The sequence below is a fragment of the Geotrypetes seraphini genome, chromosome 5, assembly GCF_902459505.1.
Source record: "Geotrypetes seraphini chromosome 5, aGeoSer1.1, whole genome shotgun sequence".
NCBI lineage: Eukaryota > Metazoa > Chordata > Amphibia > Gymnophiona > Dermophiidae > Geotrypetes > Geotrypetes seraphini.
The window spans coordinates 63,559,594-63,703,772 of record NC_047088.1 but is presented as its reverse complement, the minus strand read 5'-3'; the positions used below and the strand labels follow the sequence as shown (position 1 = coordinate 63,703,772).

Here is a 144,179-nt window from a genome sequence, read left to right as displayed (position 1 = left end):
TGGGTTATTGCATCTCCCTCTACTCCCATATATTTATGTATACCTTCCTGCACAATTTCCGGTATGGAAAAGCTTTTAGTCAGATGTCACATTTACTCTGTTTTCTTTTCAAGAAAGTTGCCTTAGTATATTTGTCCAGGCTGCAAGTCATGAAATCATCTGAGAAGCTTTTCATCTTATACTCTGCGTTTGTTTATTTGTTTCTCACCCACCCTTATCCAGGGCGAGTTACATATTAACATATAAAATAAAAAATTTACATTTATTGTACAAAACACTTCAGAGCAGTGGTTCCCAACCCTGTCCTGGAGGACCACCAGGCTAATCGGGTTTTCAGGCTAGCCCTAATGAATATGCATGAGAGAGTTTTGCATATAATGGAAGTGACAGGCATGCAAATCTGCTCAATGCATATTCATTAGGGTTAGCCTGAAAATCCGATTGGCCTGGTTGTCCTCCAGGACAGGGTTGGGAGCCACTGCTTCAGAGGGCACTTCTAAAAAGAGGACATGTCCGGAGTTTTCTGGAAGTCTGGTAACCCTATCTCTGGATCTTGATGTTAAGAAATAGAAATAGTCCTTCTCTATATTTCCACTGAAGTATATGTTAGCAGATTTTCCTGGTGAACTTGACATGATCAATCCAGGGTTAATTGTACATTTCAAGGCAGATTACTGTATTCCAAGCGTGTGGGGTGATATCTGTGTTAAATCTCAATCATTTGGAATTGGAGGCTGAGCCACCTGGAAAGCTGTGTTTTTTAAGCCGCAACTCACCCCTTTCAACTTCCTGGTGATGTTCCCTTTCCAAGACCAATCCCACATGTACTTGTTTTCTCCCTTGATTTAAACATATACACTGAAACATCCCCTTTTGCCTGGCTAAAAGTGCACACACTATGGAAAACCACATGCACTTTTAGTAAGTAAATCAACCCAGATTAGTGACTTTGACAATTGCTCTCTTGAATTTTTTGCAAAGTATTTGCCTATTTTCAAATGTTTTGCATTCCTTGCAGTTCTGAATTCCCTTTGAGTTGTGAGGTGGTAAGAGAGTGATTTTTCTTCCCTTGAGAAATATTTGCCCACTAAGGTGACATTTTGTGTCCCTTTAGATTTATTCTTATTCTTAATTTCAGGCTCATTTCACTGATGTTGCATCCCCCTTCATTTTTCTTTGCATAGCGTCTGAAGTAAAAGTAGAAATTCCTATTTGATAGGTTCTAATTGCCAAGTTAATTAAACTAGCCATTTTGAACTATTCTGTGGCTCTCTAGTATTATTGCAGTTGAACAGATTTGGGATGTATTCCTCATTCCAGCTCTTTGGACTTGTTTGTGCAGCTGACTGAAGAATGTAAAGCTCTGCGCAGAGAAAAAGTGACACAGAGATTCGCCAAGCAGCTGTGTCAGTCACCTTACAGGGAAAGAGAGAGGAAGTGACAGATAAGTTCAACATCTGAACAGATGGAGATTCTTGCAAAAACAAAGATTATGTTTACCTCAATGGATCTTGTGTGATGCATTTCCCCCTAAATACCAGATGTTTTTTCTTGTTACTCTAAAAGGCTTAGGGGCAGAGTACTGGGGAAAATCTGTGCTGTTTATATTTGTCAAAATAACAAAATATAAACCACTATATTTGAGTAATTTAATCTGAAATCAATAATACACTAAAAAGTCTCCAGCTGAAAAATGCAAAATGTGGAATATTTTTGTACAGAAATCCCCCAGGATTATGCTGCCCATTCCAAATGCGGAAAATGCAAATGCGGAAAATTTTTCAATAAATAACTATTATTATATTTCTAAAAAAAAAAATAGAATCTGCCCAGGAGGTGGACCAGTTGGTCACGACAGAAGTAAATTTGACTGAATTTTTGGAAGATACTCAGGATGTGATCCAAAGTCGGTCCACCCTGGTGATAACATGCATGAGTGAGATAGATAAGATGTTAATAATGAAACTTTATTTTAAAAACAGGTTAATGAAATTTTGTGGTGATTTGGTTAGGATTTTTCCAGATGTCTCTAGAGCCACTCAGTTAAGAAGGAAAGAGTTTCTGAAGTTAAAGGTTAGAGTTTTGGCTCTAGAGGCATCTTTTTACCTGAAATTTCCTTGTAAATGTTTGGTAAAGTTGCAGGATGTTGAGTATGTTTTTTGGGACCCCATTCAATTACAACAATTTTTAGTTATGAGAGAACAAAAATGATTTGTTTCATTAGTTGAGAAAATAGAGGAGAAAAATTAGTATCCCAATTAAGTAAGGAATGGTTCAAGGTTTGTTAAGATGAACTGAGAACTATTGTCCTTTATCTTTTCTTGAGAATTTGTTTTGTTTAAAAATGTAACAAGTTTCCCCATAATGTGGGCTTGAAAAGGAATTTTGTATGTATGAATGATTATGTATTGTTTGAGAGATTTCCTTTTTTTCCTTCTGAATTATTGGATATTGTAAATATTCAAAACTATAATTTAAAAAAAAAAAAGAAATCCCCCAGGATTATGCTGCCCATTCCATTCTCCCCAAGCCCAAACCCCTTTCTTCTTTCTCTCTCAGAACCACCATCTAGGTGGGTCTGCAACTTTTCCCTCTACATGGGGACAAATTTTTCCCCGTCCCCGCGGGAACTCATTTTCCCGTCCTGTCCCAGCGAGTTTTTTGCCTGTCCCTGCCCCATTCCTGCAAGCTCTGTCCTCATCTGCACAATCCTCAAACACTTTAAAATCATAAGTGTTTGAGGCTTGTGTGCTTAAGGCAGAGCTTACAGGAATGGAGCAGGGATGGGAACAGCAACAAAACTCACAGGGACGGGATGTGGAAATTGAGTTTCTGCGGGGACGGGGACAAATTTGTCCCCATGTCATTCTCTACTCCACGCCCCAGCTCAAGCAGAAAAAGTTTCCCTAATAGATCAGAGATCAAAGATGACAAAGGTGGCCCATCCGAAATAGTAAGATTGAAGGTGATTGAATTTAGCTTTCTTTGGTTTGTAATTCTTTATTCCCATATGAAAAATAGATACAAAATACACAACCTGTCAGAATGCAAGGTCATTTAGAAATTTTAGTTCAAAATGCAGTTGGTCAGCATTGAAGTCTGAAATAAATGATGGTCAAATTTATCCAATGTCCTTCCGTCTCTGCCCATCTGGGTACTAGCATATATGTTATGGAGCTACTAGCTTTTTAAGAGCAAATTCTACCAGGAGTGACTGTTACAGCAGTTGAGGCTTCTCAAAATCTGGGCAAGACTGAACTCTGTAGGGAGAATCCAACTTCCATGGGGTGGCAGGGACCTATAGTGATATCTTCCAATTATTAAACATTGTATCCTTTAATAGGTTATTGAATGGGAGTTTTAGACAGTCCTTTGTTATCTGCTTATAATCTCTAGAGCATCGAAGAGTTCAGCTCATGGCCCTGATTCCGACTCCAGCTTAACTGGGAGAGTTTGACCCATGTCTGATGTAAAATGTGAATGAGAGGTGGAGGAGGAAATGGATCTGAAGAAAGCCCATAATATTCTGCAGCTGAGAATTCAGGGCATTCAGAAGAACAATGATTGGATAAGTCTGAATCATAATCTTCAATTTCATGTCATGAAGACAAGGATATGTGCGGTACCTGACGTCGAAGTGGTTGAAGTGGGGAGAAGTATCTATTGTGATGTTGAGAGGATCATCGAGAAATACTCCTGCATCTTTTATGGTGTCCATCCGATATAGAGTGTGAAGAGCTTTGATGTAGAGTGTGAAGAGCTTTGACGTTGAAATGATGTTGCTCTCCAAGACCTCAAATGTCGATGGTGAGGAGTACAAGACCTTGCCTTCGTGGATCACTTAGAGCACTGCTCGTACTGGGCTGGTACCATTTGTGCCATAGCCGGAGCTTGAGGTACCTGTGTGGTCATCATGGAAGCCAACTCCTTCTGTAAGATGTCTCGTATCTGGTCCTGAATTGAGGGCACCGGTACCAAGGATGACATTGGTACAGATGGTGCTGTAGGGTGTCGAGGCATTTGTGACCTCGATGAGGCATGCCTCGGAGAAGACACCACTTGAAGGGAAGGCGACTGAACCTAGGTACATCAACGCTTAGATTATATCAATGACGTGGATGCCTGATAACATGGCAATGTATGCTATGTCGATGCATGCTGAGCTGGGGAAGCATGCCTATGCTTCTTAGCTTTCTTAGTGGATCCTGATTGTGGCACCGATGCCAATGTCGACATTGATCGAGGCATCGATACCCATGGTTGTCTTGACACTGTTGTCTCAGGATCAGATGCAGCCGACATCCTTTATGTTCCCGCTCCAAATAGTTTTTCAATCTGGATCTGCCTTGCCTTCTGTGACCTTTTCTGAAGCTGGGAGCAACACAGATACAGTACAAGTCTACTCAGTGCTCAGGACCAAGGCACTGAAGGCACTAGCTATGTGATTCAGTGACTGAAATGTTCCTTTTGCACCAAGTACACTGCTTAAAGCTACTGGAAGGCTTTGACATGGAGGGGAAACCTACAACACTAAATCGAAGGACTCAATGGTCAGGGGAGGCCAAGTGAATTGGAACCTGAAAAAAGGTTGACTCTCCTGGCCTGAAAACAGGCTCAGAAGGTTCCAAAGGCCCAAAAATTCAAATTGGTAAAAAATGAAAAAATTTATATAACAAATGAAATACGATACATAAAACTGAGGAAAAAGAAGTCAGGAAGGCACTGTAAAATCAAAGCTTTTGTGAGTTTAGACTGACTCTAAGCTAACACAGCTCTTCAGCTCCACAGAAAACTGAGAACTGATGGTCCTGTGAGCCAATGTCAGGTGGGAAGGCACCAGCACATGCGCGGTACAGGCAGTCTCGAGACCTATAAAGTGGCAATACACTTTTGCACTGTACATACCGGGCTCGGTGGATGACATCACACATATGTGAGAATATATTGCCTGCATGAGATACAGTGGTGTAGTGGGGGAGGGAGGTGTGAGCAGACCACTCTAGGCGCCGACACTTCTCCAACCCCCCATGCTACGCTCATGCCCTCCATTTCCTGCCCCCAGTACTCTAGCCTATTGCTTGTGCTGGCCTGGCTCCCTCTGAAATCACTTACAGGTCATGGGGCCAGGTCATGACATCAGAGAGAAAGTCTATGCCAGCGTGAGCAGCAGGCCGGAGAAACTGCTCGCACTGGCGAAGATTTAAAGAGGTACAGAGTGGGACGGGAGTGCATGAGTGTGGAAGGAGGGGGGGGGGGCTGAGAGGAAGGCACGAGGGGGTTGGTATGGAAGGACCGGGTGTCGGAGAGAAGGGCACCTCCTACACTTGCTACGCCACTGATGAGATAGGTTTGCATACTAAGGAAACAATGCATGCTAATCTATCTCATGCACATTCATACTAAATATCTTGAAATTTTGACTTGTTGGGTATGCCCAGAGGATTGGATTGAGAAGCACTGCATTATTTATTTGCCTTTTCCTCTCCCTTTGTCCCCATCCACATTCCATCCATCTTTCCCTTAATCATCCCCATCTTGGTTCCATGGCACTCTCTCTTCCCTGTCACATGGTCCACCAGGCTGAGTTCCACCTCCAGCCTCCTCCTTCCCATGCTCCCCTCTCAGTAGTAAAGAATTCCACCAGGAGGAAGACAGAAGTACTAAAATGTATTTTCCACTTTAGATCTGATTCATTAAACCTCATCGACCATTCATTAAAGTCTTTTTCCATAAACACAGAATTAGACCTTTATGTCTCTGGGAAAAGTACTTAATAGCTCTGGCCCATGGATAGGAAAAGACATTTAAATTTCCTTTTCAAAGGTACAACATATCTTCAGGAATAAATCTTCAGCAATACTGCATAAATATGAAGAACAAAATTTATTTATTTTTTAACCAATCTAACCTTGTGTAAAAGCATCTTTATTAAATAAGGCCCCTAAATATATATTTGGATGTAAACTTGCTACTAAAATAGATGCTTGAGAGGGAAAGCTGAAGGCAAAACATGTGGCTTGAGACAGTGAGAAAACAAGTAGAGAGGCATAATTGAAAGGGACGTCTAAGTCCGTTTACGTCCATCTCGTCCAAAGTAAAAAAACAGCTTAAGACACATTTTCAAAAGATACGTCCAACTTTTTTTTTGTTTCGAAAATCGTCTAATTATACGTCCTGCCGATCTGGTCTAAGCTGCAAAATCGTCCATCTTTATACCACATTTCCGTCCAACTTTCCGTCCAAGTTAAAAACGCCTAGAACAAGCCCTGTTGAACGTGGGAGGGGTCTGCAAAGTGATGGACTCCACACCCAGACATGCCACCTAAATAGTGGGGTACCTTACAAGGCACTGCTGTGAACTTCACAAAAAGGGTGCCATGGCTTCTCCTCACTACAGCTCCCTTATAGGTCATGGTGAGCCCCCCAAACCACCTCCAGAATCCCCTAGACTCCAGAATCCCCTAGACCCCAAAGCCCTTATGGCTGCAAGAGCCACTTATATGCCAGTACAAAAGGGTTTTGGGGGTGTATAGGGCAGTACATATGTTTAAGTATCAATGCAGTGATTACAGGGGCTTATGGGCATGGATCCTCCTCTCTATGGGTCTCTAACCCACCCCCAAGATGACTTAAGCTGCCTCTGTGCTGGATGACTAGGCTTTCCTATGCCAGGCGATGATGGTCTGGAGGCTGAATTTTCAAGTTGTGATTAAAATTTTTATGGGGGTGGGGGGGTCATTGATCACTGGGGTAGTATGTGGGGGTCTGTTTTATGTGTTTTCAGTGCTTGTCTGGTGAGTTTAGGTAGGTTTTTGTGACTTAGACCATGTTTTACATGGTCTAAGTCACAACGTCCAAGTTCCGTCTAGGCTCTGTTGTAAAACTTTCAGTTACACATGCTGTACGACTAAGTCTAAGCCGGCCCATGTCCCACCCAACTCCCGCCCTCGACACTCCTCCCAAAGCACTCCGTTTAGCTTTGGTTGTTCAGCGGCACTATGAAGGCCTAGGTCGTTTAGAAATACATCCAAAACCCAGTTTTATTACCAGCACTTGGACATTTTTGAGAAGTGTTCGTCCAAGTGCAGACTTAAGCTGGTTTTTGGACATTTTTCTCTTTCGATTATGAGCCCCGTAGTGTTTAGGATCATGACCATCAGCTGCAATGGAAAAAGAAATTGGAAACGAAACGCATGCAGATTGTGAAAAATTGCAGGCAGACCTTAGGAAATTGGAAGACTAGGTGTCCAAATGGCAGATGAATTTGATGTGGACAAATGCACATTGGGAAGGATAAACCAAATCATAGTTAACAGACAACTAGGGTCCACCTTGGGAGTTAGCGCCCAAGAAAAAAATCTGAGTGTCATTGTAGACAATACGATGAAACCTTCCATCCAATGTGCAGCGGTGACCAAACAAGATACTAGGAATTATCAAGAAAGGGATGGTTAACAAGACTAAGACTGTATTGCTCCATAGTGCGACTTCGTTCAATTTTGGTCGCCTTATCTCAAGAAAGATATAGCGGGACTAGAAAAGGTTCAAAGAAGAGCAATCAAGATAATAAAGGGGATAGGACTTCTGTCATATGAGGAAAGACTAAAAAGGTTAGGGTTTCTCAGCTTGGAAAAAAGACAGCTGAGGGGAGATATGATTGAAGTCTATAAAATCCTGAGTGGTTTAGAACGGGTACATGTGGATCGATTTTTCACTCCATCAAAAATTACAAAGACTAGGGGACACTCAATGAAGTTACTTTTAAAACCAATAGGAGGAAATATTTTTTCACTCAGAAAATAGTTAAGCTCTGGAACGCGTTACCAGAGGTTGTGGTAAAAGCGGTTAACATAGCTGGTTTTAAGAAAGGTTTGGACAATTTCCTGGAGGAAAAGTCCATAATCTGTTAATGACACAGATATGGGAGAAGCCATTGCTTGTCCTAGAGCAGCGAAGATTTGCTAAATTTGCATGTGCCCATCATTGGTGATAGCAATGGGGCACAAGTGCAAAATCAACGCTAGAACCATTTAGCGAGCACATTAAATTAGGGTTACCAGATTTTCCATCTGGTAAAAGAGGAAGTGTGGCTCCGCCCCATTCCACCCCCCAAACCCAGCCCCACACAAACCTCATCTCTTCGGCTGGAGCGCACATGCAAGCGATGTCATCACATTGCAGCCCTGACCCTGATCTCACCAACTTTTCAAAGCCCGGACAAAGTACAGGGCTTTGAAAAGCTGTCCGGGGAAATCCAGACATCTAACCCTACGTTAAATGTTTTGAGAATCTTGGCCTACAGAAGAACAAGAAAAGCGCATCAGCTGACACCCAACAAAAAGTGTAGAGTCTTGGTGGGATTCAAGGCCGAGAAGATTGTTTGCTTTTGTTTTAAAAGCCCTGAATGCTAGTGAAAGCCAATGAACGGTGGGCCCCATGACAAACACCTGGCCGCTCTCAGTAATGAGAGAGCAAAGTCCAGTAAATGCTATTTATAAATCTCAAAAACAAAAGGCAGGGAGCTCTCCAGCAAAAGGACAAAATAAACAGCCCTGCCAACAGGCAGCCAGATGGCTCAGCACACAGATCTACTGGAGCTGGAAGCCAATGCCCTTGAGAAGACACACAAATCTTTATCAGACAGGAATGAGACGATTATAATATGCTGCTTTTAAATAAAGTATAGTCAAATCATGCAAACAGCAGCAGTTCTGAGCCAAAAAGCTAACTACAAAGATCTTTGGAAGGGCAAAAATGAAAAGAGAGAAAAATACTAATCTTCCTCTGAAATGTATTGCTAGTACGAGTAGATGCGCTTGGAGGGGGAAAGAGGATGCATAGGCATGTAAGCAGTTTGTGCATAGAAACTGAACATGCCTTTATATAATTTGCATGTAGGTATTTACATATTAGATAGAGCAGAGGCAATGAATGCATAAGAATTGCCACTGCTGGGTCAAACCAGTGGTCCATCATGCCCAGCATTCCGCTCACGTGGTGGCCCTTAGGTCAAAGACCATTGCCCTAACAGACTAGCCTTACCTGCATACGTTCTGGTTCAGCAGGGACTTGTCTAACTTTGTCTTGAATCCCTGTAGGGTGTTTTCCCCTATAACAGACTCCGGAAGAGCGTTCCAGTTTTCCACCACTCTCTGGGTGAAGAAGAACTTCCTTACGTTTGTACGGAATCTATCCCTTTTTAACTTTAGAGAGTGCCCTCTCGTTCTCTCTACCTTGGAGAGGGTGAACAACCTGTCTCTATCTACTAAGTCTATTCCCTTCATTATCTTGAATGTTTCGATCATGTCCCCTCTTTTCAAGGGAGAAGAGGCCTAGTTTCTCTAACCTCTCACTGTACGGCAACTCCTCCAGCCCCTTAACCATTTTAGTCGCTCTTCTCTGGACCCTTTTGAGTAGTACCGTGTCCTTCTTCATGTACGGCGACCAGTGCTGGATGCAGTATTCCAGGTGGAGGCGTACCATGGCCTGGTACAGCGGCATGATAACCTTCTCCGATCTGTTCGTGATCCCATTCTTAATCATTTCTAGCATTCTGTTTGCCTTTTTTGTAGCTGCCGCGCATTGCGCAGACAGCTTCATCGACTTGTCGACCAGTACTCCCAAGTCTCTTTCCTGGGGGGTCTCTCCGAGTGTATTCGTATATAAGATTTTTGTTACCTAGATGCATCACCTTACACTTATCCACGTTAAACCTCATTTGCCATGTCGCGGCCCATTTCTCGAGTGTGTATATGTCAAGTTGCAGGTCTTCGCAATCCTTCTGCAAATAATTTATAATTCAATACCATTGGCTAAAGGCAGAATTTCCCAAACCTGGTCCTGAAGCCACCCCATCCAGTTAGGTTTTTAAGATATCCACAATGAATATTCATGAGATCTGCATGCAGTGGAGGCATGCGTGCAGATATCTCTCATGAATATTCATTGTTGATATCCTGAAGAACCTGACAGGCTGGAAGGCCTTCAGGAACATGTTTGGGAATCACTGACTTAAGGTATCCTAGATTAAGTTTAAAGTTTGCACCCTGGCTCACAAGGCTTTATACTCGGGTTCCCCTTCCTAATTAGCTTTAATTAATGTTTCCACATGAACACCCTTGTCATTATCCTACTGTATTGTATGTTATTGCCCAATGTAGCATACTGTGAATGTTGGCTTGTAACCTGTTCTGAGCTCCCGGGAGGACGGGATAAAAATCAAATTAAATAAATAAATAAATCTTTGTTTAGCAATTCCAACTGTCTCTTATGGATGCCTTGACTCAAGTAGAAATATAAATAAATAAGCAGCTAGGTTGGCGTACTATGCTTATAAGTATCTTCTCAGAAATACCTCAGCCCCACCACTCCACCGCTATGTTGAATTTCAAAAACGCGGGAGATTTACGTGGTAGCTCATCATAGGTAAATCATTTTCTAAATGCTGTGGTAATTCAAACGTGTTCATAAAGGTGCCTTTTTTTTCAACTACAATAGTGTCAAGAAATTATTTCAAAAGTATATACTTAGCTTTTATACACAGCTGAACCTGGGAGTCTGACCCGACATGTTTCGCACACACAGTGCTGTCTCAAGGGTCTCCCTGTGTCAAAAGTAAAAAACAATACTTAGGGAAGCTGCAGTGGAATATTTTACACACTACCACCCCCCGCAGAATAAGTTCACAACCACTTCATCCCATCCTCAATAAATGCTTACCGAGGCCGCCGTTGTCATCCGACTCACAAGTACAGATTCTGTGAAAGATGTCGCCGGCGTTCTCAGCCCTCATTTAAGTGCAAAATCAGGTAATAACCACTCCCCCCAGGGATTCCATTGGACCGTTCATCCACCAATCAGCGTGACCCAGTCAATCTCTCCATTCAATCCCCCTGGTTCTACCGTATTTAGTGTAAAAATCTGCCTTTGTTCTGCCTCATTTAGCCTCCGTAAATCTTTCCCACCATCCCTCCCCGTGACCCTTTTAATCACTCGCCATCTGATTTGATCGACCCCATGCTTATATCTCTGCCAGTGAGCAACTAGAGGAGCCTGAGTAATGTTGTTGATAATACGCGATTTGTGTTCATTGAGCCTGGTTTTAATCTTGCGATTAGTCCTACCTATGTATACCAGCTCACATGGGCATACAATTGAGTATATTACATCCTGTGAAGCACAGTCAGTAACCTCATTCGAATAGAGACTCAATGCTTTTCCCGGGATCCTCCACGAATCACCTATGATGGTGGAGGAACACCACTGACATTTACCACATGAGCTGTGGTGGCCTCTCGCCCTCACTTCCCCCTTACTATACTTCAAAGGGTCACATCTCTGTCCTATAGTTCTTCCCCTAGACTAGAGTAAGCAATCCGAGGAAAATCGCCCAAAGATGAATGGAGCTGCACTATATGCCAGTATTGTCTTATATAGCCCACCACTTGTTTAGTAGCCTTAGAATAGGGGAGCACACAGGTCAGTGGTTCATTAACATCCTTATCAGAACCCTCAGACTTGTCTAAAAGAAGGTCCCGCTGGGCAAACCTGGCTCTCAAGTATGCTTGGCGAATAGATTTCGTCGGGTAACCTCTCCTACGGAACCTGTCAGCTAATAGATCTGTTTTTTTATATTCGCTCAATGAGGAGCAAATCCTGCGGGCCCGTAAAAATTGGGCTATAGGAAGGTTGAACCTAAGCTTATATGGATGGAAGCTGTCAAAATGTAGAATAGTATTGCGCATCACCGGCTTGCAATATAAAGAGGTCTGTAGTCTTCCTTCCTGAACCTGAATGGAAATATCAAGAAACACCATTTGAGTACAGTGACATATCATGGTGAATTTAATATTAGCATCAACCGTATTCAAATGGTGAACAAAACTATCTAACTGTTCTCTCGTTTACGGAGATTTACGGAGGCTAAATGAGGCAGAACAAAGGCTGATTTTTACACTAAATACGGTAGAACCAGGGGGATTGAATGGAGAGATTGACTGGGTCACGCTGATTGGTGGATGAACGGTCCAATGGAATCCCTGGGGGAGTGGTTATTACCTGATTTTGCACTTAAATGAGGGCTGAGAACGCCGGCGACATCTTTCACAGAATCTGTACTTGTGAGTCGGATGACAACGGCGGCCTCGGTAAGCATTTATTGAGGATGGGATGAAGTGGTTGTGAACTTATTCTGCAGGGGGTGGTAGTGTGTAAAATATTCCACTGCAGCTTCCCTAAGTATTGTTTTTTACTTTTGACACAGGGAGACCCTTGAGACAGCACTGTGTGTGCGAAACATGTCGGGTCAGACTCCCAGGTTCAGCTGTGTATAAAAGCTAAGTATATACTTTTGAAATAATTTCTTGACACTATTGTAGTTGAAAAAAAAGGCACCTTTATGAACACGTTTGAATTACCACAGCATTTAGAAAATGATTTACCTACCACGTAAATCTCCCGCGTTTTTGAAATTCAACATAGCGGTGGAGTGGTGGGGCTGAGGTATTTCTGAGAAGATACTTATAAGCATAGTACGCCAACCTAGCTGCTTATTTATTTATCTTGAGAGAGAGGGTTGGTGATAGACCTATAACTATACTGGTATTATATTGACTCAAGTAGAGACATCACTTTCTTCTTTCCTGTTGATTATGGAGTTCCTTTCCATTTGTTTTCTCTGCTTAACTTTTAACAAACTAAGGTGTTGCACAAAGATGGTATATTAAACCTGAAATAAATTTAAACATAAAATACACACGCATAGTACACACATATAGTTACACAAACTTTGGAACAGGTGCAAATATGTGCCGTCCTCTGTGTGCTGCAAAGGCTGGTTCTGGGAGTCTATTTTGTATAGGCACATAGATGCTTTTTTGGACTTCTCACACGTGAACTGTTATAGAATCAGGCCCTAATAGGGGCAACTCAGAAATTCATCAGATATGGGCTGTTACTTTGGAATTACAGGGGAACAGTAATGAAATGTGCCATTTCTTTCTTTCTTTATATAGTGGGTTATTTTCAATATTACGTCTAAATCTGAGTTTAGACATTTTGCGGAACATGCAAAAAAAATCCAGTACCAAACATGGCCATTTTCAAAACTGCAAAATGTTTATCTTGTTGTTGTTTTTTTTAAATGACTGTGTTTGTGCTCAGTGCATGTCTTTTTGAAACTTTTTTTTAACACATCCAAAACCAAAATGCACAGAACAAGCCACTGGGATGTAGGAGGGGCCAACATTCTTAGTAGACTGGCCACACAGACATCCCAGCACAGCAGTGAGGCATCCTAGGGGGCACTGTACTGAACTTCACATAAAAGGTCCCAGGTCCACATCTTACCATAACCCCCTTATATTGTATGGTGAACCGTCCACAAACCACCTGCACTAGCCTTCCTCATTGGCGGCAGCTAGGCTACAGCAACTCCCTCCTCCCCTGCCGTCAATTGAACAGACACCAGCCAATGGGTCTAGGATGATTCAGCATGCTCATTTCAGAGTGGCCAGTTCAGCGCAGCTGTTTCAAGCAGGCTGTTTCATCTGGGCTATAGTAATGGCAAGCACTTACCTTGCTGAAGCTGCAAAGTTTGAAAGAGAGGAGGGGAATAGTCTCCCTCGTCTCATTGATGCTTCTTTCCTTTCCCTTCACCCGCCTGTGGTCTTCTTCTCCTGCCTCCACATCAACTAGTAACTTCAAGGTTTGAATACCCCCCCCCCTCCTTCACCCTCCATCTGTTGACTTCAAGGTTTGAAAGAGGGGGAGGCTAGTTCCCTCCCCCTCCCTGGTGCTTCTTTCCTTTCCCTTCAGTTACTCGTGGCCTTCTTTTCCTGCCTTGGCATCATCTAGTCTAGTGACTTCAAGGTCTGAAAGTGGGGATGGGGGTGGGGTATATCATCATCACAGATCAATCAGATGCATTGTTAAGGTTTCCCTTTATATTGGAACAGAAAATTGTCCAGAGGGAAGACTTCCGGGGTAGAAGGTTGACTTTGAGAGGGTATCTTAAGAGTTGAAACAGCTCATGCAGAAAGGGCCGTGATGAAACAGCTGTGATGAACTGTCCTGTGCTGAACTGGCAGTGCTGAATTGTCCCATTCGTCTAGTGAACAGATTGCAGAGAAGGCAGGAGCAGCAACTAAGATACAGAAGCATTTCCTTCCAGTTTCCTGTAGCTCTGCAGCATGGAGCTTGCTACCTCAGATCTACAGATTTAGAAGAAAAAATATTGGGGGGGGGGTACTCACAACACCCATAGAGCTGGCACCCAGGTATATTCTAAAATGTTCAACTATTGCAGAAAAATATCCAAATCATAAGCCTGCCCAAACCACGCCTCTAACCCGCACTCTTGAGATTTAGATGAACTGTAGATAAACAGCATAGAAATCCATCTAGAAAATGGGTTTCAAAAATAGTGAATTGGAAGGGTTTGGCGAGAAAATCATCCATCTGCCCCTTTATGCTAAGTTTGGGACATTTTTCTTTTTTGAAAATGAGCCCCATAATGATATGACCAAAACGATAAATATGAAACCTACCTAGCATGCGCCCTAAAGTGCAGGGATGACAGCGCTCAGCCCTTGTAGAGCCATCAGAACTGCACAACAGCAAATACACACAGCATCAGGATGGCTGAACAAGGGGTCCCACACTTAACTGAATCAGCTTTGTAACAGGCAGCTGACCAAAAACTACAGCTTATTTTCCCTTTCCATCTCCATCTCCCCCTCTTTCTCCTTCCCTCTCCCTCTTTCTCCACCTTTGTAATCATGGAGGCTCTATACTCCTCCCACCCCACCACTGGTCAGCCCTTACATCACTAGGCAATGGATTCGTGTAATGGTTGGTGCAGTAGTTTGAGCATCAGGGCAACTGGGTTCAGTTCCTACAGCAGCACCTTGTGATCCATTGCCCCAGGTACAAAATAAGTACCTATATGTAAACGCTTTGACTGTAGTCACAGAAAGACAGTATATCAAGTCCCATCTCCTCTCATTCCTCCTTCCCCTTTGGTTTCATGCTTCTCAGAGGAATAGTACAGGGGCAATGTTAGGAAATTCTACTTTACGGAGAAGGTAGTGGATGCCTGGAATGCGCTCCCGAGAGAGGTGGTGGAGAGTAAAACTGTGACTGAGTTCAAAGAAGCGTGGGATGAACACAGAAGATTTAGAATCAGAAAATAATATTAAATATTGAACTAGGCCAGTACTGGGCAGACTTGCACGGTCTGTGTCTGTGTATGGCCGTTTGGTGGAGGATGGGCTGGGGAGGGCTTCAATGGCTGGGAGGGTGTAGATGGGCTGGAGTAAGTCTTAACAGAGATTTCGGCAGTTGGAACCCAAGCACAGTACTGGGTAAAGCTTTGGATTCTTGCCCAGAAATAGCTAAGAAGAAAAAAAAAAAAAAATTTAAATTGAATCAGGTTGGGCAGACTGGATGGACCATTCAGGTCTTTTTCTGCCGTCATCTACTATGTTACTATTCTTTTGCCTTTTCAGTCCAGGGCATCTGAAGTTTGTAAATCACTAAGATTACAATAGGCGTCGATGATTATTCTGTTTAAATAAATAAAATAAATCTGTGCCACATCATTTGAAATCTTAAGTCATCGGTGGGAAGACCCACCAAACTGGTCTGCCCAGGGCCCCATAATTGTTAAGACTGGTCCTGTATAGCAGACAGCGGTTCACCAAAGCTTTAGCCCTGCTGGAACAGTAGATGTGCTATACACAGTATTGTTTTGCGTCCAGAAAGCTGCCCAAAGCTTCATCACAATTGGATGATATGGTGCCCTCTGAGGCATCCAGGTCCAGTAAAAGCAGGATGTTGGAACAAAGTTCAGCTATTATATCCCAGGCTTGAACAGTGAATGGAGGCTCGATTCAATTACAAAGAACATCAGGGAACCTTGAAAGTGCATTAGACAGCTTGCCGAGCTGTTCTTTAATTGCTAAATTAAAACAAAAGATTGCTTTCTCAGCACAGCTGCAAAGGGATCATCTAGTTGTTCAGTGATAATTCTACCGTGTGACATATCCTATATGTAAGCAATAACTCTTAATGGGATGATCGATAGTGCAATATAGCGATATGAGACTTCAAACTCAGAGAAGCCTCTAGTCACATTACATAAATGTACATATTGAAGAGCATTATTGTGCAAACATATTGCTTGGATTAGAAGGTTTCAGTTCTAAAGAGTAGTAATGCTCAAAGAGATTAAACTGTCATCCAGTGGATCATCATATCTGGCTAGGATTGACAAAAGGAACAGAACCAGTGAAAGGGCCTGGAAAGAAAGAAAGAAAGAAGTTGCTTTCTATGCTGCGGTCAAAAGTGGCCTTAGTGCACCCTTACAGAGATCTCTCCCACTCACTAAGGCCATTTTTTCTGCAGTCATAAAAATGGTTTTTTAATTTAATTTTTTTATATTATTGGCATGCAATAATGTTACCATTAGCACACAGCCATTTTGAAAAATTACTGGGTGTGCAATTACCGCCCCCATTACAGGCCATATTGAGGTGAAATCTTCCTTCTTAAAGGACCCTCGTCCACAAGAGGGCATCTGCTGAAAATCAGGGGAGGGAAATTTCATGATGACTGCAGAAAGTATTTCTTCACCGAAAGGGTGGTCGAGCATTGGAATGAACCCCCGTTGCAGGTGATTGAGGCCAGCAGCGTGTCAGATTTTAAAATTAAATGGGATATTCACGTGGGATCTCTAAGGGGGTAAAGTCAGGGGGGTGGTCATTAGAGTGGGCAGACTTGATGGGCTGTGGCCCTTTTCTGCCGTCATTTTCTATGTTTCTATGTAAGGGCTCACATGGTATCTATGCACTAAGTTTTTTTTTAAATTATTTAATTATATATAATTTTTCAAATATTCTCAAGTCAATTGTTAATATGATGCTAATTTATGCACTAACCAATTAGTACATGGTAATGTAGCTGCACTAAATGGTTAGCGCAGGAACGCCCACTTTCCAACCCTTGACACCCCCTTCAAAAATATATTTTTTATTGCATACAGATTGGGCAGTTACTGCAGGACACCTGAGCATGGCATTTTAAGTTGCATTAAGTGCACATTAGCAATCAGATTGTACTAGGGCAGGGGTGCCCAAATGGTCTATTGCGATCAACCAGTTGATCGCAAAGGCAACTCGAGTCGATCGCATGGCCTTTGCGATCTTCTTCCTTCCTCCCTGAGCCAGGCCAAGCGCGTATAAGTGCCGGACCCACAAGACTTCACCTCCGATGTTAATTCTGACGTCGGAGAGGAAGTTCTGAGCCAGCCAATCACTGAAGGAAGGAAGAAATCGGTGTGGTGGCTTGGAGGAGGTGGGTGGCAGGGAGAGAGAAAAAGAATCAGGGAAGTGGAGAAATCAGCGCGATGGCCTGGGGGGGGGAGAGAAAGGCCGGCAGGCCGGCAGGGGGAAAGAGAAAGACAGAAATAAAGAGGGGGGCTGGGGAGAGAGAAAGAAAGAAAGACAGAAAGAAAAGGGAAAGGGGCAAAAAGAAAGAAAGACAGAAAGAAAGAAATATTGGATTTACAGAACAAGGAAGTGCAACTAGAAACTCATTAAATCACCAGACAAAAAGGTAGGAAAAATGATTTTATTTTCAATTTAGTGATCAGAATGTGTCTGTTTTGAGAATTTATATCTGCTGTCTATATTTTGCACTATGGCCCCCTTTTACTAAACCGCGATAGTGGTTTTTAGCGTCAGGAGCTGCGAGGGGCATTCAGCACAGCTCCCTGCACTAAAAACTGCTATCACGGTTTAGTAAAAGGGAGGGGGTATATTTGTAGTTGTTACTGAGGTGACATTGCATATTTTAAAGTCATCTGCCTTGACCTCTAAAAAAAACCCTAATACAAATGATAATTAACATTTTCTCTGCATACAGTGTGCTTTGTGTTTTTTTAAATTTATATTGTTGGTAGATCATTTTGACTTGGTCATTTTAAAAGTAGCTCGCAAGCCAAAAAAGTGTGGGCACCCCTGTACTAGGGGATGTACAATGAAGCTACTAAGTAGTAGATTTAAAGCAAACCAGTGAAAATATTTTTTCACACAAAACTCTGGAATTCGTTGCCGGAGAATATGGTGAAATCAGTTAGCTTAGCGGGGTTTTAAAAAGATTTGGATAATTTCCTAAAAGAGAAGTCCATAGGCCATTATTGAGAAGGCTTTGGCCACTGTTGGAAACAGGACACTGGGCTTGATGGACCTTCGGTCTGTCCCAGTAAGGCAATTCTTATGTTCTTATGCACTGTAAAGGAAAAATGAGGTGCAATTAATAAAAATAGAAGCTTGTATGTGATTTTGTGTTGAAAAAATTAAATCAAGGCAAAACTGACCAACTGAATCTGAAGCTCAGGGCTGTGAATGTACTGAGCCCGGAGTTGTGTCTCTGAGGTTCTGAGAAATACCAGAGATATATGCTGTCTGGGGTATTGTAAACAAATATACTTATTGACTGCCTTGGATTTAAAATAGAGCCTGAGGGTAAGATGCAATTTACACAATAGCATTTTTGGACAATCCAAGAATGTAATGTTACAATAATCTATTAATGATAGGAATAGAGATTGAACCAATAGACAAAATTGATGCTGCTCAAAGTCCTTCACAACTAGTGAAACTAAAAGGGAGTATCATGAACCATGGTGAGTCAAGATAGAGAAGTGAGCAGGGGGAAGAGATAGAAAAATGCATTCTTCTCATTGCTCCACAGAAAAAAACAAGACTGAGCTGGTCCCTTGAAGCAGGCGGAAAGACAGGCCTATATGCGGTAAGCTGCTTCCAAAAGCATGTTGGGGAGTACTTGCTGTGCCAGGCTCTGTTGGATGACATCACCTATTAATGTAGACATATCATCCTGCTTGCCCTCAGAGAAAGGTCAGCATGGTACATCTAATCTATCTGGAATTTACGAGTCACACTATGCCGAAATAGGTTCAAGGTGACTTACAGTACAATTAGTGCAGTGTTAGGAGCTACAGGAAATGCTTTACAAAACAATTTGAGAGATGGTACAATAAGAGGAGATAAACTAGTAAAAAAGGCAACCCTCAACTGCTCTTTGTCCTGAAGAGGTACTGAGTGAGGATCTGCTAAGGGGACAAAAAAAAAACTCCATTGGAATAATTTACCTGGTGGTATTCAAACTTGGGACAAGGGAAAACTTGGGCTTCAGTAAGTTATTTCATTGTTCTTCTCTTTTTAGTTCAGGACTCTGCTTTTTCAGCAAAGTCAGTTTAGGCAATAGTGTAGCCCTTTAGAGTCTCTGCTAGTTCTATATAAAAAGTGTTTTACTCTAGATTAGTAATCTAGGTTGCATTTCAGAGCACAAAATCAGATTAGGGCACATATAGCAGTTGAGGAAAGTCCTTGCTTAGTGTTTTATTATTTGGGATCTAGCTAGGTACTTGAGACCTGGGTTGGCCACTGTTGGAAACAGGATACTGGGCTTGATGGATCTTCAGTCCATCCCAGTATGGTAATTCTTCTGTGGATGGGTAAGAAAAGTTGCATGAAACAAAGAATCATCAGCTACAGTGGTTTGTCAGGCTTCCCACTTCTCAGCCTGCTGCTCTAATCACTAGGCTAATCCTATGCTCTGTATAAAGAATAATAGTTATGTAAACAAAAAGTCAATGCATTCTTGGAAATCAGCTTACCAGCTGTTGAGAGATGCTGCAGAGATAAAAAGTGATTTTCTTTTGTAGCAATTTTAGGGGGGGTTTTTAAATATAATTTTCCTGACAGTACTGTTTTATTTTACCATGTGCAGAATATGCTTTTTGTTTGATGCATAATAAAAAATACATTATACTGCATAAACAGAAAATATAAAAATTAAAAAATAGGCATAATATTCCCTATAGAAATAATAGTACTATAGAATAGTAATGGCATGATCACAAACTGGTAGCTTAAGTGGCCAGTTTTAGCCACATGTGAGCTTTCCTACACAGATCACATGCATCATTTCTATTTTTATGATTCTCCCTCATATTTTCTAATTTACCTCCCCTCCCCCCCAATAGCACAGGATGGCACACTGCATTCTCTGCGCTGCTCCTAATGCTCATAGGAACTCTGTTTTGTAAAAGGGGGGGGAGGGAGATTAATGATTCTCACAGTTGGTTGACTTGTGTCCTTTCCCCACTCTTTCCTTTGATACCGCAGCCAGTGTAAACACGACCAATGCAGATGCAGTTAGGGTCTTTTGCTACAGTTAGCAATAATCGGAGATTCTGTCCCACATTCTCAAAGGAAGAGGCAGAAAGATGGCAGATGAGCTTCAATGTAGAGAAATGTAAAGTCTTGCATATAGAGAAAGGGAACCCGATGTACAGCTACACGATGGGAGGGAGGGTACTGGGGGAAGGCAACCTAGAAAAAGACTTAGGGGTATTGGTAGATAAAACAATGAAGCCGGCGGCGCAATGTGCAGCGGCCTCAAAGAAAGCGAACAGAATGTTGGGCATTATCAAAAAGGGTATCACTACCAGAACGAAGGAAGTTATCCTACCACTGTACCGAGCAATAGTGCACCCGCATCTGGAGTACTGCGTCCAATACTGGTCGCCGTACCTTAAGAAGGATATGGCGATACTCAAGAGGGTCCAGAGAAGAGCGACTAGGATGATAAAAGGTATGGAAAACCTTTCGTATGCTGAAAGGCTGGAGAAGCTGGGGCTCTTTGCCCTGAAAAAGCGGAGACTTAGAGGGGACATGATAGAGACTTATAAGATCATGAAAGGCATAGAGAAGGTGGAGAGGGACAGATTCTTCAGACTAGCGGGGACAACAAAAACAAGAGGGCATTCAGAAAAATTGAAAGGAGACAGTTTCAAAACGAATGCTAGGAAGTTCTTCACTCAGAGGGTGGTGGACACCTGGAATGCGCTCCCAGGAGAAGTGATAGAACAGAGTACAATATTGGGTTTCAAAAAGGGATTGGATGACTTCCTGAAGGTGAAGGGGATTGAAGGATACAAATAGAGGCTAATTTTACAGGACACTAAATGAATAGGGGATACACGTTTTAGGCAAAGGATCACTTACAGGTCATGGATCTGGGGGGCCACCGCGGGAGCGGACTGCTGGGCACGATGGACCCCTGGTCTGACCCAGCAGAGGCAATGCTTATCTTCTTATGTTGGGTCCATAAAGGAAACAGAAGTCCATGCAGGCATGCAAGAATATCAGAGTCTGTTCAGATGCAGTGGTGCCAAATAAGTAAGAGAAGTCACTACAGGCCTGCGGAGCTCTCTCTGAATCCAGAAGCAGCAAAATTTGTGAACAAGGCTGGAGAACTTGTCGCAGAAGCACAGACTGAGCAGAGGCAAACCCAGAGAAAACTAAGGTGCAATCTAGGCACCAAGTTTATGCAATAATATACTGTACATTGGTCAATAAAATGGTTTTGTACTATAGGCCCATTGCAGAAGTTACCAAGTATACCACAACTAAAGCAGCACCACCTCCATCAAGACCTCTATAAACTCTGAGGGCCCAGTCCACTCAGCCTCCGCCAGCACAGCAGCTCTGCTCTATGGTATCTAAATCCATGGGCACTGCTCACCTTCACCACTTCCAGTGCCCTCTGGCCTAATGCCTTGTCTGCATTCCAGTGCTTGACCTGCTAGTATGAGGTTGGCTCTGCTTCTCCTGTGCTAGCCCACTGCACACTTCAGCTCGAGACTTGCTATCAGTTACATTCAAGGATTCGATCCCATGCAGATGCAATGAGATCCCTGGTTCTATCTCTAATCCTCCCTTTCTGTGAACAGTATCTCCACACATTATGCTGGTCTCCATAGAGGGCTACTCAAATAAAATCAGTGACTACTTACTTATCTTACTGGGGAGAAGCCTGTTATAGGTGCTCAGCACCCCATATCTGTGTCCAGAAAGGGGTAATTTGTATTGCATTTGACATCCTGCTTATGTTTCTAACTCAGTCTAAATCTAATTGCTGAGATTTATTGTATGTATTTGATTTTGCTGAAATAATTTTAATTTAGAAACTTGTCCCAAAGTTTCAAGTGTATTACAAAAATAAAAACTTCAGATTTATGAAGTGGCTACTGTCAAGTACCAATAATTATGTAGATTAACTGCATGAACTCCACTTAGAGGCGTGCAAAGGAAAAAAAAATATTGTTTAATTAAGCACAGTGCTTTGTTTGCACTATATGGTTCAGGCATGTAGTTTATATGTAATATTCCCTATTTTTAAATTCCAGAGCACTGGCTCTTTAAAAGATAAATAGGTTGGTAAGGTAAGAAAGTCTACCCTTAAGAAGTTACATTTCTTTAAAAAAAAATACATGTTCTCCCCTCCCTCCATCTATCATACAGTTTACTAACCAAAAGGTGGAGCCACCTACAATAAAAGTGAATACCAGCCTTTTCTTTTTAAAACAGAAGCCCTGACAACTAGGCACAGCTGTCACTACAAAGAGGGAAATGGGTCATTTACCCTGCCCTGGGCACCATCCTACACATTCCCAGTTCCAGATGGGTGCTGCTCCTACATTCCTTTCCACATTTGGCTCAGAAAACGTGACATTTGATCATTAAAAAATTACAAATTACAAAATAAGAATACAAGAGCTGCCATACTGAGACAGAATGCAGGCCCATCAAGTCCAGTATCCTGTTTCCAACAATGGCCAACCCAGGTCACAATTTTATGCTAGTTATCCCCACATCCATCTTAAGAAAAGTTCATGGAATTCGCTTTTAGAAAGTTATCCAAACCTTTTATAACCCTGCTAAGCTAACTGATTCACCACATTCTCCAGCAATGAATTTGAGTTTAATTACATGTTGAGTGAAGAAATATTTTTAAATCTACTACTTTGTAGCTTTATTACATGTCCCCTGGTTCTAGTATTTTTGGAAAGAGTAAACAAGCAACTCACATCTACCCTTCCCACTCTACTAAGTATTTTACTGACCTCTATTATATCTCCCCTGAACCCTCTTTTCTCCAAGCTGAAGATCCCTAGCTGCTTTAGCCTTTCCTCATAGGGAAGTTGTCCAGTCCCTTTGGTCATTTTCATCCAATTCCGCTATATATTTTTTGAGATGAGGAAACCAGAACTGCACACAGTAATAGAGGTGCAGCTGCACTATGGAGTGATACAAAGATATTACATTTTCATCTTTGTTTTCTATTCCCTTCCTAATAATTCCTAACATTCGATTTGCTTTCTTAGCCCCTGCTATACACTGAGCTGAGGGTTTCATCATATCCTCTATGATGATACCTAAATCCTTTTCCTGGGCGGTGACTCCTAATGTGGAACCCTGCATCACGTAGGTAGAGTTTGGATTCCTCTTTCCCACATGCCCAGTCCCCAGTCTTGCAAGGTCCTCTTCCAATTTTTCACAATCCTGTTGTGATTTAACAACTTTAAAGCAAAGCTTTTGACATGGAGATGCTTAGGCGCTTGATAAATACACCGAATGCACCGAAGTGAAAAACTGCATTAAAAGCTGATTTAGTGGAAGGAGACAAAAGGTAGCGGAAAATGGAGTTTGCTCAGAGGATAAGGATGTTAGTGAAGTGCCACAGGAATCTGTCATTGGGCCGGCTCTATTTAATCTTTTTGAGTGATATTGTGGAAGAACGGTCTGGTAAAGTTTGTTTTTTTTGTGGATGATACCAAGCTCTGTAACAGGGTAGACAATGCAGAGTGTGTGGATAACATGAGGCGAGATCTGGTGAAGCTTAAAGAATGGTCTGGTAATTGGCAACAAAGATTTAATGCTAAAAAATGCAGGTTTATGCACTTGGGCTGCAAAAATCCAGAACAGTATAATATAGGAGACAAAGTACTTCTGTGAATGGAAGAAGAGCAGGACTTGGGGGTGAGTGTGTTTATCTCAGGGTGGGAAAACAGGTAGAAAAGGTGATGGTCAAAGCCAAGAAGATGCTTGGGTGCATAAGGAGAGGAACAGCCAGTAAGAAAAGGGAGGAGATAATGCCTTTGTATAAGTCTCTGGTGGGGCCCCATTTGGAATATTATATGCAATTTTGGAAACACCACCTTCAAAAAGATATAAATAAGATGAGTCAGTCCAGAGGGCTGCTACAAAATTGGTTAGTGGTCTTTGTCATAAATCACATGGGTACAGACTTAGAGACCTTAATATGTATACTCTGGAGGAGAAGGTGGTCTGTATAATCGCCGATGTTTGGCCTATCACGCATCACGTTTTGTGATGACGTCACGACGCCCAGTTCGTTTGATATTCGAACTGGGCGCGTCTCACAGTCCCAACTCCATTTTGAGAAGAGCCAGCGTTTGTAGGGATTGCAGGAAAGAAGGAGACACCTGAAGATGGCAGATATCCCCTGAAGTAGCCAGTTGAGGCGAAACAGAAAGTCTTTTCTGTCGGGATTAGGAGCGGATAGTCTCCCTGGAATTTTTCACCTCTTCAGATGAGTGTTTTTTTTCCCTTAAGTGCGGTTTTGTTGCATCTTGTGCCTCTGAAAATTCTTGCACAAATGAAATTGAGCTGTAGCCTTCATTACTAATCTAGTTAAGTTTGGGGTTCATATCAGTAAATTTCGACATTCGGACAGTTGCTTTATCTATATTGAAATTTTTAAAAAATAATTTGAAAAAAAGTGATCCTGAATGAATGAAAATTTTGTCTATATAATCGTAAACGGAGTTTTTTTATAAACCTGTGATGATGTGTTGAGGGCTGGGTACTTGTGTAGTCCCAACCTCCCACAATTGAGGTTTATTTTTCTCCGTATTCTTATTATTGTTAGGATTTTCTATATGTTTTCAGTGACGTCAATGCTTCTGTCGGATGCAGTTTGAATGAGCCTCTGCTATTAACTATATTTCACAATACGTATAAATTATACATACTCTGGAGGAGAGACAGGAGAGAGGGAATATGATGAGACATTTAAATATCTCTTTGGCATTAATGTACAGGCGAGTCTTTTCAAATGAAGGAAAACTCAGAAAGGAGAGGGTAAAGGATGATGTTAAGAGGTGATAGGCTCAGGAGTAATGTAAGAAAAATACTTATTTATAGAAAGGGTGGTAGATGCATGGAATAATCTCCGGAGGTGGTAGAAATGAAGACTATCTGAATTCAAGATGGGACAGGCATGTGAGATTTCTTTGGAAGATAGCAGATGTTGTGAATGGGCAGACTTGATAGGCCATTTGGCCTTTATCTGTCATCACGTTTCTATATTTCTGTCAACAAATTTAATTATCTCACTAGTTATCCCCATTGATAAATATGTTAAAAAGCAGCAGTCCCAGCAAAGAGCTCTGGAAAACTCCACTATTTACTCTTCTCCTCTGAGAATACTGACTATTTAACTCTACTCTCTGTTTTCTTTTAACCAGTTCTTAATCCATAATAGGACATTACCTCCTATCCCATATCAGTCTAATTTCCTCAGGCATCTTTCATGGGGTACTTTGTCAAATGTTTTTTTGAAAATCCAGAAACACAATAGTGCATATCCCCAAAGCAAGGTGAGCTCTTCCCACACAGCAGCATTGCCAGAACCCTGCCTCCTCCATCTGAGCCAAGCACTAAATGAGGGTCTTGAATGTTATAGTACTGCCAGGCAGGAGGCTTCTTTCCTCCAGAGGCCCTAAAAATATCACAGCTGTGTGGATATCATCAGAGTATGATCTGGATAATGGATAAATGAGCTTTATTTATTTATTTTTTTAAAAAAAGGGTGAATCATGCAGGTTTAGCAGCTGACATTTCTAAGATTCCAGAAACAATTTTTTATTTTTTTTTTTACAATGAGAGATAACAACTTTGGTCTCAGATGATAAATGTCTTTCAAAAAAGTATAGCCATTAAAAAAAATTAAAGGCTCCTTTTACAAAGGTGAGCTAGCGGTTTTAGCATGCGCTAGCCACTAACGCCTCCTTTTAAGCAGGCAGTAATTTTTCAGCTAGTGCACACTAATTTTGTGCGTGCGCTAAAAACGCTAGCGCACCTTAGTAAAAGGAGCCCTAAATGAGACAAACATAAATAAAATGTGAGCTCTCTTTTCTGAGCATGAAAGCACATATTAATATGAGTAATTCTTATTTCTCTTCCCAATATTGAGTCAATAAACTCCCAAAGAATCCCCAAGTCTTCTAATTATATTAAATTATTGGGGGGTGGATGTAAACAGTCTCTTGCACATCATACTAAAGAAAGGAAATGGGCTTAATAAAGGAACAGGGAATGAGTCAAAAATGTGGGAGCAGAAAGTTCAAGGGGGAATGAGGCATTTCCACTGCCTTCACTGAGCTGGGTTCTATGATTTCCTATATTAGCCAAGTGGCTTTACTGTTGCCCGAGGCAAGAACACTTGTATTCTGAGGAACATGCACAGGTAAATGGAATCTTTTCTTCTAGTGACAAGGGTGAAGATTTGTGGGTATAAAGGGAATGTCTGATGGCTTCTCCTAGTACACAGCACAAGTAAGCTGCCATAAAATTTCTAAATTACTCTTGAGCCAGCCCTAGTTTTTGAGAAAAATGGTGGGGACTGAATACCTCTACCTCCATGGGTATAATTCAGAAATATAGCCTTTAGAGAAACAGCTGCATTCTTCAGGTTCTCAGCAAAAAGAAATCACAAATCAATATAACCTGCTGTGAGAAGTCCCCAAATTGGGGGCCCCTTCCAAAGCTCCACAGAAAAGAGATTATCTGGGGATCTGATATTTGGGGCTAGATGCACTAAAGACTTCGATGGTCTAATGATCGTTAGTAAATTGGTTTGACTGGTTTAGCAACTGATCATATTTACCAGCTCACTGCGTGTTTTCTGCACAATCACTCATTTATTGATTGGGCCATTAATATTAAAATGCCATGCAAAGTAGCATGATCAAACATCGGTTTGCCATGCACAAAAAAATAGTGATCACCAGTATTGATCCAAAAAAACCCAACAGGCTTACATATCTTACCGACTGTTCAGTCCTGAAAATAATAGTATTTATAACATTTATACCATAAATACAATTTTCATAATGCAGTAGGGATATATACATGTGTTATATGTATGTTGTGAGCATGTGTGTTGAAGGTGTGTGTTATGCACACCCATTAATAGCGTAAAATATAAAATCAGAGGGCTGCGAAAATATGGGTGCTGAGAGAAAGCGAAAATGTTCGTCCTTCATGATAAAAATATGGAGCTGGGCCAGAAACTTGATATAGTACCACCCTCATTTGTGCCCCGCATTTGCATAGTCTGCTGCTACCTCTCCGCCCCCCTCCATATGGCATCAAGGGATTGCCCTCGCTGTACTATTTAAAATCGCATGAAATACCAGCATTTGTTAACTGCATGTGCTTTGTGCTCCAACAGTCAACATTATGGATGGCGGATGTAGGCTCTGCTTTATGCAGGCTGCCCTTTCCCTGGGATAAAGAGGAAATTATGGCGCCTATGACTGATGTAATAAATCAGGTGCATGTGTACATTATCACTGTACCAACTGGACTATTCTGAGCATGTGTGAGTTGCTCTCACAGCGATTGATTGAACAGGAATTACAGCGAACCTTTGCATAAATCATTTGCATGCAAATAAAAATATCAGCCCACAGCAACTCACAGTCTTACCAACCATGTTTAGTGCATCTAGCCTTTGGACTGTCCATATGCACTCTTTAATCTCAAGCGACTTCCTCGTTTGCAGTATTAATAGTTACAGTGACATTACAGCTCACAATTTGAGAAATCCCATCAAAGATAAGCCTCCCACTGCTAGCAAAAAGAATATGGAAGTGTCAGAACCCATCAGCAGAGAAACTGCATGTCTTTAAAAAGACCGATATCCTACTGCTCCATTTGGAGAATTGGAGGTTACATGAAATTACATATGATACTGAGGAGCTCTGTTTTCTTTTTCCCTCTTTTTTAAGGTTAAAAACTGTTGTTAAGTCCCAGGCTTGTAAAGCTCTGGTCTTTTAAAGGTTCATAGTCTAAAGCGCACGAGGACAAAGGTGCGCCGACAACCGAGCGCTGACAACTGAGCGCAGGACTTCATCGTGCCGAAGAAAACCTGTATTTTAAAGGGCTTCGACAGGGTGTGTTGGTGGGGAACCCCCCCACTTTACTTAATAGAGATCGCGCTGGCGTTGTGGAGGGTTGTAACCCCCCTCATTATACTGGAAACTTAACTTTTTCCCTGTATTTTAGGGGAAAAAGTTAAGTTTTCAGTATAATGTGGGGGGTTACAACCCCCCAAACCCCCCACAACACCAGCGTGATCTCTATTAAGTAGAGTGGGGGGGGGGGTGTTCCCCCCACACACCCCCATCAGAGCCCTTTAAAATACGGGTTTTCTTCGGCACGATTAAGCCCTTGACTCAGTTGTCCGCACTCAGTTGTCAGCGCGCCTTTGTCCTCGCGTGCTTTTGACCCGTCACCCTTTTAAAAGGTGTGAAACAGAGTAGGGAAGCCTTCTAGGCCACTTTAGAGATAGTTAACAGACTTTACAGTAGATATCATATAAACAACGGGATGGTTGGATAGGCTGGAGTGAGCTTGGACGGCAACTTCAGCATTTGGAACCTAGGACAATACCAGACTTTACAGTCTATGGCCCAGAAATATCAAAGAGACAAGTTAATTTAATCATGTATTTTTAATGTGTATAACTTATGGGCTGGTCTTTATCTGCCGTCATTTACTATGTATGTTACTATGTAACATATAAAAAGGAGGCAGAGTGGGCTGGCTCAGCATGAGAAGATCACAGCCCCAATATGGTCAACTGAGACCAAGAGTTGTTGCTGCTTGCAATTCACAGGTCATCAGCAAGGCACTGCGGTTCTATCACACCTGACATCACCGCTTGGAGAAATGCAGTACTAGCTTAAGGGCTATCTTTTCTAGTCTTATCTATCACCATCTTTTCCTTAACTCCTTAAACCAGTATTTGGCCTATGACCTACTCTTCCTGTCTTGAGAAAAGCAGCATTTGTCTATTTGGTAGAACAGATCCAAGTTGGAAGTCAATGTACAGAGACTGCCAGAGCACCCAGCTCAGACTAGGTGGCACACCCTCCCACCAAGAAGTGCCTCTCAACATGCTGCATGGCTATAATTCATAGGGCTTTCATCATTCTTCTCCTGCAGTCATGTTCATTCCAAAGCTGCCAGTTCCTGCAGGAGCTGCTCCTTCTCCTGCTGCAGTTCCTGCACACGCTGTTTGTTTTGTTCTAGTCTGTCCTCCAGCCACTGCAAGAGGGGACCACTGATAGCAGACATTTGGCTACACAGATTCTTCGTAAACACTGCAAAATCCAAAAAAGCAACATGATGAAAATTCACACAACACAAATTAAACATTTATCTGTTTCCTGCAGAAAATCTGGCTCATAGTCATTCGCGCGCGAGACTTCAGCACGCCGATATTGCAGCTCAGACAATTTGGTGCAAGACCGCAGTGCGCTGCCTAAAAAGTTACTTTTAAAGAGCTCCGACACGGGGTGTGAGTGGGGAACCCCCTCCAGTTTACTTCATACTCTTCGTGCTGCCGTGGGGGAGGGGGGTTGGAACCCTCCATTATAGAGTAAACTTAACTTTTTCCTGATTTTTTAGGGAAAAGTTAAGTTTTCTCTATAATGTGGGGGGGTTGCACCCCAAATTCTCTGCACTACAATGTCGGCACGCTGAAGTCTCACGCGCTTTTGTCCCGTAACTGAAAAGCTAGAACTTCACAAGCCAGCACTGAAGAATAATTATTACCAAACCTGCACATAGTACCTGAAAATGTCTGCCATCAAAAATGTTGAATCTGGAAAATGAGGCATTAGGAAAGTTTGCCAACTTTAACTTGTGTCAGTTTAAACTGTTCCCCCTCATTTTGTTTTGGTTCCACATATTCAAGAACTAGAAAGCATGAAGCAGAGTGAAGCGTGGGACTATCATTCACTTTTTCTGCTGAAATCCACCCCACACATTATCTGTGCTTGACCGTACCAATACAAAATTTCCCCCTCCTCTGTGCCATCAGCCTGGGAGAAAAAATCCAGTCACTAAAATCCCCTTCCTCCCCCCCTTCTAAAACAAACAAACAAACAAACAAAATAAGCTGACCCCACCCACCATATGGTATGATTAGGTACTTACCTCAATAATCTTTCCAGAAGAAGGACATATGAGTCCTGAGAATAGGTAATATCTCTCTACTTGTGAGTTGATTGCAGAAGGATGAAATTTACATTCTTCAGTTTCACCTCCTTCTCCAATGCGGTAGTGCCCCCTTCAGTCTGTACCAAAGCAATTGAACAGCACTAAAACAGAGAAATAAGGAGAGGGAATGTAAACAACATAGGTAGAACGAACAGCAACCACCCATCAAAATGCAATCTTAACATTGTACTTAAGGAGCTCACAGAGTCTCACTACCTGCTTTCTTCTCTTTCACATCTGATTGGCAGGGGAAAATCTCCAACTCTGGACAACACGTGTTTGTCCAAACAGTAGGCGGGTGAACTCCAGACTGACAGGGCGGGGTGTTGAGACTCATATATCTTTCTTCCATAAAGAAGATTATCAAAGTACCTACCTAATCTTCCATTCTGGTGCGAAGGACATACGAGTCTTGACAACAGGCGCTTATCAAAGCAGTCTCCTGAGTCTAGGGTGGGACAGATGAGCCTGCCCTTAATACACAGGACCCAAAAGCGGAATAATTTCTCACTGCCACATTCACCCTATAAACCTTTGTAAATGTATGAAGGGTGGAACATGTAGCTGCTCTACAAATCTCTTCAGGAGGAATAGCCCTGGTCACCACCCATGAAGACACCACACTTCTGGTGGAATGTGTTCTCAAGGCAAAATGTGGCTGTTTTCAACAGCCAATGTACGCCAATACAATGGCCACACAAATCCACCTGTAGATGGTTGCCTTAAATGCAGGCCTGCCTAATCTCGCCATATTGGTTAATACAAAAAGATGATCTGAAAAAGGAAAGTCATTAGTTACTTCCAAGTATCATAGAAGACCTCTCCATACATCTAGCAAGTTCAACTCTCTGTCCCTCCTCTTGGAACCAATGATTTGGAAGGCGGGCAACTTGACTTCTTGATCGACATGGAAAGATAACACTACCTTTGGCAAAAATGAAGGGATCATATGGAGAGAAACTCTCACTTCTGTAAACCTGAGGAACAGTTCCCTGCATGAAAGTACCTGCATCTCTGAGACTCTACTCGCCAAGGCAATGGTTACCAGAAAAACTGTTTTCACTATTAGATTCAGCAGCGACACCTCCTGCAAAGGCTCAAAAGGTACCTTGCTGAGGCCACTCAGGACACTGTTAAGGTTCCATATGGGAAATGGTTGTCTTACAGGAGGTCTCAACCTGAGCAACTCTTTAAAAAATCTGACTATATCCAGATGCAAGGCCACAGAACCCTTTTCCATTTAGGTTCTGAAACTCTAGAAACCCGCAACTTTCACTGAGGGATCCTACTGCCAGCCCCTTTTTTTACACCAGCCTGCATAAAAGCCAAAAACAGATACCATAGCTCTCCAAGGATCTACCTGATCATTCATGCACCACTGTTGAAACAACCTCCAGGTTTTAGCATAAGCCGCAACTGTTGCTAATCTCTTTGCTTAAAGGACGGTAGCAATAACCATCTCCAAATAGCCTTTCCGCACTAGGGTTGCATGCTCAACAGCTACCAGTGCACACGGATCTCTAACAGAACTGGACTCTTGAGACAAGAGATCTGTGTGCACTGGTAGCCTGAGGCCTTTGTCTTGCTGCAGGTGCACCAAGTCCCCATACCACATCTGACACGGCCAATTCGGCGCCACTATGATCACTTGTCCAGGATGGTTCACTATCCGATGGATGACTCAACCTATCATGAGCTGTTGCAGAGAATGATCCAGAGGACTAGGCATGTCTAGGGTTACTTCACCTTTGTCTGGATTCCTGCAATGCTCTCCGAGTGGAGAATCTTCCTGTGTACTGACGAAAGCACCTGGAGTCACGAAATATTCTGAGTAGACCCTCGAATTCTGAAGTCTACTGTCTGGAAGTGTCTTCGGATGATGATCAGATACACTGACCATAAGATTGTCCAAACCCTTTCCAAAAGGCATTTGCCCCATAAAGGGGAGTCTGCTTAAGGTAGCTTTTGAGGCCAAATCTCCCACCCATTGATGATCTAAAGGATTCTGCAGAGATGAAATAGGCTGAGACTTTACTCAAGACTCTAATAATGTCATACAGGGCATCCACCACATAGTCAATCCCTGCCATGACTAGTTGAGGGCACAGCCTGTCGCCCATGCCTGTGGTACGACAGATTCTGGTATGACAGGCACATGCCACAAAAGAGGCTACTGAGGCCACCTTAAATCCCAAGGCTACGTCTTCAAACTGACGTTTGAAGACTACATCCACTCTGCGGTCCTGACTATATTCCCCTCACTAGGGAGGGAAGTCCACTTGGGATCCTGAGCTCCAAACGAATCCACCTTAGACTGGACAAATAACTGCTGAAATTCCAGATCCATGTGATATAGCCTTGTCATTGTCTTAGCTCTCCTTAAGGAGTCCTCCAGTGGCCCCAATGCTCTGTGACTAGGGCAGTCAGATCCGGATGAAATGGGGAAAAAAATGAAGTCTGCACCTGGGAAGCACTCATAAATTGATCATTGTGCCATCGCTGTCTGCAGCGATTCTGGGATAAGCGCCAGCAACGCTGTCACTTTAAATAGGCAGTATACTGTTGGGTATACCCCTTGCTCAAGGGGGACTAGCCTCCAGTCTCTGTTTGTGACCCTGAATCCCCCCCCCCCCCCCAGAAAGGACGATTCACTCTGGGACAGTAATGGCACAGAATCAGTTTCAGCTTAAGCAAGTGCACTTGGAGAAGACACGTCTCCTTCCACAGAGAGCATCACCCCCTCAACTGCTGTGAAATACCTCCAACAGTTTAAGTAAGCTTTCCACAATAAACTGACAAAGTCCAGGGTAAATCTCTGACTAGGGACCCCTGGGTCACCCTCAACTTTGCTGGTTCCTGGGCTCCAGTGTCCATGCACCTGGGCTTTGTCCATTCTCCATTCTAAGGCTCCAGAGGTGTTATTTTTCCTGAACAAGGGGACCTCTGTGATTCTCCAGCCTTAAGAGTGTCAGATGGGACTAAGTTGAGGCTCCCACCCCTACCTCACATGCTGAAAGCACATAGCACAAGGTCAGTATTCAGTCAGCCATCCCTCACAAATCTGGCATGATATAGGGGTATCTCCACTGAAGGAGTCCATCCCAAGTGTTTTTAATCCAAACTGAGAGGTTTTGAAGCAGATTGAAGACTTTATTCAAAATTGGGAAAATCCAAGATGGCTACGGTAGCAGCACGGTCATGCTAAAAACGGCCTGGTGAACCCCTCTAAAGGATCAAAAAATTCTGGGAAGGGGTTTATGGAGGTGGGAGACCCTAGCTACAGCCCCAGCAACCCTTAAAACAGCAACATTAGATTCCCCCCCACCCCCCACCCCCGATTTTTCCATAGACATCAATAGGCAGTATCACTGTCTGTTTGTGCTGGGTTAGCCTGCTGCAGTTGTCATAGAAGCTGGGAATGGAGAAGACACTGTCTCTTGCTTAGCAAACCAGTCCACGTGCTGGGATCTTTGAGCTGCCAGTCAGATCAAAGTCTGACAGACCTTAACCCCCCACGGACCTTAACCCCCCACACATGAGCAAGGGAAAGTTAGTTATGCAGCTGGCACCCATTAAGCCCTGCTGGCCAAAAAGCCTGCGCTCAAAAGCCTAATAAATCAGAATGCAAGCTAGCTTCAAGGGACATGGATCCTGTGCTCAACAAGATCAAATGCAGGCCAGACAGACAAGAATCCTGAGGGTTACCTTGCCAGCTGCAGACGTCTATCCCAAGTCTGTATCTTCTCCCAGGCAGAGTTGCCCCAGGGTCATAGAGGACCTCTCTAGTACTGAAAGTCTCAAACTTGATTTTTTTTAAAAAAAACCAAAATTAAAAAATAAAGCCGATCAGAATCATACCTTCTCAACTCGCTTTCAGAAGGAAAACCTGAAGAGGGCACTATAGCACAGGAGAAGGAAGAGGAACTGAAGAAAGTAAATTTTATTCTTCTGCAATCAACTTGCAAGTAGAGGGATATTATTTATTGCCAGGACTCATATGTGCTTTGTACCAGAAACATACAAAAAAAAAAAAAAAAAATCAAAGTCAAAGTCAAACAAATTGTGTGTGTGTGTGGGGAGGGGGGAGGGGTGAGGGAAGCACAGAATTTTAGAAGACAATTTGCAGAAGAAAATGCATTCTCAATTAGATCACAAAAACTGGATCTGTTCCATATTAACATATCACACTGGGAAAACAAACTTGCAAGGCTATGCTACAAAATAGAGGACTACACATTTGCTTATTTTGCTGCATCCAAAGAGTTTCAGAAGGCATCTCCTTTCTTATCAAAGAGAACAATTAAGACAAAACACAGCAATGGATTTGTGGAAAGATAAATATTATGTTAATTAGGAAAATAGCTGTGTGTCCTTGGTTAATGGCTGCTTAGTTTCCATTTTGTCAAAACCAGTCAACTACTTCTGTTTTTACTGGGGCTAAGCTAGAATTGTCCTAAAGGAGAAAGGCCAGTTCCATCTCACACTCATTCAGCATCTGCCACCCATCCTTTCTGCAGACAAGTCTTACCTGAGCCATTATGAATTTTGGTTATTGAGTCCAGGTGAGTAAGGCTGGAAAAGAAACCAGAATAGTCACTCGGACAAGAAATAGCAAACCACCTACGCAAATGTGAGCCAAACATGTAATCTATGCTGAATATTTTCAAAACAAAAGAGTCTACATTTTAATTACTTATTTTCTCTTCCCTCCATGCTCTATTAGAAAGCTATTGATGTTTTCCTCTTCATGGATTAATGCAAAAACAGACTATGAGTAAACAATCACACTAATATGGGGTTTGCTAAAAATGGTTTAATTAGATGAAATGGCAGGATTCTTTCATAACCAAAATTACTGTAGTGTAATGACCAGGAATCAAAATTCATAGTGCTCCTCAAGTAAGTTTGCTGCTCAAAAATAAGATGCCATTTTCAACACTGGAAATTTGTCACTTTTATTAATTGTTCAAAATAAAAATAAAGAACCAGAGGATGAAGTAGATTTGATGTTAAGTGAAAATGCTACATCTCCTGGAAATCCTCAAATTTACAAAATCAACCAAAAAAACTCAAAACAAACAACAACCCCTAAGATGAATTTTACTAAATCGTTCCCTAGTTCAGATTCAGATCACCTCTTCTAAATTATGGGTTTGCATGGGATCTATTTGTCACTATCCTTACCTGTGGATTCTTCTATATGCATCTTGTTCTTCCTGGCACAAGATCTTGGGCAGTTCCACAGCTGATTCTAGACACACTTTCCCAATGGTGTCATGGGGCACTACATGAATAGGGATCTCAATTCTCTCAAACCTGGTAATCACATTGGATTCTATTAAGAATAGTATTAACAGGGAGAAAAATGTTGCAGGTGTCATTACATATGGTGTATATGTGTATTCCATAACTTGTAATTTTAAGGGAAATCTTAAAAAAATCCCCAAAACCTCCCTTTAAGAAGCCACAAAATTAATTTTGGTAGAACATAAATAAAATCTAGAATAAAACATAGCACACAAAGCCAGCAGGCCACGAAGACTTAAGGCTCATTTTACGAGGCTGCATTAGGGCATTTACACGCAGAATAGCGTGCGCTACATTCTATCTAGTTTTCTACTTCCAGCATTGAGCTGGCATTAGTTCTAGCCGCATAGCGCATGGTGTAGCGCACAGTAATATCCTGCGTGCGCTAAAAACGCTAGCACACCTTAGTAAAAGGAGCCCTTATATAATTTCCAAGTTTATTTAAAACTTGATATACCGCCTTATCAATAGTTTCAAGGTGGTTATACAATAAAATCAGGGGGAGGACAAATAATAACAAAGTCATCATCAATTAAGACAGTGGACAAATAAGACAAAAGGACATAATGAAATGAATGGATACATGTCTATCATACTGAAAAAGATCTACTAACTTAGGGGCTCTTTTACTAAACTATGGTAGGCACTAATGCACACCTGAATAATTGGAGGAATAACATAATAGTGCAGTGACGTAAGAACCAGGGGAACTGGGTTCAATCCCCACTCAGCTTCTTGTGAACCTGGGTAAGTCACTAAACCCTCCACTGCTTCAGGTACAAAAAAAAGTCTTATACTGTGAGCCTACTAAGAACACAAAGTACCTGTATATAATTAGTGTAAAAACCACTTTGTTATACCACAGAAATCCTTCTGCCCCTCTTCAGGATAGGGACTCATAATACCTAATGAAGGAAAAATAGCATAAGGCTGGATATGCTAAAGCATTTTGCCATCTGTGTGTGCTTTTGGAGGGGGCGTATCAGGGGCATGCACTAATCAGCTAGTGCACAAACCTTAGTGCATCCAGAATGCAACAGCCCTTAGCACCCCCTAAATAGGAAATAAAAAAATCTAGTGCAGAGTAGATGAAAAGACATCTCAATTTGCTTGCAGAGTTAAAACTGAAGACAGGGGGTGCTGCCCAGAGAAACAAGGGGGGCGGAGAGAAGAAAATGTTTGATGTATTCTGCAAGCAACTCACAAGTTGGGGTGCTTAAACCATCTGTACAGAATAGTATACTGTTTGCACATGAACATCTATTTATAATACATCAAAAGAAAGGTCTGTTGTGATGTCTGCCCATCCTACTATCCTCAGACATAATCACTTGGTCACAAAATTGCTTTATTTAACCCAGTTTATTTAAACAGGGTGATTAAAAATCAATTTTTTTAATCAAATTTTTTTAAAAATTTAAATCGGATTTTTTCAATAAAATGCTTTTGTGTGGAAAAATTCTATCTAGTTTTCTACTTCCGATACATTACAGTCCAAAAATTATTCATCATGAAATAAGGATTAGTTTTTAATTACGTAGCATGAGGCTGTATATTCATGCAATGTTTAAATTTTTTTGGTAAATGAATTTCATTCTAGAACATATCACAGATGCTTGGTTTTGCATTTCTCAAAACTGTGAATTTGTGTCTGCAGAGATAACATGATTTTTTCTTCACAGTAACAATGTTATAAAATATACAGAGTTGAAGACTTTAGCTCTATTGTTCCTTTCCAAATCGATGTATACAGAATCAACCCCTTACCTCTTAAATGTATATATCTGTAGAAAACCATGATTTAAATCAAGTCTTTCTGTCTAATGATTTAAATTGCAATTTAAATTGATTTGATTTTAAAAAAACTAAGACATTTTCTACCAAAATTGTGGCTTGGGACACTAACTATTCTGGAGCCCTGCTACATTACAGTAACATGATGAAATTCACTCAGCCTACATAAGAAGCTACTGTGTACATACTATGTGCAAATGCATTTTTTTTGGCTTTATTTGGACCATTTGATGCTCAGTTCTGATTATCTGTGCTGTCCTCTGTGTCACAACTAAAAGTGTCCATTAAAAAGAGCAATTAAACGCAAAAACAACCATAAGTTCTACTGCAGTGGTCTCAAACTCACAGCCCGGGGACCACATGTGGCCCGCCAGGTACTATTTTGAGGCCCTCGGTATGTTTACCATAATCACAAAAGTAAAATAAAACAGTTTCTTGATCATATGTCTCTTTAGCTATAAATTACAATGTTATTATTAAGACCAGTGTTCTCCCTAGAGCCTTTTAGCCGGGCTGTCATCTCAGTCGCAAATCCTGCTGCTCAAATATTTTTTTTAAACACCCTCTCACCGGCTTGGGGATTCCCCAGGCACAGCCTGAAGAGTTGCCGGAAGTTCAACATTTGACTCCCACCTCAGCCTGACTTTTTTTCTACTGCACGTGGGCCACTTGCCAGCTACACTGGCGTTCCTGTAGTTTCAGCGCGCAGGACACCGCACGCATCGGAGACCCCAGCGGACAGATGTATGTGAGACACTTTCGCTTGAGCAACTGGTGCAGAACATGTGCGGGCTGCGTGAGTTTGCGACGAGTGCGCCAACGGCGAAATCCGGACATGTAGTGGCCATAACTCTACAGGAAGGCTATTCTGCTGACGTCTCTGCCCTAACCCAAATTCTCCTGCAGATTTACTTTGTAAAGTTCCCATTGCTGAAGCCCAGTCCCCCCCTCTCATAAATATTCAGAAGTGAATGGGCGCTTCCATTAACACTCCCACCCCGGGTCTGCCTGGCAAGAAAGTCCAAGGCTTTGCGACTTGACTATGCCCAGGCCCGCTCTGTACCGTTACCGATGAGCTTGGCCGAAAGCTGCTTGATGAGCTCGGGGATCCACTCCCAGTGGCACTCGAAACGCAGCGCTCGATCTCCGTCTCCAGCCAGGAGCTCGACCTCTTGGTGGCCATGGTGGCTATGAGCCACCACGGCAAAGTGCAGCTACAGGTGCAGGGAGGGAGCGGCGGGGGTCGGAGACCATCAGCCATGTAGCAGCCTAAGAGAGTCCGAGAGGGGCGAGTCGGGGGATCGAAAAGAGCGCAGGAGCAGCGAGCCATGTACAAAGCCGCGCTGCGAATCTGAACTTCAGCTGCAGTTTAAAAAAAGGATCTAATCTAAATGTAATTACGTTGAAAAACTGCTACTAAGGGGGCGTGGCTTGGACACGCAAGCAAATGGTCGGGTGACAGACGGGCTCCGTGTCAAACAAGCTCTTATTTCAAAATAAAAAGCTCCAATACCGATATTTTGCCGAAAAAAGCTGTGGTTTGTAAGAAAATGGCATCGGGTAAACAAAATAAAAACGATGCAGGAGCCGGAGGATCGGGTACAAGCAGTAATAAACGATCAAAGCCGGAACCAGGGACACCTTCAAAAGTACCGTTGCCTTCAGAAGGAGATCAAGATATGATGGCAGAAATAAAACAGATCAAAGATATCGTACTGGAAATCAAAAAACAACTTCAAAAGGCAATTGATGATGTTGCCACGCTTACAAAAAGAGTTGATCTAATTGATAACAAAATAACACACTTGGAAGAAAAATCGGAAGAGGTACATGCTGAAGTTATGCAAAACAAAAAAGCCTGGAAAGAGATGGAAATAATAAAGAGAGATCTGGAAGACTGTTTGAATAGAGAAAAAAGAAATAATTTAAGGATCATTGGGATGCCGGAAGGAGTGGAAAAAAATGATCCCATTACTTTCTTAGAACAATTCCTTCCAAAGATACTGCCTTTAAAGTCCAAGGTGCCTCTTGAAATCGAAAGAGCACACAGAATACCGGGACAAAAAGGTCCAAGAACTTTTATTTTTAAAATATTACGATATCAACATGTTGTTGAAATATGTCAGCTGGCTAAAGAAAACAAAAATCTAAAATGTCAGGATGCACTTATACATATTGTACCAGATTTCACCAGAGAAACTGCCCTAAAAAGAAAACAACTACTTGATTTAAGACCTCAACTACGAGCACTAGGGGCTAGATATGGACTTCTCTACCCAGCGGTGATGAAAGTAACTTTAGGAAATAAAACACAGAACTTCACCGATTCTAAAAAATTAGCAGAATACCTTGAACAATGTGAACAACCAATGACTTCTTAAGTGAAAAATTGGGAATATTTCAAAGTATTTCAATAAGACTGATTTGGTATCAAATACTTTTCACTTTGATTTATTTCATTCTAAGTTAATTTTTACTACAAAGGAATTCTGAAAAATATATAAAAGTGAATACACCGTTTAGAATGCTGGAATTTTCAACTTACTTTAAAAAACAACGGCTGGAATTTTCAACTTACTTTAAAAAACAACGATGATTACAATCACGAGCATGGAACGGACTCGAAGTGCATGCAAACATGTCAATGGCTGAATGACGTGGAGGGAAGACGAAGCATTGACTTACCTAGAAGATTCTATATGTATGCGAGACTAGAAGATAGACTGGGACAGCCTTTTAGAAGATATCCCTCAACGCCATTGCTTCTCTATTCTCAAAGGGAAGTAAAAAATAAATAAATAAATAAATTAAAAAAAGAAAAGTGCGCTAGAAATACAGTAGTCGCTGAGTCAATGATAAAAATCTGCGCGAAGACAGGAAGTCTTTCTCCTTAATAAATGATCGCACCGGAAATGAAGAAGATTGGTTGCTTCTACGTTTTACGTCTACGGAGAGTGAGAAGGGAGCTCGAGAAGGAAGTTGAAAATAAAGCGTTCATGTTATTAGAAGAAAGCGGATGTAAAGACTCTTATATATAAGAACATATATAGAATAAAATAAACGGTTGTATAGGGAAAACTAATATTTTATTTTTAAAGAAATATATTAATTGAGTGATTTAGGAAATATATTTGACCCATTTTATTGCAGATATTAGTTTTTAATAGGATAAAAGAGAAAGGTCAATTGATATATCTCTCGAAGATTCTGTATGATTGATTTGGAAATACAAATAAGTATGATAGTGGGAATGAGTTATAAAAATTTTTATTTATGTTTTATTTTTAAATATTTTCTTATTTTCTAATTTTAGAATTTTTGGAGAAATGATTTTTATGAATGGAATTAAAAATGCATGTGAAGATTGATTTAAGTTAATTAAAAGATTCTTATATCTATGGAATATATATAGAGTGATTGATTTAAAAATATGAGTATATATGATTGTGAAAATGAATAGAAAAGAAAAAAAGATATAGAAATTTTAAATTCTATTAGCAATATGTTATGTTATTAATATGGAGTAATAATTACAAAATTATAATTTTTTAGCTTGTGATGGAGTAATGTCAGACCTGATCTATTTTGCGTTGCCAAGTGTTCGTATATGTATGGGGTGGGGAGGGAGGGAATGGGTGGGTATTAAACTTTAAGGGTTTGGGTAAAGTAGGCAATTCTTTGAATTATCTTATATATGGGAAAATGGAGTTCATAAAGAATATTGAAGATGAGATTGTTATATTACAAATTATATTAGTACATGATGGATCTTAAGATAATATCTTTAAATGTTAATGGTCTCAATCACCCGATTAAAAGAAAAAAGGCATTATTATTTTTAAAAAGACAAAACGCTGATATATGCTGCATACAAGAGACCCATCTGTCAAATAATGAATCTATAAAGCTAAAAGGTGATTGGGTCAAACAATGTTATTTTTCTTCGGCAATAGGAAAAAAAGCTGGTGTTGCTATATTAATAAATAAAAAATGTTCTGCTTCATTTAAATTTAAGGCAGCTGATCCTCTTGGAAGGTGGGTATATGTGGAAATGGACATGGGAAATACCACCAAGACGCTCTTCAATATATATGCCCCTAATTCGAATCAGAATGAATTTTTTAAAACTCTACAACAATTGATTCTTCCACTGGCTACTTCAAATCTAGTAGTAGCAGGGGATTTCAATGCTGTTATGGATCCACTTATGGATAAAAGTCCGAGAAGATTTATAAAATCGTTAGGCCTTGATAATTTGGTACAATCTTGTGATTTAAAAGATATTTGGCGTATACTTCATTTTGATGGTCGGGAATTTTCATTTTGCTCCCAGGTTCATAATTCTTTTTCTAGAATAGATTACATTTTTGTTTCTAATCAATTAGTACATCAAGTCACACAGGCTGTAATTGATCCAATTATACTATCTGATCATGCTGGAGTGTGGATTGAAATTAAAATAATAGATCAGAATGGAAATAGACCTATATGGAGATTAAATAATGCATTGCTTGCAAATAATGACTTTTATGAAAATCTTCTGGAAAAAATGAAAGATTATTTTCAAATTAATGATACAGGAGGAATTTCAGTAGAGACTTTGTGGGATGCTTTTAAAGCATACATTAGAGGACAAATTATTTCTTCTTCAGCTTTGCAAATAAAAAAGGAAAAACAGCAATTTACAGATTTGGAAAAAGTGGTAAAGTCTCTAGAATCAAAATTAATAGAAAAATGGGATTATTTGACACAACAAGAACTTTTAAAAGCTAAAGGTAAATATAATGAAATTTCTTTAAAAATAATTAGAAAAGATTTATTTGTAAAGCAAGCTTTGTATTATGGAAATTCGAATAAGGCGGGAAGAATGCTGGCAAATTATCTTAAAGAAAAACAAAGATAGTTGCCATTAAAAATGAGAGTGGTGAAATGTTGTCCCAAATTGATCCCATTATAAAACATTTTTTAAAATTTTATAAAGATTTATATTCTTCTGAGCCTTATTCAGAAAAGGAAAAGGATGGTTTAGATTTTTTAAAGTTAATAGAGGGACCAAAGATTCCTGAACATATAAAACGAAGCTTAGAGGAGCCAATATCCTTAAAAGAGTTAGATACAGCTTTGAAATCCCTTAGGGTTGGATCCGCTCCAGGAGGAGATGGTTATATAGTGGAGTTTTATAAATCATTTCAAAATATCATAATGCCCTATTTATTAAAATTATATCAGACACAACTAAATAAAGGTTGTATTACAGGTACTATGGCTGAATCAATAACAATAGTTTTACCTAAGCCAAATAAAGATCCCACTTTGGTTTCAAATTATAGACCTATTTCTTTAATAAATGTAAATGGAAAAATTTTAACTAAGGCATTAGCACTAAGATTGGCTAAAGCTCTCCCTTTCATTATAGATATGCATCAAACAGGTTTCGTAGCTCAAAGACACTCATCTCACAATACTAGATTGGCACATCACATGTTGTATTTAACAAAATCTATTAATGACCCAGCATTTTCTATTTCATTAGATGCTGAAAAAGCTTTTGATAGAGTGGAATGGACCTTAATGTATCAGGCAATGGAATGGTTTGGTATAGGATCCGGATTTATACAAATAATAAAAGCATTGTATAGCTCCCCTGCTGCTAGATTATATATTAATAATAATTTTTCAGAACGGTTCATTCTACAGAGGGGGGTTAGACAAGGATGTCCACTATCTCCTTTGCTTTTTGATATCGTGTTGGAACCCTTGTTATTAGCTATAGAACAGGTAAAGGAGATACAGGGTATTCCGCACTCGGATAGAGAATATAAATTATCAGCATATGCGGATGATATTTTACTTTATTTGAGAAATCCGGAAACAACCATTCCACACTTGCTTGAATTGATTGAAAAATTTGGAAAATTTTCAGGATATAAAATAAACTGGAATAAATCAGAAGTGCTTCCACTCAATGTACATTGTACAAAAAGTCTATTTGACTCATTTTCTTTTATCTGGAAAGAGGAGGGTTTAAAATATTTAGGAATTTGGATTACTAAAACTGTGGATGAGACTATGAAAATTAATGAAAAAAATTTATTACAAAAAGTGTCAGAAATGTGTGAGCAATGGAACCCTTTGTGCATATCTTGGTGGGGGAGAGTGCAAACTGTAAAAATGATGATCTTACCAGTAGTTTGTTACCAAATGGGTATGATATCAATTTTTTTTCAGGGGTCTTTTTATAAAAAATTGGATAAGATTTTAACAAAATTTATTTGGCTTGGAAAACCCCCCAGAATTGCTCTAGTATCTTTACAAAGACCAATTGCGGAGGGAGGGGTAAATTTTCCAAATTTTTATAGGTACCATCAAGCCTATATTATGCGTCAAGGTATGTATTGGATCCTCCCAGAGCCCATTGAAAATATACCAGATTGGTTCTGGTTAGAATGGAGACTAATGTTTCCTTTACGTCTGAGTCATGTTATCAGTATTCAAATGCCAAGGTTATATAAGGAACACAAAATATTTGTTGATACTTGGAAAACTATAAGGTATATAAGTAACCTAACTCCTATTCCAATAACTAAATCAATAACTCAAACAATATGGCTAAATCCAAAGATCAAAGTTGGCGGTTTTAAAATTATCTGGAAACATTGGATGATAGCTGGAATTCGGATTTTAGAAGATGTAATGAATAAAGGTAAACTGCTTGAGTTTTCACAATTGCAAAATAAATTTAGTTTAAATAAATCACAATATTTTAGATGGATGCAATTGAAGCAGGCCATCCAGGTAGGGTTCCCTGAATGGAAAAACCTTAATAACTATCATAGTATGGAATTCTTATGTTTCCAGATAGATTCCATTGGTCACCAGGCCGCAATGTGGTATAAATTGATATCTGGATTCGTACATAAAAAAAAAAAAAAAATGGTCTTAGAGATATTTGGAGCATTGAGATTAAGCATCAAATTAATGCATCTCAATGGCCACGACTTTGGTCTTGGAGGTTAAGATGTACATTGTCGGCTTCTATGAGACAAACTTGGTTTTTTATTTTACATAGAGCTTTATGGACCCCTACACGTTTACATAGAATTGATAGCTCTAAGTCTAATAGATGCTGGCATTGTCATCTAGAAGCAGGGACATTAGATCATCTTTTATTTTATTGTCCATTCATATTAATATTTTGGAAATCAATTTGGCCTCAAATTAATAGGATGTTAGAAAATCCGATAGCCTTGACATATGATCCGATTTTGTTTGGTACTGCAATGAGAGCTCGGAGTCAAATTTCGTCAAATAACAATAAACTTTTATTTATATTGACTGGAGTAGCAGTTCAACAAATTACACATAACTGGAAAAATTGTGACAGATTAAACTATAATTTTTGGTGGAACTCAGTTTGCCATATATATAAGATGGAGCGTACATTTGCAACACAAAAAGGATATATAGATAAGTTCAAGAGGATTTGGGGACCATTAACAGAATATTGTAACAACTGATTTTCATTTTTCCCATATTAAGATAATGGTTAAAGGAGGGAGGGTGGGAGGGGGTAAGGTTTTTATTCTCTTTGTCGTAAATTATAAATGATCTATCATAATAGATATTATTCTTATGTGACAATAACAAAATGAAGGGAGGGAAAAGGATTAATAATTAAATAATAATTGATAAAATCATTATAATTTATTGATATATAAAATTGTAATAAAGATAATATAAGATATGTTTTATATAAAATACATTATAGATATATCAAGTGTATTGTTAAAATAATTGTATGACAATTTATGACACTTGTTGTTATATGTAAAAATCAATAAAAAACTTAAAACAAAAAAAAAAAAAAAAGAAAAACTGCTACTATGAATAACTATGTCTATAGCGCTACCAGACATACGCAGCGCTGTACCGAGTCACAAAGACAGAACTGTTGGAAAGAGAGGGAGAAATAGTGGACCAGGGGGATGGAGGCAGGCAGGCATGGGGAGAGATGGGGTGGGAAGTAGTTGGGAAGAGAAAGGGAGAGAAGGATCTGGAGATGGAAGGGAGGTAGGGAGAAATTTTAGGCCTGTGGATGGAAGGCAGAGAGATGCAGCATTCTCTTTTTTTTCCTCCATTTCATTGTTCAGCATCAAAAGGGGAGGGAAGAAAAAACCCAGAAAAGAGAGGGATCAAAATGTTGGACCATGGGGATAGAGGAAGAGAGATGGACCCATGGGAGAACAGGAGGGATGAGATCTGGGATAAGAAAGGGGATGGAAAGAAAGGGACAGGGAGTTATAGTCTGACCAGTGGAGAGAGGGAGGGGATTCTAAAAGTGGTGAGCCATGTGGATGAGGTCAAAACGGAGATGACAAGATGAATGAGAGATCAGTGAGTACAGTGGTAGAAATTTGGTAATGGGGAATAGATAGAAAGAAATAGGAGGCTGGGAAAGGAGTGAGATGGGAAATGGGAGAGCTAGGGACTGAGAGAATATGGAGAATTGAGAGGTAGCTGAACATTTAAAAAGAAGGGTGAGAAAGAAGGCAAGATTTGAGTGGACAGAGGCAAAAAAAGAAAAGAAAAAATTAAGAAAGCTGAAAGGGAAAAATCAATACGTTGGAGGCAAGCATAAGGAGAAAATGGAACAAGAGAGGAGAAAAAAAATGAACAGCAGACACTGGAAAGAGAATTAGTTGAAGAGACAAAAAGCAGAAAGAGAAACTGGGACCAAGATGATGGAAAAACTAAATATCCAGACAACAAGTTAGAAAAATTGTTTTATTCTGAATTTATTAACTGGAATATGTTAGCTTTGGGATATGTGCATCACAATTATTTTTGTATTCAGTGGTGTAGTTATATACAGCTGATTTAGGGGAGGGACTGGAGCCTAAAATTAGTGGATGGGCTTCAAAGTTTCTCCCCACCTGAGTGCAATTTATAAATACTAGAGCTGTTGGGGATCCCCCAAGCCTTGCTACTTGAAGACATCTTCCTCCAGTCTGATAACCCAAAATCTCCAAGCTTTGTGGCCAATGGCAATATCCTCAAGCTACCACTGCTTTGATGCATACATAAAAGCCAAGGTGGGGGGGGGGCAGGGAGGAGGGAAGGCAGCAGCTCTGCAATATTGCTGCCAGCTGCAGAACTTGGGAAGTTGGAAACGAGGAGGTGGCCGTCAGTTGGTAAGGCTTGGGGATCCCTACTAGCTACAGCAGGGGAGATGTTCATTTTGAGGGAGCCTAAGCTCAAAGTGGAAGGCCTAAAAAAGCAGTAATATTTACCCTGACTGAACAATCCTCCACGTGCGCTGCTGACAGCTGACGCAGCATCCCTCCTCTGAAGAGGCTCACCGTAGCTGTAATAGATGTGAATGGAAAAACCAGGAGTGCGCATCCCTGCTCATCAGAGTGGGGATGCGGAAGCCTGTGGCTGCTCCCACTGTCAGCGGTGCACATGGAGGATTACTCAGGCATGGTAAGCATTACTGCTTTTTTCATTCCTCTCCACAGTGTCCCTTTAATGAAGGTTTATTATTAGACTAGTCTTTAAACCCGTTACATTAACGGGTGCTAGAATAGATGTGTGTGTCTGTCTTTCTCTCTGTTTTTCTTTCTTTCTCCTTGGCCATTTTCTGTCTCTCTCTTTTCTCGGCTGTCCACCACCACCTCTTCCCTGCTCCCCCTGTCCAGCAGTAGCCCTTCTACCTTTCTTTTACCTCCTCCCTGTCCAGCAGCACCTCTTCCCTTCTCCCCCTGTCTAACATCAGCCCTTCTCCCTTCCTTTTACCTTCCCCCGTCCAGTAGCACCTCTTCCCTGCTTCCCCTGTCCATCAGCACCCCTTCACTGCTCCCCCTGTCCAGCTGTAGCCATTCTCCCTTCCTTTTACCTCCCCACAGTTCAGCAGCACCCCTTCCCTGTCCAGCAGCAGCCCTTCCCACCCCCCTGTCCAGCAGCAGCTCTTCTCCCTTCGTTTTATCTCCTTGCAGGCCGCTCTCCACCTCGGTAGCATGTTTCTTCTGACGCGATCCCTTACGTCAGAGGAGGGGCGGGATCGCGTCAGAGAGAACGTGCTACTGAGGTGGAGAGCGGCTTGCGAGGCACGCTAAAGCAGGCCAGCGATCCTCAGTAGGCTGCTTTGAAGAAGAGGGCAGACACGAATGAATAGATTTACTACCGTCTTAGAGTGAATGAGGGCGGGAGGGGGAAGTTGCAGGCATGTTCTCCGCTTCCTTGGGTCCGTGGTCACAAACTCCGCCGCCACAGGCTCATTCTACTGGCACGGATCTACGGATCACTGAAGCAGGGATCACAAAGTTTGAAGTGCGCATGCGCGCTTAGGATTTTATTATAGTAGATACGTACATCTTCTATATTAGATATTGCAAATTTGGGACCTGCTCAGCCTTTTTTTTTGGCTCATCAGTTAGTGTTAGTGTGGCCCCAGAAAATTTTTTTTTGTCTAATGCGGCCCAGAGAAGCCAAAAGGTTGGACAACCCTGCCCTACTCCTTCACCGTGAGCAGAGAGGGGTAATTTGCACCACCAAATTTCCCCATCCTGCCCCACCCGGCTACTTTTTTGTGCCACCCGGCTGGAAAAAATTTCTGGGGAGAACACTGATTAAGACTTAGCCCAAAGGAAAGATTTATTATCTATAAAGAGTTTTACCTCATGCAAAATTGTCATTTCTTTAATAAGACATTAACTATTTTTTTGAGGCCCTCCAAGTACCTACAAATCCAAAATGTGGCCCTGCAAAGGGTTTGAGTTTGAGACCACTGTTCTACTGTGATTATAGAACTACAGTGGAACCTTGGTTTACGCGCATAATTCGTTCCAGAAGTATGCTCATAAACCAAATTGCTTGTATATCAAAGCGATTTTCCCCTTAGGCAGTAAGGGAAACTCGCTTTGATTCGTTCCACCTCCTCCTCCCCCCCCCAAGGCTACCGGCGCTGCTCCATCCCCTCCCCCTTGAGGCCACCGACGCTGCTCCATACCCCCCCCCCGCGATCTGGCATCCCCCCTGCGAACCGGCATCCTCCCTCCGGCTTGCGTCACCCCCCCCCCCCCCGAGCACCGTAACGACATTGCTTACCCCGATTGGGCACCGGCACCAGTACCAATGCACAGGAGGTGCCGGTGCCCAAAGATCCTCCCTCTTCTGGCCTGGGCTGGGCTGGGGGGTGCGACGGAGATCCTCCCTCTTCCCTGTGCTGGGCTGGAATGGGCTTTGAGCATTTGCGCATGCTCAAAGCCTTCTGGTCTCGCTCTCTCCGAGATTCTCAGATTCAGAATCTCGGAGAGAGCGAGACCAGAAGGCTTTGAGCATGCACAAATGCTCAAAGCCCAGTCCAGCCCAGCACAGGGAAGAGGGAGGATCTCCGTCGCACCGCCCAGCCCAGGCCAGAAGAGGGAGGATCTTTGGGCACCGGCACCTCCTGTGCATTGGTGCCGGTGCCCAATCGGAGTAAGTGATGTCGTTGCGGTGCTCGGGGCGGGGGATGTAGGATCACGGAGGGGGGACGCCGCCGGAGCGGGGGGGATGCCGGATCGCGGGGGGGAGGGAGGGGGTGGCGCTCATAAACCGAGTCAAACTCGGTTTCTGAGGTGCTGATTTTGCAAATGTTTTGCTCATCTTGCAAAACACTCGCAAACGGGTGCACTCGTAAACCGAGGTTTGACTGTATTTAGATTGTTATTAGAAAAATATTCTCTCATGTATGTGTCTAATTGTGTGTAATTTTATTACTGGATGTAGCACATAGTACCAGATTTTAGGATGAGCCAATAGCATTTTGGTTATCTGATTATAAACTGCTTTGATTTGGGGGGTTTTCTAAAGATACAATCTATAAACAAATATGAACATATGTTACTTTTTCAGAATATAGTAAAGCTTCTGTGTAGATAAAATACAGCTGCCGTGCAATAATGTGAGTACTTTAACCCTTACCCCTTACTTTTACTCCCTCACTTAGACCAGCTTTTGTGGCAATGATCCCTACAATTAGCTCCCTTGAAGGCATGTAACTGCAGTCCTTGAGTGACTGCTAGGTATCACTGTTGAGCAACTACTGAGGCATCACAACTTTCAGAGAGTGATGCCTCTGTAGAATCTCCCACCAAAGCTAGCCTGGGGTGCAGTGTCCTAGCACAGGAATCAACTTCAGGTCCATTGCGCAACAAAGCTATGGGCTTCATTTTTACCTTAGAAATCCCCTATAATTTTGACCAAAAAACAGCACAAAAATAAGACAAATAAAATACTCAGAGACCCCTGGAAAGTAACATCTAAACTCAGAGGTTATCCTGAAAAAGAAAAACAGGTTGACTTTTGTATCTTACACAAAATGAGAATAAGAAATCTTTCATACTTACTCTGAGTTCTTCTGTGCTTGTACAGATTGGAAACATGTGTAGAGAATCCGGCCAGTCTGAAAGAAAAATAGTAAAACGAAGTCAAGTCACTCCGAGACTGGTCTTCAGGAAAGCACAAACAGTATACACATCAGAGAATCAAGAACTCCCAAAGCAAACAGCATACACAGAGATCAAAATAATGTTTCCAAACACTGTTTGTCAGTGACAAGGTCACCCAGGTATAAACACTCTCAGGAGTGTGCAAGACACAGTTAGCATCTGAAACCTGCTAAGACTCATTTATCTCTTACAACAACCAAAAGAAGACAGTCAGAACAGTTCCCATAAATTTTTATGAAGACAGTAGCTTAGTGAAATATCCTGCTTGATAAATTGCAAACTTGTTTCTTTAAACCAAGAACCGTCAGAAGCGGCACTCTATTGCGTAGCAAACACAGATATTATAGAGTTTTACAGCCACTGTGCTTCCTCATAGTTTCTGGTATTATATTTTTTGTCAGTTGGGAGGGGGGAGGGTTTATGATCTTACAATTAATAATGGGCTTAGAGAGAGGGTGGGGGGAGGGTTGCTTTTATGTTTATAAAGTATACTGATAAGATGTTCAAGTGATCTATTTAATATTGTTAATATGAATTTTGTACACTTGATGAAAGCTTAAAAATGAATAAAGAATTTTTTTAAAAAAAATTTTTTGTCAGTTTTTATCAATTTTTTCTTCTTAAGTCTTTAATTTATATAAGTAATAAAATTATAACTTATCTGTAACTCTGGTCAGGCAAATCACCAATTTTCGACCAGCCATTACTGAACTCCGCCCACTGAACAGTGGCGTTCAGTAATGGCTGGTTGAAAATTAGTGATTTGCCTGACCAGAGTTACAGATAAGTTATAATTTTATTACTTATATAAATTAAAGACTTAAGAAGAAAAAATTGATAAAAACTGTCAAAAAATTTAACAACACCAGAACCTATGAGGAAGCACAGCGGCTGTAAAACTCTATAATATCTGTGTTTGCTACGCAATAGAGTGCCGCTTCTGATGGTTCTTGGTTTAAAGAGACAAATCTGCAATTTATCAAGCAGGATATTTCACTAAACTACTGTCTTCATAAAAATTTATGAGAACTGTTCCAACTGTCTTCTTTTGATTGTTGCAATGGATATTACTGCATAGACACGTCTTAGCTATTTAAACCAGTTTAGTGGAAGACTCATTTATCAGCATTCCAAATGTTTTATGGTCTCATTCTCTTCCTTCACCCAATGCCGGTCAAACAGAAGCTTCCTAACTGTTCCTAGTACTGAGGGACATTTACTCTGAAGCACCACTATAAGTTTATATTTGTTTATGAATTCCATCCATTTTTACAGCTCACGGGTAATAAGAAATTAAGTGGTTAGATAACTGCCCACAATATGGAAGAATTCATAATTAGGGCTCTGCCCAAATGAATATTAAAACCACTGTTATTTAATATTGTTGCAAACATGAGTGTAAGTGCATATACTAAGCCTAGCTACAGTAACATGTTGAAAATTCAGCTGAATCTCTACCTCCCCAGTGCCTTGCCTTTTCATTTACAAAGAACATGTATTCTATGTATGAGCCTACCCCCCTGTGGTCAGAGCTAGAACAGAGCACACAAAAATATATCACAATTTTGAAGCATGAGCCTATTATATAAAAAAAATATCAATTTTGTGGCAATTATGGCTATATTCAAAACAATCTATGCAAGCTAGTTCCTTCCTACATATCCTCTAATACAAAGAGAAAAAGAATAAGCTGTAACAAGTGCATTTAATGCAAGAAATCTACGTGCTGCAGTGTCTATCTCTATTACCGAACTCCCTCTCAAAAACAGTCCTGGGAGTCCTCCTGTTACCATTCCATTCATTATTTTTAAAGAATAACAGACAAATGTTTGAAAATTGGTGAACAAACAAAGCAAAATTTTGATTTAAGGCCTGTCCAATACGATCTGTTAAAGTCTGCTTGCTGCCAATCTTGATCCCTCCTGGACAAACACTGCCTATTGCCAGGAACTGTAGGTAGAGTGAGGTCAAATAATCACACTCTAAGAATGCCCACACAGGACTATATAGATAACAAAAAACTACATTTTAGTATACTTAATACTTTTGTATTTTTGTCTTCAATGAAACAGGAGAATATGAGCCCCACAAAACCCCGGTCCATCATCTGGTACATAGCCTGGGTGCGAACATCTACAGAAAAAACAAACCACCAAGAGAAACATGAGAAACTTTTAGTTCAACCAAGTCTAAAGCTTCTAACCATAGGCTAATAAAAAAGATAAAATCTGTTGGGAGGGGACACGGAGAGGGGGGATTAGATAGGAAGTTGGTACTTGTGCTTTTGTAGTAAGAAAAAGTTGTATTGCCATTGTTGATCTACGTGCACTTTGTTCTAATAAATATATTTAACATAAAAAAAGATAAAAATGCAGAAAAATATAAATTCAGGGAGGAGAAACTTCTCTTACCTGAGCTGAAACAGGCTGGTAAGACCCAGCTCATCTAAAATCACTACCTGACACATGATATCCTGACTGGATATGAAATCTATGTCTCCCACATGGAGCAGTAAAGTCTTGCCCAGACCTTTCAATAAGCCAAAGACAGATCCTGAAAGGTGTCTCTCTAAAATTTTGCATCATTTATTTTTTCCTTAATATATTTACTGTGTTTTTAAATCTGTAAATATCTTAACGTATTATAGGGCCCTTTTACTAAAGTTTATTAAGCAGTTAATACTCGAATTAGCAGACATTAACTTAGTGCACAAAGGGGTTCTTTTACTAAGGTGCGCTAGCCGTTTTAGCGCGCGCTAAACGCTAATGTGTCCATTATAGTCTATGGACCCGTTAGCATTTAGCGTGCACCAAAACGGCTAGCAAGCCTTAGTAAAAGGACCCCAAAGTGCAGTAAATATTACCGTGCTGACAAGACAGTATATGCTAATTTATGTGTTAACCACATACTATGCTAGGGGCAGGAACTGGACAGGTTATGGATGGAGAAGGGGTATGGAACGCATACTGCAGTTAGCACATGGTACTTACCACTTGCTGTCCTTAATTAGTGCAGCTGTGCCTATAGCAAGTAACCATAATGTGAGGTAAATAACTTTCTGTGGAAAATGTCTGAGGATATGCCGAGCATCCCCAGAAATTACCACATAGCTTTGTACTTACCAGGCATCAAATTTTGTGGTTAAAGTGCTGTAAAATGTATTTAAAATGCCCCATTTCATAGCGTTAATTTATTCGATGCACATAATTTGGTTCAGGAAGTCAGTAGAGGGCAACCAAAACCAGGATTTTTGGTTTCTGCAGAAATGTAATTTTATCCCAGTAGTCCTTATGTATTCTTTACTGTCTATGGATATGTTTTTATGTCTATTGTTTAAATGATTTATTTATTTCCCCAATTTTAATTTTTGTAATACGCTTTGAAAATATTTGATATTGCGTGTAAATCAAAATCTTAATAAACTTGAAACCAAATCTGTAGTTGAAATTCACCACACAATTTCAGCCAAAACCAATATGGTATGCCCTCTCCCTGGACCAAAAATAATGCCCTCTCACCACCATTATGCCCTTACTTATCCCACCTTAGAAGCCCTAGTGGTCAAGTGGCTTAGTCAAGGCAGGAGCTATTTCCAACTGCTCCTACCCAGGTCAGCTCCAATCTCAAAACAGCTGCTGGGATTTTCAGCAGCAGTTTTGCTAGACTGCTGCAAGAGGAAGTGACAGCCATTGTGAAAGAGGAGGCGGAATGGAAAGGAGCAACTGAAGTCAGCTTTAGGCTGAAAATGTCTGTGCATTTCTGGCTGAAACATGGCCAAATCCAAATTTTGGTCCAGTTTTCAAACCAAAATTAAAATTTGGTCAGATTCTAGAAGTTAAGTGTATTTTTTCTATTGTATTTAGTTCTCTTTAAAAATAAAAACCAAAACAGAAAAGGAAGTGACCAACCACTAACTTTAATTTTATTTTTTTTTCAGGGTGACAGCTTTGTTTATGATATAATGGAACTTACCAACATGAGATGGCCAGACAGTTATGTGGGGGTGCGAGTGATACCAGCCCACAACCCTCATAGGACGTCCTGTCGTCTCTGCGAGCCTGTGTGCAAGTCAAGAATCTACAACACTCTCAAAATCAGATGATGCTTTCAGAAAACAAAATCAGCTTCCTCCATTCTCATTCTATTTGGTACATTTTGCTTGAAGCAACAACTTTAATAAGAATTGCTATACTGGGACAGATCAAAGGTCCATCAAACCCAGTATCCTGTTTCTAACAGTGGCCAATCCAGGTCACAAGTACCTGGCAAAACCCAAGAAGTAAAACAAATTTTATGCTGCTTATCCTAGGAATAAGCAGTGGATTTCCCCAAGCCATCTCAACAATAGCTTATGGACTTCTCTTTTAGGAAATGATCCAAACCTTTTTTAAACCCTGCTAAGCTAACTGATTTCATCACACTATCCGGCAATGAATTCCAGAGTTTAATTACATGTTGTGTGAAGGTAATATGTAGAAATAAAAAAAAAAAAAAAAAGGAAAAAAAAATAATGTAGTTTATGATTAGCTTTCAAAGGTAACCCTCAGATCAGAAATAAGTAAATGTTGGCAAAATCAGTATATATATATATATATTTGTCACCTTTCTTTGTACTCAGCCACATAAAAGGATATCTCTGCTTCAGTGGAAGCTGCAGAAAGCTGTTCTGGGGAGATTTCCACTCGATCCTTCCTCTTATCAGAGCGACGCAAGATAATTACAGAGTGAATGTGGACAATTTTGTTGGTGTCCACCTAGAAAAAGAAGTAAAGATATAAGCCATCCCCTCTATCTGAGAGAACAAAGGTCAGGAATTCCAAGCTCCAGAAAGAAACAGTATTAAACTATTAATTTTAAATTGTTATAAATATTTATCAAATTGAAGACAGATGGGAAAAGTTATCTCAAAGAGAGAATATATTAGAAAAGGACCATATCGCCCACCTAGTCTGCTCAAATAAATTGTTGCTATAATGCTGTGGACCTCAACTGATCTCAGGTACTCGGCTACAGTTTACCTGGGAATCTTCTTATACTTTCTCAACCAAGGTAGCAGGGAATTTCTCTGAGGATTTGTACTTTTTTTGCTATTTCCTCATTTTTGCCTGTCTGCAAGTATTTTCAGAAGTTAGTCTACAGGAACCATGCTTCAGTTGTATTTAAAGTCAATGTCGATAATTTCACTTGCTTATTTATTTCTCAGTATCATTTGGTTGGCTAAATAAACTATACTCACATTATAAAGAACATGCATCATGTGCTTTTATACTATATTAGTGTTTAAGCCCTTTACATTAACGGGTACTAGTAAAGCATCCTACCCTCACATGTCCCCTATTTTCAGCCCCAGCTCCAAACCCATTTTTAACCCCTCCCAGCCCCCTTTTCCCATCTTTTCCCTTTCAGCCCCAGCCCCCTTTTCTCACCAGCAGCATTTCCCTCCCCACTCCACTTCCCTGTGCAATAGAAGCAGAAACATACCCTCCCCCTCCATTTTCCTGTGCAGCAGCAGCATTTCCCTCCCCCAACCCACTTCCCTGTGCAGCAGCACCTCTTCCCTGCTCCCCCGGTCCGGGACCCTCTTCCCTGCTCCCCCTGTCCAGCAGCACCTTTTACGTACTCCCCCTGCCCCTCTTCCCTGTTCCCCCTGAGCAGCAGCACCTCTTCCCTGCTCCCCCTGTCCCTCTTCTTTGCTCCCCCGGTCCAGCAGCACCTCTTCCCTGCTCCCCCTCACTGCCTTCTAGACTTTGTCCCACTCCCACCCTCCGAAGCCAGCTTGCCTGCCTACCATCCTCCTGTGCAGTAGAACTCTCTCTCTCCCCCCTCCCCCGCCAGCAGCACCTCTTCCCTGCTCCCCCTATCCAGCAGCACCTCTTCCCTGCTCCCCTGGTCCCTCTTCCCTGCTCCCCCGGTCCAGCAGCACCTCTTCCCTGCTCCCCCTCACTGCCTTCCATACTTTATCCCTCCCGCACCCTCCGAAGCCAACCTGCCTGCCAGCCATCCCCCTGTGCATTAGAACCCTCTCCCCCCCACCATTATTGCCGCCGTGCAGCTGACCCCACTGACCCTCCCACCGCGAGACGGCCAGTCCTTAGTGTGATGCGGCCGCTGCTGGAACCGGGAGGTTTGTGCGTCTCGCGGTGGGAGGGTCAATGGGGGTTTGTGTGCGCACAGAAAGGGTGCACGGGGGGGGGGGGAGGAGGGGGCGACAATGGTGGCGAACTTACAGTGAGGGAGGGAGTGAGGGAGTAGAAGCGCGCATGCACACTCTTGCCGGCAAGACCCTACAGCTCACGGAAAACAGAACACGGAGGTAAGAGTGCGCATGCGCGCTTAGGGTTTTATTATATTAGATAGATTTTGTGTATATTGGACATGGATTCTTTGTCACACTCATAGTTTTATTTTTTTAAACAATAAAGCAATGAGCAAGGACTGGAGTCAAGAGCAGATCTGCAGAGGTTATGGCAGAGAAGATACTGAGCTTAGCACACATGCTACAGCCACCCTATCTTCAGAAGATGACCCCAGGCACACCAAGGGCAAAGCAACACAGAAGAACTGGCTGCAGGCTACTGGCAAAGTGAGGAAAATATGATATGCAGCAACATCTGCTGACATTTCTCTTCAGAGAACAGGGGAGGAAGGAAGGGTACAACTGGAAAGGAAAGGTCTAGCACTGACAGATAAGAGAGACTTGTGGGTAAAATGACTGGTGATATGCATGTAACAGCAGGGGAGGGGGAGAATCAGACACCTGAGGAGGGAACTGCTGGATACCAACTCCAAGAATGCAAGACAGAGACAAAAATAAGTGATAAAAGTGGGGAAGGGCAGAAGAGAGAAAGGACGTTTCAGGCTATTGTCTATCAATACCAGCGTGGATGAAGTATATGCAGGGAGCAGAGGGGCTGACTAACTTATTGCACTTCTTCGAGGGAATTAACAAACAGATGGACAGAGGAGACCTCATAAACATTATATACCTAGATTTCCAGAAAGCCTTTGACAAGGTGCCTCATGAACGTCTACTCCGGAAACTGAAGAACCATGGGGTGGACGGAGACGTGCATAGATGGATCAGAAACTGGTTAGAGGGTAGGAAACAGAGGGTATGGGTGAAGGGCCACTACTCGGACTGGAGGAAGGTCACGAGTGGTGTTCCGCAGGGCTCGGTGCTCGGGCCGCTGCTATTTAATATATTCATAAATGATCTAGAAACAGGGACGAAGTGTGAGATAATAAAATTTGCGGACGTCACCAAACTATTTAGTGGAGCTCGGACAAAGGAGGATTGCGAAGAATTACAAAGGGACTTGGACAAACTAGTGGAATGGGTGACAAGATGGCAGATGAAGTTCAACGTTGAGAAGTGTAAAGTATTGCATGTGGGAAGCAGAAACCCGAGGTACAATTATACGATGGGAGGGATGTTATTGAATGAGAGTACCCAAGAAAGGGACTTGGGGGTAATGGTGGACATGACAATGAAGCCGACGGCACAGTGCGCAGCGGCCGCTAAGAGAGCGAATAGAATGCCAGGTATAATCAAGAAGGGTATTACAACCAGAATGAAAGAAGTTATCCTGCCGCTGTATTGGGCGATGGTGCGTCCGCATCTTGAGTACTGCATCCAATACTGGTCGCCGTACCTTAAGAAGGATATGGCGTTACTCGAGAGAGTTCAGAGGAGAGCGACACATCTGATTAAAGGAATGGGAAAACTTTCATATGCTGAGAGATTGGAGAAACTGGGTCTCTTTTCCCTGGAGAAGAGGAGACTTAGAGGGGATATGATAGAGACTTACAAAAGATCATGAAGGGCATAGAGAGTAGAGAGGGACAGATTCTTCAAACTTTCAAAAAATAAAAGAACAAGAGGGCATTCAGAAAAGTTGAAAGGGGACAGATTCAAAACGAATGCTAGGAAGTTCTTCTTTACCCAACGTGTGGTGGACACCTGGAATGCGCTTCCAGAGGATGTAATAGGGCAGAGTACGGTACTAGGGTTTAAGAAAGGATTGGACAATTTCCTGCTGGAAAAGGGGATAGAAGGGTATAGATAGAGGATTACTGCACAGGTCCTGGACCTGTTGGGCCGCCGCATGAGCGGGCTGCTGGGCACGATGGACACCAGGTCTGACCCAGCGGAGGCATTGCTTATGTTCTTAAGTAGGAGGCTTGGCCAAGAGACCCCTGAAAGGGTGAACTGCAGATTATGGTTAATATAGAAATGCTTACATTTAATGTTGACAGGTTCCACTCAACAGTGAAGAGAGCAAAGGGATGCATTTACAATGTGAACAACAACAAAAAAATAATTAAACACCACCACCACACCCCAAAATGTTTCTTGTCGTATCTTCCCAGAACTTGGCCGATTCTTATTAAATTTAGTGTGTCGTGTCCTGAATAAAATTGATGTAACATGTTGCATGAAAAAGTAATGTTTCAATTAGGCATATGTTTGAAGTGCACTCCTTTTGAACAAAGGCACACCCTCAAGCCTTGGCTGCCATTGATCTATGGACTTGTCAACGATGCTCTGCTTCAATTCAGCCTAAACAGAGATGAGGCGTTGTTTAAGGTCTTCAACGTCCGATATCACTGTCTGATAAGACGCGTTCCTGCATCAGCCCCCAGATCCGGTATGTATGTATTCATGCATGTATTCATTCAATTTTCTATATCGTTCTCCCAGGAGAGCTTAGAATGGTTTACATAAGTTTATTCAGGTACTCAAGCATTTTTCCCTATCTGTACTAGTGGGCTCACAATCTATCTAATGTACCTGGGGCAATGGGGGAATTAAGTGAATTGCCCAAGGTCACAAGTAGAGAATGACATGGTGGTTGTTACCCGCAGCTAGCCGTGGGTAACCCGCCGAAACGGTGATCAAAAAAAGAAAACGGTCACTGCGCGATCGGGGACAAGGCCATTCACCGCCCTGTGGAGCGGTGAATAGTGAGCGCGCGCGGAGAACGAGCATGCGGTCCAGCAGCCCCTTCTCTCCTGCCAGCCGGCCGGCCATGCATCTCCCTCCCTTCCTTTCCCTTACCTTCTCTTTGTGGCGAAACTGGCGATTTCTATAAGGCTATGCGCTGTATTTCAGCCAGAGCCTTGAAGTCGCGTCGCGTTGCCTGCTGGAAAAGTCTCCTCTGACACAATGAACCAGCATGGCTCACTGTAGCGGTGAAGGAAACAATCAGAGATAAGACGACTTCGTTTAAGGAATGGAAAAGGTCAAACCTGGAAAAAGCACAAACATAAAAGCAGGTGCCATAAGGCGGTAAGAGGGGCCAAAAGAGACTACAAGGAAAAAATAGCCAAGGAGGTAAAAAAACTTCAAGCCTTTCTTTTGCTATATTAAGGGGAAACGACCCACGAAGGAAGTGGTGGGGCCGTTGGATGACCATGGAATAAAGGGAGTGCTAAAGGAGGACAAATCAATTATATCAGGCTCTTATATTTGGAACCCCTCCAAGAGTTCAAATAGTAAAGTAGTAATTAGAGAGGCTCTAAAGTCTCTTGACCCACTGACCTCAGAAATGCCTAGGGGTATGTTCATTAATCTTCAAAGAACATACGAACCAAAAACGGCACCCATAGTCGTCATAGGTCACTATAATATTAATTAGTTTTATTTATTCGATAACTTATATAAATATTTAAAGTATCAAAAAGTACTCATCTTTTGTTTTTTGTTTTCATCTACGCGGGTGGGGGTAGGCACTCCGACATAGACTATGTTTCACCCATACGGGCTGTATCAAGGAATCCCCCTGCAATGGTAACATTTTGTTAAAGTGATTTAGCTTTATAATGATTTTAAAGCAATATAATAGAAAATGCATTCTACAATACCTTATATCCAGCGACTCATGCTTCCCGCTGTAGAGTTTTATAACAGGAAAACATAGCCGCGGCGTTTAAAGCTATAAATAGCTATACTCTAGCGTAATGACGTACATCTAGCGTCAGACATACCTCCCGTCCGATTTCCCCACTATATCTTATTAAAGTAACACAACCTCATTCAGATTAAAGAGAACCACTCGATTTCAGCGTTAAGTCCTAAGGGTATAACAGTATTTAGTCTGTAGATCCACTTCTGTTCTTTAAAATTTAATTTATCTTTGATATTTCCACCCTCCCACCCACTATAAACCTGATCTATGACCCTCCATTTCATATCTACAATTTTATGTTTTTTCTCCCTCCAATGTTGAACAAGGGGAGCCTCTAGATTCCCTGTATTTATTCTAGATTTATGCTCATTTAGACGGATATTAATTTTCCTGCTTGTTCGTCCAATATAGAGCAATTGACAGGGACACCGGATCATATAGATGACAGAAGAGCTCTGACAGGATGTATTCGAATGGGCTCGATAGATAATATTAGTCCCCGGATCCTTCCAAGTGGGGCCTTCCAACGTTAAATCGCACCATTGGCACTGAGCACAAGCTTGATGGGTAAATGCAATCATGTCATCTCTTCTTTTGATTTCATAGCGGTGCGTGGATAGAAAATCCCCCACTGTCCTTCCCCGCTTGTAAGAGACAATAGGGTAATCTTGAAATTGAGGGCTAAGTTGAAGAGTCCGCCAGTGATTTTTAATTATTGCAAAAAAAGCAGTACTTAAAGGCGTATATGGGAGTACCATTATTAACTGTTCATCTAAAGGTTCTATATTTTTCTCCCTAAGGAGAAGAGATCGTTGAGCAAACTTTGCCCTAAGGTAGGCACGTTTGACTGATTTGCGAGAGTAACCCCTCTCATAGAACCGGTCACTGAGAAGCTTAGCTTGTGTTTCAAAATCTTCATCAGAAGAACAGAGTTTCCTAATACGTAGGAATTGACTCACCGGGATGTTGAACTTCAGAAAAAAAGGGTGAAAACTAGAAAAATGGAGGAAATGATTTCTATCCACTTCTTTCCGGAATAGCGTTGTTCTAATTTGTTGTTTCCCATCTTTCATCAAGAGGATATCAAGAAAAGAGATATGGTTTTCATGGTAAGATGTTATAAAAGAGACTCTTATGCAGATAGATTTGGGCAGATTTAAATATGAATGGGTTCTAGCAGTAGCTAGGCTAGTAATAACAGAGAATTTCTTTTGGTACAATGGGGACTTCTACAAGCAAACTTAGGGTGTGGCAATGGGGGCTACTCTGGCTCCATCTGTAGCAAGTTTATATGTTGCCCATTTTGAACAATCTAAAGTTTTTCCTGCTCCCAATTTCCAACACATTATCCTCTGGAAAAGATACCTGGATGATATTCTGATGTTCTGGGACGGATCCGAATCCGAACTGAATGATTTTCTAACATGGCTGAACTCTCTCAACCCTCAGCTGCTGTTTACTATGACTTACCATGAAAACCATATCTCTTTTCTTGATATCCTCTTGATGAAAGATGGGAAACAACAAATTAGAACAACGCTATTCCGGAAAGAAGTGGATAGAAATCATTTCCTCCATTTTTCTAGTTTTCACCCTTTTTTTCTGAAGTTCAACATCCCGGTGAGTCAATTCCTACGTATTAGGAAACTCTGTTCTTCTGATGAAGATTTTGAAACACAAGCTAAGCTTCTCAGTGACCGGTTCTATGAGAGGGGTTACTCTCGCAAATCAGTCAAACGTGCCTACCTTAGGGCAAAGTTTGCTCAACGATCTCTTCTCCTTAGGGAGAAAAATATAGAACCTTTAGATGAACAGTTAATAATGGTACTCCCATATACGCCTTTAAGTACTGCTTTTTTTGCAATAATTAAAAATCACTGGCGGACTCTTCAACTTAGCCCTCAATTTCAAGATTACCCTATTGTCTCTTACAAGCGGGGAAGGACAGTGGGGGATTTTCTATCCACGCACCGCTATGAAATCAAAAGAAGAGATGACATGATTGCATTTACCCATCAAGCTTGTGCTCAGTGCCAATGGTGCGATTTAACGTTGGAAGGCCCCACTTGGAAGGATCCGGGGACTAATATTATCTATCGAGCCCATTCGAATACATCCTGTCAGAGCTCTTCTGTCATCTATATGATCCGGTGTCCCTGTCAATTGCTCTATATTGGACGAACAAGCAGGAAAATTAATATCCGTCTAAATGAGCATAAATCTAGAATAAATACAGGGAATCTAGAGGCTCCCCTTGTTCAACATTGGAGGGAGAAAAAACATAAAATTGTAGATATGAAATGGAGGGTCATAGATCAGGTTTATAGTGGGTGGGAGGGTGGAAATATCAAAGATAAATTAAATTTTAAAGAACAGAAGTGGATCTACAGACTAAATACTGTTATACCCTTAGGACTTAACGCTGAAATCGAGTGGTTCTCTTTAATCTGAATGAGGTTGTGTTACTTTAATAAGATATAGTGGGGAAATCGGACGGGAGGTGTGTCTGACGCTAGATGTACGTCATTACGCTAGAGTATAGCTATTTATAGCTTTAAACGCCGCGGCCATGTTTTCCTGTTATAAAACTCTACAGCGGGAAGCATGAGTCGCTGGATATAAGGTATTGTAGAATGCATTTTCTATTATATTGCTTTAAAATCAGTATAAAGCTAAATCACTTTAACAAAATGTTACCATTGCAGGGGGATTCCTTGATACAGCCCGTATGGGCGAAACATAGTCTATGTCGGAGTGCCTACCCTCACCCGCGTAGATGAAAACAAAAAACAAAAGATGAGTACTTTTTGATACTTTAAATATTTATATAAGTTATCGAATAAATAAAACTAATTAATATTATAGTGACCTATGACGACTATGGGTGCCGTTTTTGGTTCGTATGTTCTTTGAAGATTAATGAACATACCCCTAGGTATTTCTGAGGTCAGTGGGTCAAGAGACTTTAGAGCCTCTCTAATTACTACTTTACTAAAGGAGGACAAAGCCATCTCCGACAAACTGAACATATTTTTTGCATCTGTATTTACCGAAGAGGATAAACACAACATACTGGAAGCCGATAGGCTATACGCAAGAAACGAAGACGGGAAACTGACAGGGTTGACGGTCAGTCTAGAAGAGGTATGCAGGCAGATTGATAGGCTTAAAAATGATAAATTCCCGGGACTGGACGGCATCCATCCAAGGGTAATCAAGGAACTGAAAGGGGTTATAGCTGAACTGCTCCAACTAACAACCAATCTGTCGATCAAATCGGGAAGGATTCCAGAAGACTGGAAAGTAGCGAATGTTACACCGATCTTCAAGAAAGATTTGAGGGGAGATCCAGGAAACTACAGACCAGCGAGTCTGATCTTGGTACCGAGAATGATGGTAGAGGTGTTGATAAAGGTCCGCATCATTGATCACTTAGACCAGGGATCTCAAAGTCCCTCCTTGAGGGCCGCAATCCAGTTGGGTTTTCAGGATTTCCCCAATGAATATGCAAAGAAAACAGTACATGCACATAGATCTCATGCATATTCATTAAGGAAAACCTGACTAGATTGCGGCACTCAAGGAGGAAGTTTGAAACCCCTGACCTAGATGGACACGATCTGATGAGGATCAGCCAGCACGGCTTCAGCAAAAGAAGATCTTGCTTGACGAACTTGCTGCACTTCTTCAAGGGAGTAAACAGGCAGATAGACAAGGGTGACCGGTCGACATTGTATATCTGGATTTTCAGAAGGCGTTCGACAAGGTCCCGCATGAACGACTACTTCAAAAAATTGCAAATCATGGAATCGAGGGTGAAATACTCACGTGGATTAAAACTTGGCTGGCAGATAGGAAACAGAGTGGGGGTAAATGGACAATACTCGGACTGGAAAAGCGTCACAAGTGGAGTGCCGAAGGGTTCAGTGCTTGGATCCGTGCTCTTCAACATATTTATAAATGACCTGGAAATTGGTATGACGAGTGAGGTGATTAAATTTGCAGACGATAACTAAGTTATTCAGAGTAGTGAAGATGCAGGAGGATTGTGAAGACCTGCAATGTGACATAAACATGCTTGAGAAATGGGCCGCAACATGGCAAATGAGGCTTAACATGGATAAGTGTAAGGTGATGCATGTCGGTAACAAAAATCTTACACACGAATACAGGATGTCCGGTGCAGTACTCGGAGAGACCCCCAGGAAAGAGACTAGGGAGTACTGGTCGACAAATCAATTAAGCCGTCCGCGCAATGTGCGGCAGCGGCGAAAATGGCGAACAGAATGCTAGGAATTATTAAGAAGGGGATCGCAAACAGATCGGAGAAGGTTATCATGCCGCTGTACCAGGCCATGGTACGCCCCCCAACTGGAATACTGTATCCAGCACTGGTCGCCGTACATGAAGAACGACACAGTACTACTCGAAAGGGTCCAGAGGAGCGACTAAAATGGTTAAGAGGCTGGAGGAGTTGCCGTACAGTGAGAGATTAGAGAAACTGGGCCTCTTCTCCCTTGTAAAGAGGAGACTGAGAGGGGACATGATCGAAATGTTCAAGATAATGAAGGAAATAGACTTGGTAGATAAAGACAGGTTGTTCACCCTCTCCAGAGTAGAGAGAACAAGAGGACACTCTCTAAAGTTAAAAGGGGATAGATTCTGTATGAACGTAAGGAAGTTCTTCTTCACCCAGAGAGTGGTAGAAAATTGGAACACTCTTCCGGAGGCTGTTATAAGGGAAAACACCCTCCAGGGATTCAAGACAAAGTTAGACAAGTTCCTGCTGAACCAGAACATACGCAGGTAAGGCTAGACTCAATTAGGGCACTGGTCTTTGACCTAAGGACCTTTGTGTAAGCGAACTGCTGGGCACAATGGACCACTGGTCTGACCCAGCAGCAGCAATTCTTATGTTCTTATGTTTATCTTATATATAATGGCAGAGGTCCCGAGATGAACACTAACAATGTCCAAGGCAGAAATCAGGCGAATAAAAACAAGTTCGCACAGGGAGGGCAATATGGATTCCTGTGTATCCTAACAGAACCCAGATTACTGTTGTAAGAATCTATTCCGTCGCTCTGTTGTGGATACACAGGGGTCCATATCAGAGCTGATGTACCAAAGCAGTGCCAGATGTCTAGGGAGGGACAGATGAGTCTGCCAGCAGTACCAAGGACCAAAAGGTGGCATCCTCTCAAGCAGCCACATTTACTCTGTGGAACCTTGCGTTGTGAAAGTGTGAAGAAAAGCCTTAGTAGCTCTGTAGATCTCATCAGGCGAAACGGCCAGGAGGTTGCTACACCTCTGGTGGAATGTGCTGCCATGGAAAGAGGCAGCTGTTTCCCAGTGGAAATGTAGAAAGAGAAGGATATGACCATGTGGATCCATCTGGCAGTGGTTGCCTTGAAGCTGGCCTGCTCCGCTTCGAGTGACTTGTCAGTACAAAACAGATGATCAGAAAGCCTGAAGTCATTAGACTTCTCCAGGTAGATGAGCAGAGCCCTGCCTACATCCAGCTTGCCCAAACGTTTATCCTATTTGGTAGATCCCAAAGAAACCCCCGACTCCATGAAATGGTTCTTTGCAGAAGAGAGCCTTCAATTCCAAGATCATCTTTACCAAAACTATGGCAACCAAAACACTGCCTTGACTGTAAGGTCTAGCAGGGTGGCCTCCAAAAGAGGCTCTCTTAGAGCACAAGCCAGGCCCTTCAAGGCTACATTAAGCTCCCGACGGGAACAGTTTGCACAACAGGGGTCTCAGCCTGAGTGTCCCCTCAAAAACCGAGTGAAGTCTAGGTGAAAAGCCAGAGATAGAAGTCCATTCTGAGCCTGAAAACACGAGATACCTACCGACTACCTGCACTTTAAGGGACAACACCGCAAGTCCCTTTTTGAGCCCAGCTTGCAGGAAGGCAAGGATCACCAGCACAGGAGCTCTTTCTGGTTTCACCTGCTCCTTAGTACACCATAACTGGAAGGTCTTTCAGGTCTTAGCATAAATCGCAACTGCCCCCGTCTTCTTGGCCCTGAGTCATAACCACAACTTCTGAATAATTCTTCATAATCAAGTTTTCGCGCTCAAGTGCCATACTGTAAGATCAAAATGTTCTGGATTCTCCATCGGAACAGGGCCTTGCCTGAGAAGTTCCAGTATGGCAATTCTTATGTCTAGTACCCAGCAGTTGAATGAGATCTATTCCCATTCCAATTTGTCCTTGAATGCTGACAGCCGCCCTCCGATATGAGGAGGATTGGCCTCATTGCTGCTTCTTTGGAGGCTGAGCCACTGTGGGAACATACGAATTGCTAAAGCCGATAACCACCAAATCTCTGTCTGGGCCCTGAAAGAGCCTCTGAGAGGAGTAGCCAGAGGAAAACTGGCACACTCTCATGGAGGCAAGAAAATTGCTTCTTTTGCTTCCAGCAGGTCACTGGCTTCTACCATCCGGGAGGGAATTGGAGCGGTGATCTGCCACACAGGCCATGATGTCATCTAGCCCTTTGCCAAACAGCATCTGATCCTTGAAGAGTAATATGGTGAGAGTGGCTTTGGAGGATGAGTCACCTGCCCACTGTCTGATCCAGATCATCTAGCGAACCAAAATGGAGAAGCCTTACCCAAGACTCTAATGATGTCATAAAGAGCATCGGCTAAATAATCCAAGCCCTCCTTAAACATGTGGGGACAGGAACCCCCAAGCTCCAAGAAACTCATCTGCAGTCTGGTATGGCAGGTGCACACCATGAAGAAGGCAGCTGCTTCAGCTTTGATACCCAAAGGCAGTACTTCAAACTGTTTTTTTCAGGATCACATCCACTCTGCGGTCCTGTGTGTCTTTCAGCAACACTCCACCTTCAATAGGAAGGGAGATGCGCTTGGTCACTTGCACCACTGCAGAATCCACCTTCAGTTGGACAAACAGCTACTGGAAGTCTGGAGTCATAGGATAAAGCCGAGACACAGCTTTGGCCACCTTAATTGAGCCTTTAGTGTTCCTCCCACTGGTCAGTGACCAAAAAGGTTAGATCTGGGTGAGCCAGAAAAAAGTTAATCTGTGCATTAGTACCATGGGATACAGTTTAGCTATAGCCTTAGCTACCCAAAGGGAGCCTTCAGGGATCTCCCAGGGCTCTGTGACTAGGATCCTCATATCCAGGTGCCACGGAAAAGACATGGATTGAGCCCGGACTCTGCTCAGAAGAGAACTATGGGAAGACAGGATTTGTTGGGGGGGGGTCTATTTTCAATTCTCTGAGGAACTCCAGTAAAGCAAAGGACTTAAAAAGTCTGCAACGGAGGGATCCTCTCCCTGATCCTCTGAATGAGAAGCTGTTTCTCCCAGCAGGGAAGCTTCACTTTTGGATAGTAAAGAGATTAAATCAGACTCCTTATCCTCAGAGTCCCTGTCCCATAGTCCAGCATAGCCTCCACTTTCAGGGAGGAAGCACTCTAAATTTCCAGTGAGGACCTGCAGATCTCTGAATTGTGCATAAGCCTGCCAGAGAAGATTAATGAACTCTAGGGTAAAGGCCTGAAGGGGGCAAGTCTCCTTTTCTCTTAGGGTGGAGTAAATGCCTTTTCTTCGGCTGCAAAGCATCTATGCCCTTACGGTGCAGAGCTGTGGTCTCAGATTCCAGAAGGTATTTCATTCCATCTGCCTTTCTCCAGCCCTAGAGACCTGAGGAGGGTCTAAGTCCAAAATGGTCACCCCTCCATCCCATGATGCACAGCATGTGGCTCACAGCTGCTCTTCAGCTGCCCATCCAAAGCAAATAGGGATATTAGGGTCTGGAGACTCCATCCCTACCAATTTTAACGCAAAACAAGGTGTTTTTAAAAAGTTGGAGAATTTAGAAAAAAAATTTGGGAAATCCAAGATGGTTGCCATGGCATTTTGGCACTAAAAATGGCTTAAAAATGCTTCAGGGCAGACATAAAACAACCAAAAATAAATTTTAGAAAGGGGAAGGGAACAATGCCCTAGCTACAGAAACAGTCAAAACTCAGTTTTTCAATCCCCTCCCCCAACACACACACAATTTTCCCATAGGCTGTCACAATCTGTACTCTCAGACCATATGCTGGGGAAATGGTGCTGCAGCCTGCTTCAGCTCCCTGAAAGAGTAGCTGGATCTGAAGGGATTTTCTGTCTCAAGCTGCCAGTCAGCTGTCATGCCAAGATCTTCGGGCCTTAGTTGGACTGAGCCACTACCACCGGGTAGCAACAAACGTGGAAAAAGGAGGGGGTGAAACTGCAGCTGACACTATGAGCACCCCAAAGAATGCTATCGATACCTAACAGCCTGCGCTCTAGCTCCTGACAAAGTCAAGGAAGTGAGCAATTGCTGGGGGCCTGAAACTCTGAGCTCCACAAATCTTCAGCAAGCTGGATGCACAGGTCCCCAAATAATTCATCTGCCAGCTGCAGACTAAAGTCTGCTCCTCTCCAAGTAGGCACAGCAGTTTCTTGAGCTGTGTAAAAATCACAAACAATTTTTAAAAAAAGAAAAATACCACAAAATAATAAAGAAATAAAAGGAGCAGATCAGCACTACACCTTCATGCTCGCCTGCAAAAGGAAAAACTGAAGGTGGCAGCAGAGACTGGAGAGAAGGAGGAGGAGCTGAAAAACTATGATTGACATCTTCTGCAGAATTCTCACAAGCAGGCATGGACAACCCTATCATTCAGCAAACCATCCCTATTGCACTGGAAATGAATAATATACAAGGCAACAATTCTTCAAAATCCAATGCATCACTGGTACTTGAACCTATGTCCCTTGGTTTGCAGTCCACTAGGCTGCCAGATAGATCTTGGAGGTGAAGAGTGGCCTAGTGATAGAGCATTCTCAGCACTCTGAGGTTGTGGGATCAAATCCTTGTGACTCTGAGCAAGTCACTTATCCTCCATTGTCCAAGGTATAAAACCGCTCTGAATGTGTAATCACAAAAAAGAAGTATACAAGTCCCATCCCCATCCCTTTACCTTGTTTTCCCATGTTTATAATTTAAACATTTCAGTTTGTAAAATGGTTGCTCAGGATGGACATCACCAGGTAAGGAAGTCTTCGTTATTTTTTGAACAGGAAGTCTTGATACTTTTTCTTTTTGAAAATTGCTGTTAAATGGACTTTTTTTTTAACTTTATGAGCAGGATGTCTTTTTAAAAATACCTCTCTGTGTCCAATTATGGCTAGATAGATTTGGTGTGGTTTGACGGCAACTCCAGTAGTTAAGACAATGCAATGGCAAAGACAACTCAGTAAGCATATTTTGGGCAGATGATGGATTATGCAGGTCTTTATGTGCTGACATCAGTGAAGTTTATTTTAATTATTGCTATATCATCTTTTCTTTAGAGTATCAAAGCAATGTACTACTAAAATAAGGAAGAAAATCAAACAATAACTTTAAACAATAAAGTTGAACATAAATACACAAATTAAAGTTACAAGTCACTGGGTGAGAGCTTGAACAAGCAGCGTTATATATGCAATTATAACCATATATACCTGTAAAAGAAAAAATACAGACAGTGCCCATGGTCTAGCATAATTCTTTGGCTGCACAAAGGGCCACAGAATCTGCCTCCACACTTAGCTGAATTGCTGCAGGAGACCTGGGATCAGTGAGGGAGGCACAAAAGGATGGATTCTGTAATTGGCACCTAAAAAAAATGGTGCAAGCCACATGTCAATCGTGCTTAGGCACTGTTTACAGAATCACGCCTCCACCTAACAAAAACTTAGGCACAGGTAATGGTCTACATTGGTACTGGTCTACATTGCATACAAATAAGTTCTTTAGAGAATAGCGCCTATGTCTGTCTCTGCTCCAAAACACGCCCATTTAGGTACCTACTATTTTAGAATCTTATAAGCCTGTTAAAGCTCATAATGGAAGCTATTAAAGTCATTTTGGCAATTCAGTTAGGCGCCTCTTATAGAACCTGGTCCAAACTGTTTTACTGCAAATCAATAAAAAGGATGATCTTTCAAACCATATTACAATTTATTTCATGCATCCAAATGGACTAGGGGAGAATAATAGCATCGATTTATTTCCCCTTCACACTGGCTCATAAGGCGAGAAAGAGATGCCGGGTACGCACGCACTACAATAAGTCTGACACCCTGGGAACCGGAAGGGAGCGGTCAATCTTTACCTCTCCAATGCAGAGCCCCATCACCTCTTCCTTCTCGGTGCTGAGCGCGTGATTCAGGCACACCAGGAAGGCGTCCGATTCCAAATGCACCGCCTGCACCGCCATTGCCTTTACACCACAACCGTCAGCGGGGCGTAGAAACGGAAAGAAGCAAGAACTCAGGCGACTCGAACCGGAAGCAATCCCCGGCCGGCGCGTTAACGTCACTTACGCCCGGGAGAGCTGGCGCTTGAGGCTCGTGTCGGTGGGTCACTTCGTCGTAAAGTTCACCGAGGAGACGTCTCGTGGCGTTCTATCCTATCAAGCAGCTCTTCAGCTTTACGACCAGGTTTTGCTCTAGGCAGGTTGTCTCAGAAACTAGGGAACTGGGTAACATGTTATTGAATGTTTTGCCCTTTTTAAGGTTAAACACTATTGTAACATTACTAAAACTCAGTAAAATTTATTGCAACAACAAAAAGCCGGATCCTCCTGATCTAAGCTATTCCGCCTTAAATCAGAGCTGGCTTTTATTATTTTCAGTTCCAAGCCAATTCAGAGAACCTGTGGTTCTGTCTCTTCCCCACAGTCCATTCACGATTCTTCTCTTCCCTAAACAAAAAATGCCAGCAACAAGCTTGCACACTCCCTTTACCTCTTCCTTTTATTTCAGAAAGAGCAAGGTTGTCCGTTTGGTCTGAATTCTGAAATACTGTATTCAAATGTTGGTTCTTCGAAGTCCACAATTCAGAAATAATCACCGAGTAGGCTCTAGTTACCACCTTCTTCTATTGTAATAAGTTTTATCCAAAACATTGATAAAATCAGAATGACCAAAATATCCAAGAATTATAAACACAACAACTAACATAAACTGTTAGTAAAAAACTGCCCATTATGAGATATCCATGTATCGTATACAGTATTGCATTGCCTTTAGGATTCTGTTTCAAATATTACCATAAATTTATATAATGAGAAATTCTTAAAGCCAAAACTAAACTATTAATGTAAGGTGTTGAGTATGACCCCAGCATTACAAAACAGGAGATAAAGTTCACCTTTAAAAATTATGATGTCATTTTCAGTTTAAATTGTGCACTTAGGACAGTTTTTGATAAAAGGGTTCCATATTTCATCAAACGTTTTGATGTTATCTCAAAAAAGTCCATTTTAACTGTATCCTATACTTCTTGTTACCATTCATTTTGGGTGGGTGCCCATCCAAATTTCCAGTGTTTTGCTATTTCTACTAGAGAATGACACGGGGAGCGATCCCCGCAGGCAGCTGCGGCGTGGCTGCGGTTTGGCTGCGGGTTATGGAGACTCCAAAGCCAAATCGCCGCAGACACGGGGACAAAAGTTTTCACCGCCCGCAAAAACAGTGAAAAGATTTGTCCCCGCAGGCCAATGTACCCCCTTCTAGGAACCGCTATTTACCTGTGTTTCACCGTGCTCCTCATTTGTCAGATCAACCCTTCCTGCCAATAGAACCCGCCCCCCCCCCCCCCCCGGACGATCGCCGGCAGGAAGGTGCTCAGCCCTTCATGCCGACAGAACCAGCCCTCCCCAACGATCGCGGCAGGAGGGTGCCCAACCCCTCCTGCCGGACCCTCCCCCAACAAACCCCGCCATCCCGAAACACCACCCTTAGTCTTACTTTCCAAGTTGGACCGGACAGCTCCTCGCTCGTCTGGCCAGCAGGCCTGCCTCCGTCCAAATGAGGCGGGCCCGCCCCTCCCCTGCCTAACCCACAGGATCCTAGGGCCTGATTGGCCCAAGCACCTAAGGCCCCTCCTATAGCGGGAGTGGCTTTAGGTGCCTAGACCAATCAGGCCCTAGGATCCTGTGGGTTGGGCAGGGTAGGGGCGGGCCCGCCTCATTTGGACGGAGGCAGGCCTGCTGGCCAGACGAGCGAGGAGCCGTCCGGTCCAACTTGGAAAGTAAGACTAAGGGTGGTGTTTCGGGATGGCGGGGTTTGTTGGGGGAGGGTCCGGCAGGAGGGGTTGGGTACCCTCCTGCCGGCGATCTTAGTGGAGGCCATTGGGAGGACCGGCAGGAGGGGTTGGGTACCCTTCTGCTGCGATTGTCGGGAGGGCCGTTGGGGGGGTCTACAGGAGGGGTTGGGTGCCCTCCTGCCGTGATCGCTGGGGGGAGGGGAGACTTGCAGCCGTAGCCGCGGTCACTATGCTAATCACGGCAGGGAGATCTTTGCCGCGATTAGGTACAGCGGCCGCGTCTACTTACCATGTAGGCTAACATTGTAAGCATTTAAAGTACATGTCGTGTTTGTTTTTGCATTGCTAGCCCCAGGGGTGGTGGAAGATTAGTGATTGAAAAACTGTATGAAAAATAACTATTTTAAATTTAGTGATCAAAATGTGTCAGTTTTGAGAATTTATATTAATTAATTTTTTCTCTGCGTGTTTTGTTTTTGTATAGTTATTAACTAATATTTAACTAAGTTTTAAACTTTTAAAGAATGTTTCCTTTATATGTAAATAAAGTAAAGTATATAAAATCGTACCCGTTTGAGGCTTTTATGTATGCAGCGGTGACGGTGACGGGGCGGTGAATGGGGTTGTAGTGGCGGTGACGGGGCGGTGAATGGGGTGGCAGTGGCGGTGACGGGGCGGTGAAGGGAATGGCGGTGACGGGGCGGTGCAGAGGATGGTGAGACGGGGACGGGGCGGTGACGGGGACCAATTTTTTCACCGTGTCATTCTCTAATTTCTACTACTACTATTTATCACTTATATAGCCCTGAAAGGCATATGCAGCTCTGTACATTTTGACATTTAATAAACAGTTCCTGCTTAGAAGAGCTTTCAATCTAACTTGGACAGACAGACATAACATATAGGGTTAAGAATGCAGAACCCAAGGTGAGAGGAGTTATGAGCTGAAAGCAGTCTCAAAGAGGTGGGTTTTTAACTGGGCTTTGAACATTGGCAGAGATGGAGCCCACCTTAGTGTTTAGGGCAGCCTGTTCCAAGCATATGGTGCAGCAAAGTAGAAGGGACAGGGAGTCTGGAGTTGGCAGAAGAAAAGAAGGGCACAGACAGGAGGGACTTACCAGCTAAGCGGAGCTCACCTGGGAGATAAGTGAAGAGAGATAGTGAGGGGCAGCCCAGTGCGTGCATTTGTAGGTCAGTAAGAGGAGTTTGAATTGTATTCAGAAACGAATGGGAAGCCAATAAATGACTTTAAGAGGGTGATAACATGAGTATAGCAGCTCTCACGGAATATGAGGCGTGCAGCTGAATTCTAGATGGATTGAAGGGGTGCAAGATGGCTAAGCAGAAGGCCTGAGAGTAGCAAGTTGCAGTAGGCTTAAGCGTGAGGTGATGAGGATGTGGATAAGCGTTTTGGTAGTGTGCTCAGAGAGGAAGAGTCAGATTTTGGTAATTAGAGCAGCAAGTTTTAGCAGTATGTTGTATCTGGGCAGCGAAGGAGAGAGAGGAATCAAAGATGACCCTGAGATTGCGAGCAGACAAGACATGGAGATTGAGACAGAGAACGGGGAAGTGGGAAGATGGGTTTAGGCAGGAAGATGAGCAGCTCGGTTTTAGCCATATTCAGTTTTAAGATAGCAGTGAGACATGCAGGTGGCAGTGTTGGACAGGCAGGTTGAGACTGGTCTGGGTTTCAGTAGAGATATCTGATGCAGAGAGGTAGATCTGGGAGTCATCAGCATATACTGAAAGCCATGGGAGGAGATCAGTGTTCCTAGTGAGCAAGTGTAGATTGAGAAAAGGAATGGTCCCAGGACAGAGCCTTGAGGTACACCAATCAATAGCAGGAAGGTTATGGAGGAGGAACCATTGTTGCATACACTGAAGGTGTGATGGGAGAGAGAGGAAGAAAACCAGGAGAGGACAGAACCCTGGAATCCCAGTGAAGACAGTGTATCAAGGAGTAGGTGGTGATCACAGTAACAAAGGCGGCAGTTCAAGAAGGATGAGGATAGAGTAAGAGGCCTTTGGATTTGGCCAGGAACAGGTCATTGGAAATTTTGGTAAGGGGAGTTTCCATAGAGTGCAGCAGACAAAAGCCTGACTGAAGCGGATCTAGAGTAGCTTGGGAGGAAAGGAAGTCCAGGCAACGGTAGTGAACAGCACGTTCAAGTAACATGGATAAGAAGGGGAGGAGGGAGATGGGGCAATATTTGGAGGGGCACATGGACTCAAGAGAGTTTTTTGAGGAGGGGTGTGACAGTGGTATGTTTGAACTCTCGGTTACAGCCAGAATTCTACTTTCTTCCAGCTAAAGAAGCAACCTTATCAGACCCTCAGCGGCACCACTCAGGACTCAAACTTCTCATAGTCCTGAGCTTTACGTGTCAGCTCGTCACTGGGTCTACTTTCTCTTAATAGAGCTTAATTTTATAACTTTCCCTCTATTATTATAAGTTAGTACTTAACTTAAGTTTGTGGCTAAGTCTTCTTGGCTAAAGATGTCAGCGTTAGTTAGGGATGTCAAAGCCGACATGTTTCGCCTATGTATAAGCACCTTGATTCCAAAACAGTGCATTCACTTGATTAGTGGTATGTTTGAAGGCATCAGGGACAATTGCAGTGGAGAGCGATAGGTCAAGGATATGACAGATAGGAGGAATGACAGTGGGCAAGAGAGCATCAAGTAGGTGAATGGAAATCAGATCGGAGGAGCAATTAGTGGGTTTGGAGGATGAGAGAAGATGTACAGTTTCCTTCTCTGTGATTACAGAGGAGGAGGAGAGGGTGGCAGGTGTTGGGGGAGGTTAGCAGAAGGGACAGGGGAGGCAGCCTTGTTGAGAGCTCAAGGTCAATCTTCATGATCTTATTATAGAACTCTGCCATAATTTGGGGGGATAGGAGGTGAGGATGCTTTTGAGTAAGGCATTAAGTGTGGTAAAGAGATGGCAAGGGTTGGAGCTAAGAGAACTGGTTAAGTGGGTATAATATTCTTGTTTGGCCAGTGAGAGGGTAGACTGGAGTGATGTCAGCATGAATTTGAAGTGTGTGAAGTCAGAGTTTACACAGGATTTAAGCCAGAGATATTCGGCAGAACAGGCACATGAGTGCAGGTAGAGGATGTGGGAGGTCAGCCAGGGTTATGGTTTGGCATGCCTAACAAGACATGAAATTGGAGGTGCAAGGGTGTCTAGAGCAGAGGAAAGAATGATATTATAGGAGAGGAGGCCTCATTGTTGGTGTGATATAGAAGTTGAGGAGAGGAATGAGACAGCAGTGGAGAGAGCTCCAGGGTCAATAACCTGAAAGTTCCTGAACATATTGGTGGCGATTAGCTAAATCTGGGGGGTGGGGTGATGAATAGTGAACGTTAACAGGTGATGGTCAGAGAGGGGAAGGATGGCATTGCAGAAATTGGTGGTTGAGCAGTTGGAGGAAAAAATTAGGTCCAGGCAGCGTCCTTTCTGGTGTGTAGGGCTGGTGGAGCACAGCTGGAGATTGAATGAGGGTGTTAGGGCAAGGAACCTGGAGGTGACGGAGTCAAAGCGATCATCAAAATGGATGTTGAAATCATTAAGGATGAGGAAAAGGGATGAAGAGTTAAGGAAGGAGAGCCAGGTGTCAAAGTCAGTGAGGAAGGAAGAGCGTGATGTATTTGGGGGGCCAATAGATGACTGCCATTACACATCTTGCTGACAAATAAAGGGCCTGAACTAATACTGTACATTGTTCTCAGTGGAAAGACGAGGAATTGGGCCCTATTCAAGTATTAACCATCTCTATTGTCATGGGAAATTTGATATTTATGATTTTTAATATTGCTGTGTAAACTGAATCCCAAAACTTTTTAACGACTACGCAGTTCCATCATATATGATTAAAAGTTCCTTCACACTGATGATCTTTCCAATTATTTCAGGTAGTCCTTTATGAATAATCTGAGGAGTTAAATATAGTCGCATTAAGATTTTTAGTTGAGTACTTATTCTACTCAGTGATATGGAACATTTAAAATAATATAGCCATACATTTTCCCAGAAGGAATCATCTTTTGCTTATGCTCTTTTCCCATATAGAACATATAGGTGTGCACTATGGTAGGGTTACCAGATGTCCGGCTTTCCCTGGACATGTCCGGGGGTCTGGCCGGCTTTTCAAAACCCAGCACTTTGTCCGGTTTTGAAAAGCTTCCTCGAAATCGCATCGGGCAGGAGGGCATCTGTGCATGCATGGATGCCCTCCTGCTGACGAGAGCAGGCAGCGGGGGGCTAGGGCAGGATTGGGGGCGAGACTGAATGTAGGAGAGGAAGTGAAGACAGGAAGGAGAGAAGAGATAGACTGCAGACCCTGGAAAGAAAATTAAGAAAAGACAGAAGAAAGCAGAAACTGGGGAAAACATTAATAAAATGGCCAGATGACAAAGGTAGAAAAAAAGTTTATTTTTTAATCTCATGAACAGAAAATTCGGCACTACTTTATTTTTATATTCCAAAGTGTAGAGTGCTGTTTCTCATTCTCTTGTGTTGAATTGCATATAGCTTCTTGAAGTTTAAGTTTGATTTTTGTCTACATTTATTTAAGTTTGTGGTTGCTTGTAGTTCTGTTTTCCTATGTAGGGGCTTCGTTGTAATATATGCATCACAGATATTTATATTATGTTTAGTGATTTACGAGATAGCTGATAGGGAAGGAGGGTGAACAGTTTTTATAGATTGGCTCACCATGATAACCTGAATTTCTAAACTCTGTTTACATTCGAATCAGCCTTTTCCCCCCTTTTTGGAGGGAAAAAAGGATACCTCGGTTTATATTCGGATCAGTTTATAGTCAAGTACGGTAGTGGCAGTAATTTTTCTTTTACAGGCAATTCTCAGCATAATAGCATGCAAATTATATGCACACTATTTGTGCGGAGAATCGCCCATAAAGTGGGGAAGGAACTGTACCTGGCCCCTCCCCGGTGCATTCCAGAATGCATCAGGAAGGTGGGCATTCCTCTTGCTGTCCATCTTCTAAAGCAGTGATTCCCAACCCTGTCCTGGAGGAACACCAGGCCAATCGGGTTTTCAGGCTAGCCCTAATGAATATGCATGAGAGAGATTTGCATATGATGGAAGTGATAGGCATGCAAATTTGCTTCATGCATATTCATTAGGGCTAGCCTGAAAACCCAATTGGCCTGGTGTTCCTCCAGGACAGGGTTGGGAACCACTGTTCTAAAGGTACAGGAGGAAGTTTGGGAGGTGTCAGGGGGGATGTTGGGGTGTGAGGAAGTGTTGGGGAATGTAGGGTGGGTGTTGAGGGGGGGGGGTTGGGGATCAGTAGGGCCGGTGACAGGAGGAAGCAGGCATCCCTCCTGCCAGGGGACTTCGAGGGGGGAGTTTGGGGGTGGCGGCAAGAAGGATTGGGCATCCCTCCTGCCAGCCAAGTTTTCGGGGGGGGGGGGGTCTGGGGTTCCCTGCTGCAGCCACTCAGCTGATTGTGGCAAGGGGATTCCCTTGCCACGATCAGCTGATGGGAAACGAACAGGAAAAATTCTCTAACCAGCACCTGTAACATGGGCACTGGTTAGAGAATCGGGCTGGTTAGGCGGGGTTGGGTATCTGTCTCTTAAGGCAGACATGATTCTATATAAGACGCTGGTGTGCAATTCTCAGCCACTTCTTAGGCAGCTGCAGAAACAGGCGTCCTATACAAAATTAGCGTCCCTCCACACCAGCACAGAAATGGATGGGTTTATGTTCTTCTGCCAGCAGGTGGAGACTGAGATACTAACTTTTGGCATATGTCAGGCATGGTCCTCCCCTTGCTTATTACTACTACTACTACTATTTCTAGAGTGCTACAGATGTACGTAGCACTGTAAAGTCACAAATGACAGTCCCTTATCGAGTGAGCTTACAATGTAAACAGACAAACAGGATGCCAGAGTAGAAGTTACAGTTAGAGGGTATGGTTGAACTGCTGGCTAGGGTGGTAGGTAGAGGGGAGTAGGGTTATGAGTTGAAGGCAGTCTCATAAAGGTGGATTTTCAGCCTACTTTTGAACAAGGGAAGGGGCGTGGCTGATGGACTCAGGTAGTTTATTTCAGGCATACGGGGTGGCAAGACGAATGAAGTCTGGAATTAGAAGTGGAGGAAAAGGGTACAGATAAAAGCAATTTGTCTGAGGAACAGAGTTCTCAGGGAGATATATAAGGAGAGAGGAGAGATACTGAGGGGCTGCAGAACAAACACACTTGTAGGTTAGTAATAGGAGTTTGAACTGTATATGAAGGTGGATAAGGAGCCAGTGAAGCGATTTGAGAAGAGGTATGAAGTGAGTTTAGTGAGGTTCCAGTAAGATCTTACTCACATAACTAACATTGAGTCGGATGACAGGGAAGGCTGTGGGAGACCCTTGATAAAGCACGGGAGTGCGAAACATGTTGGGTCATCTCTCCCGAGTCATGTCAGCTTTAAAGATAAGTGGCTTTAAGCATTTGATTACGTTATTATAGTTTAAATTATAAAAGTTTATAAAAAATACTAAAAAACGAAAGCACAAAAACCATATGCATAGGCCGGTGATGAAGACCACATAATTCTTCCCGTTATCAAGTTACATATAGTGGTGGAGTGGTGGGGCTAAGGCCTTTATGAATATTAAAGAGTTTATTACCTCTTCGATATTCGGGATTTGGTGTTGAACATTGAGGAGTGTTGATAATATTCCGAATTAAACACAGTTTAAAAATTTTACATCATTATTTATAAGTTGTTAGTTTCAGGTGGTGGCAGGACATCCAGGCAACAATATCAGCCAGACAAGCGGAAACTTTTTCTTGGATTTTAAGTAAAATCTCTGATGTAGAGAAGTACGGTAGATCTGGGAATCATCAGCATACAGGTGATAGTGGAAGCCATGGGAGGAGATCAGAGCACTGAAGGGAGAAGTGTAGAGAAAGAAGAGTTCTTAAGAGAGCCCTGGGGTATGCCAACCACTAGCGGGATAGCAGTAGAGGAGATGCAATGGGAAAGATAGGAGGCAAACCAGGAGAGGACAGTGTATCAAGGAATAAGCAGTAATTAACAGTATCAGAATCAGTAGACAGGTCAAGTAGAATGAGGATAGAGTAAAGGCCCTTAGATCTGGCCAGGAGCAGGTCACTGCAGACTTTGGTAAGGGCAGTCTCTGTGGAGTATAGGCAGCAAAAGCCACATTATAGAGGATCAACAGTCTGTCCAGATGAAAGGAAGTCAAGGCAGCGACAGAGGACAGCGCACTCGAGTAGCTTGAATAGGAACGTTAGAGGGAGACAGGGCGATAGTTGAGGCAGTTAAGATCCAGCAAGGTTTTTTTGAGAAACGGCATAACTACTGCATGTTTGAAGACATCAGGAACAGTTGAAGTAGAAATGGATAGGTTTAGGATACAACTGATTGTAGGGATAACAGTACGTGAGATGGGGTCAAGAAGAGGGGTGGGAATAGGGTCAGAGGGAGATATTGTGGCTTAGCTAAGAACAGAAGTTGTGCGGTTTCTTCCTCCGTGATTAAAGAGAAGGAAGAAAAGTCAACGGGAGTTAAAGGTGGGTTGAGAGGGTAGGACTGGGCAAGGGGAGGAGTGGGTCTGGAAAGAGAGGATGTGTGGGTTCCTCCTGAGTTTAGGTGAAAGAAGAAGGGATGGAGCTGGAAGTTCAGGAGAATGGATGTGGAGAAGGATGTGATTGCAGCAAATTCAAGGGTGATCTTGTGAACCTCGTGAAGGAAGAATTCAGCCATCGTCTGGAGAGAAAGAGGAGGGGGTACACAAACACCTGGAAAGAATTTCATAAGCTCTACCTCTTTGTTAGTCTCAATTGTTAACCTTTATAAATCTTACTGTCAACCGCTTTGCCAAGTTATGTGATAACTATGACATTGGTCAGCTCTTCCTCTTTGTAAATCTACACTGCCAACCTCCTTTGTAATTCCGCTGTTAATCTCTTTTGCCAAGTTATAGTGTAGCTCACTGACTTTGGTCAGTTGTACCTCTTTTGTAAAACGCATATAAATGAAAGGCTTATGCAATATATAAATAAAAATTTGTTATTTATCATATATTGCATTTGATATACTGCCCTTCCCAAAAACATAGAGTTGTGTACATAATCATAAAAAGAAAGAAGAAATAGAAAAGAACACTAAAATCAATTTTAAAAATAGAGGAAACAGAGCTAATGCATTCTTTTTTTTTTTTCAAATTATTTTTATTGAGAATGGCAAATGGTCCAGACAAGCAACCATGTTCTGTACCGTAACTTACGCATTATCAAAAAGAACACAAAGAGTGAGAAGAGCAGCAACAACAAGCAGGAACAAGCCTCTCCTGAGGTATAAGTGCCAACGAGAGACAGTGCAAGGCGCAACAAGAGGCCAAAACTTGGAGCAATCAAACCCCACCCCAGAACCCATAAAAATAATAAGCTGGACTAGACCCTCAGCCATATTTTATAATGAAAAAACCCCCACAAGCAGCAACAACCGAACCGCTCACCAGACACACCAATCCTCACAACAAGCACCCAAGAAACACCCAGCCACCACACAGACAAAACTACCAGACACACCTACCCCACCAAACCCAAACCCAACCCCCTCCTCCCCAAAGAGTGCAAGCACGAAGTGGACCGTGGATAGGACAGCTGCAGAGATGGAAAGCCCCAGACGAGTAGGTTAGCTAAAAGAAAGCCCACAAATAAGAGAAATCAGGGTAAAAGAAGCTCCAGCAAATGCTCCCACAAAGCTATGTAGTGCTTCAGGTCCAACTTACTAGATTTACTGCAGGAGCGGATCTCAAATTGCGCCATCTCTCTCAGCTTGGCCCGCCATTGGGCCTGGGGGGGTGTATCCTCGGACACCCAATAAGTCAAAATCATTTTCTTCCCCACTAAAATGGCATTATAAAGGAATCGTCTTTGCGGTAGTGAGAAACCCTGATCTCGTAGGGACCCCTGTAAGCCTAGGAGGAGAGTACCATAATCCCACTCAATAGAGCTGTGGAGAACCACGTCAAGAAGGCCCAGGAGCCCCGTCCAGATAGTGAGCTGTGTACATTCAAGGAAAGAGTGAAGGTACGTGCCAGGCTGGCATTTGCATTTACTACATAAGTCGCTAGCCCATAGCCCTATCTGAGCCCCCCGCTGTTTAGTGATATAGACTCTGTGCAAGAGTTTATACTGCAGTTCCTGATAGTCTGCCGATTTGGAAAAGAGATAAAGAGACTGAAAGCAATCCAGGAATTGAGGCTCTGAAATACTCAAACCCAGATCCCCCTCCCATCTCTCCCGTAGAACACTCATCCCAGAAACCCGAGCAGAGAGACGGAGAACACTATACCAGTGGGACAGCCGATTGAGCGTCGGCGGGGTCGCTTCAAAAATCCGATCCAGAGGCCCCGCGTCCCAGCCCTGCACATGAGCCTGCTGAGTGACCTCCCAGTAATGGCGGAGTTGAAGGAAAGAAAACAGATACCGGGGGGGGGGGGAAGTCCCATTTCCTCTGGAGCTGTTGAAACGAAGGAAAATTACCCCCCGAAACGGCCAAAACATCGGATATGGTACGACATCCACTACGTGCCCAGTCCCTGAATATCGTCCGTCCCCAGCCAGGGAGAAAGCCCGTATTACCCTCAAAGGATATAAAGGGAGAAACCGCAACCGGCAGACCCTGCCTGCGCCGCCACCACTGCCAGGCCCTCCTAAAAGGAGCCAAGAAAACTGAGCGACCCCCCGAGCTAGCCACATGGTCCGGTTGAAAGTGAAGCAGATTAAAGAACCGAAAAGGTAGGCTCCAAGATTCAACCCAGCCCTGAGGGAAATAGCGCGCTAAACCGGTGTGACCCTCATGGATCCACCGCAGAAGGGCCGCTACATTATACAGGCATAAATCAGAGACATTCAACCCTCCCATTCCTCTAGCCAACATCAGCTTTGTCAGAGCGATACGAGGGGCCTTAGATCGCCAGAGAAACCGAGAAATCAGAGAATGAAAGCGGAGGACATCGGGGCGGCGAAGCCAGATCGGCACCGTTTGGAGCGGATAGAGCAGTTTGGGAAGCATGACCATTTTCACCAAGGCCACACGACCCATCAAACCCAGGGGAAGGTCCTGCCACTGAAGGCACAACTTCCCGATGGCGTCAAGGTGACAAAGAACATTCATGGAGTAAAACGTGGCCGGATTGGTGCTGAGGTAAATACCCAGATAACGGACCGGGTGAAGCGACGGCGGAATGGGGAGTAGGGCATGCCACGGCTCCACAGGGCCGCCAGCCAGCAGCAAAAGTTCGGATTTACTACAATTAACCAGCAAGCCTGACAAGGCCCCAAAATCCCAAACAATAGCCAAAGCAGCCTCCAGGTGGATGGGGGCCTGATCCAGATATAGTAAAATGTCGTCCGCAAACATACTAATTTTGCACTCCTGTCCCCCTACTTGGATCCCCCGAACCTCCGGGGCCTGACGTATTTTGATAGCTAGGGGCTCTATAGCTAACAAAAATAACAAAGGAGATAACGGGCACCCTTGTCGTGTTCCCCGCTGCAATGCAAACGCCTCCGTCAAACTCCCATTGATAAGTATACGGGCCCGAGGATTAGTATACAAGGCTTTGATCCAGTCCAAAAAACTCCCCGTAAAACCAAAGTCCTCTAATATCTGAAATAGATACTCCCAGGAAACACTATCAAACGCTTTCTCCATATCTAAACCCGCCACTGCCGATTGCCCTCCCCTACCCCTATGCTCGTGGATAGCCCCTAACACTTTCAACAGATTCATAGATGCATACCGACCCGGTACAAAGCCCACCTGGTCTGGATGAATCAAGTGCGGTAGAAAACAATTAAGACGCCACGCCAGCGTCATAGCCAACACCTTGATATCCTGGTCTAAAAGAGAGATCGGGCGAAAGGAACTCACCAGGTCAGGGTCCTTCCCAGGTTTGGGCAACAACACTATGTGAGTCAGATTATCAGAAAAGGGGTCAGCCCCCCTCGCCACCGCGTTACACATCCTACTGAGCAGAAGAGCCACCAGGTCCCTCAAAATCCGGTAGAATTCCGGGCCCAGGCCGTCCGGCCCCGGCGCCTTAGCCAAAGTGAGCGAGCCGATCGTAGTGGAAATCTCCTCCGCTGTAATAGGCTCGTTGAGAGACGCGGCCTGGCTCGCCGTCAACTGAGGCAACCTCAAATCAGCAAAAAACTGGGACATAGCATTGGCATCCAAAGATCGGCGGCCATAAAGGGCCTGATAGTATTGAACAAATTGAGAGGCAATGTGACGCTCCCCCTCATGTCGGACAGGAGCTTCCCTGTTTTACTTCCCCACCTATAAAGCTGATATCTTTAATAGTACAAGGAGGTCTCCGTTCGCCTATTGAGGAGCTCCTCAAGCTGACCCCGCACCACCCGCATCTCCTCCCGATCCGAATCCGATAAGATAGAGATATGTGATTGGCGGAGGTCATGCGACCGGTTAGACAGCCGCAAGAGTTCCCTCTCCGTTTGCTTACGCTTGCTAGCAATATAAGCGATAATGTGCCCGCGGAGCACTGCTTTGGAAGCATACCAGAAGGTAACAGGACCCACATCCGACATGTCATTTGTAATTTGATAATCTAACCAACGCGCCCTTAAAAAAACGCCGAACTCCGGATCCTGGTACAAAGAAGAGGGCAACCGCCAAGAGGAGGTCCTACCCGCCGGCGCCACACACAGACGGAGTCCCACAGGTGCATGATCAGATAATGTGCTCTCATAGATTTCGGAATGAGTGGCCCTGGAGAAAAGGCGTTTATCAAGGAGGAGGTAATCCAGCCTGGCATACACCTTGTGGGCATGAGAGTAAAAAGTGAAATCAGTGTCATAAGGGTGTAAAGTACGCCAAACATCTACCAAGTCTAAGTGTTGAGTGAGAAAGCCCACCCCTCACGTATCATGGTCCCGAGTCCGTGCCCGAGGCAGCTTACAATCCACACCAGGATTTGCCCGACGGCTAAGGTCCAAGGACAGTCCGGAGTAGCATGAGGGAAAGCAGCCATTGTCTGCCCCTAGGACCAAATGGGGGTCCGGCCGATACACCATCAGGGACCAGCAGAACAAGAACAGCAGACAGAGCGTCGAGTGCCTGCAGCAGATCATCATCCGGGACACACACAAGTCCGGTCACCAAGGGCACAGTGAAGACCCGGCAGTCGAATATCAAGGAAGAGGGCAAGCTGCCAGATTGCCCACATAGGTGCGAGCCTCCTCCACAGTTGTCAGGGTCTCAGATGCACAATTCCGCCAGACCCGCAGCTTACCAAGGCAAACTGGATCCCCCTCTTGTGAAGCTCAGTGCAGAAAGGCGACATCAGCTTGTGTTGGGCAGCGACGCGCACTGAGTAGTCATTAAAGACCAGCACCTTCGCCCCCTCGAACTCCAGGGCTCCAGCTTTGCGATAGGCCCGTAGCAGAGCTTCCTTGCCTCTCCAGTTGCAGAAGCGTGCAATAGCTGTGCGCGCTCGCTTACCATCCCCCGATTTGGGGCCAATACGATGGGCTCTTTCACACTCAAACTGCAGGCCGGAGCCCGACAGGCCCAGTGTCTCCGGCAACCAGGTACTGAATATCCGGTACAAATCAGCATCTCCGACTGACTCTGGCAGACCAACCAGCCGTAGATTGTTACGACGGCTGCGGTTCTCCAATTCCTCAATTTGCTCCTGCATGTCAGTGTTAGATTTGCGTAGTGCCGACATCTGGGCCTCCAGAGCCGCACACGTGTCTTCCTGGCCTGAGACACGCTGTTCCACTTCGGTAAGGCGCCGCTGCTGGGAGTCGAACTTTTCATGTACCTCATCAACTGCCGATTGAAGTTTATTGAGGCGATCCGCCAGGGCAGCCGATACCGACTGGGTAATTTCCTGTATCCAGTCACCTGCAGGGATAGTGAACGACGCGGGCTCCGCCGCCATTTTAACAGCGGGAGACTGAGGCCGATCCCGAGTGGTCTTCGCGGATCGAATGGGTATGCCCGATGACAGCGCACCGCCGGACTGCAGCGATAACAGCGCAAGGTTCCCAGCACCGCTCCCGAGGAGATCGCGGGTCCAAACGGGTGGAAAATCGCTGATAATTAGCCGATTTCAGCGGGGTCAGGACAGAGCTCTCCACTCTCACGACCAATCAGGTAGGCTGCATCACGTGACCCCCAGAGCTAATGCATTCTTAAGGAATCATGCATCCAGGAGATGCCAACAAAGCAACCAGATAACCAAAGCATTCATTGGGAAACTCACACCCCGGACAACATATCCTGTCCAACCTGCTTACTGAAAGCCTCCAAGAACAAATAGTTTTAAATTTTTGTAGTGAGTTCCCTATGTGATAGAAATATCAGCATGTAGTTTTGTTCTCTCTGATAAGCACAAAATTCTATACATTTCCAAATAAACTAATCCCTCTTTTTCTGAATCCTTCTGAATTTGTTAGGAAGATGCAGCACTCACTCTTCCTGCTTGTTATTCTTTGCTTAGATGGCTTCATAATAAGAGTACTGGAAAACTTAAGATAATACAGTTTCCACCCGAGGGTTTCTTCTTGTTATGGCCCAGAAGGATCCTTGCCAGAAGCAAGCCTGTGAAATCCAGAAATGCTTGCAAGGTAAGGAATGCAATTACTAGATTTCATGAGCTTTAGCTGCATTCTGCATTTCAACATAACTTCAGGGTGCAGTTAAGTATCATTGCTTTAATTTGGTTCCTCTGTGGTTAAAGTAGTACTTCCCTCTTCAGAGCTGTTAATTTATAGCTACTTATCTTTACTATGTAAGTGTATATCTGATGTAAGGTTCTTCCCAATCTTTTTATGTTTGTGGCTTCCATGATTGTAGCCAAATTCAAGCATGACCCCCTGGATTTGCAGAATGATGTTATATGTACAGCGTCACACCAAAAACTTGTGGAACATACTACTACCTTCTAAAAAAATAGGCTAATGCTAGACCCAAATATTCATATATGTAAATCAAATTAAATTGAATTAATGCCTTAGGATCTCAAATGCACGGTTATAAGCTAATAGAACTTGTCTTGGCTCATAACTATATTGCGAGCTATCATCGGTCCATGCATTATTTTATTATTCAATTTAATATACATAGAAATATTCTTTTTCTTTATGCACCATTTACTTATTATATTTGTAATTCAACTTCTTAAGTTCATTTTTGGTCCTTATTTCAATTTTATAATGAAACCTTAATGATACTTAGCTCGGGTGTATGTTTTTCACCCGGCCCTCTGAACACAATGACGGAAAATCTCCATTTCGCTCTCAGTGGTAACAGGAGAGCTTCATCAGGACCAGAGAGGTTAATGTTTATTAACACTATCCAAACTGCCAGCCTCTGAGGGAATTCGGCTGTTTTTAGAATCATAAAGAGATCCTTTCCCGAAGCTTCTTTCAGGGCATCTTACGTCACTTCCAAAATCAATGTACCAGAAGTGATAGTTTGAGTTTGTGGGCGGATCTGGTAGTGTCAGGTCTCGAAGAATTCCAGGATAGTGGAATTAGGGGCGGAAGAATGCCATGTAGGATCTTGAAAATTAGGCAGGTACATTTAAAGTGGATTCTAGAAATCACCGGAAGCCAATGAAGTTTTGACAGAAGCGGGGAAACATGGTCAAATTTGCTTTTTGCAAAGATCAACCTAGCCACAGCGTTCTGAATCCGCTGAAGTCTTTGAAGAGTTTTAATGGTTAGACTTAGATAGATGGAATTACAATAGTCCAGTCTGGAAAGAATGATTGATTGTACAAGGACAGCAAAATGTTGTTGGCGGAAGGAGGATCTCATTTTCCTCAACATGTGAAGACTAAAAAAACATTTTTTTTTTTTTTTACCAGAATTGAGATGATCATTAAAGTGTAGAGTCAATAATAATGCCCAAAATCTCTTTAGTCTTTCCTCATACGAGAGAAGTTCCATCCCCTTTATCATCTTGGTTGCTCTTCTTTGAACCTTTTCTAGTGCCGCTACATCTTTCTTGAGATAAGACCAGAATTAAACCCAATATTCAAGATGAGGTCACACCATTGAGCAGTACAGAGGCATCTTGACATTCTTAGTCTTGTTTACCATCCCTTTTTTAATAATTCCTAGCGTCGTGTTTGGTTTTTTTTTTGGCCACTGCACATTGGGCCAAAGGTTTCAGCTTACAGTATTGTCCACGATGACACCCAGATCTTTTTCTTGAGCAGTGATCCCTAATGTGGACCCTAGCATCCGGTAACTATGATTTGGATTATTCTTCCTAGTAGTAGTAATAGATCTAAAGTTCTAGCTGTTCCCAACATCAATACTTAACTCACATTTTTTCAAGGGTATCTTAAAGCAAGTTAAAAATCAGGTAATGTAGGTATTTCCCTCTCCCCTGAAGGTTGTACATTTGTGCCTGAAGTAGTGGAGGGTGAAGTGATTTGCTAACTGCAGTAAAGATCTTCCTCTTCTGCAAACTGCTTCAGAGTTCAGACCAGTAAAGGGATAGGAGGAATTGTGACAATTAAGTCCTTAAGCTAAATAAACAACTTATAAACAAGATTACACTATTGCTTGACTTCCCCTCTATATGCCTCTGATATGCTTTTCAGCCCATGCCCTGCTATGCTCCCTGTTTCCCAAGCACTCCCCCCCTAAAACAATGCAGGCCTTTTGTCCCATGATAACGTTAGCCTCATGTTCTACTTAGAGCCACTGCATATGGAAACTGTACATTTCTCCTTGATGATAATTTAAGCCTTTAATATTACTTCTAGGTTCCCCCTGTTTTCTATATCCCCACCAGTTCTTCTGCTACCCCACTCTCTAAAACTGTGTTTGTCCTACTGTTACCCACCCTGAGCTTTCTGGGAGGGTGGGAAATAAATAAAATAAAAGAACAGCTTTTTGAACCCCTGGTGTCAGCATGTGCCCAAAACAATTGTCCAGATAACTTACAGAACACAATCTATAATTACATAAAAGTTTTGAACTAAAACATAGAAACAATAGCGGAGGTATGTAGCATACTTTTTTCCAAAGCTGGCATGTCTGGTAAGGAACATCCTCACTAGGGACAACAACCCCCCTGAATAAACAATGTCTTGTTCCTAGATGCCCACAAATTAGTAATATGTGTCATTACTAGGAGCATTTGTGTTGCTTGTCTTAAGAGAATTGCATTCTAGCTTCACTTACCCTAGCATCCCATGGTAATTAAACTAAACTAAACCTTAAGTTTATATACCGCATCATCTCCACAGATGTAGAGCTCGGCGCGGTTTACAAGAACTTAAATATAGGAAGAGCAGAATAAAGGGTTGGGATTGCGTAAAGGGGGAAGAGAAAGGATTGGGGTTGCGTAAAATGGGGATAAGAAAATTACATTTTTGTGAAAAGCCAAGTTTTCAGGTGCTTACGGAACAATTGGAGGGAGTTCAGGCAGGCAGGCCCTTTCCTCACTACTGAAGCCTCATACTATCTGGTCCCTTCTCCCTCCCATGGTTTGCTGTAGAAAACAGCTATCACAAGGAGTGCACTGCCCCAGCTTAACAAATAGCCACACTGCATTCTGGGTAATCGTGAGATGCTACAATAACTGCTCTCAGCCTGCTGCCTTGCCTAGCAGTTGCTCCCCACTTAATACCCTGTCATTTCTGCTGATGTGCATTTCCCATGCTAAGAATTTTTCTTTTTTTTTTATTACATGAAAAAAGCAAGCACTTGTGGCTTAGTAATCTCCTTCCTTGGTATAAAAGGAGGGGGGAAGGTAGCCTGGTTAGGCATAGCAATGGAGGAGGGTGGAGAAATCAACAGACACCCCCCCAGCCAACATAATAGCTGTAGGCGAATTACCATTACTAGCAGAGACCCCAAGTCAGCCAAGCTCCAATTGTGCAAGAGCCTTAGACCAGGGGTGTGCCGCATGCGGCCCTGTGAAGTATTTTGTGCGGCCCTGGTCAAGGGCGAAGCACTGTTTTCCTCTGCTGCCCCCGTGTGTTTACCATCTTGCCAACTCCTTCCTGTGTCTTGCTGCAGCGTTTGCGTGGCCCCAGAAACATTTTTTTGGCCAATGCGGCCCAGGGAAGCCAAAAGGTTGGACACCCTTATGTGTGCTCAGGTAGAAGACTGCAGCCTGTGTACCAGGAGAATCAGGCCTTCTCCAAAGAATCCTGGTGTACCAATCTTCCAGCAGCACTTGTATTAGCTGTTGGAGGTGTAGAAAGCATGTCTACTGCTTCCCAAATTGTATATTTACTAGAATTGCACTATCTCCTATTTGTATAGCACCCCAAACTGTAAATCTACTGGAATAGCCCAGTCATCTTTTCTGCATCCTAAACTGTAAATCTCAAATCTTTTTGTAATCCTCCTGGAAATGTCCAGCTGTTTCTTTTGTAATCCGCCCAGAACTGCAAGGTACAGGCGGAATAGAAGTCATTAATGTAATGTATTTTCTAAAGCTGCACTATTCCCTTATGCTTGTGATGTCCTCCTTGCTTCCTCAGTATTCTCTGCTGGCTGGGAACTATAACCCGCATAGCTGGACTTATCTAAGTTAAGGAATATTAAGAATTTATTTTAATACTAGTGAAAGTACACTTTCCCCTCGGTATTCGTAGTTTCGATTATTTGTGTTTTCATTCTCTGGCTCCGCCCCCAAATTTACATCACAGAAAATCGCTACTCCCGGCATTGAACAGAGGAAATCGCTTCTCCCAGCGCAAATCAGGCTAGGTTATTTGCATTTTTTAATCTTTTTAGGGGTTTGTTACTGAAAACCCGCGAATAACATATGAAAAGTTATTTGCGGTTTTTCGGTATTCGCTACTATGCTTTTCCTCTATCACCACGAATGCAGGGGGGAAGTGTATGTGCTTAGCCAGATATTCAATTGAGTTATGAATTTGTTAACATTGTTTTTTTTTCTCCCATCTAATCGTAGCTAACAATTATATGGAAAGTAAATGTGAAGCTGTTATTAAGGAGATGCTCCTGTGCTGTGCTCGACTCCCTAAAGGAAAATCCATCTCTTGCTCTGGATTTGAGAAAAAGACAGCAGAAGAAAGGCTGAATAGTGACACTGCATCAGACTAAACCCTTACCACCTAGAGATAAGAGATTCGTATCAACACTCAACCCACATGTCTTGGCCTAGACATGCTATATTGCACCAGAACTATGATTTTAGTATAGTTTTGATTATAGCATCTTCATTATAAAACTTACAAAAAGAAAAAACTTGGCTGAATTGTGTCTGCCTCCCCCAATCAGGAACAAACTTGGGCATTTATACATTTTATTTAAAAAAGAAAAACAGAAAGTACGGTTGCTTATTAAAGACATTCTGAAGAGTAATTTGCTTGAACAGTAGTTCTCAAATGAGTCCTCAGGACACATCCATCCAGGTATGTCTTTCAAGATCTCCACCCTGAATATGCACAAGATACAAATTTGCAGGCCTGGTCTTCACTGTATATAAACATGCATGCATTCGTATTATAATCCTGCAAATCTCTCTTCCTGTGCCTTTCCTCAGTACTCTGGCAAGTATCTATTCCTATCACTCCCCCCAAAAATATATATAACTTGATACTGGGTTTCAACAAAATTTTGCCCCACCACTTGAAGAAAATTCAACTTTGAGAAATTATAGCAGTAAAGGAACATGACATACCCCAGAATCACTGGAAGTACTAGGACGGGCAGAAGCAGAGCCTGTATGTTTGAAATCTTCTACTCTGGTTACCATTTACATGGTCATTACACCTGAGTAATGAAAGTTAAACTACTGACCAAATTGAAGCAGTTCCTCCTGAACTTGATATAAAGTTTCAAAGGGAAAAAACTGAATTTTAACCAATTTACATTTAGAGATAAATTTGTTTATAGCAGACTAATGAAGAGTTCATATATTTTTGTAAATAAATCCTTACTGTCAAGCTCCTCTTACTTTGACTAAAGGGAACTTATGGTGTGGCTGAAGAATCAGTCCTCTAATACACAACTTAATGTCATTTCTAGAACCCTTTTCCTACAAACAGTCTACAGGAAAAAAGTAATATGTTTAATATGTAATACACCAAGAGATATTCACATATAATACAAAACATTATAAAAGCTCAACACTAATTTAGGCCATAATTTATTGACATAGGAACTAAAGATGAACATCCATTATTATAAAATACACTTTGGCAACCTTGTTTTCATCTGAGTTTTCTGTCATGCTACATTACAAATATATAAATATGTATACAAATTTTAACTAAAAATGACTACCCTGGGATACATTCAATACTGCACTATATATATAATACTGATGTATCAATCTGCAGAAAACTACCATTCTGAGCACAAACACCCACACTGTGTTTCATTGTGCAAGTAATGCTCGCTTCATACCTAGGAAGAAAGGGCAATAATGCCTCTATTAAGTCTTTTGTAGCATTATATTTAAGATACAAAATATCTTTCCTAGTAGCACACAGTTCCAGCACCCAGAAGTCAGATGGTAGTATATGTATTGCACTTGTAATCTTGTTGAGAGCATTTTTTCCCACTTTGTCCCAGTGTAGCATTCTTCAACAGCAGGGGTAAGCAGCCTTTATACACAGAACAGCCGCATGAATGTCAGTACTAACCTTAGTGAGCCACACACACAAAGTTTAAATGTATTATATCATTTACCGACAATAAAACGCAAAATGATGACTAAACTAAATTGTTCAGAATGGTTCGTTACTGTTTATCTTCCCAAACAGTTGCTAACACTATCAAGCAAGTCTTGTCTGATTTTAATTTTTCTAACAAACAAAAAAAAACAACCCCAACCTGGTTCTTGACATTTGAGTGAGCTGTTTTTTCTACACTTCCCATGATCTCACTGGCTGCATAGAATTCAACGGCAGGCCACATGCAGCCCACAGGTTGCCCACCCCTGTTCTACAGGTACTGATCAATGATTAACAGCGCCTGCCAAAACAAAATGAACATTCATCAGGCCTACTAGCATTTGTCCAGTTGACTTCAGCACTGAAGGGATATGTATCTCAGCCTATAAGGGGAGAGTGGGTCGTACCATGCCTACATTGTTAATAGGTAACACTACAGTACAATACAGGGGCTGTAAACAAAACACTGCTTATGCTTACAATTTTGGTTACAAACCGGATGGAGTCTGTCTAGCAGGTGGCAGTTGGCTTAGGCATAAGGGGACAGGCTTAAAGTTAAAACGTGAAACCCCAGGAGAAAAGGTGGTAACAGATGAGCAGATTGGAGGATGTGACTTTCTAAAATGTAATCCACCTCAGAGGGCTGAGCACAGAACAAGTACTGTATTCCCAAGACTGAAATAAGCTGCAGAAAATAAAAGCATCCAAATACACAAAAAGTAGGAAGAGTCTTTCCTAAGCCATTCCTACAGAACACTTTATTCCACTTCTCCCATTACCACATAACACACCTACATAATACGTTTATTTGAACAATTCATTGCATGTCACACTTGTCTTTCTGTATTCTGACTCCACATTAAATATGAAAGCTTTATAGCTTACACATCAACATTAAAAACAATTTTAGATAGGATGAAAAATAGTTGCGTAACATAAGTAAATTATATTTTTTCCTCAAACATACATTTTCATTAACCTAGTACTAATGTTCCACTAACTAAAATCTAGAATAGATGCCATACCAGACCTGTTTGTGCAACTCTAAGCAATTGGAGAGACTCTAGTCCTGCTGTTTGACAACTCATACATAGAAGCTAAAAAATGAAAGTCTTGAAGTAGAAAAAGGAATGAGATTAAAATAGAGCATTACCAAGATCTAAATATGCTTTATTTTAATCTTATTCATTTTAAAAGTGCAACTAGTGTAAGAAGTGAATTAATTTCTCCTCACGGGGGAGAGAGGCAGAATAAAACTTTTATATGGTGGCAGGTAAGTTAGCTGGCAATGAATCCAGTATCGGACTCCAGCTGGGACTCATTGCACTAGTCTAGAGCACTGAATGTAAACATTCATCTTATCTCCTCCCTCCCCATCACCGATGTCCAATTCAAGTCATCTTGATTTTACATAATTTAACATATTACTATGGAAAGCAAGCCCTAGATAAACAATAAAATAAGGGCTTGGACCCTCAGGTCCTACTTTCCTTTTGAGAAGGAAAAGATTCAAGCAGCAGAAGTCAATGCCTCGATGGAAGCCACCCTTCTGGGAAGAGTCTTACCTCTCCCTCAAGCAGCAGCAAAACCATCATCACTCAAGCCAAACCCAATCCAAAGAATTTCTCTCTCTCAACAACAACAAAAAAACCACCCCCACAATTATATACAACACTATTCTAAGAATGCAAGCTAAAGTTGCCGAGGTAGAGATAGGATATGATATTTAAGGGGAGTCATTTTTCAGTACACACCTTATCTTTATATCAGAAGAAAGTACCCCCTAAAACAGGGCAGTGCAGGGGCTGCAATTATAAAAGCCAACTCTCTCCTAGAGCACACTGCTTTACTAGTAAGACTGCTTTTCAATTCTACTAATAAATACCACATGCGTAGGGTGGGGGGAGCAAATGACACTGTCTTCAAACTTAAGTGCTGTTTCAAAAGAAAGAAGTCAAGCTTACTAGGGAGTTGAAAACAGGTTAGAAGCTGTCTCCAAGTCTCATCTTTCTGTTTCAGGATACCAGATTACCCTGATTCTTGCATGTGTAAAAAAGTAAGGATATGTGCAAACCTGTTTTGAAGGTTCAGTTTAACAGCTCTTTCAGTACCACAAGAGCTTTGATATGCTCAGTTCCTGTAAAATCTGCTCCGTTATTAGCTAGAGCACAAAAACCAAGGAGGTCTGTGACAGAACAGCTCAGTCTTGCTCCCCTAACCACACTCCTATGCATTAGGCATTCAGCAGTCTCAGCAGATACATGGAAAAAAGACCAATATCTAGGAAAAGTGATTTACAGGCCATTTGATAATGCTAAGACTAAGACTATTATAAACGTCTCCCTACCCCTCAAACAAAAAAGGGCTTTGTATTAGCCAGTGCAATATGGATAAATACCTTACAAGAAAGAGGGGGGCACATTCATACCATGGTAAAAATTCATGAACAACTTTAAAAATTAATAAAGCTAGAGAAGTTCATAGAACTAACAGGCTGAATTAGTGTTCTGAATTTCCAATGCCTGTGCCAGCTCTGCAAACCAAGCTCAGCATAACTGCAATGGATAACAAATACTCCTCTGCACTCATCTTGCAGGCTGCTGAGGGATATAAACAGACTGATGCTGTGCCATTTCAAATCCAGTCAGTTTTTCCACAAATTAAAGAATCTATCCATAACAGGCAAATGGCTGTTGCATCATTCACCCAGCAATAAGATGCATCCCACACACACACAAAAGTGAAATGTATCAGAAGCAGTAGTAACTGGACTTTTGTGAAGGAGTGACAAGATGGTGCCCTTAGATTTTACTCCTTCAAGGTTTGAGATTTGTTGTAAGCATATATGGTATTACTGTATAAATATCATGGTAATGCAATAGTTAAACTGTTTTATGGCCAATTCTATATAACTCAGGATACGAATAAGTAGAACTGGTGTAACAAAGCTTACGGTGATATGTTTAGAAAAAAAAAAAAACCCACACAACTAGAGGGGAGGGATAATAGCACTGATTTATCATTCAAATTGAGGCTCTCAAAGAAGTTTTCTTGAGCTGTTGACATTCCAGAACATTTCAAAAGGGATGTCAGGGGGGAAAAAAGGAAGCTGGTGGCAGAGTTGAGGGATTAATAGAAGAGAGAAGAACCTACTGTCATTACCAAAAACAAAAACCATAATCCATCTCTATGAGGAGATAGAAAAGCAGAGACCACAACATGCGATGTATCTTCTTCCTAAGAGGCCATGCCAATCAGAAACCCTGCAGCAAATCCTCCAGTCAAGACAGCATTCTTCTTCACAAAGATCTTCACCTGGACAAACACACATAACAAAAGGGCATTTGGTTCCTCTGTGTCATTAAGGATTAGCTTAACAACCTCCCACTGATATAAATCAGATCGGAGCTTAATCCACTCTCCACCAGGATGAGTAATTTTATTGAACAAACACAAAGGGAAAATGGTTTTCATAAAAGGAGAAATTAGGTTTCTTACCTGCTAATTTTCTTTCTTTTAGTCTCTCCAGACCAACACAGTTCCACTGATGGTTAATAGCTCACCATGACCAGCAGGTGGAGACTAAGACAAACTTCTGATTGTAGTAGCTGTAAGGTCCCAAATAATTCAGTCTGCCGATTAGCCAAGCAGAACTAATAAACTAAGAAGTGCTAATCATAACAGCAACATAAGCAACAGCCATACTGTCAAACATCCCCACAGCACGCCAGCTACACCAGCTGAGCCAAAGCCACTGCTCTTTAAATCTCCCCAACTCTACTAATAAACATGAGATCCCGCAGAAAAAACTGCACTCTTCAAGCGAATCCTGAAAGAACACACAGACAGGGTGGGGACTATGCCGGTCTGGAGAGACTAAAAGAAAATTAGCAGGTAAGAACCTAATTTTTCCTTCTTTAGCACCTCTCCAGACCAGCACAGCTCCACTGATGGGACGTACCAAAGCAGTACCCATCATGGGTGGAACCCCTGAAGTCCCGCCACAATAACATGCTTACCAAACACCACATCCCAAGACACCTGAACATTCACACGGTAGTGTCGCACAAAGGAATGGAGAGAAGACCAAACCGCAGCTTTACAGATATCCACGGGAGGCACAAGAGAAAACTTAGCCCAAGAAGCTGCTTGACGCTGAGTGGAATGAGCCTTGAAAAATTCCAGAACAGGCTTCTTCTGAAGAAGGTATGCTGAAGTAATAGTCTCCTTGATCCAGCACACAATGGTAGCCTTGGAAGCACTGTCCCCTTTACAAGAACCCGTTAAGCGGATAAAAAGACGATCCGAACTCCTGGGTCCGCTGAACATAAGAGCGAAGGACCAGACAGACATCCAACTTGCGTAACTGTCTCTGCTCCAAACAAACTCTCCCGACTACCCAAAACAGGGAGAACCATGGACTGGTTAACATGAAAAGGTGAAACCACCTTCGGCAGAAAAGAAGGAACAGGCTGCAGCACAACATGCTCCCTAGAAAACTCCAGGAAGGAAGACCTACAAGAGAAAGCTTGCAGCTCAAAAACGTGCCTCGCCGAAGTAATGGCCACCAGGAAGACCGCTTTAAGGGTAAGCATCTTCCAACAAGCAGGAACCCAGGGGCTCAAAGGGAGGGCGCATAAGCATGGATAGAACCAGATTGATATTCCAAGCTGGAACCAAAGGCCACACTCGAGGCCAAAGCAATTTGGCCATCCTCAAAAATTGAATCACGTCCAGAAAAGATGTTAAGCGCCTACCCTGTAGCAACCCATGAAAAGCAGGCAAAGCCACAAGCTGAACCCGGAGAGAAGGCCAGGCCCTGTACAGGCCATCCTGCAAGAACTCTAAGATGCGAGGCAAAGAGGCGCAACCAGAAACTACCCCACACGTAGCACACCACTCTTGAAAGATACACCACACATGCACATAAGCCCGAGAAGTGGAAAGTCTCCGGGACCCCAAGAGAGTGGAGATCACTTTATCCAAATAACCTCTTTTACATAGGCTTTCCCTTTCAAGAGCCAAGTCATAAAACAAAAGGGACCCGGATCGAACATTGCAATGGGGCCTTGAATCAAAAGATCGGGTGAGAGGGGCAGTGGAAGAGGATCTGTCACGAGATGATGAACCACATCTGTGTACCAAGGGCACCTGGACCAGTCCAGAGCCACCAGGATCATGCAGCCGGGGTGCCAAGCAATGCAAAGACAGACTCTGCCCACTATCGGCCATGAACAAAACATGTTCAGGAGGCCCACTGCCGGCCAAGGCTGTACCAGAGTATCCAGCCCCTCAACCTGAACATCCCTGCACTGACTGAAGAACTGTGGCATTTTGGTCAGGTCCATGACCAGCTGACCCCAAGCCTGTAAAATCAACTTGAAGGCTAAGGGATTGAGACACCACTCTCGGATCTAGAACGTGACAACAGAGGAAGTCCGCCTGGACATTCTCCACTCCTGCTATGTAGGAAGCCGACATGTCCAGAAGATGAGTCTCTGCCCAGGCCATGAGCAGAGCCACCTCCTGCGCCACCAGATGACTCCTGGTTCACCCCTGACGATTGATGTAAGCCACCGCCATGGCATTGTCTGAGAGAACTCAAACAGACTTGCCCATCAGCAACATCTGGAATGCTAGCCAGCAACATGGTTCTGGTCTCCAGAACATTGACCAAGACGCCTCCTCTGGAGACCAGCTGCCTTGTGCCTAATGACCAAAACATTGAGCTCCCCAACCGAGGAGACTGGCATCTGTGTGAAGCACTGTCCACTGGGGCTGATCCAGAAACACTCCGTGTACCAGATTGGAAGACTGTAACCACCAATGGAGACTATGATGAAGTAACCCCAAAGAGGAACAAGAGTCCATATTGTGCACCTGGGGCAACCACCGCTTAAGCAGAGCACACTGAAGCGGCCGCATGCGAGTCCGGGCCTAATGAGCACGTCCAAGGAGGCCACCATTGACCCAAGACCTGGAGAAAGCCCTGCACCCGAGGACACCAGGAAGCCATCAGTAGGTGAATCTGCAACTACAACTTGTTCACTCGGGCCTCTGGGAGGAAGACTTTCCCCAAGCTGGTGTTGAAGAAAACCCTGAGGTACTCCAGGCGCTGAGATGGAACCAACCAACTCTTGAACAGGTTGACCACCCAGCCCAGCGAATGCATGAACTCCATAACCCAAGCCGTAATTCAGGAGCTCTCCTGAAAGGACTTTGCTCGGATTAACCAGTCATCCAGATAGGGGTGAACCAGAATGCCTTCTTTGCACAAGGCCACCGCCACGACCACAATAATCTTGGTGAAAGTCTGCGTAGCCATGGCCAGACCAAAAGGCAGCGCACAAAACCGATAATGCTGTCCCAAGTTTGCAAAGCGAAGGAACCGCTGATGGGAGGCACAAATCGGAACATGCAAGTAGGCCTCCGAAAGATCAAGAGAGGTCAAGAATTCCCCTGGCTGAACTGCCAGAATGACAGATCTCAGGGTCTCCATGCAGAGAGACGGAACCCGGAACGCCTGTTGACCCCCTTCAGATCCAAGATAGGCTGAAAAGACCCCTCTTTCTTGGGCACTACGAAATAAATAGAATATCTGTCAGTACAAAACTCCTTAGATGGCACTGGAACTACATAGAAACATAGAAGATGATGGCAGAAAAGGGCTACAGCCCATCAAGTCTGCCCACTCTGCTTACCCACCCTCTGTCTATGCCCTAATGACCCAATTTCTTTATCTTGACCCTCGTAGGGATCCCACATGGGTATCCCATTTATTCTTAAAGTATGGCATGCTGGCTGCCTCGATCACCTGCACTGGAAGCTTGTTCCAATGATCAACCACTCTCTCTGTGAAGAAATACTTTCTGGTGTCGCCATGAAATTTTCCGCCCCTGAGTTTGAGCGGGTGCCCTCTTGTGGCAGAGGGTCCCTTGAGAAAGAAAATATCATCTTCCACTTCGACACGTCCCGTGAGGTACTTAAATGTTTCGATCATGTCTCCCCTCTCCCTACGTTCCTCGAGAATGTAGAGCTGCAATTTGTTCAGTCTCTCTTCATACAAGAGACCCTTGAGCCCCGAGATCATCCTGGTGGCCGTCCGCTGAATCGATTCAATTCTGCGCACATCTTTACTGTAATGTGGCCTCCAGAATTGCACACAGTACTCCAGATGAGGTCTCACCATGGCCTTGTAAACGGCATTATGACTTCAGGCTTTCGGCTAACGAAACTTCTATTGATACAACCCAATATCTGCCTTGCCTTAGATGAAGCCTTCTCCACTTGATTGGCAGTTTTCATGTCTGCACTGATGATTACTCCTAAATCTCGTTCTGCTGAAGTCCTAGTTAAAGTTTCTCCGTTCAAGAAGTACGTCCTGCATGGATTTCCGCTTCCGAGGTGCATGACCTTACATTTCTTAGCACTGAAGCCTAGCTGCCAGGTTGAGGACCAACTTTCCAATGTAAGCAGGTCCTGCGCCATATAATTCTGTAAACTGCATTCACTTACTATATTACATAGTTTGGCGTCATCGGCGAATAGTGTTATTTTACCTTGAAGCCCTTGACTCAGATCCCCTATGAATATGTTGAAAAGGAGTGGACTCAGGACCGAGTCCTGCTTTGAGATCCAGCAACCTTTGTAGTGTCTGCCAAAAGGCCCGCTTCTTCCATGCCGCCTGACAAGGAAAAGAGAGAAAGCGATCTGGCAAGGTGCCAGGAAAACTCAAGAGCATAACCATCCCGAATCACCTCCAGAACCCACTGATCCGTTGTGATCTTGGCCCACCCCTGGTGAAACTCCCGCCACCAGGCGCCCACAGGCACCAGGAGAAGAGCTGGCAAGGAATCATTGGACAGGATGTATGGCGAAGGATCACCCCCCCCCCCAGACAGGACTCTATGCACTGAAAGAAACAGCCCCGGGGAGACCCGGTGGAAGGAAAAGAAGCCGCCCCTCGACCAATACCCTCAAGCAACACCACCCCATGCAGATGGGCAAGCACTGTCTTCAGGAAGACAAGACACTTAAGAGTCCATCAAGATCTGAACCAACTTGTCCAAATCCTCGCCAAACAAGAAAGATCCCCGAAAGGGAAATTTAGAAAGCTTAGCCTTAAATGTTGCATCCGCCGATCAAGCCCGGAGCCACAGGTTACGACACTGAGAGCCATAGACTTGGCCGAAGCACACAACAGATCATACATAGCATCCAATCAGACGCCCAGTCAAGGACACGCTCAGCCCACTGAAAACTAGCCCGAGCCACCAGACCACCACCACCGCATGGAACGCTAGGGCAGCGACATCAAAACTCTGCTTAATTAAGAAGAGACTCAAACCTATGCTCCTTAGAGTCCCTCAAAGTCGAGCTGCCCTCTACCAGCACTGTATGCCATTTCGCGATGGCCGAAACCATCGCATCCACCTCTGGTATCCCTCCGGGATAGGACATAGGCAAGCTATAGATCGTGCAAAACAAAAGGGAGTTTCCGGTGCCTTCCACTGCACCACCACAATATCCCGAATATCGTGATGCATAGGAAAAGAGCGGGAGGCCGAGCGTTTCCCCCGAAGCAGGGGTCCACAACACGCAGGGGCTCCTTTGCATCCTCCTCAAAGCACAAAACCAAGGAAACTTGAAGAATACTAAACCAGGGAAGACTACAACAGCTTACCACTCCTGCTGGAGACTGAGAATAGACTGTATTGGAGGCTGTAGTCACTTGTACTACAGTCAAAAGTTTGTCTCAGTCTCCACCTGCTGGTCATGGTGAGCTATTACCCATCAGTGGAACTGTACTGGTCTGGAGAGGCGCTAAAGAATAGCTGGTCATCAAGGGCCCGATTCTATAAATGGTGTCTCAGATAGGTGCCGCTAGGCATCATAACTGAGACTGCCTAGTGACACCTAACTAAAATTCATGCCCAACCTAAATTTAATCAATTAGCTTAAGCGGTGTGGTAATTGGCTGCACCACTGAAGTTAAATTGATTTTCAAAATTAAAAAGTTAGGTGCAGAATTCTACACAGCACCTGGTGACGCCTACCTGAAAGTAGGTATGATTAGAGGTGGAAAATAGGCATCGTTAGGTACCTGAGATAGGCGCCAGTACATTAGGCCAGTGAAAATCTGACCTAATGTAGCAGTGCCTACCTTTAGGATGCCTAGCAACACAAGGCATGATTCTAATAAAATGGCACCTACAATGTAGGCATTGTTTATTGAATCAGACTAGAGAATTACATGGGGAAAAAAAATCTGTCACCGGACCACCGTCCCCTTCACCGCCCCATCCCCACAGCATCCACCCTTCCCTCTCGCCACTTCACTGCCCTTCGGCACCCCTCACGCAGTCCAAGCATATTCCTCCCTCCCCCTTACCTTCACGGCACGTTTTAAGGTTCGAGTAGCTTGTTGAAAGCCGCCGGAGTGTTCGTGCAGTTGCATGCGTGGGCGGAAGCTTCTCCTCTGACGCAACCGGAAGTTGCATCCGAGGAGAAGCTTCTGCCCACACACGCACGCGACTGCATGTACGCTCCGGCAGCTTTCAACAAGTCTCAAACCTTAAAACACGCCCCGAAGGTAAAGGAGAGGGAAATAGGTAGGAGGGAGGGGGCCGTGCGCGTTCCCTCCCTTAACTGCGGGGACAAGGCCATTCACCGCTCCACCTGTGGTGAGCACCTTCCCCCCCCCCACCGTCTTGGCGGGTTACCTGCGGCTAGCCATGGGTAACATCCACCGTGTCACTCTCTAAATCAGACCCCAAGTACCTAATTTAGCTCCTTAAGCAGCTCAGCTTTAACTAATGGGAAAGTAATGATGTGCTCTAAAACAGTGTTTTTCAACCGCTGTTCCGCGGCACACTAGTGTGCCGCGAGATGTTGCCTGGTGTGCCGCAGGGCCGCCGGGCCCGGAGCTGACAGGGGGCCCGAGGCAGGGGCGCCAGTAGCTCGCCAAGGCAAAGTGAGTCGATCACCCAGGACTCACTTTGTCTTGGCGATCTAATCTATCGAGACGATAAGTCTTCTTCTGCAGTCGGAGAGGAAGTTCGGGCCAGCCAATCGCTGCCTGGCTGGGCGGAACTTCCTCTCCGATTGTAGAATTGACGTCAGGGAGAGCATGCGTCGGCGTCGGCTTTGGGGCCTGTTATCCATTGGTGGGTCCGACTCCTGTTCCCCGATGGCAGCGGCAGTGGCAGTGGCTTGGAGAACGGCAGGGAGAAAGAAAGAAAGGGGGCAGGCAGGGAAACAGAAGGAAAGAAGAGAAACAGAAAAAAAGAAAGAAAGATCAGGGAGAGAGGAAGAAAAAGTTGGGGGAGGGAATGAGGTGTGGAGGAGAGAAAGCATACAGGCTGATAGAAGGGAAGAAAGATTGGATGCACAGTCAGAAGAAGAAATCACCAGACAAGGTAGGAAAAATGATTTTATTTTAAATTTAGCAAAGTGGAGGCAGTATTACCACAGTTTTCAAAGGAATTTGCCCAAATAACTTAATAGTTAACTGGGTAAATTCCCAGAGATGAAAACTTCCCTTCACTTACTATGCACAGTTCTGAATTTATTATATCTGCTGTCTATATAGCACAGTTACTTACCGTAACAGGTGTTATCCAGGGACAGCAGGCAGATATTCTTGACTGATGGGTGACGGCACCGACGGAGCCCCGGTACGGACAATTTTAGAGTGATTGCACTCTAAGAACTTTTTAGAAAGTTCTAGCTCGGCCGCACCGCGCACGCGCGAGTGCCCTCCCGCCCGACAGAGGCGCGCGGTCCCTCAGTTAGTATAAGCCAGCTAAGAAGCCAACCCGGGGAGGTGGGTGGGACGCAAGAATATCTGCCTGCTGTCCCTGGATAACACCTGTTACGGTAAGTAACTGTGCTTTATCCCAGGACAAGCAGGCAGCTATTCTTGACTGATGGGTGACCTCTAAGCTAACAAAAAGAGGGATGGAGGGAAGGTTGGCCATTAAGAAAACAAATTTTGTAATACAGATTGGCCGAAGTGACCATCCCTTCTGGAGAATGCATCCAGACAATAATGAGATGTAAAAGTGTGAACTGAGGACCAAGTAGCAGCTTTGCAGATTTCCTCAATAGGAGTGGAACGGAGGAAAGCTACAGATGCTGCCATTGCTCTGACTCGATGGGCCGTGACAGAACCTTCCAGTGTCAGTCCGGTCTGAGCATAACAGAAAGAAATGCACGCTGCTAGCCAATTAGACAACGTGCGTTTAGAAACAGGACGTCCCAATTTGTTCGGATCAAAGGACAGAAAAAGTTGGGGAACTGATCTGTGGGGTTTCGTACGCTGCAGATAGTAAGCAAGAGCCCTTTTACAATCCAAAGTATGCAGAGCTTGTTCCCCAGAATGAGAATGAGGTTTTGGAAAAAAAACCGGTAGGACAATGGATTGGTTGAGATGAAATTCCGAGACAACCTTGGGGAGAAACTTTGGATGTGTACGCAGAACCACCTTGTCATGATGAAAGACCGTAAAAGGTGGATCTGCAACCAGTGCATGAAGCTCACTGACTCTCCTGGCAGAGGTAAGAGCAATAAGGAAAAGTACCTTCCAAGTGAGAAATTTGAAAGGAGAAGTAGCTAAAGGTTCAAATGGAGGCTTCATTAAAGCTGAAAGAACCACATTGAGATCCCAGATAACCGGAGGGGCTTTAAGAGGTGGTTTCACATTGAAAAGCCCACGCATGAACCTGGATACCAGGGGATGAGCTGAAAGAAGTTTTCCATGGACTGGCTCATGAAAAGCTGCAATGGCACTGAGGTGGACCCTGATGGAAGAGGACTTCAGGCCAGAATCAGACAAAGAAAGAAGATAATCCAACAACGTCTCCACCGCTAGGGAAGTGGGATCAAGATGATGAAGAAGACACCAGGAAGAAAACCTCGTCCACTTTTGATGGTAACATTGTAGAGTGGCTGGTTTCCTGGAGGCATCCAGAATGGAACGAACGGGCTGAGATAAAAGAGTATCAGTCGAGTTCAGCCCGAGAGATACCAAGCCATCAGGTGTAGAGACTGGAGGTTGGGATGCAGAAGGGTTCCCTGCTGTTGCGTAAGCAGCGAAGGAAACAGAGGAAGAAGAAAAGGTTCCCTGGAACTGAGTTGAAGTAGAAGGGAGAACCAATGTTGCCTGGGCCACCTCGGAGCAATCAGAATCATGGTGGCTCGTTCCCTCTTGAGCTTGAACAAGGTTCTCAACATGAGAGGCAGAGGAGGGAAGGCGTACAGGAACAGATTCGACCAGTCGAGGAGAAAAGCATCTGCTGTTAGACGGTGTGGAGAGTAAAGTCTGGAGCAGAATAGGGGCAGCTGATGATTGTGAGGAGCTGCAAAGAGGTCTATCTGAGGAGTGCCCCATTGATTGAAGATAGAGTGCAGAGTTACGGGATCGAGTGTCCACTCGTGAGGTTGGAGAATTCTGCTTAGTTTGTCTGCTAAGGAATTCTGTTTCCCTTGAATGTATATAGCTTTCAGGAAGAGATGATGATCTATGGCCCAAGTCCAGATCTTCTGGGCTTCCTGGCATAAAAGGCGAGAGCCTGTCCCACCCTGTTTGTTGATGTAGTACATCGCAACCTGATTGTCTGTGCACAACAGAAGGACCTGAGGAAAGAGAAGGTGTTGGAAGGCCTTGAGGGCGTAAAACATCGCTCTGAGTTCCAGGAAATTGATTTGATGTTTCCTCTCCTGGGCTGACCAAAGACCTTGAGTCTGGAACTCGTTCAAGTGAGCTCCCCATGCATACAGGGAGGCGTCGGTGGTGATGACTAGTTGATGAGGAGGCTGATGGAACAGAAGACCTCTGGATAGATTTGAGGATACCAACCACCATTGCAGAGACTGACGAAGAGATGATGTCACAGATATGTGTCGTGAGCAAGGGTCCGACGCTTGGGACCACTGGGTCGCAAGGGTCCATTGAGGAGTGCGCAGGTGAAGACGGGCATGAGGTGTGACATGAACTGTGGATGCCATGTGTCCCAAGAGCACCATCATTTGCCTTGCTGAGATGGACGGCAGAGGAAGTACCTGGTGACATAGAGACTGAAGGGTCTGAAGACGATTGGATGGCAGGAAAGCTCTCATGAGGAGTGTATCCAGGATCGCTCCAATGAATTGAAGTCTCTGAGTGGGAATGATATGGGATTTGGGTAGATTGATCTCGAATCCCAGAAGTTGTAGAAACTGGATGGTTTGGTTGGTGGCCAGAAGGACCGCTTGGGCAGAAGTGTCTTTGATCAACCAATCGTCCAGGTAAGGAAATACATGCAGGTGGTGAGAGCGTAGATAAGCCGCCACCACAATGAGACATTTGGTGAATACCCTTGGAGATGAGGCAAGACCGAAGGGCAGCACCTTGTACTGGTAATGACAATGATTGATCATGAATCGGAGATATGGTCTTGAGGTTACATTGATCGGTATGTGAGTGTAAGCCTCTTTGAGATCGAGGGAGCATAGCCAGTCGTTTTGATTTAGAAGGGGATAAAGGATGGCTAAAGAAAGCATCTTGAATTTTTCTTTTACCAGATGAATGTTGAGATCGCGAAGATCCAGGATGGGTCTGAGATCTCCTGTCTTTTTGGGAACTAGAAAGTAGCGGGAGTAGAATCCCTGCCCCTTTTGATCTAGAGGAACTTCCTCTATAGCGTTCAGAAGGAGGAGGGATTGGACCTCCTGAATAAGGAGGGCTGATTGAGGACTGTTCAAAGCAGACTCTTTTGGCAGGCTTTGAGGTGGGAGAGTCTGAAAGTTGAGAGAGTAGCCGTGGCGGATGATGTTGAGGACCCATTGGTCCGAAGTGATTACTTCCCACCGGCTGAGGAACAGAGAAAGTCGACCTCCTATTGGTTGAGGCAGGAGAGCAGGAATAGGGATACTGGCTATACTGCGGAGAATGAAGTCAAAAGGGCTGTGACTTTTGCTGAGGAGGTTGTTTTACAGCTTGTTGCTGTTGCTGTTGTCTGGGAGGCTGACGTTGCTGTTGTCTCTGACGCCTAGGTTGTTGAGCAGTGGTAGGCAATGGACGGGCTGTGAAACGGCGTTGATAGGCCGATTGCTGCCTGTATGGTCTTGGCGGAGGAGGCTTCTTTTTATTTTTGAGCAGGGTATCCCAGCGCGTCTCATGAGCAGAGAGCTTTTGTGTGGTTGAGTCCATGGAATCTCCAAAGAGCTCATCCCCTAGACATGGGGCATTGGCTAATCGATCTTGATGGTTAACATCAAGCTCGGATACCCGAAGCCAGGCCAAACGACGCATAGCTACTGACATTGCTGTCGCTCTGGATGTAAGTTCAAAAGTGTCATATATGGATCTCACCATAAACTTACGCAATTGGAGAAGAGACGACAAGCATGTGTGAAAAGCGGAATGCTTTCGTGAAGGAAGATATTTCTCGAAAGAAGCCATGGTGGTAAGGAGATGCTTTAAATAAAAAGAAAAATGAAAAGCATAATTACTAGCCCTATTAGCTAACATAGCATTTTGGTAGAGCCTCTTACCAAATTTATCCATGGCCCTTCCTTCTCTGCCAGGAGGGACAGATGCATATACACTGGCTCCTGAAGTCTTTTTAAGGGTGGATTCGACAAATAAGGATTCATGTGGTAGTTGAGGTTTGTCGAACCCAGGAATGGGAATTACCTTATATAGAGAATCCAGTTTACGTGGGGCCCCTGGGACAGTTAAAGGAGTCTCTAAATTCTTATAGAAAGTTTCCCTTAGGATGTCATGAAGGGGAAGTTTCAAAAATTCCTTTGGAGGCTGATCAAAATCAAGGGCATCCAAAAAAGCTTTAGACTTTTTGGATTCAGCCTCCAAAGGAATGGACAAGGACTCACACATCTCTTTCAAAAAACTAGAGAAAGAGGAAGTGGCCTGTTTGGAGGATGGGTCAGGGACAGCCGAATCCTCCTCCTCTGAGGAACATTCTCCTTCAGAAAGAAAGGGTTCCTCTGAGTCTCCCCACAGATCAGGGTCCCTTACATGGGAAGAATGGTCCCGAGACTCAGGTGTCGACGTTTGCATGTGTCGGGTTTTGCGTATCGACTTACCCGACCTCATCGATACCGTGTCCGGAGAAGTTATCGGACGCACCGGTGCCGAAGTCTGCACCGATTGATGGTGAGCTCTCGGCTCCGGTGCAAGGACTGGCATCGATACCGATGAGGTTAGGTGAAGCGGTACCGAAACAGTGGAAGCGGTTAAAACGGGTTCCACAATCGGTACCGATACAGGTTGTTCAACAACCGGTACCGATGGCTCGGTGCGAACTGGCACCGGAAGGTTCGGTGTCATGATGGCAGGAAGGAGTCGTTCTAATTGTTCCTTCAGCTGCACCTGAAGGATGGCCGTAATGCGGTCATCGAGGGATGGCACCGGTACCGCTTTTTTCTTCTGCGGTACCTGCGGTGCCGCTCGACGCCCCGGAGATGAGGAGCCCGATGTCGAGGGACTCACCTCTATAGGGGCGGAGCGCTTCCGCTGGCGTCGAACCGGCGGCAGGATTGGGCTCACTGCACTCGAGGCCGGAAGACGTTCCAGCGGGGAAGGCTTCTTAGCCGGCTTACCTGACTGTTGGGATGCCGGTGTGGAATCACGCGGCGTCGAAGACGAGGGTGCCGACTGAATCGGTGCCGAAGCCGGAGTCGAAGGAACGGGGTCGGACATCTCGGCACCGAACAACAATCGCTGTTGAATTAAGCGATTTTTTAAAGTTCGTTTTTTTAAAGTAGCACAGCGGGTGCAAGAGGAGGCCTGATGCTCAGGACCCAAACACTGTAAACACCAGTTGTGTGGGTCCGTGAGAGATATAGGCCTAGCACACCGCTGGCACTTTTTAAAACCCGGTTGAGGGGGCATGAAAGGAAAAACGGCTTCCGCCAAATCGAAGGCCGAGGCTTCGATGGTGGCAGAAGGCCCCGCCGGGGAAAACCGAAATTGAAGAAAAAATTGAAAGAAATTTTTTTTTTTTTTTTTTTTTTTAAACAAAATAAAAGAAAGAAAAAAGGCAAATTAGCCAAACGTTTACGCGAGCGGGAAGGCAAGTATGAAAAAATTTTCAACAGCCGTTGAAAACGCGTCTTCTTAGCTCCGCGGAAACTAAGAAACTGAGGGACCGCGCGCCTCTGTCGGGCGGGAGGGCACTCGCGCGTGCGCGGTGCGGCCGAGCTAGAACTTTCTAAAAAGTTCTTAGAGTGCAATCACTCTAAAATTGTCCGTACCGGGGCTCCGTCGGTGCCGTCACCCATCAGTCAAGAATAGCTGCCTGCTTGTCCTGGGATAATTTACAATATGGTCACCTTTTACTAAACCGCAATAGTGGTTTTTAGCGCAGGGAGCCTATGAGCGTCAAGAGCAGCGCTGGACATTCAGCGCAGCTCCCTGCGCTAAAAACTGCTATTGTGGTTTAATAAAAAGGATGGAGGGTATATTTGTCTATTTTTGTATGCTATAAAAACCAAATACAGAGAGAGACTGAGAGCTGTTGACGAAGAGCTACGTGTGTGTCTTTCTTCGATTCCAGCCAGAATATCAGCTTTGTGTTCAGCCAAACAGGCCCAGGTTTCGCACTGAATAAAGTATTTTATAATTTTTCACTATTCTGTTTACTTAATATTTCATAATAAAGTAATTATAAAATACTTTCTTTGTGTTTATTTGATTCCTATTCAAGAGAATTACTTTATATATAGTCAATATAGGCAGAGAGTTAAATTTTTTAACATTTTCTAATGGTGGTGTGCCTCGTGATTTTTTTCATGAAACAAGTGTGCCTTTGCCCAAAAAAGGTTGAAAAACACTGCTCTAAAAAGTTAACTTTGCATGCTTTTAATTTTATGCTCTCGATTTCAAGAAATGTTTACATAGCTCCCCTCCCTATCCCCAAGCAGTTACTTACCTCTTGAACCCTTGATCCCACTTCTCCACTTGGCTTGCCAGTGATATTGTTTATTTTCAGTTGATGCTTGGCCTTGTTCACATCTCTGTTAACTTGCTTCCAGTTCACTTTGACATAACCTGAATGATTTGCAATCTGCATAACAGAATTATTATTTCTTTTAAAGCAAGTTAACTTAAAGCACAACACATTCCAGATACTTGCTATAATCTATTCGATATGTTTTTCTTTAAGTCTTCTCCAGTTTTACTTATAAAAAAGGGGAAAACCATTAAAGTCTCTACTGCAGGAACATTTGTTGTTACAAGACTTCAGCAATTCTGGGCACAAACTTTTTCCACAGTAGTAAATCAATTATAAAAGATAATTAGCCCAGTGAATAAATTAGAAGTTCTAGATCTTTGTCTTTTCCTATGAGAAAGTAATAGCTTCTTAAGATCAGGCATTTTGGCTTATTTTTACATTTGAAAGATTATAAAATGTTATCACGATCTTTCCTAAATGGTCCAAAACTTCATTCGTGAAAAATGTCACTGCAAGAAATAGCCTGTTCTAATTCCTATGAAAGCACAGAGCTCTTTACTTTCCATGGCAAAAGCTAAACAGGATCTCCTGTTACCTGAAGAAGAAAAAAGCCACCTCCAACTGCTGTTGCTGCCAGCTTTCCAACCTTCTGGAATAAGTAACCAGCACACCTGTCAGAAGATTAAGAAAATAGTTTAGTGAGCTGGAAAAGGGAGCACCGATAACAATACAAGAGTGTGAGTGTGTGTGTGTGGAGGGGGGGGGGGGGTTGGAGGTTGGAGCTGTAACATTAATATCATGGCTTAGCTACTTTAATTTTTTTTTACATCTCTGAACCATACTTTTTGCTTTTGCTTTCAATGCACACAGGAAAACAGGATAGTACATTAAATTGGCCTTTTGAGCTAATTAAGGGGAATGCATGGTGTGTTGCAAACACTGAATGTGAAACAAAGCAGAGATTATCAAGATCTTGCTGAATGCTAAAATATACAGGCATTTCATTTCTCTTCTGTTCTGGTTAGTAAAAGTTCTCTCTCTTAAGATCTCTCTCTCACACAACTTTAGACCAATGTTTCTCAACTTCAAGCTAAGTACCCTCTAAGTCTAACAAATATCAATCGAGTACCTGCCCAAGCTCCGCTCCAGACCCCACCCCCATAAGAGTAGTACTAATTGTAATACAATTTCTTCCATCCATTTTTCATAAGCTGCACGTTGACTGATCCACAAGCCTTCTGATGTCAGAGAGGAGGTTTCCGGGTCAACTACGTGCAGTGTGTGCTGCCAGCTGTGCGTTCCCTCAACAAGCTGCTGAAGGCAGAGGGAGTGTGGCAAGGAGGTAACTGAGACCACCCCCCACCAGCTGACCAGGAAGGCTTTCCTCCAACATTAGCTCTGACATCGGAGGGAAGCCCTGTGGGTTGACTTTAGGAAGGAGGAAGGGAGGAGAGGGAAGCGAGCAACAAGGAGGGGATCCCCGGCAGCAGTGCGGCTTCAACGGACAGGGAATATTTTCTGCGGCAGCCATGCTGCATACCCCGAACAAGAGGCCCGCATACTCACGTGTTGAGAAACACTGCCTTAGACTACAATAAATAACTACCTAGGCCATTTTTCTGCATTCCTTTTCTGTAAAACAGAACACAGAAAGATATTGATGGGCCATAGAACAAGAGGCCCTGTGCCGTCCAGAGACATAAGTAACCATGGAGAAGTGAGCTATAAATCAGTGACATCCAAATAAAGTCCTGTTAGCAACACGAGAACTGGCACAAGAGTCTGGCTATGCATTTACTCTGAAAACAAACAGGAGAAACTGCCTTCACACCAGTGAACAGCAAAAAAACAACAATGAAGGTGACCAATTGCTACTCAGTCTCTTTTATTGTAATTGACTCGACATGATACTAAACTAAACTAAACCTTGGGTTTATATACCGCACCATCTCCGTAGACGCAGAGCTCGGCACGGTTTACAGGAAATAGGATGAGAGAGGAACTCCAGTGAAGGGTTTAAGAATTAGGTGTAAAAGGGTGAGGATGGTGGGAGAGGCCTAAGAGGGGGGAAGTGTTACAGTTTTGAGAATAGCCAGGTTTTTAGGTGTTTACGGAAAAGTTGGAGGGAGCTTGAGGTTCGGAGCGGGGAGGTAAGGTTATTCCAGATCTCAGTGATTCTAAAGGGGAGGGATGACCCAAGTTTGCCTGCATGAGAAATACCTTTTGTGGAAGGGAAGAATAGTTTGGGAAGATCTGGAGGAGGTAGGGGTTGGGGAGTTTCAGGATAGAGGGATAACGGCAGGAAGGATGCCATGTAGGATCTTGAAGGCTAGGCACGCACATTTGAAGTGGATCCTGGGGATTACTGGGAGCCAATGAAGCTTAGACAGGAGTGGCGAGACGTGATCAAATTTGCTTTTCGCGAAAATAAGCTTAGCCGCGGCGTTCTGAATCCGCTGAAGTCTATGGAGGCTTTCTTGGTTAGGCTGAGGTAGACAGAATTGCAATAGTCCAATCTGGAAAGGATGATGGATTTTACTAGGACTGCGAAGTGTTTTTGGTGAAAATAGGGTCTGACTTTCCTCAGCATGTGAAGGCTGAAGAAGCATTTTTTTACCAAGGATTGGAGATGGTCGTTGAAGGATAGAGAAGAGTCTAAGGTGACACCCAGAACTTTGCTTGAGAACTCGAGCTGTAGTGAGAAGCCAGAGGACAATGGGATGGAGGAGGGTAAATGGTCTAATTTTGGGCCGAGCCAAAGGAGTTTTGTTTTGGACTCGTTCAGTTTCATTTGTACTGTGAATGCCCAGGATTGGAGGTTCGTTATGCATGAGGTTAGTGAAGTTCGAGTCGGTCTCAAGGAGGACGAGGATGTCATCAGCGTAAGTGTAAAGAGTTTCAAGGGGGGATAGTTGGAGTAGTTTCAGGGAGGACATGTAAATGTTAAAAAGGATTGGGGAGAGGGTGAGCCTTGCGGGACACCACAAGTCGGGATCCAGGGGGAGGATGAGGTGCCGCTCATGTTAACCGTGTAAGAGCGGGAGCGCAAGAATTTGGAGAACCAATCTAGAACTGTGGAGCTAATGCCTATCTCGGAGAGTTGGAAAATTAGAATGTCGTGGTGGACAACGTCAAAAGCTGCGGAGAGGTTGAATTGTAGAAGAACAGCAAACTTGTTACGAGAATGCAGTTGCTGAACCTTAGAGATTAGTGAGGCCAATAGGGATTCGGTGCAGAAGTTGGGTCTGAAGCCATATTGGTAAGGTAGGAGAATAGAGAATCTTTCTAAGTAGGAAGAGAGCTGGGTAGATATGATAGACTCAAGCAGCTTGGTGAGGAGAGGGATATTTGCTATTGGACGATAGCTGGATGGTAAGGAGGGGTCTAGGTCAGCTTTTTTCAGTAGAGGGGTCAGTGCGATGTGTCCCATTTCAGTAGAGAATAAGCCCGATAGTAGGGCAGAATTTATGAGTTTGGTAAGAGATGTGATGGCCTGTGTGGGGATTTTCTCAAATAGGTAGGAGGGGAATGGGTCCAGGATGCAGTTGCAAGATTTTAATTTGAGGCAGAGTTTAAGGATCTGAGAATCAGATATGAGCTCGAAGGCAGTCCAGGATCTGTCGGCAGGGATGGGGTTGAAAGCAGCTAGGGTAGGGTTGGGTTCGGGGGGCACCAGAGAGTTGTAGGAGACTGCGGGCGGGAAGGAGCGTCTTATCATTGAAGAATTTTGCTAGGACTTCGGCTGAAGGAGATGAGGGGAGAAGGGTGGAGTCGTTTTTAGTGGTTAGGGAGCGCCAAATATTGAACAGTGTGCTATTCTGGTTGTTGGATCTGGAGATCTTGTCATGATGGTGTTTCGGCCCAAAGGGGCCTGCCTCAGGAGTCTTGTAGTAAAATCGTGATAGTTTAAGATGTACAAATTCACAGCAACTTTATACTCTTTGGACATCAGAAACACCACTGCTTGGAAAACCAGCATATATTACTGACCACAACTTTCATTCCGCTGCGGTCAGCAGTATACGCTGGTTTTCCAAGCAGTGGTGTTTCCAAGCAGTGGTGTTTCTGATATTCAATGAATGTAAAGTTGCTGTGAATTTGTACATCTTAAACTATCACGATTTTACTACAAGATTCCTGAGGCAGGCCCCTTTGGGCCAAAACACGATCGTGTCGAGTCAATTACAATAAAAGACTGAGCACCAATTGCTTACCTTCGCTGTTGTTTTTTTGCTATGCATTTACTCCTCCTTCTATCAAGAGGCCCCCTTTAGGCTTTGTTAGTAACATAAGAAAACTAACACCTGGTTTTACTGCTCCTTATGCTCTTCTTACTGCACATTCCCTGCCCATAAATTATGACCTCTCAACTAACAGTACTGTGAGTAACACAAGCACAAACTAAAGTTTAGCTAGAGCACATGACAGAAGTAAGAGATTACGTGACCTACGCTAATAAATACGTATGTACATAGTAATTCAAACCCAATAAAGATTGAGCTGCTAGTTTCAGCCAAGTGGGAGGACTTGCAATTCAGTGTTGGAGGGGGCAATGCCTCCCTGTGGGAACTTTGTTCCTGTGCCTCAGAGAGAAATGTCTCTGGGTGGGAGTACAGTTCTCCCAAATCTGTCTTAACTTGTCTTGTTTGAAATGGAGAAATTAGAAAATTAGCAAGTAAGAACCTTTCTGTTAGCTTGTAGACTGGTATAGTCTCTACGAATGGTAATATGCCTCACTGCTACCAGCAGGTGGAGACCGAGATCAAACTTGTATATCAGTATAGCATGCCTCTCTTGCTACTCCAGTTTGCCGAATAGCCAAGCAGAACCTAGGAAATTTCTTAACTCAAAAACAGTAAATGACACTCCAAACAGGAGTGTAAGAAAACAACAAACATCTTTAAACAACTGGTGGAACATGTATAAAACCTGATCCTGGAAGTAAAACATCCTCACAGCTCACCCATCACCGCTGTTCTTAATTCTCCCCGGCCCTAGAAAAATACTAGAACCCGCAGAAAAATTCAAAATCTGCACACGAGCAAAAACCCACAAACACCGCACAAAGACAGACAGGGTGGGGGACTATACCAGTCTACAAGCTAACAGAAAGAAAATTAGCAGGTAAGAAACTATTTTCTCCTTCTGTATCATTTGGTAGACTGGTAGTCCTTACGAATGAGACTTACCAAAGCAGTACCCATCAAGGGTGGGACCCCTGAAGGGCCAACACCAGAACATGTTCACCGAATACCACGTCCCAATGCATGTGAACATCCACACGGTAGTGTCTGACAAAGAAATGCAGAGAAGACCAAATTGCAGCCTTGCAAATATCCACTGGAGGCACTAGAGAAGACTCAGCCCAAGAAGCTGCCTGACCCCTACTGGAATGAGCCTTGAGAAAGTAAGGAACAGGCTTCTTCTTCAGAAGAAAAGTGGAAGCAATAGTCTCTTTAATCCAGCGCGCAATAGTAGCCTTAGAAGTGCCATCCCCTTATGAGGACCCGCAATCCTGCCTGTCCTCCCTGACCGTCGGCAGCTGGGGAACCCCCTGCATGGGCATCAGGGGAAGCCTGGGCTTCCCCACAATCCAAAGCCGAACCACGAGGCACATGCGGCAGGGTGCCCTGGCCGCCAGCATCCACTGCTGACGAAGCTTCCCCATCGCTCCAGCCTGCACAATGCTTGCACAGGCCGGCCACAAATACCTCGCGCCTGGAGCACTTTTTCCCTTTAAAAGCGCTCATTGTGATAAAAACCTCCCTAGCTATAAAGAAAGAAAGTGCCCGTTAGTTGAGAAAAAACACAGAAAAAAGGAGGTTATAAAGGGAAATGAGCCCTTTAAACCGGCACACCTCAGGATTTTTTTGTTATTTCTTTTTACTTATTCAGAACAGACTCCATGGCTCTCAAAGCTGGAGGGCTGACCTACCAGGGGGTCAGGCCACCTGCTGAGGGGAGGTGAGGAAGGTGGGGGTAAGGACCCAGCATGAGACCCGCTGGGATTAACACCCCCGAGATCGGACGGATCCCCAAACACAACCCGCCCAAGCTCTATCCGGCACAAAAAGGGGAACAAAGTCCACAAACAAAGTTCCAACAGTGCTAAGAGGGGTGCTAAAAAGCCTTACCACCTGCTATCGGAGACTGAGGAAAACTGGAGCAGCAAGAGGGGATGCTCTACTGATATACAATTTTGATCTCAGTCTCCACCTGCTGGTAGCAGTGAGGCATATTACCATTCGTAAGGACTATACCAATCTACCAAACGATACAGAAGTGATACGTTTGTGTGAGGTTTCTCCTGTGTAAGGTGTATTTCTACTTTATATAACTTCTTCCTATCTGTGTGTATGAGAATAAGCTAACCAGAATAAAGATAATTGTATCTGTACAGAGTGATTTTTGTGATTTCTTGGTACTGGATGTATATAACATCGGTGTCTAGACCAAAGGATGACTCGGACACTCTTGTCCTCTGGAGTGCATCTGAATTTTTGGAGGGGGGAAGGGAGAATAAGTATGGAATTTGCAGCCAGTGCAGAACAGATTTGATTTGAAAATTGTTTTATTAGTTTTATTTATGCAACTGACATAACTATGATTATTCCACTTGCTGTTACTGTTTCATCGATTATGTCTAGAGTGGAGCTATTATTTGCTTTAATAGAGGGGTGGATATCTGCTCATTGTCTTAAGTTAACGGACAAAAACTAAATTTTTTATAGCAGCCCACCCACCTACAATGATAGAGAGAGATTGTTGTTATCAAGTATCTTATCCATTAGTCTGTGATTAGAATTTTAGGGGAGCATTTGGATGCATGATTATCTTTACAACCACATATGAATATTATTGTATTATTCACTTTACGACAGTTGTGCACACATCAAAGTTATTTTTTAGTCTCAATTTAGCCTATTAGTCCAAGCATTGCAACAGCTCAAAATACTGCGATGAGACCTCTTTGCGGATGATACCAAAATCTGCAATAAAGTAGACATGCTGGATGGTGCGAATCAAAAAAAAGATAACACTAGAGTCTTTTTTTATACTTATAGACCTCAACGGTACCACCTGTATGTATATAAACTTTTAAACATACATCATTCGGGCACCCGAAATCGTCATTGGTCTCAACACTTTTGATACTTTCAATACTTTAAATTATTTTATACTTATTGTTTAAATCGTTTATAAACAGATACTCATCTTTATCTATGCGGGTGGGGGTAGGCAACCCCATTGGCCACCCGCGTAGATAAAGATGAGTATCTGTTTATAAACTAGGTGTGGGGGGAGGGAGAATTGGAAGGCTAAAGCAATGGTTATGCAGAAGTCATCCAATTTTCAGGCAGGGCGTCCATAACTGTCTTATGTGGGCCCCAGCTGAATATCAGCTAGGACTGTTTAGCTATGGCAGCCAGTTCCGATGTGATTAGCACTGGATATTTAATGTCATGGCCAGGCGTAAAATGTCTGAGATTAATAAGAGTGTATTTTAAAAAAAAAAGCTCTAAGTGCTGCTCAGTAAATATTAGTCCTTTAGGTATAATTTGCCAACTGTGTTGTGTTCATTTGTGAAGCCTTTTAGTCTTTCCAATCACAAAAGAAAATTAGGAATTAAAAAAAAAAAAAAAGAGGCAGGTGATGATTAAACAGCTGTATTACAAACCAGTATACCAATAAAATATCACAAGTGTACCAACTCATTAACACATGTGAATTAAATTTTGAAAGCACTGTAGAACTCCAACAAAAGCAAAACAAGACAAGAAAGTTATTAAAGTAAAGGGTAATGGACTCGATATACTGCCTTTCTGTGGGTACAATCAAAGCTCAAGAAAGATATCCTGGTTGGGATAGATTTTACAGAATAAAATAATTGGTGGATTGGACATCTTTCTTGCCTTTTTTTGTTTTTATGTTTTCATAGTAAAGCAAGTGGTTTTCTCTTTTTGTCTGGTTGGGTTACAATCAAAGTTCACAATCTAGGTTTTATACCTGGGGCAATGGAGGGTTAAGTGACTCGCCTAGGGTCACAAGGAGCTGCAGTGGAAATAAACCAGTTTCTCAGGTTCTCACTAACCGTTTGGTTACTCCTCCAGTAATTCTCTTACCATCCTGATGCTCCCCCTAAAGCAAGCTGTGTTGCTACAGAATACTTTTCAGCAACAGGCCCAGAATTCTTTCCAAAGAACTTGTTCCACCAGCGCTGCTGCTTTGCATATTCAGTCAGGTCCAGAACTTCATACACCTCATCTTTTCTCTCTACAAAAAAATAACCAAACAGAACATATTGTACATGTTTTATTGATGTTCAATTTGTTGTACGTACTCTATTGTGACCCGCCTTGGGAAAGGCGGGGTATCTAATATAATAAAACCCTAACCCGCGCATGCACAGTTGAAATGGCGTGATCCCTGCCGCCATGATTTGTGCTTCTGTGCTGTGTTCCATTTGCGGCGAATGCGCAGCAGTGGAGCCTGTGGCAGTTTGATTTGCGGCAGTAAGAGGAGAATTCCCATTGCCGATGTCGCTTCCAGCCTAGGGCAGGGAGGGAGGCTTCAACTCACTGCTCCTGCTTGCTTCGGGCCTTCCTCGCTGCTGGATCCTGCTCCTGCCTTCGTGCAAAAAGAAAGTAGGTGGGAACCGGCAGCGACAAAGGACCAAAACAAGGAGCAGCGAGTTGTGATACTGCGCTGCCGACGGCTGTGTGAGACCTGGAAGGAGAGGGGAAGAGGGAGATGAGAAATGCTACTGATGGCTGGCCTACTACAGGACAGGGGGAACAGGGAAGGAGTGCTGCTGGACAGGGGGGAGGTAAAAGGAAGGGAGAAGGGCTACTGCAGGACAGGGGGAGCAGGCAAGGGGTGCTGCTGCACAGGGAAGGATGGGAGGGAAATGTTGCTGCTGCACAGGGAAGTGGGGGGAAAGGGGGCCAGGGAACAAACTTGCTATGCTTTGGGGGGAGGCTTGTGCTGGGGGGCAGACAGCAATTTTGGTTTGTTCTGGGGGGGAGGGAGACAGAAGGGGGCCATAGAGAGAGACAGGCAGGCAGCGCACGAGAAGGAAAGACAGATGCACACAGAAAGACAGCTGGCAGGGAGAAAGACAGAAAACAAGAAAGACAGACAGACAGGGGGCCAGGGAGAGAGAGAAAGACAAAGAAAAAAAGGCTGACAGACAGAGGCCAAGGAGAGAGAGACAAAGAAAAGAAAACCAGACAGACAACGGCCAAGGAGAAAAAGAAAAAGACAGGACAGCTCACATGGTAAGTTTTCATTAAATTTTTTCTAGTGGGTTGCTAGTCTAGTGGGTTGCTCTCTTTCTGAAAACAGGACATTTTGGCGTCCCAAAGCTGTGCTGAAGCTGCAAATTGATCGCGGAGCCTGGGCTCTCTCCCTGCTTCCCCACCAACGCCGCAGACAGGGCCAGGCCAGGCGTGTGCAACGACTGCACAAAGGCTAGCCCACAAGCCTTCCCCCAACATTAATTTTGACATCAGAAAAGAAGTTCTGGGCCAGCCAGGCAGCAATTGGCTGGCCCAGAACTTCCTCTCCGACATCAGAATTGACGCCAGTGGAAGGCTTGTGGGCCAGCCGCTGTGCAGTCGCTGCACGTGCCTGGCCTGGCCCTGTTGCTGCGTCGGCGTAGCAGGGAGCAATCAGCGGCAGCTTGGGAGGGGAGGCAGGGAGAGCGAAAGAAAAAGTTGGGGGAGTGTGGCAGCGGTGGCTTGAGGGGGAGGCAGGAAGAGAGAGAGAAAAAGAAAAAGTTGGGGGGAATGTGGCTGAGGTAGCTTGGGGGGAGGCAGGGAGAGAAAGAAAAAGTTGGGAGGGAGGGAATGGAGTGTGTCAGAGGTCAGGCAGGGAAAGAGGAAGAAAAGTTGGACTCATGGAAGGACAGAGAGATGGTAGTTGGGGAATTGAATGAGGTCTGGAGGAGAGGAAGCATGAAGAAAGAAATATTGGATGCAGGGCTGTGGAGTCAAGATAAATTCTTCAACTCCGACTCTTCAGTTTCTAGTACCCATGAGTCCGACTCCAGTACCCAAAATTGTCTCCAATTCCTCGACTCCGACTCCACAGTCCTGATTGGATGCACAGTCAGAAGGAAGTAAAACAAGAGACTCATGAAATCACCAGACAGCAAAGGTAGGAAAAATGATTTTATTTTAATTTAGTGATAAAATGTGTCCATTTTGAGACTTTGTATCTGCTGTCTATATTTTGCACTATGGCCTCCCCTTTACTGAAGCGTGATAGCGGTTTTTAGCGCAGGGAGCCGCGCTGAATGCCTAATTTTTAGGTAATACACTTTTCCCTCTGTATTCGCGGTTTCAACACTTGTGGTTTCACATATTCGCGATTTTTCATCGGGTGACTCTGCCCCCTAAAATTACATCATGATTAAAGTTCTTTTACTTTTGCTGTACTGTAAAAAAAAGTTTAGTGTTTACCAACATTCACTCTGCTTCCATGCTTTTTCCTACAAAATCGAAGTTTCAAAACTTTCACCCTGAAAATCGCTGGTTCATATCGTGCATAGTGAAAAATGCAGCTTCCCAGCATCCATGGAAAAAAAATCGCTTGCTGCTTAAAGCTTTCTGAATCGCTGCTTGCCTGCCAAAAGCATTGTGAAGAATCGCTGCTTGCCTTGGATTGTTCAATAAATGTTGTTACAGTATTCAATAATACAGTACTGTATCCTTATTCCACCAACATTGTGAATATTAATAGTATTTAGTAGTAATCCTTTCACAAAACCGCAAATAACTATTGTATATGTTATGCGTGGTTTTAATAACAAAACCGCTATCTTTTACAAAAAATGCAAACATTTGCAGTTTTTCCATATTCACAGCTATAGCTGGAACGTATCCACCGCGAATACAGAGAGAGAAGTGTAGTATGCTTTTCTTGAATACACATACTATTACCTAAACATTAGTAGATGTACCGTTTTACTACTACAAGTTATTATTATTTCTATAGCGCTGAAAGGCGTACGCAGCGCTGTACATTTTAACATACAATAGATAGCCCCTGCTCAGGCGAGCTTACAATCTAATTTAGACAGGACATTTCAGGGTTGGGGAGATTACGGTAGAGAAAATGATGCAGTGGGTATAGGTAGCAGACAGTTGAGAGTTGAAAACAGAATAAATGGTCACATTACCTATGACAAAAAATAGATTAAATAAAGAGACACAACCCAGAACATAAAACTGGAAATCCCAAAGTTTTCGCTATGCGAACGGTCGTACGCGAATTAGCAACTTAAGCATCTTTCAGCATCGTATTAAGAATTAGAAGAGCATACAAAAAAGGTAGAAGCGAGCTTAACTTTGGCGTTAAGAAATCATAATTTTACTTCTGAAACAAGCCTCAGCTACAAAATACTTAGTTTACTCCAAAGATAAACATAACATACGTTCACACAAAGCATTTGAAACAGCAATAACCCGCTTTTTAATCGCAAAGGAAAACTAATTAATAGCAGTACTGTAGTTAGTAGAACGCAAGTTGTTTCCTTCACGCAGCGCTCCCTCCCCCCAGACATCACCGAGCCAACTCTCGTTCCATGGTTCCTGTGCCAGGCATCACTCATCAATGCCCTGCATTCTCAGGCATAATCCAAGGAGCTCCGAGCCAATGCCTGCCCTCCCTCCAGGCACGAACTGCCAAACTCTAAGAGGCTATTTTACTATCCTGTGGCTCTCTGCCTCAGATTTATCATCCACCAGACTCCGATCCTCCACTTTACAAATAAAATAACCTATCGCATCCGAAGCCTTATTTCCCCGGATTAGTTCCCATCAACCCTACTCTGTATCAAATACAATAGTACTAACCTCCAGCCTTGGTCGCCATTTTGAAGCCCGCCCTTCGTTCTCATTCAACGTAGATGACTAAACCCCTCCAAGGTCCTGCTCCCCTTACATGTGACCAGCGTATTCCAATGCTATGCTACCTCTCTTTTCTACGGGGAATGTCGGGACAGTCTGCCCCAGCATGTGATCCAGGGGCAGGCCCTTATGACGTCACCTTCGTGCGACTGCTTTGGTGCAGTATAAGGGCATCACGTCGCTGACGGTCGTGGCTTTGGAAGCTATTATTGAAGCCTTTCGGATGATATTTACTTTGCTGAATGTTTAGAGAAAGGTGGTGCATTCTGTCCTTGAACGCTTTTCATTCTATTTTCCTTGTGCTTAGGATTCATTTAGTTTATAGCCTAAGATAGTTAAATGATAAAGATCACGGACATTTTTATTACTACATATAAGATTTCACCATCTCTTGTTAATTAATGGGGTTTAAGAAGAATATCTTAGGTGTGCATGTATTCATCTAAAGAGTGTAAATCTGTACAAGATAAGCTACTACTATTTATTATTTCTGTAGCGCCACCAGATGCACACATGCAGCATTGACATTAAACATGCAAAAGGCAGCCCCTTCTCAAAAGAGCTTACAATCTAATTATGACAAACAGGACAAAAGGGTGAATGTATACACGCTGTTCAAAAGGCATGATAAGGTAGAAAGGATAGGAGAGGGAATGATGAACAGATATAGGTGCTTTACAAGTAGGTTGCAATTAGGATTTAAATGCAGCTTCAAAAAAGAATGGGCTTTCAGCATGAATTTGAATACTGTCAGAGAAGGACCAAGTCAAACAGTTTGTTCCAGGCATACGGCGATGGAGTTGGTAGTAGGGGAGAAGGGTACAGATAGAGACTTACCCAATCAACAGAGGTTCTAGGACAGAGTATAGGGAGAGAGGAGGTACTAAAGAGCTGCAGAATGAATACACTTGTAGGCAATAAGAGGAGTTTGAACTGTATGTGAAAATGGACAGGGAGCCAATGGTGTGATTTGAGGAGGGGGTAATCTGAGCATAACAACACTGGCAGAATATGAGGTATTTAGCAGCATTCTGAACAGACTGAAGGGAGTGAGCTGGCTTAGCGGAATATACTAAGAAGCAAGTTACAGTTGTCCTGGCGAGAGGTGATGAGAGCATGAATGAGGGTCTTGGCAGTGGACTCAGAAAGGAAAGACTAGATTTTAGTGATGTTGTAGAAAAATAAATGACAGGTTTTGGCACTCAGTTGGGTATGCTAAGAGAAGGAAAAAGATGAATCAAAGATGACCCCGAGGTTGTGAGCTGACGAGACAGGGAGGATGAAAGTGTTATCCACAGAAATAGAAAACAGAGGAAGAGGAGAAGGTGTTTAGGAGGAAAGATAAGGAGTTCAGTCTTGGCTATGTTTAATTTTAGGTAGCGGCGAGACATCCAGGTAGCAATGTCAGACAGGTAGGCTGAAACTTGGGCCTGGATTCTTGTAGAAATTTCAGGTGTAGAGAGGTAGAGCTGCGAGTCTTCAGCATAGAGGTGATACTGGAAGCCCTGGGAGGAGATTAGAGCACCAAGGGAAGAAGTATAGATGGAGAAAAGAAGATGTTCCAGGGCAGAGCCTCAAGGTGTACCAACCAATAGCAGAATGATGATGGAGAATGATCCTCCAGAGCTTAGGCTAAAAGTGTGATGGGAAAGATAAGAAGAAAAACATGAGATAACAAAGCCCTGAAACCCAAGTGAAACTCAACATATCGATGAGTAGGCAATGATCTATACTGTCAAAAGCCACAGATAGATATGGAGTAGAGGCCTTTGGATTTGGCTAGGAGCAATTCATTGGAGACTCTTGCAAGGGCAGTTTCTATAGAATGAAGAGGGCGAAAGCCGATTGAAGCAAGTTGAGGATAAAGAAAGTCAAGACAACTGCGATGAACAGCACTTTCAAGTAGCTTGGATAAGAAGGAGAGAGATTGGCAATATGTGGAGGGGCAGGTAGGGTCCAGTGAGGTTTTGTTGGGGAATGACGTAACTATGGCATGTTTGAAGGTGGGCATAGTTACAGTGGAGAGCAAGAGGTTGAGGATATGGCAGAGGAGATGACAGGAGGAGAGATGGTGATCAGTAGATGGGCGGTGATGGGATCAGATAAACACTAGGGACAGAGAAAGTACCTGCTTGTAATGTGTCCAGTCTAAGATTTTCTACCTAGTGCAATGGTAGATTTAGAGACTTGCCTAGGGTAACAAGGAGCTACAGTGGGGACTTTAACCCAGTTCGTCAGGTCTCAGTCCACTGCACTAACCATTAGGCTACTCCTCCACTAAAATTTTGCAGTTAGCCTGCTTCAGTAACAAAAATTAAGGTACTGTTACCATGAAACTGTTGTGTTAACCATTATGTGTGTGCTCTTAGGCATAGATTCTGTAAAGTGCGCCTAACTTTAGGCGTCCGATTTAAGTGGATAATGAGCAATTTAAGGGTCTTAACAAGCGTTAATTGGAACTTAGACGAAGTTAGGCATCCTTTAGGCGTCCTTAGAACACAGACGCGAGATAGGCGCAGATTTAGGGAATAGTCACGTCTAAGTTTGTAGACATGGGCGTAACATGGGCATGGTTAAGGATATTCACCAGATAGACGCTAGTTAGGTGATAGAGGGCATCTAAACAGTGTGGAAAATGTAGGCGAAAGAAAAGCTGGTCTAAGTATAGTTTTTGCTTCATTTCAATGGTGGTATACTTTGGGTTAATTATGTTAAAGCTTACAGTCCTGAAATAATGATAACAAATCAGTAAAAACCACCTTTTTATATATAACATCGTAGGGACATCTATCTGGCATCTATATGGGTTTTTTGGGAATGCGGGCCTAATAAACGCCTAAGTATCTTAGTGAATTAGAGACGTCTATACGATGCCTAAATAGTGCCTAAATAATGCTGATTACCACTTGCGCCACAAGGACGTCTAAAGCACGCCTAAAGTTAGGCGCACTTTACAGAATCTAGGCCTTAATCTTCCCGTATGATTAACATAGAGAATACATTTAGGAGTAAATTATATACATGGTGCTGAAAAATCAGTGCCCAAAAAATGCATGCTATAAATGCATTCTATAAATGGTGCTCCAAGTTGGGCGCTGTTTATAGAATACACTTACCCCCTCTTCTATTAAACTGTTCTAGGAGTTTTTAGCGCAGAGAGCGCGCTGAATGGCCCATGCTGCTCCCGACACTCATAGGAACTTTATGATCATCGGGAGCAGCGTAGTTCACTGCAGTTTAATAGAAGAGGAGGGGTTAATGGCAGAATGTGCAACAATGTTTTATACATTCCCTATGCCTAACTTGGTACAATTCCCCATGCCTAACTTAGGCACGGATCAGGCATTTGGAGGGGCATTTTCAATAGTGTGTATTAAGTTTGAGTTTGGACGTTTCCCGCAACATGTCCAAAAGTCAGAGTTGGGAAACATCCACTTTCAAAACTGCTAGACGTCCAGATTTTTTTTTATTTATTTTTTTTGAAAATGGCCTATTTGGACCTCTTAGCCCTTGGGATGTCTTAACGTTTTTGGCCATTTTCAAATACAAAAATGTCCATATTCAAAATGTCCAAATTAAGCCCATTTTGACATGGGAGGGGTCAACATCTTAATAGACTGGCCATGCAGACATCACAACAGGACAGTGAAGCACCTTAGGGGGCACTGCTGTGAACTTCACATAAAGGGTGCCAGGTACATATTGCACCAGAACCCCCTTTTAGTGTAAGGTGAGCTCTCCAAAACTCCCCAAAAACCTGCTTCACCCACTTGTCTACCACCCCAATAGCCCTTGGGTGAGTTTTGGTGGACTCACGCTTTCCACCATAAATGTGGTTAAGAGTGGCTTATAGGCCTGCTTCTCCTCTCTATGGTTCACTAGCCCACTCACCAGGCTACATAAGATACCTCTGTGCTGTTCTACTAGACTTTTTCATAATAGGTGTTGCTGTGGCACAGGTATATACTATTTCATTTATATCTTTGAAAGGTGGGACCACTGGGGGAGTGTGTGAGGGAGGGGGGGGGGCGGCATACTTTCATCTCTCCAGTAGTGATCTGGTCAGTTTGGGTACCTTTTTGGCTCTTACTCGCTTTTAAAAAAGGTCTAACTCTAAAAGTCTAAATGACGCCCTGAACACCTTGAAAAAGGTTTGGTTATCCTGCAAGATATTCAAGTGCAAAGCCTACCCAAATTCCACCCAAAACATGTCTCTTACATGCTCCCTTAATATATAATGAGTGTCAGAGCTAATACCACTGCGGCCGGTGGTTAAAAGCCTAACACAGCTTTGTAAAAGGGGGGTTAGTTTGCACTATGTTTTTTTAGTCCATGCTAAATACTGTATTTCATCATGCACCAAGCAGAACTAACAGAAGAAAGATCATAAAAGTCCTAAGTCAATACTGAAAGGGTTTTGAGTTAAAAAAAAAAGTATCAATGTTTTAAGGAGAGAGCTGCAGATACACAAGTAAATGGAATCAATTGAAAAAAAAAAGTTATTTAGTCAATGTACTATGAGCAGATTCCCCTCAAAAAGGAAATACGGAAAACAGAGATATTGACTAGGAAAATGACTTTGCAAAGAAAAAAGGAAATGATTAAAATACATGTAAGCTTTATTTTTTTTAAAGTTGCAAAAATAGGAAGCGTATGCCACATATGTCTAATTATAGATCACTGCTTCTCAACCCATTCTTTAGGGCAGTGGTCTTCGCTAATATTTAAGTGAGGGCTGTTTGGATTCAAAAGGAGCGAAGGAGAGCCGACAAATATGTTCCTACTTTGGGCCATGACACCAATAACACTTCTCAAATTCATTCCACCATTAAATTGTCCATGTAGCTGTTCAGAAAAAAAGAATGGCACTTATCTGAATTGGTGTATCTCGGCTCCAGATACCATCTCCTCCCTTTCTTTCCCCTTCTGGTGATCTGACAGATCTCAGAGCTGAGATACACCATTCAGATAAGAACCATTCTTTTTACTGAACAGCTACATGGACAGTTTAATGTGTAACAGAAGCCTTAGCGCTCATGATTATGTGCTGTGATTAAGAACCCACATACGCTGAGAGATTGGAGAACCTGGGTCTCTTTTCCCTGGAGAAGAGGAGACTTAGAGGGGATATGATAGAGACTTACAAGATCATGAAAGGCATAGAGAGAGTAGAGAGGGACAGATTCTTCAAACTTTCAGAAAATAAAAAAACAAGAGGGCATTCGGAAAAGTTGAAAGGGGACAGATTCAAAACGAATGCTAGGAAGTTCTTCTTTACCCAACGTGTGGTCGACACCTGGAATGCGCTTCCAGAGGACGTTATAGGGCAGAGAACAGTTTTGGGGTTTAAGAAAGGATTGGACAATTTCCTTCTGGAAAAGGGGATAGAAGGGTATAAATAGAGGATCACTGCACAGGTCCTGGACCTGTTGGGGCTGCCGCGTAAGCGGGCTGCTGGGCACGATGGACCTCAGGTCTGGCCCAGCAGAGGCATTGCTTATGTTCTTATGTATCAGCGCTTTCATATCGCTGCAAGGCGCCCTGGTGAAGCATCACACAAAAAATTTAAAAAGTGTTTTTCAATGCTGCAACACTTACCAAGCCTGATAATACAAAGTTGTTCTTACAGGTAAGAGATTTTGTTTTGGTTTACTACATCCATCTTTGCCATTAACTTTTAATATTTAACTTTCTTAAATTTTATGCTTTCTTAAGAACATAAGAATTGCCGCTGCTGAGTGAGACCAGTGGTTCATCGTGCCCATCAGTCTGCTCATTCAGCTGCCCTTAGGTCAAAGACCAATGCCCTATTTGAGTCTAGCCCTACTTGCGTATGTTCTGTTCCAGTAGGAACTTATCCAACCTTGTCTTGAATCCCTGAAGGGTCTTTCCCCTATAACAGCCTCTGGAAGAGCGTTCCAGATTTCTACTCTCTGGGTGAAGAAGAACTTCCTTACGTTTGTATGGAATCTTTTCCCTTCTAACTTTAGCGAGTGCCCTCTCGTTCTCTTCACCTTGGAGAGGGTGAACAGCCTGTCTTTCTCTACTAAGTCAATTCCCTTCAATATCTTGAATGTTTTGATCATGTCCCCTCTCAGTCTTCTCTTCTCAAGGGAGAAGAGGCCCAGTTTCTCTAGCCTCTCGTTGTACGGCAACTCCTCCAGTCCCTTAACCATTTTTGTCGCTCTTCTCTGGACCCTTTCAAGTACTACTATGTCCTTTTTCATGTACGGCGACCAGTGTTGGACGCAGTATTCCAGGTGGGGGAGTACCATGGCCCGGTATAATGGCATGATAATCTTTTCAGATCTGTTTGTGATCCCCCTTCTTAATCATTCCTAGCATTCTGTTTGTCTTTTTCACTGTCGCGGCGCATTGTGCGGACGGTTTCATTGACTTGTCTACAAGTACTCCTAACTCTCTTTCATGGGGGCTCTCTCCGAGTATAGCTCCGGACAGCCTGTATTTGTGCATATGATTTTTGTTACCGACATGCATCACCTTGCACTTAACCACATTGAACCTCATTTGCCATTTAACGGCCCATTCCTCGAGCATATTTATGTCTCTTTTTAGGTCTTCGCAATCCTTCTGTGTCCTCACTACTCTGAATAACTTTGTATCTTCCGCAAATTTAATCACTTCATTCGTCATGCCAATTTCTAGGTCATTTATAAATATGTTGAAGAGCACAGGCCCGAGCACCGAACCCTACAGCACTTCACTCGTGATGCATTTCCAGTCTGAATATTGCCCATTTACCTCCACTCTTTGTTTCCTATCCGCCAACCAGATTTTAATCCACGTGAGTATATCAGCCTCGATTCCATGGCTCGCAATTTTTTAAAGTAGGCGTTCATGCAGAACCTTGTCGAACGCCTTCTGAAAATCTAGATATACGATGTTGACCAGGTCACCCTTGTCTATCTTCCCATTTACTCTTTCAAAGAAGTGCAGTAAGTTTGTCAAGCAAGATCTTCCTTTGCTGAAGCTGTGCTAGCTGGTCCTCATCAGTTTGTGTCTGTCAAGGTGATCGACGATGCCGGTCTTTTATCAGTGCTTATACCATCCTTCCCAGTACCAAAGTCAGACTCACTGTAGTCTCACTCCCCTGATCTGGCATCTCTTTATCTTTTCCTTCCCCTCCAATAGTCCAGCATCGCTCTCTCTCTCCTTCCCTCCCCTCTCCAGTAGTCCAACATACCTCTCCTTCCCTCCCCCTTCAGTAGAGGTCTGGAATATCTTTTTTTTTTTTTTTACCTCCCCATCCCCATGGTCCATCATCTCTAGTAACCCCCTCCCCCCACCCATGTTCCTCCCCTACATGGGATTCAGTAGTTTCTCATTTTTCCCTGCAGCTGTCCTTTCACTCTTTGAGCCACCGGCCTTGTAAGTGAGGTAAACACACTGCCTTTGGCAGCCCAGAAGCATTCCTTTTTCTACTGCTTCCTGCCTATGCAGGAGCAGGAGCAGGAAGCAAAAGCAGAGAGAAAGATTCTGAGCTGCCAAAGGTAGCATGTTTACCTTACTCACCCTGCCAGTGGCCAGAAAAGTGAAAGAGCAGCTCCCAGGAAGGAGAAGTGTTGGATCTCAGGGGGTGGGGGGGAAATGAAAACCTGGACTGCAGCATGGGCCGCCCTGCATGTCTCTGCAGGCTGCCATTGGCTTGCAGATCTTGCAATGATGTTTCAGGACATACCCAATCAGTTGTGTTTTCACGATATCCACAATGCAACGCCATCTACTTAAATCTATCAAAAAAAAAGTATTCTAAGACTCCAGCTAATCCAGAATACTGCAGCCAAACTGATCTTCTCAAAACGCAAGTCTGACCATGCCTCCCCACTCCTTGCCAAACTTCACTGGCTCCCAATAATCTCCAGAATCCATTTCAAATGTTCCTGCCTGGCTTTCAAGATCATTCACGGAATCCTGCCTCCTCTTATCCCACTGTCTTTCAACTCCTCCAGTCCCGACTCCTCCAGAACTGCCCAAAGGCTTAAACTAGCCTTCCCCTCTCCACGCGGCATCCACTATTCAGGCAAACTGGGAAAATCCCTTCTCTTCAAAATCACAGGTCTTTGGAACGACCTCACCACCCCGCTGCGGAACCTGAGCTCCCTTCAGTTATTCTGCAAACAACTGAAAACCTGGCTTTTCAGCAAATTGTAGCTCTATCCTTCCCCCCCTTTCTCTCCCCCCTTCTACACATAAGTTCATGTAATCCTTTTTCTTCTTCTCTACCCACTATTTTAAGTTCTTGTAAACCGTGTCGAGCTCCATTCTCATGGAGATGATGCGGTATATAAACTTAAGGTTTAGATTAGATAAGAGATCTACATACCAAAGAGATAGAGCATACAATCTATTTCAAGCATATTGATTGTGGATATCCTGAATACTAGACTGGCTGGGTGTGTCACGAAGACTGGGTTGAGAAGCACTGTTATAGATCATGGAATGATTGCTACAAAATGGAATTTCTTTTAATTTTCCTGAACATATCAAAGGCAATCCAAAACTGTTGCTCTACTTTCATTATATGATTGGTCCACTTACCTAATTCTAGCCTTTAAAAGTCTGTTTATGAACTTTGATAGACCTTGGTTTCTTTTCAGGAAATTAAGCCTTCACTGTTTTGGTCAATAATTGACCTTTCTGGAAGTCAGGTAGAGGAATCAAAGCTGCCCAGAACTACAGAGGGGTTGCTTAAAAGTTCTCAGCCCAGTCAACCATCTTCCTAAATTCTAAGCATTATTTTGCCACTAGCTGAAAAGAGTTATTTCATTAAGTGCCAATTTGCAGAAATGAAATTCTATGTTTTGATATCCACATTATTCTCTTCTTGGATGGGCTGAGAACTTTACAGCACACCCACCCCACCCCCCCTCTTAGCTCTGAGCAGCTTTGATTTCTTTACCTGACTTCTAGAAAGGTCAATATGTAAACCTTGATTGGACCTTGAGCTCGCAGGGAATCATGCCTGGATAAGGATTTGTTTTGAACAGGCATCTTTGTTGAGCAATCTCAACAATATTCACAGATTTTCATCAAGATCTTTTGCACTTTTTCTCTGGAAGTCAAGGTCATAAGGAGGCCATTATTCAATGTCTTCAATGAGTTGCAATTTTTTCATCTAATGAGCGAGCCTATTTCTAAAATGTAGTTAGTGTAACAGAATATTAATCTAACCATACTGCTTCCCAGAAGTCAGGTTGCCATCTGATATAAAACTGTAAGTGTTTTTGTAATGTTAGCATGCAAATACATTATATTTATTTCAAATATGGCTGAAAAAAGTGTTAAGTTCTATCACCATCCCATTGTATGAAGGCCAAACAAACTGACTTGCCATTGGGCAAATTTCAATGAAGGGCTTACCCTTATTATTGATTTTTTAATAAGACTTGATTCTCTCTCTTGCTAGGTGACAATGGCTGATCTCTTGCTTCATTCTTGATGCCTGTCCTCCATCTTAGGACAGCTTTATAGATACAATACAGCTCACAAACCTGAAGGGTCTATGGCCACAAAGATGTTCAGCCTCCTGAAAATGAGATTTTGTTTTCTGGACCAGACTGGTAGATCTTTAACTCCAAAAACAAGTGGATGATCATTATGGGATAAAGCAGAGTTTGGTGTGAAATATTTCTACAATCGCCTGATCTCTAGTCACCTTTTTCTGTGTCTGAATTTGGCATTCTTCCTTATTTTTTTATAAGATTATTGAAGTTTGACCATTATCTTCTTCTTCTTATTTCCAGTTGAGCAACTACAGTGAGAATAATTCTTTTGTCTTGCTAATTCCCATAATTGTCTTTATCTGCCTGACTTCCCCTTCCCCAGTTTTTATGATGAAGAATCTGGCAGTAGTAACTGCCTCTTGTTTTTATATTTGTAAGTATTTTAATCTTTTTCTCAAACATGCCAGCTATTTCCTTTTCCATCACTAACACAGGAAATATATGCTTTTTTCACATAGGAACCTACAAGACCACTGTCATGGATACACTTCCTCAGGGGAGGTGGGGAGGAATCACAGGACTGAACAGCTAAACCTCAATTATTGGAAGAACAAAGAGACTGACTACGATGAAAAACTTATCTCTGGAGAGTGATTCTTATGTTTATATGATACGCTCAAAGATGTGAAACTCCAAAAGAGGGGGAGGTAACCCCCTCTTGCAAAAAGAGTTTACCGTCCAGTCATAGCGAACTTCATATTTAAGATCACTCTCTGAGATTTGAAATTCAACTTATATGCTTCAATCCTTTTCAGTATATGATTATGTCCAGTCTTATCACTCATCCAAGTTTGCACAATGATTCCAACTTGGATGAGTGATAAGATCAAGAATCACGGATATTCAAGCACTTGTTAACTCTTAACTTTGGACTGAGAATTATGTAACTCTTCAACTGGGTCTCCTGAAGCAGACGTCGGAACGGGGCCGCTTTGGGACCCTGTAGAACAATTTTCCAAAAGATAAGTAAAGTTTAACCTGTATTCCAGTGATCTTTCATATGCAAGTTAACTTATACAACTAATAAGACTGGACATAATCATATACTGAAAAGGATTGAAGCATATAAATTGAATTTCAAATCTCAGAGAGTGACCTTAAATATGAAGTTCGCTATGACTGGATGGTAAACTCTTTTTGCAAGAGGGGGTTACCTCCCCATCTTTTGGAGTTTCACATCTCTGAGCGTATCATATAAACATAGGACCACTCTCCAGAGATAAGTTTTTCATCGTAGTCAGTCTCTTTGTTCTTTCAAATAGCTTTATTGACTTCCCATATTGGATAAACGTTCCCTGTTTGTGTTGGAAACCTTCAATTATTAGCTGGATTTTGTTTCTGTTCAGTGCTATCTTAGTACAAACTTTTGGCAACCTCATCTAGAAAGTATAAGAACATTGCCTATGTTATTTTTATTACCTTTAGTCTTTGTCAATTGCATATTTCAGACTTTTACTCTTTCCTGTATATGGTTTCTTTGCTGGTATCAACACCCAGCATAACTCTGCAGGAACTAGATCAAAGAGACAGTTTTTGAGCTACTGGTAAAAAGGTGTGAGCTAGATCCAAAAACTACAAACAAAAAAAAAATAATGATATAAAACCCTAACAACCGTACACCTTTTTTAAAAAAAAATTCAAATATAAGCCCCATTTTATCAAGCTGCATAAGGTTTTTTTAAAAAAAATCACAGACCACTGCGGTAAAAGCTCCAGCATTCATAGGAATTCTATGAGCATCAAAGCTGTTACTGCAGTGGTCTGCGATTAAAAAACCCTTCCAGAGTTTGATAAAAGGGTTCCATAGTTTTCCATAATTTTGGGACTTTTTCCAGGTACTATGCAGCTGACTGTCCTGTAACCTGCTAGAGTATTTACCGGTATTCCCTTTGCAGAGGTGGGAAAGTTGCTATTAGAAAGAGACCTAATGCTCTTAACATTGACTGAATTCCAAATGGCAAGAAAAATTCCCTAAGAATAATTACAACTTTTCCAGTCTAGTTATCTCATCAGTCAGTTATGTTGATGTGTATCTTTAAAACCCTACTTTTGTTAGAAGAGTTTCTTTTGTTGCAGACAAGAGGATATATACAGTTGCCTTTTTCTTTTTGTAGGAAATTTGTGTATCATGCAAATGGTGAATGAGAAAAAAGGCACAGTGGGCAGCATTGTTGTCAGGATAAAAGAACCCGAGCTGCATGCCAGTCCACTGGTGATGGCACCACAAAGCTTGGATGATATTTGTGTTATTCAGAGATTGGTTGGTTGAACAGCTGTTTCGTTCCAGAAGTTGAATGATATAACACAATATAAACCTTGCATTTAAGGTATTGCTAATTTTGGATACTGTACCAGTACATTGTCAGCAAGACCTGGAAAATGCTCACCTTAACATTGAAGTTTTCATGCCTTCTAACACAACATCCCTCGTCCAGCCTCTTGGTCAGGGAATAATAAAGGCTTTCAGGAGCCACTACATGCAAGAGATGTACAGTAAGGCCCATGAAGCTTTACATACTGACCAGGAAACCACAATGTTTGATTACTAAAAATCACATTTACATATTTATGATTTTATTGAATGAGTTATGTATTTTTTATTTTATTGCTTTGCCCTACAGTTTTGCCTCTGATCATGATGCAGCCTGCTGGTGAAACACGATCACATCAGGCATGTGTGTTGTTTTTATTAAAGTCTTGCTTAAATTGTAGTTGCTGTAATTATAGCACAGATCTTTTATATTTTCTGCCTTTTAAAATGTACACAAATGTCTGCTTCAAAGAAAGTGATTTTAACACATTTTGTTGATATTAACACTGAGGTCTGGAATGGTCCTATTGTGCCCATACCCCCCTTAAACTCCAACCTTATAAACACTTCTTTATTAATTAACATCTATCATTATAATAATGCACCAAACTCTTTATTGGGAAAACCAGGCTACAGCTCTGTTTATTAAACAACATCAGCTGATAAGTCCCCAAAATCCTGTAGCTCGGTATTAACGCAGCTGCGACAATCTGAAGCTTTGTCCTCAGTTGCATAACCTCCCTTCCCCATAAGGCAGGGGTCTCAAAGTCCCTCATTGAGGGCCGCAATCCAGTCGGGTTTTCAGGATTTCCCCAATGAATATGCATGAGATCTATGTGCATGCACTGCTTTCAATGCATATTCATTGGGGAAATCCTGAAAACCCGACTGGATTGCGGCCCTCAAGGAGGGACTTTGAGATCCCTGCCATAAGGTGAGAGGGCAGGAAAAACCTGCATCTGAGGAACAGGAAAAGACTTGTGATCAGGAGACAGCTCCTTCCATCCCCTTCCATCAGAACACCCCTCACTCTACCTTTACCCAATCCCCTTTCTTCTCTACACCAGGAACATTTTTAAACTTCCATCTTTCACCACTTTACCCTCTCCCTCTCCTTCTCCACTTGTTTGTTTGCTTTTTGCGCTGACTCTCCCATCTTTGACCCTTCTTCCAGAAGTCCTCTGCTCAGGCTTTTGGTGGATGAACAACACAGGCCATCCAACTCCTTGTTAAGGTCGCCCATCAAGACTAGTCTCGGGTTCTAAATTAAATGTCTCACAAAAGCTCTCTGTACTCAAAACTGCAACAAACAGATGAAATTTCTCAACTAGCTTTCATTAGGATGAATATATATCTTTCCTTCCAGACCATTGTTCACAGTTCCTTGCCTCGCCCTCATTGCATTGTAGGGACCTTTTAACAAGAAACATAACCTATGATTCTGAAGTGAGAAAATTTAATCTGGAGAAGACCTGATTTTAGTCCAACAAACTTGCCATTTTGCTATATGTGCTTCTCATTTAGGGCCTCTTCTATCAAACTGTGCTAGCAGTTTTTAGCGCAGGGAGCTGTGCTGAATGGCCCGCGCTGCTCACAACGCTCATGGGAACTCAAATGAGCGTTGGAAGCAGCATGGGCCATTCAGCGTGCCTCCCCGCGCTAAAAACTGCTAGTGCAGTTTGACAGAAGAGGCCCTTAAATTTTTAAAATTCCATCCATGAGACAGAGTATGAAATAAGTGCAATAAACTATCCAGTTCCTAATTTATACAGATCTCTTCCACAGTCTTCCTCTTGGCCCTTGCTCAAGGACTCCAGCAGTGTGACAATGTTGCCGGTGACCCAGTAATCAGATGTAGCTGTTTTTAGTAATGTCATACAGATCCTACACTGACTACTGAGCAGCCAGCCAACACTGATTCTCAAGGGTCTTGTGCCTTCTAAATCTGGAAAGAAAAGAGAAAGTCCAAGTTTGGTTCATTGGCGATCCTATTAAAAATACACAGTCATAGCAGTTTATCTTTGTGCCAAGTAGCAAAATTGGTAATTTCACATCTTAAAGCAAAAACCCCATCACCACATTTTATGTGTACTGATATGTTTTTGTACTACTGGCTTCCTGGGGCTAGAATCTCTGTCCTAAATAAGAAACCTGATTTGTAGAGCAAACTGGAGATCATTTTATCACCTCACTGTCAATGTCTTGTCTTATTTTTATAATATACGGACATGCAAGGCTTCATTTCTGAACAAAAAAAGAAGTGGGACAGGGACCAGAGCAACATGCGAAAAGAGGGTAGATTAGGGAGCAGAGTGGCTATTTTCTGCACTGCTCCAAGCTCTCTCCTTTCCTTCTTTCTTGTCTGCAGGCTGCCTGAAGCACACCTCTGCTGTTCCAGAGTCTGAAAAGAAGTGATGGGACCAAGTTCCAGGCTGTTCCCCTAAAATTTAAGTCCTATTGAAAAATAAAAGCTGATACCTTGAGATGAAGGAGCAACAGACAATAATACCTTGTAGCAAAAATGATTTATAAAAGTGGTGCAGACATTGTGGACATATGATATGTGACACAGCTGTAAGAGAGATAAAAATAAAAGCTACTATTATTGTTTCTATTAGTCTTGCTTAAATTGTACTTTTGAAAACTCCACTGCTGAAAACTCCAACCTAACCTTTTTATTTAAGCATGAGTGCAGTGAAATGCATTTGCATGTGATGAGTATAAAGTCAAAAGCACGTGCTGAAAAATCTAATTACCCAAACATGGATGAAAGGGGATTTGAAGTGATAATTTTTTTAGATCACAAATCTTTTCTACGAGCAAAAATTTAGCTATTTTATGTCAGGATTTAGCCGTGAGCACAAATGGCCAACTTTTAAGAATCAATGCCCTTTAATCTTGTAAATCAGTTCATTTCAACATAAATCACAAACATCAAAGAAGGAAGATACTTAGATTTTATTACCTTGTGACAGCTGGGAATTAGAACATTCAAAAACAAGTATGGTGAGTGTGGAGCAGTGGTTCCCAAACCTGTCCTGGGGGACCCCCAGCCAGTCAGGTTTTCAAGATATCCCTAATGAATATGCATGAGAGAGATTTTCATAGCTGTCACTTCCATTATATGCAAATCTCTCTCACGCATATTCATTAGGGATATCTTGAAAACCTGACTGGCTGGACAGGTTTGGGAACCATGGTGTGGAGGAAAGGTTTATGTGAATCCTGTTTCTGATGTGTTTATATAGAGCAGGGGTAGGGAACTCCAGTCCTTGAGAGCCGTATTCCAGTCGGGTTTTCAGGATTTCCCCAATGAATATGCATGAGGTCTATTTGCATGAACTGCTTTCAATGCATATTCATTGGGGAAATCCTAAAAACCCAACTGGAATACGGCTCTCGAGGACCGGAGTTCCCTACCCCTGGTATAGAGTGCATATATATCACTTTGGGCTCCTTTTACTAAGCTGCGTTAGCGTTTTTAGCACACGCAGCATTTTAGCGCATGCCAAACCTGCGCTAAGTGGCTAGAACTCAATGCTGGCATTAGTGTCTAGCACGTGTGGCAATTTGGTGTGCGCTATTCTGCGCGTTAATGCCCTAACCCAGCTTAGTAAAAGGAGCCCTTTGTCTTTATTTGCCATCATTTTCTCTGTTTCTATGTAGGGGTTACTTCCATCTACTACCCCAGAAGTGACTGCAAGACTTTGTGGCGTGCAGTGCTAACAAAAACAACATTTGGAGTCTGTATCTGACTTCCAATCTATAAGGCTGAGGCAGATCTAATTAAGTGATTCCCAACCCTGTCCTGGAGGAACACCAGGCCAATCGGGTTTTCAGGCTAGCCCTAATGAATATGCATGAGAGAGATTTGCATATGATGGAAGTGATAGGCATGCAAATTTGCTTCATGCATATTCATTAGGGCTAGCCTGAAAACCCAATTGGCCTGGTGTTCCTCCAGGACAGGGTTGGGAACCACTGATCTAATTGATTATCCTGACTGGTCATTACAAAGTGCAGGACTACAAATTCCAGAATGCACAACTCTGAATGCTGAAAATCCCCCAAATTAGTGAAGTGACCCTGACAGACTGGCAGTAGTTGAGGCCTGTTGTGCAAAGCATTTACAGGCAGCCAAATGGAGCATGACACCACATCCAGGTCATGTCCATCAAGCTGATTAATCATATCCCATTGCATGCCTGGAGTTGTAGTTCTGATTTTCCTAAGCAAACCAGGCCTGTAGCTCCAGCCAAGCAACAGGATGAAAAACAGGTCCGGATTAACCCCGGTAAACTAGCAACTGGAAAATATAACCAAAATTCCTGTATAAGTAAATAGAAATCAAATTCAAGTTTAATAATCACAGTTCAGTTATAATCTCATTTGGCTAAAATTGCAGACATTTAAAATGTTTAAAAGCATTCATGATTTGAGAAGTGCTGGCACTGCACTTGCTGCCCCCCTTAGCCTCCAGATCTTTTAAATCTAGTGTGGGTTACTATATCCTTCCTGCCTCACTTAAAAAAAGAAAAAGGCTGCAATTTCTAAGAATGTAGATACAAGCAGATGAAAACAGGCACATTAACCTCCTTCTTCCAAAACACAAATATATGCAAGAGGCTGCACCTTTTTATTGTTATAAAATCATATTGAGCCATGGTTTCTTAGCATGCCTCTCTAGACCTCAGCGGGAAAGATTATAATCATTTCGTTTAGACAAGCATGATTGGATTCTTGAAAGGTACATCCCCGCACTTATCCATTAAAAGTGCTGCAATTTGTTATGAGGGAGACACCCACATCACAGTCAGCCTCCCCTCTACCCCCCCCCCCCCAAAAAAAAAAAAAAAAAATCCCTACGGGGTCAATGTGGCTATTTCTAAAAGGCGACTTTGCATTTGCACACTGCAAGCATAAATGAATCCTGCATGTGCTCTGTACATGGACTTCCGGGAGAAGCGAATCTGCTTTAGTATTTCACTTCTCAAGGGGTCTATTTAGATCAAATGAGTTGCCCGTTTTGCTTCGAGCAAGGTGCGTTTGTCTAGCTACGCTTTGAGCAATACATTAAAAAAAAAAAAAATGAACCGTAAAATCTCTACTATCTACGCACTATTGCTGCAATGAAAACGAAAGCGCAGGCATAAGAGATACGGAGACCCACTAACTGTTCGCGTCCACGTCTTGCATTCCAGGAGCGCTGGTCCTCTTCAGGCGCTGAGCAGAGCGGCCGGGCCGGCGCAGCTCTTAGCACTGCAGCAGGCAGAGGTTGATATCCACTGCAGCCGAGCTAGGGCATTCGCTTTTATTACTCACCTATGACGGGACAGCCCCTGCTACACACTTTTTTTTTTTTTTTTTGACTTGTCACCCCAAACCAATTCATTCTTCTGCACACGAAGATGAGCTTTAGAGATCCATCCGCAGAACGTGAAAAGTACAGGAATTTTTACAGTGTTTTTTGGTTGCTTTTTTTTTTTCTTCTTCTTCTTACCTCATTTTCTGGAAATGAAATGAAGTCAGCGTCCAATTTTTCATTTCCACGGGTTCGATTCTTGTACTTTTCTGTAGTCCATCAGATTTCCCTTCTTTACATCAAAGGGACTTTACTATTCACTCATCTCCCTTTTCCTTGCATTTATATGTAGGGGGCTTTCTTGTCTCTCCCACACTTCTTTCTTTCACACGTGAGAGAGGAATTTTTCTTGACCCAGTTTGGTGACAATGTATAGAAATTCCCTGGTGCCGTCTGAGTTTTATTTCTCTTAAATGACAGGATTCTGTCTTCAATGATGCATGTAATTCAGATTTAACAATCTTGTTTCCCCGAGAGCATTATATTCAAAAGTGTTGCCAATGAGTTTCTTCCTCACTACATTTCACTGCCCAACTCTTGCCAACAGAACTTTCAACTCTGTGTTCAGTGGGTTCCATTCCCATTGCAGCCACATCACCCTCCACTACCCAGGTACAAAAACTTAGATTGTCGGCCCACTAAGGACACAGAAAGCACTTGTATACTGTAGGTGCCTTGCTTTGGTTGTACTACAAAAAGGCAGAATATCACATTCATGACTGCAACTGGCCTCTGTGAAGATGGGATATTGTGCTAGATCAGAGGTCTCAAACTTGCGGCCCGCCAGGTACTATTTTGCAGCCCGCGGTCTGTACTAGTGCTGTCTGTACTAGTGCTGCCCGCTCGTTGCAGCATCCTCTAGCTTCCCCCATGGCCTCCCACTCTTACCTTCAGGTAATTACCACCGCTGTAGCGATCCTTGCAGGCTGCTGTCGTCCTCAGCATCATGTTCCCTCTGTTGCGATCCTGCGTCTGACGTCAGAGGAGTGGCGGGACCATAGCAGAGGGAACGTGCTGCGGAGGCCAATGGCAGCCTGCGAGGAATGCTACAGCACCAGCAATCCTTTCTGCAGGCTGCGGTAATTAGCTGAAACTAAGACCGGGAGGCCAGGGGGGAAGCTGGAGGACACTGCAAAGAAGGGGGGGAACTTGCAGGCCTTCAGGGGTGGGGGGGGGTAGATTTATAAACTATAAAGAGTTTTACCTCATGCAAAATTGTAATTTCTTTAATAAGACATTAACTATTTTTTATGCGGCCATCCAAGTATCTACAAATCCAAAATGTAGCCCCGCAAAGGGTTTGAGTTTGAGACCGCTGTGCTAGATGGACTATTGGTCTGTCCGTATGCCTCCTTATGTTCGTTGACCCCTTCGTATGCACAGTTTATGGCAAGAGGGTCAAAAGATTGCAGTAGTCCTGGTGGGCAGCTATGAAGATACCCCCCTAATTCTGTATATGGCACACAAATTTAGGCACCGATCCAAGTTTTGTGCTCAACTTAATCAGATAATGAACAAGCCCCCAAAATGTAAGGTTGTGGTCCTGCAATCTGCCAGAGGCCCTCAGGAGATTCAGCAGGAAGTGAAATTAATGACAATGATAGCCAAGAGTGTTTGCATAAAGAATATATTGTGCAGAAATAAGCTTAATATTACAGAGATGCAATGCTTATAAGAAAGATACATCGGCGGAGGTGAAAAGGGTGAACAGAATTCTAGAAATGATAAAGGAGATCACGAACAGATCAGAGAAGGTTATCATGCCACTGTACCGGGCCTTGGTGTGTCCTCACCTGGAGTACTGTGTCCAGCACTGGTCGCCGTACATGAAGAAGGACACGGTACTACTCGAAAAGGTCCAGAGAAGAGCAACTAAAATGGTTAAGGGGCTGGAGGAGTTGCTGTACTGCGAGAGATTAGAGAAACTGGGCCTCTTCTCCCTCAAAAAGAGGAGACTGAGAGGGGACATGATCGAAACATTCAAGATACTGAAGGGAATAGACTTAGTAGATAAAGACAAATTGTTCACCCTCTCCAAGGTAGGAAGAACGAGAGGACACTCTAAAGTTAAAAGGGGATAGATTCAGTACAAATGTAAGGAAGTTCTTTTTCACCCAGAGAGTGGTAGAAAACTGGAACGCTCTTTCAGAGGCTGTTATAGGGGAAAACACCCTCCAGGGATTTAAGACAAAGTTAAACAAGTTCCTGCTGAACAAGGACATATGCAGGTAGGGCTAGTCTCAGTTAGGGTGCTGGTCTTTGACCAGAGGGCTGCTGCGTGAGCAGACTGTTGGGCACGATGGACCACTGGTCTGACCCAGCAGCGGCAATTCTTATGCTCTTATCAAACATATACTTGGTACTAAAGTACAGAAAAATATTCTATTATAGGGATAGAAATAGGCTTTACAAATATAGGGCTAGATTCACTAAACCCCCCCTAAGCTCACTGATCGTGTTTGCGATTTTTCCCCGATCCGATTCACTCGTGGCCGATCAATCTCTGATCCGATCTGCGCATGCAAATGAGGGGAAATTGAATGTAAAATTAGGAAGGCAGCGATTCACTAAAAAAAAAAAAAAAGTCAGAAACACCGACTGGGCTGGCGGATCAAAAAAGAAGCGACTGCTCACATCCTTTCTGATTGTCCTGTTCTCTGCCGCTCTGCCATCCTTCGAGCCCATGGTTGTAACCTGCGGGTTTAAAGCGGGACTGGAACAGAACACGCCATAGTGCAGCCCCGCTTTAAATCTGTGGGTTAAAACCACGGGCTCGCGAGTAAAAGTCCACTCCACTGACATTTTGGGCAGGTAGTAGCCCTTGGTGGCCGGAAGCTGACCCCGCTGCAATACAGTCTTGCCATAGCGGATGAGCTCCTGGAAGAGACCACTGGGCAGAATGGAGCTAAGATGCATTAGCAGCACGGCCAAGAAGGCCCCGGCCACCACGGACAGCATGGCGGTGAGCAACAAAGTGCCACAAGACGCCCTGATAATTTAGTACTGATAATTTAGATGCAATTTAGGACATTGTGAGGCCTTTCTACACTGACATCAGCAAGATCATATGTGTTTCCCATAGGCCTTTGCTGACATTGGTTAGACCAACAGAAAATGCTGACAGTTATCTGACATTACTCTATGTGATTTGCCCAGGGTCACAAGGAGCAGTTCTGGGATTAATCCCACAATCTCAGGGTGCTAAGGCAGCAGATCTACCACTAGGCCACTCCTCACTTCCTATTTGTTATTAATTTGTGAGCTGGAAATCTCAGAGCACTACCATTATACTATCTTTCCACAAAATATAGATTTTGACTTATTTTCTTTGACCGAGGAGATGGCATATAAGAAATTGCATTTTCCTAAAAATCTTTGATTAACTTTACAATTAGATAGTAACAGAAATTCTAAAAGAATGAATTATTCAGGGATGCGTATTGATTTTACAGCAGCAGACATGGGATTGAGCATGAAACAGGTAATGAGAACTGGAAAATATTTGTGAAACAAATCAGTTTGACTGCAACATATTAGTTATAGATCTTTTCTGCAAGAGAAGTTTGAAAAATTCCTATCATTTACCACGTAGCATGTTATTTAGGATCAATATTTTAAAAGCCTTTTGAAAATTGCTTCACTGTTTCCCCCAGTGTAGGATAAAATTAGCATGCCTACTTGCATGAAAAAAGAGGTAGTATTAGGTCAAGAAGATGAAAATGTGCCTGGATAGTTCATTCTGAAATCTCTGCAGGTATTTTATTTTGTGAGTACTTTGCATCTGATTCAATCTAACACAAAAGCACCCACATTTCTCATGTGCTGCGAATTTTCAAAGAGAAAGGCCACACAGTGAGTTTCCCCTTGCAAACCAGTTTTCAGGCCCCCTTGAGTGTAATGCTGCTTTGATTGGCATCAGGTCATGCCAGGAATCTTTTTTTGAACTGCAACAAATTGCTTCCTTTCCCCCCACCCCCTTGCCACAGCAGCAAGAGTTAGAGGCGGAAAAGGCCTCTGCTGGATTCAACCCAAAAGGTTGGAGACACACATTGACCAATGCAGGAGATAGCATTGATCTCTGTGGAGCCTCTGCTCTAATTGTGTTTCTATATCTTGACTGCAGGTTAATATTTCCAGACTACTGCATCTTCCCACCATCTTTTATGCTCACCAGGTCAGAACCTCCAAGCATATGACCAGAAAACCTCTTTCTCCTTTTAACTAGGTTTTCTGAGAGGGTCCTTTCACCTTCCATTATGTTCTCTTACATTTGAGATCACATCCTTATCCTTCCAGCGAATTTTAAAATTTTTCCATAGTACCACATTTCTAATATCTGTATTTTCTTAATGATCTCTTTACTTTGTGTTTAACTTCTATATCCTATCACTGAGAAGATGTACTGTATAACTAAAGGATTATATATACCAGTATATCTGTCTTCTTCCCAAGAAACTCTACAGTTCCCACAATGAAGTTTAAACCATAAACTAAAAGAAGTGTTGATATCACAAAACTACCTTTAGAGTAAGAGAAGATCCTCAAGTACCAACAAATACGTAAAATCAGAGAGCAAGAAAAGGTTAAAGACTAGTGATTTGGCTTGAATGACAGGGATAAGGGGATTGTAGAGTTTCATGAAAGGGAAGATATGCTATAAACTAAACTAGGAAAATGTAGCAGAAAGATATGGAATATTTTCCAACTGTACTGGGTGCCACTGATCTGATTAAAAATAATTTCCAGGTGCATCTTGAGATATTGTCTGTGAGCTCCAGAAGGAGGTTCTTTGGAATAAGAGAGATGATTCTTTGGAATAATGAGATGAGCATTAGAAATCACCCTGAAAGACTGAAATAATCGCCAATATACCCTTGCATAGAGATGAGATTCATTCTTATCATTCAATATACAAAAATAATCTATTTGGATATGTTATCTAGTGATAGGCTGAAAGTACTCAAAAGTGTATTATCTCAAAGGCAGAAGAGGGGGAATCTAATAGATACATACCCTACATGAAGACTCCATGCATCATGTTAAAAAGAAACCCAGGGACAATTGGTCTACGAGAATAAAGTGAAATGAGATAGGCTTAGGGGTGATTTCAGGATAGTTGGAATATTCTACAGTAGAAGTGGTTGTTACCAAGGGAGTTACAGAATTCTCTAGATCCTTAAAATCTACTTTATCTACATAAAGATGACACCTGAAGGAATAAGGGCTATTACTGTTGTGTTCAAATGGGTACATTAAGTTGTGGTTGGGTTTTGGAGGACTCACCATAAGCAGGTTATAATGACATGTGTACCTGGGACCTTTTCATGTGACATTCACTGTGGTACCCCCTAGAGTGTCCCCCTGCTCTGCTTTGCTCAGCTGTCTGTATAGCCAGTTTACTAAGAATGCTGGCTGCTTGGACATCCTAATGGCTTGTTTTTGTGCGTTTTTCATTTTGATGTTTTCATATTCAAAAATGGCTAAAAAAGAAAAATGCACTAAGGGCCAAAATGTCTAGATAAGTCATTTAAGAGAGAGAGAGAAAAAAAAAGAGAGACATCCCAACCCCACCCTAGCTGCTCTCAACCCCATCCCTGCCGACAGATCCTGGACTGTCTTCGAGCTCATATCTGATTCTCAGACCTTTAAACTCTGCCTCAAGTTAAAATCATGCAACTGCATCCTGGACCCATTTCCCTCCTACCTATTTGAGAAAATCCCTGCACAGGCCATCACATCTCTTACCAAACTCATAAATTCTGCCCTATTATCAGGCCTATTCTCCACTGAAATGGGACACATCGCATTGACCCCTTTACTGAAAAAAGCTGACCTAGACCCCTCCATACCATCCAACTATCGTCCAATAGCAAATATCCCTCTCCTCACCAAACTGCTCGAGTCTATCATATCTACCCAGCTCTCTTCCTTCTTAGAAAGATTCTCCATCCTCTTACCTTACCAATATGGCTTCAGACCCAACTTCTGCACTGAATCCCTATTGGCCTCTCTAATCTCTAAGGTTCAGCAACTGCATTCTCGTAACAAGTTTGCTGTCCTTCTACAATTCGACCTCTCCGCAGCTTTTGACGTTGTCCACCAAGACATTCTAATTTTCCAACTCTCCGAGATAGGCATTAGCTCCATAGTTCTTGATTGGTTCTCCAAATTCTTGCGCTCCCGCTCTTACATGGTTAACATGAGCGGCACCTCATCCTCCCCCTGGACCCCGACTTGTGGTGTCCCACAAGGCTCACCCCTTTCCCCAATCCTCTTTAACATTTACATGTCCTCCCTGAAACTACTCCAACTATCCCCCCTTGAAACTCTTTACACTTACGCTGATGACATCCTCGTCCTCCTTGAGACCAACTCGAACCTCACTAACCTCTTCACGAACATATCCTCATGCATAAAGAACCTCCAATCCTGGGCATTCACAATGCATATGAAACTAAACGAGTCCAAAACAAAACTCCTTTGGCTCGGCCCAAAATTAGACCATCTACCTTCCTCCATCCCATTGTCTTCCGGCCCCCCA

At 43.1% G+C, this 144,179-nt stretch overlaps 3 protein-coding genes and 1 long non-coding RNA gene across 11 annotated transcripts; 2 read left to right on the top strand and 2 right to left on the bottom strand.

The window, feature by feature from the left end:
- Nucleotides 1-28,673: 28,673 nt before the first annotated feature.
- BRCC3 (BRCA1/BRCA2-containing complex subunit 3) lies at nucleotides 28,674-70,056 on the bottom strand. Its single transcript, XM_033945451.1, has 8 exons — nucleotides 69,922-70,056; nucleotides 54,472-54,591; nucleotides 53,810-53,897; nucleotides 51,882-51,970; nucleotides 49,736-49,791; nucleotides 35,430-35,561; nucleotides 34,774-34,817; nucleotides 28,674-29,344 (listed from the first exon to the last, which is right to left on the bottom strand). Exons 1-8 carry the CDS (start codon nucleotides 70,024-70,026, stop codon nucleotides 29,193-29,195), a joined length of 786 nt encoding a protein of 261 aa, XP_033801342.1. The 5' UTR covers nucleotides 70,027-70,056; the 3' UTR covers nucleotides 28,674-29,192.
- Nucleotides 70,031-90,139, top strand: CMC4 (C-X9-C motif containing 4). 4 transcript variants are annotated; one of them, XM_033945455.1, is made up of 3 exons: nucleotides 70,031-70,165; nucleotides 85,395-85,521; nucleotides 89,843-90,139. In XM_033945455.1, exons 2-3 carry the CDS (start codon nucleotides 85,464-85,466, stop codon nucleotides 89,992-89,994), a joined length of 210 nt encoding a protein of 69 aa, XP_033801346.1. In that variant the 5' UTR covers nucleotides 70,031-70,165; nucleotides 85,395-85,463; the 3' UTR covers nucleotides 89,995-90,139. The 4 variants fall into 4 exon arrangements, with proteins under 4 accessions (XP_033801346.1, XP_033801347.1, XP_033801345.1 ...); XM_033945456.1 differs by having other exon boundaries at nucleotides 70,115-70,249; XM_033945454.1 differs by having other exon boundaries at nucleotides 70,115-70,261.
- An 804-nt stretch (nucleotides 90,140-90,943) lies between these two features.
- On the bottom strand, nucleotides 90,944-120,543 carry FUNDC2 (FUN14 domain containing 2). Its single transcript, XM_033945453.1, has 5 exons — nucleotides 120,388-120,543; nucleotides 116,653-116,803; nucleotides 109,125-109,200; nucleotides 108,506-108,640; nucleotides 90,944-94,886 (listed from the first exon to the last, which is right to left on the bottom strand). Exons 1-5 carry the CDS (start codon nucleotides 120,404-120,406, stop codon nucleotides 94,809-94,811), a joined length of 459 nt encoding a protein of 152 aa, XP_033801344.1. The 5' UTR covers nucleotides 120,407-120,543; the 3' UTR covers nucleotides 90,944-94,808.
- On the top strand, nucleotides 120,470-134,871 carry LOC117360889. Of its 5 annotated transcripts, XR_004539550.1 has the most exons (5): nucleotides 120,475-120,697; nucleotides 129,869-130,338; nucleotides 132,080-132,292; nucleotides 132,587-132,640; nucleotides 134,645-134,871. It is a non-coding gene; the product is annotated as an uncharacterized LOC117360889 (long non-coding RNA). The 5 variants fall into 5 exon arrangements; XR_004539547.1 differs by having other exon boundaries at nucleotides 120,470-120,697; nucleotides 132,080-132,640; XR_004539549.1 differs by lacking the exon at nucleotides 134,645-134,871 and having other exon boundaries at nucleotides 120,480-120,697; nucleotides 132,587-133,034.
- Nucleotides 134,872-144,179: the final 9,308 nt, after the last annotated feature.

Coding starts and splice junctions, on each gene's coding strand:
- FUNDC2 (XM_033945453.1), bottom strand. Junction 108,641..109,124: donor GTGGCTTTTTTCTTCTTCAG/GTAACAGGAGAT, acceptor TCTGTTATGCAG/ATTGCAAATCATTCAGGTTA. Junction 94,887..108,505: donor TGGGATCAAGGGTTCAAGAG/GTAAGTAACTGC, acceptor GTGTTTGTCCAG/GTGAAGATCTTTGTGAAGAA.
- BRCC3 (XM_033945451.1), bottom strand. CDS start 70,026: ATGGCGGTGCAGGCGGTGCATTTGGAATCGGACGCCTTCCTGGTGTGC. Junction 51,971..53,809: donor TGTCTGGCCATCTCATGTTG/GTAAGTTCCATT, acceptor TTTTTTCTGTAG/ATGTTCGCACCCAGGCTATG. Junction 29,345..34,773: donor CAAAATTCATAATGGCTCAG/GTAAGACTTGTC, acceptor TGGATTTTGCAG/TGTTTACGAAGAATCTGTGT.
- CMC4 (XM_033945455.1), top strand. CDS start 85,464: ATGGCCCAGAAGGATCCTTGCCAGAAGCAAGCCTGTGAAATCCAGAAA. Junction 85,522..89,842: donor AATCCAGAAATGCTTGCAAG/GTAAGGAATGCA, acceptor ATCTAATCGTAG/CTAACAATTATATGGAAAGT.